The following is a 144,179-nucleotide window of genomic DNA, read 5'->3' as shown; positions in this document are numbered from 1 at the left end:
TGATCTACTGAGCTGCTGGTAATGTGCTGAATCACTTGCTAATGTAGATGAGTATGACCCAACCAAAACAATAGAGATGGGATCAAAGCACATTAATACTTTTCATGTAGATCTAAAGGTGGACCTTAGCAGATACAACGACTGAGCTCAGGAATGATAATTTAATTATACAGCTGTGCAGATGTGCTAGCATGCATAAGTATTCACAGCTTGGTCAACTGACCTACTGGAGCTGCATGTGTTGGAACAGAGTTTACCCACACTACAATAAAACTTAGCATAGATCTGGCTTCTGGAACCATAAAACAGCTATGTGTGGTTCAGTTCTACAGTTAAATGGTAGGACTATGAGGATAATTACCAATTTCCTAGCCCAAATGTTCCTCTTAATTACAAACTGGCTGTGTCCTGAGGGATGCTGTTCTCTACCTTGCCTATTAAACAGCACTTGAGTGGGGCTTCATTGCCACAGTGTGAATAAGGAATAGTAAATCACATAAAACTTGTACATAAAAAATACTTGTGGATTGAAAAGGGCATCTGTAGATAAATGAGGATGAAACGAAGAGTAGCTCTAGAAAATCTTATACTTCCTGAGGACGCTTCCCTTCATGAATTAAACATTACTATACTATATTTCTTACAGAGAAGGGCAAGAGTTATGCATGGTGTTATGCATTTGAGACAAAATTGCACACAAAAATTCAGTAGCCAGGACTGAAAATACAAAAATCTACTTCTTTCTTCTATTTCACATCTATTTCAACTGTGTGTATTTATCTGTGTGTTATTTAGTGGCCAGAGTTTTAAACATATTTCAAGCTAGGGTGGACACAAAGCAGGGAAAATTCCAGCCCCAGAAATGGCAGTCTGACAAATACCCTGAAAAGGGTTATATTACCAGGAAAGCCAAACTTAACAATAGGTTGCTATGTGCTACCTCCATATTAAGTGTATATGTCTCAAATGCCATTCCTTAAATTAAATAATAATTTCCTACTAGTGACTATTGAAATGTGAAAGACTACAGGCCTAATCCTTACCTGGTACTCAGTGCTAGTTTTGAGGCTCTGTGGGTCTACTCACAATGGTGTGACTTCAGAGGTTCAAAATCAGGGTCACTATTTTTTCCACAGCAAACAGCAGCAGCATCAGGGAGAGTTATAATTTCAAACAACTGCAGTAATAAAATAATCATCTGAAAAAAATCAAAGGGGGAAAAAAGATGCAGTAGCAAATCTGAAATATAATATTTAGTTTAGCTATTTCGGCCAATTCTTTAAAGAATAGCCCCTTTGTGTTTGGTTTCCACTATGATTGTACTGCATATCCAACCTGAACATTGGTGCCATTAAGAACTGTAACTTCATAATATATTTTGACTGTTCAGTCAAAGGGAACAGTTTAAAAAATGGACGTAACAGTGAGAAACATGTGTTTCTCAAGTAACAAAGTTCTTGATTCCATTAGATTTAGTATCTAACAGAGGAATCGTATCTACAAAATACTGATACAAAAAGCTCAGTCTGTACTGTCTATTTGCAAATAAGCAGCAGAAAATTATGTTTTCAAAGAGATTTTGCTATAGTTAGTTATTTTTCTCCCTCTAATGTGCTATTCTAGTTAACAATTGCATCACTATTGTTACAGTTTGAGATTGCAGTGTAGACTATGAGTGTAATTAGGCAAGGAAAACACAACATTACTGGAGTGGCCAACAGTGTTATTTCAGACAAACCTTTCGAAAAAGTACCTGTGTTTGCCCTGATATCTTAATTCTAGTTTTTTCAGGGTGATGTTGATTCCACTGCAGCTTCTCTTACAGAAATTTATTCTGTAAGATTTCTATCAGTGTTTTTATATGTATTCTAATAAGTGAACAAACCCACACAATTGTTAATTTTTACACATAAAAAGTTCCAAATAACAATGCTGTCTCATTAATTACTGGATATTTTTGCAGGAGAGTTCTTGTTAGAGCTTAGTTAATGATAAAGTGCTAACTAATTAATTGATACGTTGCAGCTTTTGGACAGTACACGAGTTTACTGATTTTGTTGATACTGCCTCAATCATTAAATATGTATTTATAATAACAAGACTAACAATCACTGAAAATAAGCCCTACAAGCAGTAAGGGCAGTCTAATCTAAAATATCAGAAACAGCAGTTATTATCCACCATCTCAAATGAACACTTAATAACCTGGAACTAAATCCCTTCAGGCTCCATTTATGGTATGTACACTCTTCTGCTGCAGTGATGACAAATACTCCATTTTCACAGAACTAATGACCCCTCTATAATATGTACTAGGGGGCTGACAATTGTGTGGAATGAGTCTGTCAACAAACTAACAGAGTGCAGCCATGTTTGAAAAGTTTTATGCCTAAACCACAGGCAAATTTCAGTACTTCCAACCCATAATAAGCCCCTCTGGAGCCATATCGAAATTCTGTAGCATGTGTTTGGTCAGCAGAGTTTCTGCATATGCTTTGTTTATTTTCGGTTTGGTTACCTTTGGCCATTACACATAATTAGGAGCAATACATGAAAGTAATTAATATGTAACACTTCACTGTGTTCTGACAAAATACTAATGTCTCATGGGATGTTTTATTGCTTTAATTGGTGGATGCACTAAAGGATATCCTCTTTATCTCAAAACCAAAACAGGTTTTTTTATTCCAAGGCACCTCTGAAGAAGATCTTAAAGTAGGTACAGGTGTATCTTACAGCTTTACTGCAGGCATTTTGACAGCTCTCAGTTAATATATCACTATGAAGATTAAGGATGCAGAAAATAAGTATACCTTCAACTACATTAGCTGTTATATTCATGGTTTAACTTGGACACTGCCATTACATACTCTGGAATCACCAGGGAAAACAGCCAGCCCCAATGACAAGGCTAGCATCTCTCCCAGCAAACTACTTTTGAAATGTGTAATACTGACTAGGCCAAATACTGCTAGATTTGAGCCATTGTTTTCAACAAAAGCCAGCAAATTGGAGCAGGTACACTGCCTAGTTCCACCAGTGCCATCTTCTCTTTCAGGTACCTTCTTACACAGAATCTCTGGCACTCAGTTGTAAAGTTGTAAAGGCTCCCATCCAAGTGCAAATTCTCCTGGCTGCTAGTCCTCAATGCACCTTAAGAAAGTCTGGTATTTCTGTTGGCAAGTAGGCAACAAGAATTCACAGCTAGGCTGCAGGATTTTTGAACAGAGAAGCTTTACTTATGTTGTCAAAAGACAAGAGCAAAATTTGAATTGGGAAAAATACAGCCTTCTAGCATGAATTCTAGTCAATGTGACAGGCTTCTTGAGTTTTGCTCTGATCTGGCATGTAATTACTATGTATCCCTGATCTGCAAGCTGTATCTCCTAAGCTGCAGAGCAATTGCTGACTCACACACACGTATTTTCTAACAAGAAGATAGTACTTGAAAGACTTGTCTCAGAAAATTAATTTTTAATCATTGAAAACAAATAGAAGTAAAAGCAGTCAATTATGCCTTCAGATGCTTCAAATTACTCCAGATTAATATGTCAATTAAAAAATAAAGCAAGCTAAACACATGTATGTGAATTTTACCTGCGAGAAACATAGTTTTTCTAGCAGCATCATTTAATCAGTTATAACTGAAAAAATGAAAGCCGTCCACATGGAGGACTGGAATTACTGTTAAAAATAAGTTTTTCTCTTCCAAAGAAAAGTACATGCAGACTCACTATCCTGAATGCTTCGGCAATTCCAGTCTCAAGCTTAGGAAAATGTCAGTTTGTAATGCTCCATCTCCAATCTGGATGCAACACAGACACAGTGCTCTGACTCCTGGTTTCTTAATATTTGGTGTTCTGCACAATTTCACCTGGCTGCTGGCCAGCCATAGGAGGAGTACATCAGAGAGGAAAACCATGCTAGGGAATGTAAAACACTGATCCAGCACATCCCCACAGCAGCCTCAGGCACACAGGTTCTAGGAAACTCTAAACACAAAATAAAGCTGCTTCCAGGGCAAAATATTTTTGTTCTCTTGTTTTGGTTTTCTGTTGTTTTGGCGGGTTTTTTTGGGGGAGCGGGGAAGAGTGCCAGAGGAGCAAGGTCAAAGAAGGTACATTCAAGTCCCCGTGGTAGTATTGGCAAGCTGATCTGCTCCCTCAGTCTGGAACCAAGCTTTGCCTTTTCCTGCAGGACATTTTTTACACCTCTGTATCTGTGTCATTGAGGGAGGGCTCCACCATCTTCTCCAAGTCCCGGACAGACACACAGATCTGTGCAAGAAGGCCATGCGAGAGGGATGGCCACCCCGGGCAGCTGCCTCCACAACTGCCGTCCTGCTAGCAGGGCTAAGAGCCAAAGCTACCACCCAATCTTCTTTCACCCCACTTTTCACAGCCTCCCTCAGCTACTTAAAGCTGCATCTCAGTAGGAGCAACAGCGCGCTGGGTCTATGAGTAGCAATGTGAGAAGGGGCCCTGAGGACAGGAATCTAGATACACCCAGACTTTCTCTTCCCTGTCACCCTGAAATTGTGTGTGACAGATGCTGCTTGAGAACTGCTGGCTGCTCTCATGTCAGTCCCAAATGCAACCAGCTGCAGCAGTGGGGCATTCTCCGGACAAGCCCCAGTCAATGCATGCGAGGCAGTTTCTCTTTGGTGTTCCCATGCAGCTCTAGGACAAGGGGAGAAATGTATAAGTAAAAGAGAAATGGAAGATAGAAATTAAAGTTAAGGCAACAATGCCAGGGCACAGTACTAAGCAGATTAACAGGTCCTCTGGAGCCAAACAGAAGATCCAGAAAAGAAAGCTTTTAAACTGGTTTTGTATATTTCTCTAGGCAAATAAAAGACTGTTTAAATGAAAATTTTGAATGCGTTCTTTGAAGCGTGCTTTCTCAGGTGCCCTTTTTCCCTTTGTTAACATTTCTCAGAATTTATGGTAGATTCTCATCGAAGTCATGCTAATTTTTAACCCAAACAGCACAGAAAAACAGTTGCCAGCCCCTGGCATTCAAACTTCATGGACTATTCTTCCCGAAATTCATAATACTTTTTTAAAAAATCAAGAGATCAGTCACTAAAAATGCTGAGTTCTTAATTGTTCTAGAGTTTCAAGCTTTTGGGCCTTTTCCTACAACTTGGCAGACTTCAAGCATCTTTTGCATCTTAAGTCGCCAATCAGCCTTACAACATGACTGTCAGTCTGTCTTCAGTCTTTCAAGCTCTAGAGGCTTTTACTAAAAGAGCCTGAAACATCCTGATATCTGAGATAATCTTAAGAGCTGTCAGTGCTGATTATAAGTTAAAATAGTCAAATTATTACGTTGCAAACAAACGATGATGAAAGACTATTCCTTAAGGGTCTTTTCCAACCTAAATGATTCGATGATTCTACCCTGCCCCAGAAGCAAATTGCTCTATAGGACTACTTTTATCAAAGAGAGGCTTGCGCCAGTTTCACCCTCTTGAGCTCGCAAAGTCACACAAAACGGTAGAGCCACTGTAACAATTCACTGCTACCAGAAAGGCCATGTACCCCTCTGCCCTGCCCGTGCATCTGCTCTGCTTCTTCCACTCTGTGGCTGCAGGGCTCCACACGTCGTTAATTCAATCCTCTGCTGTTGCAGAAACCTAGCCAGAGTTTTCCTGGGTGAGGCTTTGCCGGGTTAGGGAGACCTGGCTCACCCAGCGGAGGTCTGACAAGGCACAACAAAATGCCACATAGGTGAAACTGGGAGTGGAGCTGCAGTGGGGAAGAGGTATGCAGCATATCTTCACATTCAGGTTGCCTAATGCCACACCTCACTGGGCACATTAAATACGCTGCAGCCACACCAAGCAGTTTTATGGCACAAGTAATAAATTCATGCACAAAAAATTGTTTGGATTCAATGGTCTTCAATATCTAGGGCTACATCCAGAAGGTTCACCTATCTCTTTGCTGCCTTTAGCCTTGGGAATTGTGCAGGGTGTTTCCAGACACCCTGGAAGCTCCCCTGGGAGATCGAATCAATGCAGAATATAGCTTCCTGCTCCCAGCTTTATGGTGGTAAATGTGAACATACAGCCATGGTATGTTGGCCGCCTGCTTTTTTCGTTCAATGATTTGTGTGTCCTGAGGATGAGCAGTCATCTTTTGGCTAACCTTTTCTGGCTGTAGTCCTGCCAAGGCTTTGAGGGTTGACTGGGAAACCCTTGCTTTCAGGGGATCCAAAACTCCAAGACTAGTTCTGACTACTTCTAACAGCAGAGGAAATCCAGCAAATTAATAATGAATCTCAATCGATTAAGTGTGCCTCCTTCATCAAATTAGCAGGACTGGTGAGGAGTCCTGACTTTTAAAAATTTTCTCTTCATTGGGTTTCTTAGAGTCCAGCATTAATGACCTCCAAGTCACACTACAAGACATAACTGTCTTAGTCAGCTAGCAGAGCAAAGGTGCCACAGAAATGAGTAAAATAATAATTCACTGTCTATGGAGTTACTGAGAGTGCATGAAGAGAGAGACAAGGAGGAACAGTCATTCTCAGTAGCTTTATGTTTCCTCTAGATAAAATTCAAAAGATAGTTTGAGATCCAATTTACAAGGAATTGAGATTTTAATAAAATTTGCATCAAGGGAATAAGTAAAAGCAGAAAATTATTCAGACAGATCTAAAAGAAAGTGGGAAGGAGGGTACTGACAACATTTAACATTTCTTTGTCTCCAAAGAGAGGAAGCATCATTAAAAGGTGCAGCTCAGCAATTCTCACAGGGGAAAAGAGTTTAACACAATATAGTTCGGTTCCCAAAACTCCCAAAACAAAAAAGGGGCCTTTTGCCTTGTTAGATAGGGATAGGCTAATAAGCTTAGGTAACCGAATTCATGCTTTAATTAGCATCTTTCCCCAGCTGCCAGGTAATATGCCAACATTATTTTACCTACTCCCTGAAGAAAGGTTTTGTTATACCATAATACAGAACTCCAAGAGCATACACAGTAGTGCTTTTTGAGGAAGTCTTAAAAAGATCTGAAAATTTCATGTCAAGGTCTATTTGTGAGAACTGCGTATTTTAAAAAATCTGTCAAAAAAACCCAACCCTTCTTTCTATAGCACAGACATTCGTATAGCTTGGATCTTCAATGCAACCAAATGCAAGATATGCTTCTGTTAAAAATTAGCTTTGTGTAGGCATAGGCTGTCATAAAAAACATAAACACATTTGAACAAAGTAAAATGCTGAGCAATAATTAACAGAAATATTATTTGTATATTCAATATATTAAACACAATGTACAAAATATCAATATTAAATACAGCATATGCATATGTAAAAATATTTCAGCAATTATGCATATAGATTTTCCCCACTTATGATTTCACAGATTTATTCATAGCCAAGCTAAAAGCTAAATTTAAATGTTTTTTGATGAGTTCAAGGCAAAAGGAGAGAGAAAAGAAGAGTCAGAATTCCTGGATAGATCTGATAAATTTTTTTAAGAAATGAAAACTAAATGGCAAATTCATTTTTTCTTCTCTCCTGAACAGCTGCTGCTCTGTGGCTTGAAAACTGATCTATTGGTGCAACATAAGGCAGAAGTTCCAATTTTTGGTGTTTTCTAGGGCTCCCACAGAGGTGTTTTGGCAGATTTTTTACTGCAGCACCTAATTGTTGGTCCCAGTTTTCTGTCTCCCAGGTTCCCAGACTCCCAGCCCATCTAAGCATACAGGTACAATTTGGTGAACTACCTTAAGCCCAGAGTGAAGGTTTTGCACTGAAACACAAGTCCTTGACCTGGGACAACTGAAGTACAGACGCAACTTCCATTCCATCATCCTAGCTAGGAAATGCAGTAACCTGCAGCTGGTAAGGAGATATGGGCAGGTGGGAGTGGTAACATCCAAAACTCCTGCAGCTAAATCCACCATAGCTGATCTGTTGGGAGTCCTAAACCCCCAGCTGAAGCTGTCACAGAGAGCCAGCTTATGTGAACCATTTTGGTCAGCCCTGAGGAAAAGTCAGGGTTAGTCTACACAGCCCAATCAACCACTTTTCAAATTTATTAAAACAAGTACATTATCAAAGGAGCCAAATCTTAGCCCTTGTAGGACGGCAAGAAGGATGAACAAATGAGGCAAAGGAGGAGCTAAAATGTTGAACCCTTCACCAGAAAGGCACAACTAGAAATTCACTCCTCTGCCTGACAAGTATAATCACATTGCTTTGATATCTGAAACCAGACAATGAGCAAGAATGTAACATGATAAATAGCTGGGCTTTTCAAACCTTCATGAGGCTGAGAGATGCTTATTTGTACATGGAAGTTATCTGCTTTATACTGCCTTTTAACATGCTTGTTTTCTCTCCAGATGAATCAAGGACAAGTAAACTGGAACAGAGGGAAGAGTGCCACAGCTTTTGAAATCCAATCTCTCTTACCTTATACTGCTAATTTGGGGATGGAGGAAATTATGTGGTTCAATTTACAATTAGGATTCCTCCATAATGATGCCTTTCCTCCATAGCTCTCACATAGGACACAAACCTTTTCCAGAAACCTAAAAATAAAGTATATTGCACAGTCCAGCTGTAGTGTTGTTTAACTTGGTGTGACAGATTGATCAACACAAATATAGACAACACAAAATGACAGTGAGGTGCTCTGACCAAACATGATTTGAAGGGCATGGCAAAGGAGCAATCTGAGCAGCTGTCAAAAGGGTAGACTTTCTACAATGCAGTTAATGTTCCAAAAAGTTCCCTATTATGTGCTTATAAACAGCTCTTCACAATCAGGCAATGCATGTTTATGTATTGTTTTTGCGTATTGATGCTCACTCATCCCATCAAAATTAAAAATAATACATTTAATATAGGATAAAGCTCTCTGAGTTCCAAGTAAACCTGCAGTGAAGGCAAATCCACATCCTTTACTGCAAAAATGAAACTAAGTCTAAACAATGCCAAAATTTCTTCATTAATATTACCTCTGGTTTTGGCTTGCCAGATTTCAGCAAGTTTAGTTAAAAAACACTTTTACACTTCAGGAATTTTGGCTGCCACCTCCATTAATCATGCCAAACTATCCCCTAGGAAATGGAACTAGCAGTTTGTTAATACACTATGTTAACTCAGCAACATACTTTACCTTCAAATTTGCTTCTTCTGGGGAGAGGGAAGGATGAACTGTTATCCAGAATGACAGGCTGAATGTCTAAAATAGCACCCATAAACTAAGAAATCACCAAGGCATTATTTTTCGCTTTGCCAAAGTTTCACTGTGCAAGATTGACTATTCTGAATAAAACTAAAGATCCATGGGAAACACATATAATACCAGCAGCATAACAAGGTCTCAGTCATAACACTGCTGCTTGGCAGATCAAGCTCTTCTGGAATGAGATGCCCCAGTCTTTTGAATTGTATGTCCTTCCTCAGCTTGGCACACAGAGCAACCGCACTGAGTCACCAAACTTGCTTCATCTAAAGTGAAGCACATGCACTTTTTTTTTTTTCTAAACTAGATTTAGAGAGCATTCAGAACAAGTCATGGTTTTTCCCATAGCTTTGCTATTGTCCATAGCACAGGTGATGGCTATAGATGGATGGAAGATAAGTGCCACAAGGTAAAATCTCAGCTCTTTCAACTTAATGGAGCTGTGCCGTCACATTCAGCGTTGCCAGGATTTCATCCCAGCTTCATTCAGCAGCCAAAAAATGGCAGGGAGTTGGAGTCAGCCCAGCTTTAGGAGTAAGCACATCGATCTACTCAGAATGTTTTACCATTATTGTGAATTTAAGTAAATCCAGCCTCATAGTTCCTTCTTGTGTTCTCCTGTAATCTGGTCTCTCTTTCAACTCTGTCCTTTCCCTTTTTCTCTCACTGGCAGCAGCTCTACTGAGGGCCAGAAGAATCTCTCCTTTGTTGGAGCAAAGACCAAAACACCCCAGAGAGGAGAGCTGCCTCCACTCCCGCCACTCCAGACTTCCTGGGCAAGGACTGTAGTAACCTTGGGAGATGACTGGAGAATGCTATATCTAATTACCATAGCGCATTTCACAACATTTTATAAACCAACAATTCCACAAATTTCTTTCTCCTCCTCCCCTGTAATTTCCCCAGTTTACAGCCTTGAACATAAAATTCATAAACACATAAGATTTTGGTGTGATGACTAAAATAAATGAATTACAAATCAATTTTTCATTATTTCCACAGACTCTTCTGCTTTTGCAAGAGTTCAGACTCAAAGAGCATAACATTTACAGAAATTGTTGGAGTGCCACCTATTGGAAATAGAGGTACAAATGAAAAAGACCTTGGTTAACCTGCATAAAATAATCATTTATTACCCAAGTGTTGGTTTAACTATATCAAGTTAAAAGGCTTTAAAATGCATACACTTCATGTTCTGTTCATAATTATGTTAAAATTTAGATCAGCATGTAACTTAAAAAAAAAATGAGCCTCTCTAAGGGCTAAAACACTGGAAAATGGTAAAGATTTACAGCCCTGGAGTATAAAATAGCAAAAATCAGAGCAAAGCCACCAGAATAACCACCTGCTTAAAACCTGAGTCACATTACCAAGCTCTACATCCACTGTTGGTGTAAATTTTACATCAGATCTTGGTTTGCATTCTGCAGAGACATATGTAATCTTTAGGCTCACACAGTTTAGCTGTGTTTTAGACTCTGAATGTAAATTACTAATTTTCCCTATGGAAAGCAGTGACACTGGGATAAAACAGCCTTGTCCTCCCGTGGAAAACTTACAAATCAGTCTTGGGACAGTACAACCAGTTTTAATGAAATGATCTTCAGCTGCCATTTCTGCTCAGAAGATACTCAGGAAATGCCACAAGTGACTTCTCTCCTTTTCTGTCTCCCATGAACAGATAAATTTATGGGTTTTTCCTCACTCCCTCCCCAGCTATACCTTCAGGCCTTCTAGCCTCTATTAAGTGAAAGTGTGCTGACTTACACTTAAAATTGAACGAGACTGCAAAAATTTTAAGCAACTAAAAAATCTGACCCAGTTTTGAACCTTGAACTTGATCCTTGAGCTGTCTGCCCTCTCTCCTTCCTTACTGCCCAGCAAGCAGGAGGTTGGGAGTGCCACTGCCTGAAGAGCATCACTACTTAAATCCTTACACGTCTGCTTCATCTCCTCTTCTTTACTATTGCAGCTTCCTCCTTTGTGGCTTTACGAACTCTCACACTAAAAGAAACAACTGTGTTGCCTAGCTCTTTTCTGTCCAAACATCCCAAGCTTGATCTCAGAATCAGACTATTCCTCTTCTGAGTCCTTCTTTTAATTAGCACTGACCCCTGCCCAGCTCATGACAGCTTTTTTGACAGCTCTTTTCATGGCTGTGCTTAAGAGAGCTACACAAACACACGGAGTGGGAGCTTTTGTAGATAGCTCTAGGAAAAAAACCCAACCAAACTGCAGTTAATTATACCTGATAGCATACAGTAGAAAAAGAAACAGAAGACTGACATGGCACAGAAACAAAGTGAAGCAAAATATACTGAGTGTTGGATAATACACAGACTGTATTTCATATATTCAGTTCTCAGAATTATTCCAGCAGCCAGCCATTCCAATCCACTCATCCTTGGTGGTCTTCCTTGGTGGTCTAAACTTCCCAACTCTAATTCTTTGGCTAAGTAGTGTTTTATAATATGTTTACAAAACTGACACATGGAATTGAATTACTAAAATACATGCTATTTTCTCTTATTTGCGATAAAGACTAAAAAAACCTTTTCCATTAGTGTTCCTTATGAACTGGTTTAGACAGTTAGTGACAGGATCCCCTTCTAAATCAGTTCCTAGTCTGTCACACCTTTATTTCCAGTAGGTGTCTGATATATATTTTCATTCTTCATAACCACTTTTTCTTTCTCCTGGTAGCTTACATCATTCTATCACTGCATACTTTTTTATTCCTTGGTTTTATCTCTTCCTCCAGATCCCACAGAGTATGCTCCAGGCTTCTCTGTGGTTTATAAAAGATCTTTTCTCCTATGGCTTTCTCCTGAAACTTCAATCATTCTCTCCCTCCTCTTGAGGCATGCTCTCACATATAATTTGCCTCCCTTAACAAGCATATTTTCTTCTGGGGACACATATACAACAAAAGGTCAGGGGAATCAGAAGTAACATTTCTTTGGTGCAACAGTTGTAGACCCATGTCTGAGAATAATTACGTGTCTCCTATGCCCACTGTAGTATCTGCACTTATATTGCATACTAAGAAGGAGGAAATGTGAGGAGAATAAAAACACTTACAACAAAATTCTCAGTGAAATCAACAGGTCTGCTTCAGGTTTCGTGGCAAATTTTCAACTTAAAATTACTATGCCATAAGCATTTTAGGTGAGAGCTAGTAGGGGTAAGCACAGCAGTAATTCTCTGGTGTTGACAAAAGTCTTGGAAGACATATTTGTGAACAGATTTTTGTAAGTCCAGATCCTGGGCTCCTCCTAGCCTACTTTTTGCTTCCAAGTAAAACTTCTGGGCAACCCTAGTAGTAGCGGAAAATTAACCTGGGCCCGTTCCCCACTCAGTGTCTTTCAGACTGGCAGTCAAGTGTCTTTCAGACTGGCAGAAAAGAGCTAGCTATGAAGTCACCTTGCTGTTATAAATATTCATGTATTTAAAGCTCAATTTTAGTAGATTTCTTAAATATTTGGTGGGGAAAGGAAATGTAGTCTGCTGATTCTTCTTCTGCTGGACTGCACGATATGTAAATTAGGTCAAGGTAATCTCTGTGTTGTTGTTTAGATACCAGGACTCACTCAAACGGGAAAAGAAAATTGAATATTTTAAATTTTATCCACAGCCTGGAAGAAATTACAATTTCAACATGATCTTCAATTGTAGATAGCTTATTCCAATCACCTCCTAAAATTTTCTCAAAAGCTTTTCTGAATATATTTTGGAGTAGTACAGAAATAGGAGTTCAGCTGTGCCTATCAGCTAAAAGCAGCAAAGGCAGATTTAGGAGTCCTGTTGGCCAGGCTATACAAGAACTCTGGACAGGTTACATGGCAACTGTGGATGGAAATTAAATTCATAGGCATATTTTTCGTAAACAGTTAACATAGCTGGATGAAAACAGAACAAATAAGTATGCAACCATCTTTACTCTCACTCTCCACAAAAAAAACCCACCAAACCAAAAACCCCCACAAAACAAACAAAAAAACCCAACTGTAAGGCCTGAAGGCTTCTTCAGTCATTTTAGGATACCAATGATCATTCAGTTTAACATGAATAGGCATACTAAATGAATGAGGGGATTTATAATTTCCACACTATGGATTTCTCCCCTGTGATATAAGTATCTGTAAAAAGCTCCCACGAGGTACGGCAAAAGACGCCTTTAACCTTTGCATACATAATTTCAGATCAGCTTAACATCATTTTTCTCAGAATGAAACCATATGTCACCTAATGGCTCAGGGGACATACTGGCATATGGAGCCTTTCATGCTTTAACTGCCAGTTTGAATCCAGCCCAGGTCAGTAATAACCAACACTGCTATATCCGAAGGCTGTCGGGCAATCTATGTGAAATGAGTCTGCCATCTCAGCCCAGATCCTACAGCAAAGTTGTCCACCAGAATGCGACCACTGCAGATGGCTCAAACTCACCCTTCTGCCAGCAGTATCAGCAAGTCAGCCAAAGATTAAATGACTGTTGTACATACATGAGCTTTCACGTTCTAGAAGTCACTCTCCCAAGCCAGGGATAAGAGACGTTGACATGCAGGGCAATCATCGTGAGACACTACCCTGGGAGGAGGACTTGCGGCACTCCTCAGCCAGTCACCCCTAGCTATTTTGCATTAGTATCACAACACCTCCTCCCAGCTCTTCCTTCATACAGACTTAACCCATTAGACAGATCAACGTTTAATGCCTGCATTAATGCTCCACCCAGGATAGTTTTTTGAGTAATGACAACCCTGTTGTCTAAAGTGAAGATTACAACCTGGGACAAATCTTTTTAAAAAGAAGGAGAATGCAGAATTAAACAGTGTCGTGATGAGGGAAGCTTAAAACATGCAATCATTTTATGAAAGTTGAAGAAAATACTATATGATAACAGTTAACATTCTTTGAAACGGTATCCAAGAGTAGAAAAGAATTAAATAATAATATTAATACATGCATTGCAGTAGAGAACACTGAAGGCTTGAGAAAAAGACATTTTAAAGCCTCTTAGGAAAAAATTACCGGGGACCCTGTTCCTAATTTTCAACAGGAGGGATTTTTATCAGTATGAAATGCAAGTTCTCTCTTTGCAGTGGTGAAAACATTATATGGCTATATTATCGGTTCTCAGTTAGGCTTCAAAAAGTACCGTTCTGTTTTTATTTCCTACTGGAAAATTTATGAAGACAGCTATTTCAATGCATAGCGTGACACTGATGTACAGCTGGGAAATGAAGCCAGGCAAATTAATTGATAATGCAGTTCTTTATGTACTCTGTAGGAGCTGTGTCACAAAGGAGGCTAACAGCAGGTGTTTACAAATAAAACAGAAACTGGGAGGTGATTTTAAAAACAGGACTATTCTAACTAATCAGATTCTATTCCACATATTGCCAGGTAACCAAAGAGCTTACATGAAAGCATTAGTGTTAGTGAGTCATTAGTTCATTGATGGAACACCTCATGTATACCTATTTATGCAGGTTTTTTGTGTTACCAGGCTTGATATTTTGCAGTTTTTTCCCATTGTAGCTTTGTGAAATAAATATATATATACCAGAAAGCAGCATACACAGTTTACACATTTGTCTATTTTTTTTTTTGGCTATTCTAAATTATATTGTTATTTTTGAAAGGGTACATATTACGTCAAGTGCTGAAAAGGACACTGTCAGATTCAATATATACTCCGCTTCGTCACTATAGTAACTAGACTGTTATCTATATGTTAGCTCTTCCTCTTGTGTCAGTCTTACTCATTTCACCTATAAGGCTCCACACTCCCAGCCTCCCGGAGTATCTTTCTGCACCTATCCTATGTTGCTAAGCCTCATAAGCAGAGCTGTAGCAAAGATGCCAACAGGGGGTACCACCCCTGGCGTAACTGTGTGTGAAAAGATTTCAAATGAGGGTATATACGTCCCTGTAATCCACTGACTGCTGCAACCCAAGTGATGAGCTGAGCAAGCAGTACTTCAGAAGATGAAGAAATGACTGGTGAGAGCCGTGTGCTGTGCAGGGGGCTTGCATACAAAATTCCATGGCTGCAAGAAGTGGGGAAGTGAAATGCTGTGGAGGGATGATATCCTAAAGCCACAATACATTGCCCTCTCTGAAAAACATTTGGCTGAATCACACCACTTATTTCTTGAGGTGCCCAATGACACATCACTGGAAGTTATCTTGACTTCTCTCTTAAACACTACCCAACTATTTATCTCAGCATCTATACCCAACTACAGATCAGAGGCTGATCTGATAAACCTCAGCCTTTGTTATAAACTCAAGCCGTGTCTTCTAAAGCATTTGTTTTCAGATAATTTATATAACTCTAATATGTTCACGCAATATGTATTACATTTACTTTTCCCTTTTCAATTGTTAACTTTTGCTTTGTATTTCTATTAAGCACAGAGTTCAGATTTGCAAAGGTTTTTGCAAATGGAGTACAGACTATTGTTTCTTCCACTTCTATTTTCTTTATCCTGATAACAAGGTGTTCTCCTCTGGGTTGCAGAAAGTGTAGAGGGCAGTTTATAAAGTGTATGTGTATGGATTAATCTGAGATTTACTAAAAGAAGGTTAATAACAATCTGAGATTTACTAAAAGAAGGTTAATAACAATATGTCCATGACTGATTTAGGGAATTTAAAAAATAGTACTTTTTAACCCCAAGTTGGGTTCGGCACAAAAAGAATACATGTTTTTCCATAGGTACAGTAATGGTGATAAATCATGAAAAACAGACATTTCTCTCAGTAGGCGAGATAGTCTACATGAACATTAGAAACAGTGCCCAGTCAAAAACACAGTATGTATAATATCCTTAATGCAGTTAAACTGTTGACAGTTTCAAAACATTAGAGAAAAAACACTGTTCTGAGATAATGGTTTAGTACTATTCTGTTCAGAAGTACTATTGGTCTGGCTGAGGAAGAGTTACGATGTAATTGATTTTGGCATGAACGACTGGGATATTTCAGCCAGATAAGGTAAAATGAAATCAATGCAGAGGCTGACACTTGGATTGGAGAGCTGGTTGCACCTCTTTTGTACCCTCCGTTGTACGTCTTTTGTATTTGACTCCCTTCTTCTATAGTTAAAAATCTAAAAAAAAAAAATTCACACCAGTTAGGTAAATGGTAGATAAAATGCACATATCCATCATTAATTAAATAATTCACTGAACAGAAAAAGAACAGCCTGTCATCCCTTCCTCAGAGGTGGGATGGTTAAATATTCAGGCTGACTCCTCATTAATGGCCAGGCTCAAGTACAATTTGGGCTTGGGGTATCTTTTCTCTGACAGGAAGCTTACTACATCATGACATGACATGCCTATCCCTTTTTCTAAACCTTTAGCAGGAGCACTATATTGGACTAGAAAAATTCCTTCCCTTGGACTAGAAAAATTTAACGTTTTAACTCACATTTTAGATTTTTCTCACATGAGATCCACACACAGGCAGTAAAGAGTGGAGGAGGGGAGCCTAGGAAGATATCTGGAGTAAGAAGAATCATCAGATCAGACAGAAGGATAAGCCTGGTGAAAGACCTAACTGCCTGGCTGGGGACACCTAACTGTCTTGCTAGGAAGGTCCCCATGGGACAGCAAGCTCAGCCGGAGCGAGCAGTGTGCCCTGGCAACAAGGAGGCCAACAGAGTCCTGGGCTGTGTCAGCCAGAGGTAACCCAACAGCTTGAGGGCTGTGATTATTCTTCTTGGTGCTTCTCAGGCCACACTTGGAATAATTCATCCTGTTTTGCAGCTCAGGAAGGACACTGAAGAACTGGAGAGGGTCCAACAAAGAGCCACCAAGTTGATTAGAGGATTGACAAATCTGGTATACAAAGAAACATTGAAGAATTGGGGTTTGTTCAGCCTAGAGAAGGGAGGGCTCAGGGGAGACCTCATGACAGTCTTCCAATAGCTAAAGGGCCGATGCAGAGGAAGTGAAGGATGCATGGTGACAGAAGACGCAACAGACACAAGTTGCATCAGGGGAAATTCCATCTGGATATAGGAAAAAAATACTTCACTGTGAGGACACAGTCCTGGGCATCCTCTATGAGCAGGGAGGTTGGACCAGATGACCTCCAGAGGTCCCTTCCCACCTTAACCGTTCTATGATTCTCTGACAACTAAACGCTGAAGGGGTGGAATCTCCTTTGCTGGAGATACTGAAGACTCAGCTTGACAGGGTCCTGGATAACCTAATCCAGGGCCCTGTTTTCAACAGAAAGTTGGATGAGGTGATCTCCAGTGTCCCTTTCAATGTAGACTTTTCTATAATTTCTATCCTACTGGAAATCAATGTTTTTTTAATTTGCTTGCAACCAGATTGGACCAAAAGACAAATTATTATCAAGAATAATTATTACTTTGAAGCAGAAATTTCAGGAAAAAAGGCACAATAAAGCAACTGTTTTGGAGCTGTTCAAATGTATTATTATACCTGCTCAGTTCAGCACAGACCTGTGTCCACCCAGCCACTACCCTGCCTCACTATCGTCCAGAGGCCTCATTGTCTCCTTTTCCTGCTACGGTCAGACACCAAACCAGATAGCAGACTGCTGCCATCACAGAAACTGTGGCCAAACTCTGTTCAGAAGATAAATCAGAATATCAGTTATGTTCAAACTATACCTTTGCACTGAAAAACTTAGTGATATCAGTACATCTCAAAACCATTTTTAAGTGCCATCAAAAGTGCAAAAAATAGTGTCTACCTATTCATACTTTCAGAGCTGCAAAGACTACTTCTTTTTCCAAAAAGGCATACATTTCTTTTGTGAAAAATTCTGTTTATACTGATTGCCTCAGAGGGCAATAGCTATTCTGGGAGTGCTGCTGAGTAAAGAGTGAGCGTACTCATTGTTTTCTGGGAGTTTTAAAAGGATGATGCTAGGATAGGACTACATGCCTATTGCTTTGTTTAGAATGCAATATAATTACCTTTGGGCAAAAAGAATCACGAACAGAATTGGCTAAATTTAAAAAATCATTACAGACTCTACCTTTTTAAAAAGGTTTTATCAGTGCATAACATTTTTTTCCTTCACCTCAAGGCTTTTTACACTTGGAAACACCCTTGTCTGGTACAAAGTTACCCGATTTCCAGTACTTCCATTACCTCAGCTATTAATGAGGTACTTGCTTCTCCTCTTTGACTGACTCTGAACTCAGTGTTGCACCCTTTCCCACATAGTTACATAGTCTGACTAGTACCATGCATGCTATTTCTCTTAGATCGCCAAATTCCAGTCTGCAGAATACTCATAACAAATCACAGTTCTGACACAATTCAGCATAAGGAGCTCAAAAAAAGTTACGGTGCAGCCCAACCAGCTTATTTTCTCTGTCCCCTCTGCTATTACATCCAGATATCCACCCTCATTTGTTGCTTCCATAATTTTGCTATTCATCACACTTCCTGGTAAGTTTCCAGACTAAAAATAAACCCATATTAAACATTATTTGCTAAGAATACTAACAGCTTGAAATATGCCACTGATGTACACAGCTTGTTCCATCATTCTAAGTATGCCATAGATCAAGCTATCTACCTGCGATGGTGAGCATATTAAATCACTTGAAGTTCCATTTGCATGATCATCTTTCCAAACATCTTGTTATGTTGCTGACTCAAGCACTTTGAAAGACTCACTCAAAATTACTGTTTAAAAAAAAAATGCGAACATTGTCTCACTGAGTATGCAGGAAATGAAATGTGTTAGCACTTATCCATTTCAAATTAGATTCAGCACATAACTGCCTAACGTGAGTGCACCTAGCTATAGTTTACATTTGTCTCTCCAGTAAGCTTTTTAATCAAAAGTAATTTAGTGTTAAGCATATTGAAAAGCCTTTCATTAGCCATCGGTGGGACTTGATTTATTCATATGCTGTGTGACATATGCTGCTGATGCTGTCAGCTAATACATCCCCAATTTTAAATAGGTGTTTCAGTTTTGGGTTGATATTTTTTCAAAGAGCTCATCTGCAGTTTTACATTGTGCAAGGCAGGAACGTTCAGTGTGCTCAAGGTGTCTGGTTTGCACTGGTGACTGAATTGCAGAATTAGTTATAGGACATCAGGTGGCAGATTGGAGGGGATTTTTCTGTTTTCTTGGGTCATGATGGGTTTTGTTTTTCCCAAAGTAGTTTCAGGGCATGATTTTCATTTGCATACTGTTTTTGTAGCAGTTGCAGTTACCTCCCTGCAGGACTGAGATATAGTTCAGAACTTTTCAAGTACACAACAACCAAGGTCACAAGGCCTTATTTTGAATGAGGCATCTATCCTGAATAAGAAATTTCATTCCACAATCCCACTGCATGGGAAAGCAAATGGTGGTCGTGTCAAGACATGTCTGTAGAAAGCGGTTCAATGCCTGCATCCACCAAGGTGTCATCAAGCAATTCACACAGGACTAGAGTTATTAGAGGTGTATAGGAAGTACAGGAGGACTGCCGAGAATCCTTTTTACTTTGGCATTATACACAGGCATTTCTGATAGCTCCCAGGTAGCTCTCCATATCAGCTATGTGCTTTTCAAAAAGTTACACCTAGCTTCCTTGTATCTCAGTTACCCACCTCCAGACTGGGGGGGGAGGAAGCTTACAACAACAACGTTGTGCAAATACTTTCTTACCTTATTAAATTAACCAAAACAAACTCAACAACATGCCTGAATTAAATCTTTAAAGATGCATGCTTACAGCTCACAGATTTAGTTACACAGAAGCAAGTCTTTTGAGTTCCCTCAGTAATGTGCACTTCTACAGAGCTGCCTTTATTATGGGAAAGTTGGTGACCGTGTCTCATAAGAACTGTTCAGGTGCTCTAGTGGTGAAAACTAGCAGGCTTTTGTCAATTCAGGAGGCTAGAAGGAGGGTAAAAGGAGAGACAAACAGCCCAGCAGCATATAAAATACATTTCCATTCACCCTGAGGAATCCAATTCAGATGAATATCCATCACCTAAAATATTTACATCTTTGTTATAATACATGTCATCTCATGTGTGGCAGGAGATACAGTTCAGCCTCATTTTCTCAGTACTAACCTTGTGTCTCCTCAAAAGTTTAAGGCGAGGAACAGAAACTGAATTTTTTTACTCTGTTCTTCCCACCACCACCATGAGGGATGAAAACTTACTTTTACATACTCTTGCTATGTGCCCGTACCTCAGTCTGTTTCTGCCAGTCTCTTTCCCTTTGACAATATTTGAACCTTATGTTCCATTTCAGCCAAATAATACAAAGGGGTCTCAAAGGAAGTTGCTTGGAAATAGGCAGGCAACGAAAAGAGAGAGACCGCATTAGTGCCCCAAAGATGGAGAGGCTAAAGTATGCATTCTGACATTATTAGTCACCTGAGATACCCCTTGAAAGAGAAACTTGGTGTTTCTCAGCAGTCTCCGAATATTCCAATTGCCAGCAAAGGTTAGATTGGAGCTCATACCTATTAGACCCCATAAGGCACAGACATCCACTGGGAACCAGGTCTTAATAGCACTGTATTTCCTGGAGGAACTGTTTTTCTCTCTCTCCCACAGCCCTGCTTCCTCTTCCTTCATTGTCTCACAAATGAGCTTCATTTTTTGTGTGTGTGTGATGAACTGTTAAAAATCTGCTAAAACAGTCTCCCTCAGTATCACCCTGATACCACTTTGCTTCTGTGGTGAAATGCAGCTTCTTGTGCACCGAGTCCTTCTGCTCCCCATGCATTACTGCACCAAGCCCCTGGGACCAACTGCCTCTAGTTATCCAATACTTCATGTAAAGAAGGAAGGCACCAGAGCCCAACAGTAATAAAGGAGTGAGGAATATCTTCTATGCAGGAATATCTTCTATGCAGGTTGAAAAGGGAGTTATTCCTGCCTTTCATTGCTGGGAAAGTATTTTCTGCCTATCTCTTTCCACAAGAGAAACACACACACACACACGCACTCATCCCTCTGACCCACAAAGACCTCCCTAATCTGTAGGGGACTGACTGGTGGTTTACAATTTCTGTGTATGAGTCAGGATGCTCTCAAACGCAACCTTCAACTAAGCTAGAGCCAAGCAGAGAAAGCGATACAAAGACAGGCACAATTAACTTGCAATGCTTCCTTCACTAAAAAAGGGTATTATCTGAATTATGAATGGACATAATTACTTGTATTTGCTATACAGAGTCATCTGTCTCAATAAAATAATACTGTGTGAACAAAGATATATTTTACGATACGGAATGGGGCAGGGAAAGAAAACATACATTTTACAAAACAATCCTTTTTTTGCACATTAATCTGGCAATATTAAAACAATGCACGATGTTTTTAATTTAAACAAAATAATCAAGATTATTTAATTAAATCAGGTTTTTGTCATATGGAAGTTTTTAATGTTTTATTCCACCAGCAAAATCTGCTGATGCGCTTGGAAGATCTCCCACTAAAGCAGATGGAAACAATCTGGATACACATTGCCATCTAGTGGAGCCCTCCCCGACAGAGCACGCTCCAGGGACCTCAAGGCTTGCTTTGCTCGGGAGCAGCTCCGTTGGGAGCTGGTATTGATATTTAACAAAAAAAAAAAATTCTAAGATACATAAGTGTCGTGGTTTAACTCCAGACAGCAACTAAGCCCCACACAGCCCCTCGCTCACTCCCCTTCAGTGGGATGGGGGAGAGAATCAGAAGGGTAAAAGTGAGAAAACTCGTGGGTTGAGATAAAGACAGTTTAATAGGGAAAGCAAAAGCCGTGCACACAAGCAAAACAAAACAAGGAATTCATTCACTCCTTCCCATGGGCAGGCAGGAGTTCAGCCATCTCCAGGAAAGCAGGGCTCCATCACACATAACAGTTACTTGGAAAGACAAACACCATCACTCAAACGTCCCCCCCTTCCTTCTTCTTCCCCAGCTTTATATGCTGAGCATGACATCATATGGTATGGAATATCCCTTTGGTCACTTGGGGTCAGCTGTCCCGGCTGTGTCCCCTCCCAGCTTCTTGTGCACCCCCAGCCCACTCGCTGGTGGGGTGGGGTGAGGAGCAGAAGAGGCCTTGACTCTGTGTGAGCACTGCTCAGCAGTAACGAAAACATCTCTGTGTTATCAACACTGTTTTCAGCACAAATCCAAAACATAGCCTCACACTAGCTTCTGTGAAGAAAATTAACTCTGTCCCAGCCAAAACCAGCACAATAAGCAGCAGAGAGTCTTAAACGCAGGTTGCACAGCCAGAAATAATGTTACAGTTTAGGTCAGCTGAATCTGTGTTGGGATATCTTAGTTGGGAAGACAAACAACCTTTCATCCTTGAAGCACTGCTTCAAATCGGAAGCAAAACGAAAAAATACACTTGTCTCTTCCATTTTATGAGAAGTACATGACTGCTAAAGTGCTCTATTTCACATTTAAGACCACAGTCAACAAGCAAGGCAACTGAATATTTATTGTGCTCAGAGAGGTGTATCCTCTAGGGCAGGTTTGAAGAAGAATGGTGGGCCAAGGGGGGAAAACCTGAAGCTCTCCTACTTGACACCTAGCAATTCGTAGACACAGACGTACAATTTTGTCAGCTTGGCGACTTTCCCAAGCATAAAACTTCTTTCAAAAATTGAGATGTTTAGCTCCAAGCTTAGATGAGTCAGGGATTTATTTGTGGAGTGATTAATGAATACCAAATAAAGCAAGCCACAGAGGGATGAGTCATATCACCATAACACCAAAGAAATAAAAGATATAGCCCTTCTGGTTCTTACTCCTTTTGTGGCTTTTTGTTTGCTTGGTCTCTGTTTATTATCATCATTCAGAGTAATTTACAGCTATTGCACTTCAATTTTAGTTTCTTTAATTATTTTTTTTCTACAGAGCTGACTCACAGATGAAGGAAGTATTTGTCCTCCTGATACGGTATTAAACAACCTCCAAACTGCAGTCTCCCGATCTTTTTTCTCCTGAGTCAACTAGTATTAGTCCTAAAGCCTTTTCACTATGAAGTAACAACATCCAGTCCCCTTTCCAGCATTATCACTCCTTAAATTTATCAATTGGGACAGCTGGTAAGCTACAGCCGTGCCAAAGACAGCAACAGTGCAAGAGATTGCACCTTCTTCTGCACTTTTTTTGACAAAGAAAAGGCTACCCTCACACAGCTGTCATAATACTTCACCTAAATCAACACTTTGGTGAAGAGCTGGTGAAAGCTGAACCCCAACAAGAATGAAGTTGATGGGCAGTCACTGTGAGGTCAAGATGTCTAATGTGAGAGGGAGGATGAAAATCATCACCACATGGAAATGAGGCAAATGGGTTTCTAGGCAGATAGCATGGTCATCTGGCTGAGCAAGTAAATGCATCTGCAGTGTGAAAAGAAAGGAGCAAAGATAAAATTACAACACTAAAGATGGCTTCAAGGTCACTCAGTGACACTTTCAAGGTTAGGTAAAGATGAAGACACCCACTTCTAATCGGTGCAACACAGACTGTATGCACTGTGTAGGCACTGCTCAGCCAGATTAACTGGTGGTTGTGGTCTTTTGTGTAGACTACCACCAGTGAAAAGGATAAAAGCAGTCATTCTTTGCTGCAAGGTGATGTCATCAGAGGTGTCAGGAAGGGATGTCACAGGTGTGTACAGCAGTATGCTGGTAAAAACGACAACAGAACCATGACTGTTCAGTAAGCAGAAGCAGGACCACAGATTTGGGCTGACATGAAGTTGTACTTGAGCAATGGCTGTGAAGAAGAGTTTGCAGGTCACATTTAGTACCACAGACAGTCAATAAGTGCTTACTGAGAGTGCTTACTTTCCTATAAGTAAGAAGAATCAGAACCACAAACGGAAATGCCAGTAAAAGATCACAATGAAAATATTTTACGTTTTGATGTTTTGAACAGCCGAACCTGGTGCCTGCTGGATGGCAGCGTGTGGTCCTTCGGTTCAAATGTCTACCCTAACCCTGATAAAATTTGGGAGGCCACAGCATGTGTACTCCGCACAGCCACCACACTCCCTGATTTGAAAGTTACTAACGTACAGCAATACCCGATTTCTGCTGCAGCATGAAACGGAATTTCTGAAGTAATAACAGATCTATAAAAATGGCACATTATTTCCAGAAGCCACTCCCCATACAATTCACCAGTCTGGCCAGTCCGAAAGCCAAATGCGAGGTGGCGTCTGACAATTGATTATCAGTGCCTAAATGTCAACACAGCTCCACTAATGGCTGCAGTACCTAGTATTGCAACTTTAACAGCCATGCTACAAGCAGCTGCATACCTGTGGATGGCAGTGCTAGATGTGAAAGATGTGTTCTTTATGGTCCCCTTGCAGGAGGACCATAAAGAGAAATTTGATTTTACTTGGGAAGGCATACAATACACTTTTAACAGACTCCCACAGGGATATAAACATTCACCCACGATTGCTCATGCTGCGCTTGCTGGACTCTTACAAACAGTTTCACTCCCTGAAGATGTGAAACTATACCAATATATAGATGATATCCCAATTGGAGGGACCTCCTCTGAAACAGTGGGGGAAGTGGCAGAAGCAGTGTGGCAAACACTACATAAAGCAGAAGTTGAAATCCCACCAGAAAAACGTCAGGGACTGAGTAGAGGAGTAACATTTTTAGGTACTTGGTGGATTGCAGGTAGTGCAGCAATCCCACTGGACACCCTAAGTAAAATAGAACAGTTACAGATGCCCCAGTCTAGGAAAGAATTACAACAACTTATGAGTACTTTAGATACCGGAGGAAACATGTACCTGGATTTTCTATGAATGCTCACCCACTATACTCACTTTTATGAAAGGGAAAACTGTGGAAATGGAACCCAGAACATGAAGAGGCAGTCAAAACCCTAAAACGGGAATTAAAGACATATCAGTCACTAGGGCCAGTACACCCCTGTGATCCTATTATAGCAGAATGGGATTTTGCAGAACATGGTACTTATTGCAATCTATTCCAAACCGGGCAAGTGGACCAAAAAGACCTTTAATGTTTAGCTTGACTGCATTTAAAGAGACAGAACAGAGATATTCCGAATGGGAAAAGGAACTTTTGTCTTTAGTCCGAGCAGTTAAACAAGTTGAGAAAATACACCAGGGGCAACCCGTTCAGACCAGAGGGCCATTTAGTTTGCTAGAAACAGTCCTAAAAGGAACTGCTTCCCCAGAAGGAATTGCACAGAAACCCACCACCAGAAAATGGTGGGAGTAGCAGATGAAATGCAATTGACTGAAAGACATGCAAAAATTTCCAAACTACAAATGCCTATGAACACCAACCCACTAGCACTAAAACAGCATTGAAACCTTCACCGCTTCTAAATGCACCTCCTCTCACTGAGAAAATACCGACCAAAGGCATTTGGTTTACCGATGCCTCAGCAAAGAGGGTAAACGGCACATGGTGGTATAAAGCCGCCACATTAGAAATTATCACTGGCAAACAAGTAATAGAAGAAGGTGAAGGTAGTACACAAGTAGGAGAATTAAGGGCAGTTGTTTTAGCAGCACAAAAGGGAGCAAAAGTTATCTATGTTGATTCCTATGCTGTGTGGGCAGGTGCCACACAATGGCTTTGTCAATGGGAAACCCTAAATTGGGAAGTATAGATCCCCAGTTTTGAGAACTGAATTACTATTAGATATAGCTAGACAAGCACCATTTAAACTAGGATGGGTAAAAGCCCATGTAAACAATGACCGACCAGCCACAAAATGGAACCATCAAGTAGATGAATTAGCCAGAATTAGGGGAATAAAACCAGGAGATACGCCAGATCCGAATGGTATCAACTGGGGGAATGGTTACGTCAAAAATTAGGCCACACAGGCCTAGAAGCACTTTGTTTTGCAGCCCAAAGCTGAGGTTGACCTCTAAACAGGAAAACATGTGAAATCGTCCTTACAGAACGCCCCCAATGAAAATTGAAATCGCAAAGAGATCACCCTGCTAAAACACCACCCCTATACATTAATGAGGGAAAAACCCTATGGTCAACATGGCAAAGTGATTACATTGGACCCTTTAAACCCTCCTCGGGATACTGGTACATCCTCACAGAAACAGAGGTCACCTCAGGCCTAATTATGTCAACTAAATGTCGAAAGGCTAATGGTCAGAGCACCATTAGAGGATTATCCTCTTGGTTTTCAGGCCTACCAACCCCTGATGTCATCCAAAGTGGCAATGGCTCACATTTTTCCAATGTGCAAGAATGGGCAAAACAGGAAGAAATTCAGTGGGTATTCCACACCCCCTGCTATGCTCAATCAAATGGGATGGTAGAAAGAGCTAAGAGCTTATTGAAAAGGAGCCTTAAGCCACACGAGGCCCAGTGGGATACTCGACTTTTCAAAGTAGTTCATCAACTAAATAATCAGTATGGGCCCTCTGGGAGCCCTGTGGAGCTGAGCATTCTTTACAAAACTGGACCTGATGCTCCACCTCCTGATGAAAGAAAATATCTGATAGCATTACAGCCAGCATAATCTGTCATGGTAAATTTACCACAAATTGGAACTGTAGCCATGACTTTAACTAAACCTCGTGGCCCACTTGCCTGGGAAGCTACCGACAGCAGTGGTGCAAAACATAGAATTCGTGCATGATGGATTTTTCCTTGTTTCTAATGGGGTAACCTGTCCAGAAAACCCCACCGAGACCAGTTTGTTTTACCCTTTTATCTTGCAGCTTCCTCCAAGATGAAAATAAGATACATTATCCTACTGCTGTTAAAGCTTTCAATAATACTTGGTTCCCCATAAACGCCCACCTATCTTAACTTAATTGTCGATGAGGAAATCAGCTGCAATTGTGTCAATACAGATAAGCCAATTGTCTTGTTACTAACAGACAGCAATATAAACATGACTTGCAAAACACAACCACCTGTTAATGAGGCATATATATATATATGTTATGATTATTCACAATAACTCTTACACACCATATAGAAAACGCTGTAACATAACTCATTGCTCAATACATGACATAGTGGAGGAACATTATGACATTATAATATCATGCAGAGGGAACGCTCTGAAGGGACGCAACGTAATACTAGGAACAATATCTCTCAGAATCACTAAACCATTATTCAGATGTCAGTGCCTACTCTGAATACTCCCCAAGTTTTACTAAGGAGTCTTACTGAGAAAACCCTAGAGTGGCCACGGTCTCAAGCTCATGTTAAGTATACTGGGACTATGGGAACACTCCCTAGTAAGGGAGATTTAAATCTTTCCACTGTGGCCATACACGGAACTGAAGTATACTTAGAAAATGAATGGAGCTGGGATATGAAACTGATGTTAATAGAAGTCCCCGACTTTGGGGAATGGCAGGGACAGAGATTAAAATAAGATGCCGGATGATCAATGGGTCTACCCATGAGAAGGCAACTGAGATTTCTGTGTACAGCATTACATCAAACCTAATAACAAAAGATACAAAATTTTGCATCTCTGAAAGATTGGACTGTTGGTACAATTTTACCTTAGTACAACCTGTTTTCATAATCTGCATCTGGGCCCGCAGGGACATGGGACTATCATTTAAATTCAAAATAGACATTACTGAGTCTAGCACAACAACATCCACCACTCCTCACTTAACATCCACCCCAATTGTAAAGGATGAGAAAACTCTCTCCCCACAAATTTCTAAAATTGGACCTTATGCCATCAAATATACAGGCCAGCCACAAGCGCTATTTAATCCATCATGATCCCTCAAATGAGTAGAATTATCAATGCAGGTTAATATCTCTGCAATTAAACCTACCTGTTCACCATTCCTAAGTGCGACCTACGCAGGATGGTTAGCATGGCTGCACGGACGAACCCTCACCTCTCCAAAATGATCAAGAAGACATGTGACTGGTATTTTAGGAACAGGAGTAGGAGTATTAAACAGCATGGGCACTGAAGTTTTATCAAACAAAGTAAGCCCAACAACAAGTAATTTACACAAATTAGAACGTCCATTGCAATCTTCTCTATCAACATTGGGAATTAACCAACGGCTCTTGTCTGATATATTGTCTCAATGGGAAAGAATTAATGAAAAGGGCCACCAACTAATTGTGAACACACTAGGTGCAATGCAAATTAATGTCTCTCTCGCTCTTAGTTGTATTCAAGCTCAATTATGGGTACAATCTACTGTGGCAGTGATTGTAAGAGAAGGTGAAGAGGGCACCTTACCCACTGAAATTCAAAAAGTAATCTGGGATAATGCAACTGAATTTGAAAGGGAATTCCACTCCTGGTGGCATCTAGTTAATTTTACCTATGACCCTACTGACAGTAAAGCCACAGCTTTTAACAATATGCAATGCTTCAGTATACACCTTATACCCTGTCATTGCACTGGGATTAAATCACAATGCAACCATCCTCTATCCATTACAACATAGAGTATGGGCCCAACAAAAAGGGAACAAATGGCAAACTGTTGATGTTGATGCATGTGTTGTATGGGAAAAACAGGGATTTATTCGTGAAAATAACACCATTAAGGACCAAGACATTTGTCTTGACACAGAACAACATGTTTGTCATTTTGAAATACGTCCTGATGAAACCCCTGAAACTGTACTTATATATGTTGAAAATTGATGTGTTTGTATGAGAACATTTTGTGATTCTATATTTATAGACAACACCACTGTAGAGACATATAATCACTCAAACATCTGTACTTGTAATTTACCAAAACTATGGGATGCGACTTTAACTATTCCACTCCTGTCACAACCCAGCAATTGCTGCAATCTAACCATACATTGTATCAATATTGCTTACACCTATTGGAATGAATCTCACATTGGTGCAAAAACTGTTGCGACATAATGACCTGAGTCAATTGCTAAAATGAATTCAAAATGACGGACAAAGAACCCTGATTACCATCTATCGTGATGCAGAGGCGGTACACTGTGCCTAGAAAAAGTGAAGAAAGATGGAGAACACCACTGGTGGGAAACTCTTTTTGGATGGTCCACAACAGCAACTGGAATTTTGAATTTGATGCTGCATCCAATTGTAGTTTTGTTAGTTTTAATCTCATTACGTTTCTTGCTTATAATCATTCTGTATATCAAAGTTTGGCAAAAAAATGAAACAAATTACATCAATCCAGCATGTAAAATGCATACATCAGCTGGTTCTGTATGTAAAATCGTATATAACTAATATTAATTACAACACTTAAACTAAACAGCTTACCAAATAATTGGACTCTTACTACTGATCTGCAATACACCACATACTTATGACACAGAGGCAAGAGGTAACCGTACTACCACTCTATGAACTGATAAAGTGGATTGACTGTAGTCACGGGGTGGAGCGTGATGGATGCACTTGCCGTCTGAACCAGACTAGCAGTAGTTTGGTACAGGGTCCAAAGGAGATAAAGGCCTGAGCCATGGCCAGGCCAAGAACCCGTCTGGTTCCAGTCTGTTGTTCTCTGAGAACCCACAAAGAGGCCGAGTGGCACGGAGAGCATCGATGCATGAGCTTGGAACACCCATCATGTGATCAACACATGAATCGCGGGTAGCTTTTCCAAGACTCATTTATCATGGAACAAAGAAAATTGTGGGTACAAGGAGCCTCATGCGTACCTTTCCTATCACCTGTAATTTGGCTACAAGCCAACAACTTTATCTTATAAATATGGCAGCCTAAGGGAGCCTTCTTTGAGCTCTCCCTGCTAGGCAGCGTGGCTGCACGGCGGTGATCTCCCCTAGAGCTGGGACACCTCTCAAGGTTGCTGCTTGAGGCAGAGAGACCTTTTACCAACGGCAGATCTTTGGTAAGCGACCGATATCGTGCATAACCTTGTAGTATGGTAACTTTGATTTTGTCTTGGTAACGTTAATTGCATGCTGAATTGATACATTTTGTATGTATAATCCCTTAGACATAAACTGTTGTCCAAACCTGAGACTAAGATTGGACCTAGCCGCACCTAAGTTCCGTCAGGAGTTTAGCAAGCAAGGGGGTCTACTCTGAACTTCGTGACTCAACAGGAGGGTCCTCCATACACTTTTGTATCCCCGGTCTCTCTGTGAATCATTCTAACATGAGTGTAACCCACTTTTCCTTTGTATGTTTCTTCCATGCAGTAATTAACAGAGTGAACTTTGCCATTGAACGTTGTTAAGTTGCACCTTTACAACACCATATTAAAACCAATTTTGCTAATACCTTTAATAGTGATTTTTTAAGCTATCTAAATCACATGTTCACGACAAATTGGCATAGTCGGCAGGATCCTAAATCAGGGTTTGCGACACTTTTTCCCCAAGGAAGAAGTCCTATAAACCTTTTTCCTCGTATACCTTCATTAAGATTATCATTGCTACCAAGCAGGATGGGGCCAATGAAGTTAGGAAAAAATGCTCAGAATTCAGATCCCAGGTTGGATTGGCAGCTAGGAAAAAAACCCTATATTATGAACTGAGGAAATTTGTTATCAGCATTATTGAAAGAATAAATATACTGTCACATAATGTCAGTGATTCAGAATGAAGTGTTATAAATGCCAATTCTTATGAACTGTGGTGGCAGAGGTTACAAAAATAGATTATTTTTCCAGGCACTGTATAAAGGTGATTCAATATATTCCCCTAACTCCAAAAGCTGTGTCTAAAAATAATACATCTTTGCCATATTCACAAAGCACCTCTTATAACCATCATACTTTATACTTATACAGTGAACTAGTTATCGATGATAGCTGGCATAAAAGTTTTCTCCATATCTACAGTCAGTTCAGAAATGTTCTGTTTCTAAATACCAAGGACCATGAAGTGAAGAATCTTAGCTCATACATGTTTTATTAGCTTCATTTATACTGACAACAGACATACGGAAACAAACAAAAATCACTTATCTCAATAACATTCTTGTGCATCTGTTTCCTTCGAATACAGCTCAATGTAAAGTTAACCCTGAAACTTCTGTAGCTACAGGAAGAATCCTATCAATGCTGTGTAACATAAACTAAGAAAATTAGAAAAGAGCAACCAGAACCACATAACTCAGGATAAATAAAAAACAAAATCAATTTATCAGACTACCTGACATACATCTCCTCTGTAGGTAGTGGTGTGTTCTGCCACGTGAGAACCAGGCTTGGTTCTAGCACTCAGCAAGGAAGCACAGCAGAATATACTCAGCAAGAGATGCTGTTGCAGTTTCTAAGATTAAGTACTTTAAGTACACTGATACACTACCAAGCAAAACTTTTACCTAGAAACCCAGCATTACAAGCCAAGAAAATCCAAGAGGATCCTGGGGACAAGAGAAGCTCTTGGGGCAGTAGGTGCACATAAAAGAACACGGAAGATTAGGGACCAGGAGGCTCTACCAAAAGATCCTTTTTGAAATCAGAGGAGGCTGGCATTCATTCCTTTTTCTTTTTTATTTCTTCCTAGGAAGAGTCTCAGTGCAGTGTGTTTATTTAAAATCAGCAAATTGAATTGAGACTGTTGTATAGATACCCCTATAGGCCTGTAATATCATTAAGCACAGACCATCAGCCGATCACAGCAGACGGAAACAAACTGTGGGCCTGATCTGCCTTCTGCTACAGTGGTGTAAACAGGGTATCTCTGTTTTTAAAAGAATGGAATTTATCCAGATTTTTAACAGTGCAACTGAGGGCAGATTTGGCCCAGCTTGTTCAGTGGCCACCAGGGCCCACAATACACATGCAATGATGTACAGATGTGCAGTGAAGTTTGAAAAACATGTTCTGTCTTTTTTCAAAGTGTGTACAATGAATATTAAACAACCCCCTGAAGTTCACGTTGCCACTCGCCTAGAATCAGCACTGCAATCCCTATTATACGCTGCACTATGTGGAATGCTAATGACTATTTAAACTAATTCAAGCGGATGTGTAAAGAGTCAGGGCAGTGACAGGGATATGGCATATAATAAGTGCAAGATTATTCTGTAGCTTTACATATTCCTTTTCTTTCTTCTTTATTTCAAGGAGACCAGACATTTTTTCTAAATTGGACTATTTTTGATAGCCTTGGAGGACAGAAAATGAGATTTCTACATCCAAATGGTTAAGATACCCGCAGGCCAATTTTGATTTAGGAAAAAGGAAAAGCTGCCAAGTACCAGAATACCATGTCAAAGACTGGGGTAATCAATTGAATCGTAAAGGAAATGGATAGGAAGCTTCATTAAAAGTGTGGTATATGGAAATACCCTGTAAGCCACTATGCTTTGTAACCTCATATTTGCGTTCTAAATATATTTGCATTGGATTTCAAGGAATTACAGCACTAAAGTATCAGAAAGCTTAAACGCATATGTTTAGCTAGGAGACAGCAAGCAGGTGATGTGACAGCCAATTATTTACATAAGTAGAAAGACTATATACACAAAAACATACAATCCTCATTAGCATACCTCACGTTTTCCTTCCATTTTCTGAAAAATACCACAGCTAATGCATCAGTCAGCAGTAGAGTCAGAGGACTTCACTTCCTGGAGTTCCCTACAGCTTCCACTTATTAACTCAAAAGTGGGTTAATGTCTTTCTAAATTGTTTTTCTGACAGGGTTGCTTGTGGCTTGAGAGAACCAGCATTCAGATAGCATTCATCTTAGGCTATGGTAAATTATAACTAATAGGATATACTCTGTTCTGGTTTTGTGCTTCTGTGCTCTCAGAGGGTGTCTTCCCCAAATCATCACTTCAGTGAATCCCAATCTAAATTAAACTCATTATTAGACGAATATATCTTCTGAGGAATTCTTCCTTGAAGAGGCAGTCAGAACCTAAATTTCATTTTTGTTGCAGGGGGAACTTGCACAAAACTAAAGTGAACTGTGGATTCTCTGACAAATATACTGGCACAAAAGCATGAGCACCTGAACTACAATTAACTAAGCAAGTAGGCAACAACTGAGTATCCAGATGAACCTACTTGGTTTCAGACTAAGTTCTGCTCTGTCTGAAGGAGAAGCCAGGATCTCTAAGAAGCTGTAATACTTTCAAAGATGAACTCAAGTTGTTAGACTCGGGGACAGACATAGATTTTAGATACCCTAAAATACCTTGACACCATGGTATTTGATATGACTCTGTGTTTTAATTTGAGATACATGAAATATAACACACTATATTTCTCCAGAGGAAGTTCTTGGCTAGAAACTTGTATACTAGTTCACATTTCAGTATTATGTTCTCCACTTGGTTGATCAGGCCTGTTCCTTATTTTCTTCTTCACCCTTCCAGGCTCAAAGCACCACAGTGGCAGGGAAACTGGCTGCAACATGAACTGTGCTTTTCCCAGGACAGAGGTAGCAAAACTGTTGCTGCTATGGCTTTGCAAAATGTTCATAAGGTGGGAAGGATGGAGACAGACTGTTTGGTATCTTGCTGGATGCTTGCACAAAGGTTAGAAACCATGTAATACAGAAGGAAAAAAAAAAAAAAGGCAAGATAATTTAAATCCTTAAAAGGAACATTAGATTGTTCTCTAGCTGTCCTTGATGTTCTCCACTCAGTTTACAGCATCCTTTTCCCTAATTAGAACAGTGGGGAGTTTTGTTAATTTCTGAGTAGATGCATAACCTACTTCCTTACTCCCCTGTATATATCATTTTAAGGTCAGAGAGCTTCTTTTAAAGATTCATTCTTTCAAGCTGCAATTCTGGGGGCAAATTCTGAGCACAGAAAATATGCCAGGAAAGGCTTGTGTTTCTTGCTCACAACTCCTGCCAAACACATTCTAGCAGGATTTGGTCTTACCAGCATTTTAGCAAACCAAAATATGCAGCTAAAGAGCAAGGTAAAGATGAGGGGGAAAAAAAGAAAATTAATCATGAAAACCTTAAGATTGGAAAAGAGAAAAGAAAATTAAGAATAAAGAAACAGAAGAGCTAGCCTTTTGCTGAAGCCACATCTTAAAAACAAGCATACACAATGTTAGCCACAGTCAGCCTGACTGACATCACAACATCTGAGCAATGCTGGGCTGTGCTTTCGTGACACCAAGTGGTTAATCTGTAAAGGTGCATTCTGCTGATCTCTTGAACATGCTCCTCTGCATTGAAAAAGCTGTTAAAAGGAAGTTGTACTCAAAGGTGCTTATACAGACAATCCTCCTCAGCCCACCCTTGGTTGGGTTACAGGTCCTAAGATGGTCTTTCGTAAGAATGCCACATAATGTCAGCTAAACTTTTTTTTTTTCACTCCAGCCCCTTTATCTTTCAAATAAATTTTCCTTTATTCATATTCAAAATAGTGTTCAATTCAGAAGTCAGGTTAAGTATTTTAAAAGATCCCATCTAAGAGAAACCATACCCCCATTCTGTGAAGACTACTACACACCTACACAATATATTTTAAAAGGAACTCACAAACCATAAAAGAGCCCCAACAGGAGTTAAAACTAAGCCTGACAAGGAACAGACTTGACCCCCTCCCCTATTGCTATTACAGAAGCACATCAGAAAATAAAACGTACCAGCCAAGAAGAATAGAAAAACAAATGCACCAGCATGATTGTCATTTTGTTGAGACCAATTGTTTCTCAAAGTTAACGATTATTGGGACCCAGATGTCTTCAGACTCTCTCAACAGTAAAAAATCTGCTCCTATTGACTAACTGTGATCAACATGCAGGAAAAAAAAATCCCATTTTCCTTTTAAATTTCTATGCCTAGTTAACAATTAAAATGAGTACAATTATGTTTATTTCTGCTTCCTGTAAGGCAGTCATCACCACCATTCCTACACGTTTTCAAGTCTCTAGGACATTCAACAAATGCTTCACAGTGGACCTTGCTCTCTGTGTGTCCTGTGGACATTTAAGCCAAGTATGTCCAAATTCTCATTTGCTTGCTGATTTCTTTCATTCCTGACTTTTCCATTAATATAATTCTGTCTGCAGTAACACAGACAAGATTTTCCTAGTAGGTAAGCATTGCAAATTGCAGTTTAAATTAATTTTTATTTCATCCATTAGCTCCCTCCGCAGTCAGGTGACCTCCTCCAAGAACCTTCCTCGTCTGTCCAGAGCTTTCTAACTACGTGGCTCCTGAGAGCATAGCTTTTGCATCAAGCTGCAAATGAAGAAAAATAGATTAAGGGCTCTTGAATGGATACTAGAAGTCAAATAAGAGACTGTGGAGGATCCTGGGAACTATAGCAACCTGCTGGTAGTGTATTTTTTATACAAAGAAAATTAACTGCAGCATTTACATCAGGTAAAGCTGGTGCCTAGCACAAGCTTCAGATATAAATCATCACAGCAGTCTTTGCTGAGGTGATGATCACAGGGATGGATCGTTGTCAGTAGTTTCTTGTGATAAAGAACAACAATTTTTGCCTAGCAAGCTAGACATGAAAGAAAGCATCTCCTCCGTCTTCATACTAACTCAGAGCTTTGCAAGACTCATCTTTGGTAATTGAAGGCAGATACCTTCAAAGAAAGTCAGTGCTGTGACAAATCTTTAACACATTTAGTTTCTGAATAGCCTCACTTTCAATTCCATTTGCTTTAATTTTTGCTCCTCTGTTTTCAACTGTTATGTCCAGTGGACACTGACATCCTTGAGGAGGAGCCATTTTCAAAGCAGACTTTGCTACTAATAAACAAGAAGTGCAATTGATTTCTATTTCACTTTTAAGTATTTCATAGATATCAAGTAACAACACACAACCACAGGATAAACAAACCAAAAGGCAGCAAAACAGAGTTTGCTATCTAGGTAGACCCTGAACTACCTTGGGACATTTTGGGAGCCCACTCAGTAAGAGTTTGTCTTGCAGGGGCACAGCATGCTATGCCAAGAGACTGCACCCAGCTGTTAATGGGCACAAACGTCAGGTTTTCTGTAGCCAGGGCCTGCAAGGGTGCCCTGCAGGCAGGAATCCATTAGTTGCCCTGTGCAGTCACAGCTGCTTCCAGCTGGCTCTGAAACCAGGGTGCACCCCATATCACACACCACAGCTTCAACCAACCACGTGGTGCTTCTCTTCACATGTGTTTAAGAAAGAGTGGCAGCTGCTGGGAGAGGAGAAACAGAGGAGACACATGGACGGGGACATCGCTGAGGGCACAGATGGAGATGTGCTCTTCAGAGATGCTCCATGCCAGAGAAGGTGCACCTCTGAAGGGACTGCAGCCCATGGAGGAACCTGTGCCACAATGGGGATGCCCTGAAGGGACTGTGGCCCACGGGTGACACGCACTAGGGCAGGGACAGCCCTGAGGGGCTACAGCTCATGGATGACCACCACCAGCATAGGGACAGTCCCAAAGGGACTGTGGCTCATGGAGAGTATATGCCATGGCAGGAACTCCCTCAAAGGGACTGTGACCCATACATAAACCACACTGGAGCAGAGGAAAAGAAGTAAGAAGAAAAGATTGGCAGAAAGAAAACGTTATGAGTACAACCCTACCCCCAGTTCCCCAAGTATCACAGAATCACAGAATCACAGAATCGTATAGGTTGGAAAAGACCTTTAAGATCATCGAGTCCAACCGTAAACCTAACACTACCAAGTCCACCACTACACCATGTCCATAAGCACCTCATCCAAACATCTTTTAAATACCTCCAGGGATGGTGACTCAACCAGTTCCCTGGGAAGCCTGTTCCAATGCTTGACAACCCTTTCAGTCAAGTAAAATTTCCTAATATCCAGTCTAAACCTCCCCTGGTACAACTTGAGGCCATTTCCTCTTGTCTTATCACTTGTTACCTGGGAGAAGAGACTGACCCCCACCTCTCTACAACCTCCTTTCAGGTAGTTGTAGAGAGTGATAAGGTCTCCCCTGAGCCTCCTTTTCTCCAGGCTAAACAACCCCAGCTCCCTCAGCCGCTCCTCATCAGACTTGTGCTCCAGACCCTTCACCAGCTTCGTTGCCCTTCTCTGGACACGCTCCAGCACCTCAATGTCTCTCTTGTAGTGGGGGGCCCAAAACTGAACACAGTATTCAAGGTGCGGCCTCACCAGTGCCGAGTACAGGGCACGATCACTTCCCTAGTCCTGCTGGCCACGCTATTTTTGATACGAGCCAGGATGCCATTGGCTTTCTTGGCCACCTGGGCACACTGCTGGCTCATATTCAGGCGGCTGTCAACCAACACCCCCAGGTCCTTCTCTGCCAGGCAGCTTTCCAGCCACTCTTCCCCAAGCCTGTAGCGTTGCACGGGGTTGCTGTGGCCCAAGTGCAGGACCTTGCACTTGGCCTTGTTGAACCTCATACAATTGACCTCAGCCCATGGATCCAGCCTGTCCAGGTCCCTCTGCAGAGCCTTCCTACCCTCAAGCAGATCAACACTCCCGCACAACTTGATGTCATCTGCAAACTTACTGAGGGTGCACTCGATCCCTTCCTCCAGATCATTGATAAAGATATTAAACAGGACTGGCCCCAACACAGAGCCCTGGGGGATGCCACTTGTGACCGGCCGCCAACTGGAGTAAACTCCATTCACCACCACTCTTTGGGCCCGGCCAACCAGCCAGTTCTTTACCCAGCAAAGAGTACACCCGTCCAAGCCATGAGCAGCCAGTTTCTCCAGAAGAATGCTGTGGGAAACCGTGTCAAAGGCTTTACTGAAGTCTAGATAGACAACATCCGCAGCCTTCCCCTCATCCACTAGGTGGGTCACCTTGTTGTAGAAGGAGATCAGGTTGGTCAAGCAGGACCTGCCTTTCCTGAACCCATGCTGGCTGGGCTTGATCCCTTGGTTATCCTCTACATGCCGTGTGATAGCACTCAGGATGATCTGCTCCATCAGCTTCCAAGGTCAGGCTGACAGGCCTGTAGTTCCCCGGGTCCTCCTCTGGCCCTTCTTGAAGATGGGCGTCACATTTGCTAATCTCCAGTCAGCAGGGACCTTCCCAGTTAGCCAGGACTGCTGGTAAATGATGGAAAGGGGCTTGGTGAGCACATCTGCCAGTTCCTTCAGTATTCTCGGGTGGATCTCATCAGGCCCCATAGACTTGTGAGTGTCTAAGTGGTGCAGCAGGTCACTAACCATTTCCCCCTGGATTATGGGGGCTCCATTCTGGTCCCCGTCCCTATCTTCCGACTCAGGGGCTGGGTACCCAGAGAACAATTGGCCCTGCTATTAAAGACTGAGGCAAAGAAGGCATTAAGTACCTCAGCCTTTTCCTCATCCTTGGTCACTGTGTTCCCTCCCCCGTCTACTAGGGGCTGGAGATAGTAGTGGCTGTTTTGCTTGTGAGACCACCTCAGCTGGTCCCCAGTGGAATCCCACTGGCTCAGGATGCTCTTACAAGGTTCAGTGAAGGAAGAGATGCATGGAGCCTGCAGCTGAGACATATTCATGTGAGGGGTACATGAGAGGTGGATCTCCCACTGGCTCTTCCTGCACACCCAGAGATAATGGATTTGTCTCATTCCTGTCATTAGGGTTTCACAAATTCTTGTTTCCTCGAAGTGCTGCTGTATATGCTAATCCTCTGAAAGACTATTAAATCTGAAAGACTGTTAAGTGTAAGTTATATAAAATGTATGCTGTATGGTTTCTTCTTTTTAAGGTAACAAATAACTGCCAAATAGCACCTATTTCTGGGTAGATAGCAAGCATTAACACTAGTGACTCCATAGGTAGTATCCTTACCCCTGAGGTGGTATTAAATAATATGCCAGCACGGTGTCAGGCTGAATTGTTGGAAGCACCATCTTTAAGATGCAGTACTAAACCTATATCTGAAGTATTCAGAGTCCTCAGAGATCTCCACTACACTGTGAACAAGGTTACCCTGTCGTTCTGACTTAACCACGTTTTCGCAACTGCGTTCTGTCAACATAAAATTCCACTGTATTTTTGTTTCGATACTGTACACTCCTTTGCCTCTTGTCTTAGACTGCTGAGCAGTATTTGTGCATACTTTTAGAAGCCCACATGTTGATAAGTGCTTGGAGAGGAAAACACAAGGTCATGCCGCAGCTTCAGTGGGAGAAGTGCTTTATTTCACTCAGACTTGAGAAGAGTGGTACAATCACATTCCCCCCTTCAAGTACAGGTCATGTGCTGTTAATTTGAAGGGGGACAGGCTAAACTTTGCAGTATTTACAGGAGGCATTAGAAAGAGGTGGCCAGTGGTAACTTCAATATTGCCAGCTTCAAATAATGGTAGCTCTTGACCCAGAATCCCTTCAAAGGTAGCACCTTTGGGGACCTTTTTAAGCTGAATTTGAATTTTTAGGTACATAAATACTATTTTCAAGCTTCTGTTTGTTACAGAAGCAGAACTAGTAACTTTTAGTGGAAGCTTGTGATTTCAGGTTGACACTTGTCATTCAAATGGTCAGGAGAACTAATAACAGAAACTTCTGCATTCATGGCATACTACTTTCCTACTCCCTCCATCTTCTACAAGCCTTTCAGTGCAAGTTCTAGTATATTCTTGCAAAAATGTAGGACCACATTTTGTGGCACACTACACTTAGAAGCAAACCACTGTCTAGATCCCATGAATGCCTCAATGCGCAGGAGATGGTGCACCCAGGAAAATGGAATTTTTACACCCACAACAGACAGCTTTTCCCCTTTATGTGGGAAAACTCTTTCTAGGACTCTAACTCTTTAGAGCTATGACCTCTTTTTTTTTTTATTATAATACTTCAATTTGTGTGGGAAACCGCAGAAAGACAGTATCGCCCTCTTTGTGCAAAGGCTTTTCTATCCATCATTCGGCACAGCAAGCCAGCTGTTGACTCCCTGTTCTTCATGCTATTTTTCTGGAACTGGAATCCAGTAAATAACTTACTCTAGAAGATTACCGTCAACTTTCTTCAAAGGAAGCAGTCCTCTTAGTTCAATTTCAAATGAAATAAAAGCTCTCTTATCTAAGTGACATCAGAGATAACAACAACGAGACTTCAGAAATGTTTATCACCTGAAATTCACATAGAAAGCTAAAATAATACCACACTAAAAGACTTCTCACAGCTTGTCCACAATGCGAGGTATAGATATTACAAACAACTTTATGTTTTTACGTGCCTTTCCTGCAGAATTATCCCTTATTCCGATTACGTCTCATTATTAGAAAGTTATTTCAGATAAGCAGAGTTCAAATAAGCACATCCACAAGTGGAGTTACTCAGCAATAGCTACAGAAATTAAATTTACATCTACTTTAATCAGAATTAACTTTCAAGTGTGAACAAGCTCCTTATTACGTTGTTGGAAACAGAGGCTGAATTATAATGATCTAGTTAGAATGTAGCTGTGTAGATATACAAGGAAAAATAATTAGAAGTACGATTTTAAAAAATATCTTATTAAAGCTTTTATTCAAAAGTCACTGCCATAAGGACATGGAAGCACAGGCCACAGAAGAAGCATTCCAAAGTAGCTACACACACACCCCACCCATGTGAAAAATGGATTACGGAGAAAAAGAATAATTCCACATGCATCTCCCAAGTGGACCATACTTCCTGAAGAAGACATTTTTAGAGTAAAATAAATATGCCCACAGACTAAGCCGATCAAAAGCCATTTTATAGATTTGTTTAAATAAATGAATACATATATACATACATAATCCCTGCTTAGACTCATCTGCCTTAGCTGTTAGCAGCCTCCTAAGCAGCAGGAGGGAAGACGGACAGGACCCACAAAGATCACCCAAACAATTCTGATTCATTTTTTTCTGTCTTATGGTCTTTCCATTTAAGAGGAGCAACAGTGGCTATAACCACTCAGAAAGGGAGACACAAATAGATTAGCAAGAAGTGATTCCCGCTGGCATGGTGATTCCAGATGCTGCGCTGATCCCACTTGGACTGTCAGCCAGATGTCTTCACTCATCTGATATTTTCAAGCAACAACTATTGCTTCTTTAAAGAATTTTGCTTTGTAGAATTAATGGTAGCAGCAGCATAGAAACAAATACGTTTTATAGATTGACTGTTATGATACCTAGCTAATTTATTTGTATGATCAAACCTATATTGAAGTCACTAGACTTCTATGTCAGGACCTCAGAAACCATAGCAGGGCCACAGCTTGAATGTTAAAGTGCCTAATGAGAATTTTCAAACAGTGGCTGTTGATCGCTCTTTTTGGAGAGAGCATGAGAGCAAGTCAATTCAGCCTGAAAAAATAATCACTCATATACTATGCAGAAATGGCAGAAGCTGCTTTTAGCAAATTGTTGATGCATGGAAATCAGCATCAAAGAAACTAAGTTAAAATTGTTGTAAACATTTTATAGAGGAACAATGAGGAAAATGCAAAAATAAAAAAATTAAAGAGTTTTGAGGAGAATGTAATCAGCCATTTTTCATTCCTTTACATTCTTTCCTTTTTGTTTTTTTTTTTTTTTGTGTGTGTGTGTACGTTATTCTTCAGCTCTTATGTACAAAATCTTTGGTTGCAGACAGAAGGATGTTGTGCATGCTAACTTATAAGATGAAAGACAATGGTGTAATGGAACAATAGTACATAAATTGGAACTAATTTAAATGACCTTTCACCAATCTGCAAAGAAAGATAACACTTTTTTTACATTTACAGATGTTTCAGTTAGAGAAGTGTTTTAGCTGATATGTTAATAAATTTTTATTTATGGTTGCCTGTAACTAAAGTATATTTAATGTATTTGTATTCCCCCCTTTTATTCTGTTCTTCACTTTTACTGCTAGCTTTGTGCATAAACAAATGACTGCATTAGAAACGTATGTATAAAGAGAATTGAAAATAGCAATTGAAAAATAAGGAAAGAATAAATAGCTTTATTAAGAAGTAAAAATCTTCTGAAGCAGATTGACATCTTTGTTGAAGCAAATAACATAATTATGATGCAAACAGCAGGAAGAAAAACAGCTTTCTTGTTTAAACACTGGAAGATATAGCAGGGGCCAGATTCTTGAGCCTTAAGCCAAGGATCAGCTCTCAAAGGACCAAGGGCAGGATTCACGCCGACATCCACACAAACTCCAGACGCAAAAGGCTTTCAGGGCGGGGTCCTCCGCCTCAGCTCTGGCATGAATTTTACTGGCTGTGGTGGAAGTTTTCATCGTTAACAAACCAAACACATTATTTCCACGGGCGAGGATTTTAAAGGCCCTCTTAGGAGAGCCAGCTGGAAAAGTTCTAAAGTTCCTGACAGAGGATTCACATGATGGCCATTAGACACTTTAGCTTTGGACTCCTTTTTCTTATTTAAATAATTTCTGCAGAAAGGCATTACTAAATGAAACCTGTGGCTTACTTCGGCAACACATTAGGCAACACATTCTAGCTGTTTTGAAAAGGAGGAGGGTGGACACGGGCCACGGATTTGTAGTACTCAGGATATGAGCAGTCAGTCAAGCTTAAGTGCTTGCAAAAAAAATCAAATCTACCTCTATATGGGAATTGGCCTGCATTCCTAATTGATCCTTCTAGCAAAGAGGCACAAGAGATATGTCTGATGTTAAAGTGATGCTACTCTTAATTATATACCAGGAAATAAATGAGATCTGTTTCAAGTGTGTGCTAAAATTAGCTCACAAGTTATTAGCCTCCAGCAAATATAGTATACCATCCACTGGCCTCAAGAAGGGAATTCCTGACTGTAGCTAAATGTCAATGTTGCCATATGTAAAAGAGCAATTTGAACTGAATCCACTGCTAAGTACACACCCAGCTCTCTATGAACACAGAAAACAGAAATAGCAGCTGGGAACTACAACCTTCCTACAGTATGCTTTTCCTTCACAGGCAAAAAACAGTAGAATACTGGGGGGGGGAAGTTTTAGATTGTTCTGCAGGAAGTAGAAAAAAGAACAGTATCTAAAGCTTTCAAGAAAGTTTTTTTTACCTTGCAAGACACCAGTGCAAGAGTCTTAAATAACAAGATTTAATTTGGCATGAGCAGTCCATGAGACCACCTCCACTTTTCTTCACATTCTTCATCTCTTAATCCTCTGATCTAGTTTACACTATAATTTAAACACTAAGGATAATAAGCTTACTTTCTAAGAGCCTTATTGTTAACAAGATATAAGACAAGTCTGTTTGGCCAGTTTGGATTGCAGCATATCTTTTCTTTGCTTTTTGACCATGTCTCATCTATTTAAGTAGAGATTTCTTCAGGTGAGAGACTTACTTCCTCTTAGTTCTTTAAAGAAAGATTCAAACCAGTGGCATTCAGAGCAACTAAACAGCGTCTTCTGAAATATAATTTATTATTCTTGACATACAGATGGTCATCTCTGTTTTTCATTTGCAGCACACAGAGTAAGTAGCTGCAAAACAGAAACAGATCAAATACAGAGAGCTCTTACTAAATGCATTAAAGGCTTTCTTTATGCCTTGAGGCTATATTAACCAAAGTGTGGGCATTTCACTTAATATTGCTAACATTTTCTTGTGTAGTAAAGTTTGTAGTTACTGTACTTTAGTAGTTACTGTTTGTAGTTACTGTACTGTACTCTGTAGGGTTTGTATTACAAAACTAAATATGCCCAACATAACAGGAGAAAAATTTTCTCTCCATATGTCAGTATGATCACTAAATTATTAGAGTAGATTTTTAATTACGTTTACATTATTTGTGTTGTGAAACAACAGTTAATCAGTATGCAACACATACTGACACTACAACCAGACTTACAAAGTCCTTAGTCTTGTAAATAATCTTGAATAATTTTTAAAAGGAGTGAAAAAGCAAAGTGCAAAACTTAGGCAAGTTTTGAAAGTGTAATATCTCCTCCCTCAGCAAAAAAAATAGAAAGTAAAACTAAAGAGAAGCCACATCAGGAGACAGAGAGCACACACCAGGTGGAAAAAAAAGAGATGAAGCCGGCATTTACAACCTGACTTTCAAGGCTGCAAATGATTCTCCTTGCTGATCAGAAGAATCAGTCCCATGACCCTATGCCAAGAAGTCAAGAAGTCTAGTGTACCACTGGTATACCATGACACTAAGGAAACAATGAAAGGCAGCCATAAAGGAATTGTGTACTGTCCTGTTTTATCAGGATAGTACACAGTTTACTGCTTTTTAACTACAACAACAGTATAAAAACAACTCATTTTTAGCTAGCACTTAGCATGACGTTTTCACTCTGTAACTGTAAACACTAATTTGTTTTTAGCTGATAAGTAATAACCATGTTATCTCTAGCTAAATAATAGTTGGATAAGCAAGAACCACAAATACACTTGTGCTAAATAAACAGTACATCTTGCAGTAAATTGATAATAACATGTTGCTTTGCAAATACACGCCACATACTCCAGACAGTGTTTATGCTACTGATATAGGCCACACCTCTCTTGTCAGATATTTTGTTCAGCTGTTGTAAATAAAGGAAATCAGGTTGCATAATTACAACTGGTATTTTTTTTCACTAGTCAATACAGAACAAATAAATTATTACACATCTGTGTGTAATTATTTTTCTTCCTCTTGAAATGGTAGGAATCTGAATTTCCTATCCACGGCACAAAGTAACCCAACCCTTGGTTAATTAAGTATTAGCTAGGTTTCTCTTTACAACTGTAAACTCCACTGCAGTGAAGAAAGTGACTTGCATCTTGAATGTTACATTGTGCTTAACAATGACAATGTACTAATTTATTCTCCTTAAGACACTGAAAAAGACATCACTGACAACTATGTTTCTTAAATTATCAACATCTTTATATTTAAGAGCTATAAAGATGGGAAGGGAAAGAAGGGGAGGTTTCCCTAATCACAGCTCATACTGAAAAATTTTATGGTTTTAGTAGACTGCATTCTTAGACAGTCAGTACTGTCCAGAATATCAGCAGATACAGAGTCTTTCTTTCTAAGTTAGTGGAACTTATGCCTTTATTCTTGTTAAGCATACATAAATGAAAGGCTTTAAGCTTCATCTTTCAAAAGTGACTGCTTAGTTTGAGTGATTGCTCGTTCAGAGGACATGTCAGTGTTCAACAGCCTTCGCCTCTGTTCTTTCTCCATAAAACTGGGGCTGACAGCAATTTATATTTGTATTCTAGCAACACTTAAGAATATCCATCAAAAATTAGCACCACGCTGTTTGAGGGGCTTTAGAGAATGCTTTGGAGAATATCCTCGGAAGAAAGTCGCTATTCCTCAATTGTATACTGCTGAAACCAGGTGTTAAGGATATGTTTCTTCAGCTAGTTTGAGGAGGCCAAATAGCACAAACGAGTGAGGTCTGCAGGCGGTCTTGATCGGCTTAGTAGGAATGTTTACCAGCTCTGCTAGACAGGCTGGGCTCCTCAGAGATTTAATTCCAAATGAAGTGAGAACGAGCTCTCTGGACTCTAGGCACAAGGTCAGCTATGCACAGACAGCCAGGACAGTGTCCTTTGAGTTTGTGACACCACCCTGCCCAACTCTTTTCATCAGTGGGCTCATCCCCACCTGTACTCACGCTCAGAGGCTGTGGCAGCAGATCCCCTGTAGTGGTACGACTGGCTCTTCTGCAGGCTCTAATTTCCAGCTGCAATGGCAAGGGCCCTGGTCCAAGCTGTACTGACAATCAAGTGCTGAGCTGTGCCCCTGAGCCCTGCCCAACGCTACCCTGCGGTTTTACTGCAGCCGTAACACAGCAAGCTTCTGGGGCGAGCCTGCCCACTTCAGCCTCAAGACGAAGAGCAAAGCATGTGAAAAGTGGTCAGCTCTCCCTGCTTTGCTATGTCCTGCGGTAGTCAAGGTAGGCAGGCCATTCCCATCGATACTGCTGTGGGGCCGCAGAGCAGTGCTGCACAGCCCACATTTGGATCATGGGCTGCTAGTTGAAGAAATCCGCCTGACAGCATAATATATAGGTAGCTGTTAAGTGAACGAAGAAGCCTGATGACAACAACAATAGGGAATTAATATTGACCGAATTCTTATCTAGCAGAATGTAAGTTTCACAATTTTCAGAAATTCTTTACCGATCTGAGCTCATTGCCTTTTAAATCGAAGTCATTGTGAGGGCATACTGGACTGTACAATTAGTCTTCGAAGTACACAGCCATAGGCAAATACACAAGAAGTGCTTTGCTAACATTCAAACACTGATTTTCTAGCTCAGCAAAGTACTACTATTATGCTCACAGTTACCCTGGCATAGCCACAAGCTCGATCCATATCATGAAATAAACTTTCATTACTGAAACAGGACTATACTAGTGGCTGGATAGTTTCACCTGTGTGTATGTGCTGGAAATTTGTAAAGAGCTATCAGCCAAGGATGACTTTCCCTCATGCAGTTATTTATAAGGCAGAGCTGACTTTTCTTTGCTGTTGACATGGCACAAAGCACCTCACGTACACTGAAGGTCTTTTTGGCAAGAGTTTTTAAAACAGAGCTGGGAGCTATCCCAATTGGAGGGCCAACTATGTTGTATCATCCTGTGTAAATGTCTTATACAGAGCTAATTTGACTTTTCAGACATTGTGACGTTAGAGTGAATTTCTTTCACCAAGTATTGTAAGAGAAATGGTGATAATGCACTCCCTTCCAGGGAAGGTCTGGAGCCAAGCAGCTGGAGTGATAGTGGCTCTCAGGCTGGATGGGAGTCAATAAAACTGTGCTGTTGCAAAAAGCACAAACACAATATCAGCATGTTTAAGTGGATGTGCAGACCCAAGACGTGAAGAAAATCTAACACTTAGCTAAAATACTGTGTCTAATTTTAGGCACTGAAGTTCAGAAATTACAGAAACCACCTAGAAAGTCCAGAGGAAACTACAAAATCTGTATTCTAGAAATTCTAGAAAACATGACCTATAAGAAGAAAGAACTGTAAAAAAAAGGGGGGATTATTTAGTCTAGGAAGCAGAAGACCGAGGGCAGCACAGCAATAATCTGTGTATAGTTGAAAAATTGATGCAGTAAGGGGATTAACCTGTTCTGCGTGCTCATTCCTGGTAATATAAAAGCAATGGGCTTAACCCAAAGTACAGGGGATATAACTTTGAGTAACACTAACGTTATAGACACTGGAACAGTTTGCCAAGAGAGAGTCTGGAACTAACGTCATCAGAGAGCTTCACAAAGGAGAGTAACTTCTGGAGATCCCCCCCAGTCCTATTCCCTCCAATGCTTCTTTTTCTCTACCCACTAAGAAAAGGAAAGTGCTCTGCTCCTCATAAGCTTTCAGCTAACACAACAATCCAAGAGACTAGGATACTCTTCAACTGCCTAGCGTTTTTCTTCTTTTAAGGAGATCTGTTCTGTTCAATCGTTTCTGTGTGCACTCGATACACTCAGATGAGCATTTGCACTGCTCAGCATCCTCTGCTATTCGCCTGCCAAAGTCCCATGAAGTTCTGCTTTTCCTTCAGTAAGGAAACCGCGTCTGTTTTTTCTGATACGGCAGCTCGACAGTTCCTCGAAAACAGAATTTTCTAGCTCGCTCACGGCCCTCTGAAATGCTGTGGCATCCTGCAAAGCAAACCCTGACCGTGAGACGGTACAATAATGCCACTGCTTCTGTTCGCACGCACTTTCTGGGAGGCTCCGTTTGATTTTGTTACGTTTTCCGGGCACGAATTGCACCCTGGCTGCCACCGGCGATTTTGGCGGCGGATTTCTCTCTCTCTGCGTCCGAAGGCCCCAAACGCACCGGCTCCTCCTTAAGCGGGAGCGCGGAGCGCTGCGCTGCCGCCCCCGGCTCTCCTCCAGGAAGGCGAGCGAGCCCCTGCCCTCCGAGCCGGCCCCGGCCCTTCCTCGCAGCCACGCACCCCCGAGCTCTCCTCTCTCTCCTCTCCTCTCCTCTCCGGCTCCGCCTTTCTCTTCCGCCTCCTTCCCGGCCGGGCAGGCCAGGCAGGGGCGGCGGGGCCGGAGCGGGCCATGGCGGGGCCGCCCCCGCCCGTCACGCAGCAGGTCGGCAGCGCGCCGGGCTGCGGGCAGCGGCCGGAGCCGGGGGAGCTGCGGGAGGCCGCCCGCTGCCCGGTGGTGGACGCGGACGGGAGGAGCATCCCCTTCAAGGCTCTGTACGGGGAGCGAAAGGCGATCGTGGTGTTCGTGCGGGTGAGGAGGGAGCGGTGCCCGGGAGGGCTGGCCCGCCGGCCGGCAGCCCAGAGAGGCTCCTTGCGGGGAGCCCCAGCGTGGCCGTGAAAGGGGCGGGGGAGCGGGGCCGCGGGGTTCACACCGGCTAGGCTGGAGCAGAGAGGAAAGAAAATACGAAGCGGGTGAGTTCTGCTTCTAGGAACCCCCCTTCTGTGGTAAAACGATACGGTATTTACCCGAAAGGAAATAATTCTTCAACCGTGTGTTTAGGGAACAAGTATTGCATTCCCTGATTTCCCAGCTGGCAAGCCAGCTCTCACATTCCTAAAATATCCAGAGATAAAAATATTAGCAAGGCCCCAAGCCCAGCGTCCGCGTCCTTGTTCAGGCTTGGATTAAACCAGGATCCTAATCCAAATTTGGCGACTGCAAAGAACTTTAACCTTCCCTGTTCCCACTTCCTGACCACCTCCAAAACGGTTTGTGCCCGTAGTCAGAATCTGATGCATCACTGCTATGCAATTATGTCTGTTTCTGACACGTCCAACTGGCTATGTTGCAGAATTTTTTATGTTACACCTGTAAGGAGTATGTAGAAGACCTGGCAAAAGTCCCCAAGGCGTTTTTACAAGTAAGTACTCTGCCCTTAATATGTACATGGGGTTGCTGTCGCCATGCAGATTTGTTATGTCCCACTGCAGACTTGTGTGAGGCTTAAACCTTCTGGGAATCAAAAAAAAGGCTCAGAAGAAAGTTAGCGCTTTCACTGTTTGCTACAATAGCTGTAATGTATCTGCCTAGGAGACATTGGAAAGGATTTATTGCACTACATGCTCTGTTGCAGCAGCATTATTTCTCCCTGCCCTATTAGCTTGGTGCTGTTTTTTCTGCTGTGTTCTGAACAGTTAGACAACATCTGACAGGCATTTCTTTTGGTATCAGCAGCGGCCTGGGCACCTGTCTTCTCCTGACCACTAACTAACTACTGCCTTTTCCATTATGCCGGTACAGCTGACTGGTGGTTGTGCATGGAACAAGATCAGAAAATTGATCTGGATTAAAAATAGTCTTTTTTTCTATGGTTATTTGTAAACTGCATCAGTTGTGTGATCTGTTCTCCAGGCAGCTGCACAAACAGGAGTGACATAGTGACAGAAAGGAGAAATGGAGTGGGCAGGGGTTGCTATGGACAGGTATTTGTTGGGTGGTAGGAGATACCAGGAAAGACAATGATCCCCTGCTAAATGTGGAAGGTCAGTCTGTCCCTTCTCGGCTGCTGATTGAAATTCTGTCATATTTTATTCCCAACAGCAGCATAGCCGATGACAGCTCCTTGCTGACAGCAAGCCTTAGATGGACTAGGAATTTGGGGATGAAAAGGGGCAATTTCTTTGCCAGCTCCTGTTCTCAGGACAGATTTTTCTAAACTGCTCAATCAGTGTTACTCAGAATGACATTTTCTTAATTTGACTGCTCAAATATGTGTATACAGAGAATCAAAACCATCCATGCTTTTCTTAGTGTGAGTATTCTGTTTTTAGGAGGGCTTCTTTTCATAACAAGCAAAATGATTCTATATGGGAAAGGCAAGTATTACACCCTAATATTAAAACAACCTTATATTTTATTGACTGTTTTACTGGCATCTAAATGAACTTAAGTTTTGGCCTCTATTTTAGACTCAGGGCTAATGTTGCACCTGCAAAAGACAGCAGTACATGCGGATGCAAGTTATATCTATTAATGAGTGTCCGTATATGTAAATCGCAGACGTACTTGTATGTGCACCAATATTTGCATGCTGCTTTTTTAGATGCAGGTGCAACGAGTGAAAATTTCGAATTTCCAAAATCATAGCGGGTTGCAATCAACTGAAAAGATGACGCAACTAATGCTACAGAAAACTTAAAGTTTACACATCTGTAACTTCAAAGTTATCTTTAAAAATAATTTTTCACTTAATAAATTAATGTAGCTGCTAACTGTGGGTGATAGACAAAGGTGCAGGCTCCAAACATGTAAGTGATGTTAATTTCAAATAACTTTAACTCAGTGCACTGTGATCATTAACTCAGGACACCAGATTCTGCTAATGCTTTGCAGCCACACAGAAACAGCGGAGTTCCTCTTTACAGTTTCAATACCCATGTTCTGTTCTAGGAAGCAAATGTGAGGCTTATAGTTATTGGACAGTCATCTTATCATCACATCAAGGTAAATAAAGTAGTCATTAAATACATTGTATCCTCTATTGTGTCTTAATGGTCTGCATTGAGGGATTTCGCTCTGAGTGAAAAGACGGTCATTTGCAACCACAGAAAAAGAGGATAGTGTTCTTTTTCATGAAGCAATTCTAATAGTAGTACATGAATAAAGCAAATAACTAAAATTTTCAGTTTAAAAACCACTGAGGCTTGCTAAGGAAACATCTTTTCTTGATTTCACTGGAAGCTTTGTTTAGTAAAAGCTTTGGAACGAAAAATTTTTGGCCTTTAATTTAACATGACAAATCCACAGGTTTCCAAATTGGGGGTGGGGCGAGGGGTGGGGTGGCAGGGTGTCAGCATTTTTTCCACTGTCAGTAGATCCTAATTACTGTAACCTTAAAAATATTACTTTTTTTTGTATGCATATATTTTGCAGCCCTTTTGCAGTTTAACTGGGTACACACACGAAATGTACGTAGATCCACAAAGGGAAATTTATAAAACGCTTGGCATGAAAAGAGGTGAAGGTAATAATGTTTCAGGTAAGAATAATTTTCTCGCCTTTTTTGGACTTACGCAGAACAAAACAAGAACGCTCTGATAAAATAGCATGATCACAATGTAAATAGGAAGGGAGTTGCCCACCAGACCATCTCTTCTAGGCTATATTTTGCCAAAACACTGGTGATCAGGAAACTTGAAACTATTCATAGCAGCTGTTCGATTTTGTTGTTCTCCTGATATACTTTCGTATTTGTAGATAACAAGCATTTTGCCATTTTGTTTAGTGCGGAGCCCTCATGTGAAATCAAGCACGCTCCTGGGAAGCATTAGGAGTATGTGGAGAGCAATGACCGGCCCGGCTTTTGATTTTCAAGGAGACCCCGCTCAGCAGGGAGGAGCTTTGATTTTAGGCCCAGGTGAGCTTCTTTGTTTTGTGTAAAAGTTACAGTCTTCTCCTTCAGCTGTTTGCTTTAACGCTACCATGTCGGCTGCTGTCCCTGTGGATCCCAAGGAGACAGTCTTGTGTTGAACTGTGTGATTTTGCCAGCTGAAGGAACCTGTGGAAGTGTCGTTGTGTAGTCCCACCTCCCAGAGAGGTGGCACAAAGCTGATCACAGTCCTGCAGAAATCGATAGGAGTGCTGATGGAACAACTGCCCCAAAGTTTGGAGGGGTTTTTTGACATCGTGGTGTTCACCTACATTCTGCTTTCACATTTGATTCTAGGCATTTAATGCAGTTTTAGTAGAGGAAAAATGCATGAAGGGGGGACTGCAACATGACAAAGTCATCTCATCAAATCATTAGGAAACATCATGCTACAGCAGATTTAATTCAGTTAGATGCCTCAATGTTCCTTGCTTCTATAACTTAATTAAAAAAAAATCTTTGTCATTGTTTAAAATACAGTCTATTGTGCAATCTATAGAGCTAGTACACATTTGTACAAGAACTAGTAGGAAATCAGAATGCTTATTTGATTCACTCATGTCTTTGAATAAATAAATATTTTATTCAACTATTTACATGTTATTCTCATTCCATTGCAGGCAATGAAGTTCATTTTTTGCACCTTGATAAAAACAGGCTGGATCACATTCCCATTAACACAGTTTTGCAGCTGGCAGGAGTTAAAACAGTAAATTTCACAAACAAACCCCAGATTATTGACATATGACACTGAGAGAATATATAAATTTTTTTATTTGTGCTCTACAAGAACAATTCTCCAGCGAATTCCACCAGCGTTGGTACTGTGGTGTCTTTATGGGACATCTGAAATCTTATGTAGAAAATCAGAGCACGAAATAAGCTACCTGGCACTGAAGATGGACACAAAAGTGCTACTTCCATTGCGTATAAGATAACAAAAACTAAAACACAACTGAGGCTTATTGCAAAAAATCTTGTAGCTTATTATTTCCTCATCAAACAATCTTGCTAATATATTTTAAAAATCTTTGTTCAAGATGTGCTAAACTAAAAAATCTGGTTTTGCTCAGGAAGAACTTGGGATTCTTGCCTTCAGCAGATCACACTGGCTTTCAATCCAATACCTCTCGGCGATGTTTTAAAGCTTCCAGCACTGTGTGACAAGCCTGTATTAAAATATACCTTGAAACATCACAGTTTCAAACACTGGAACTTAAGCTTATGCCTACTTTTGCACCTGGCACTGGCAGACATTATGAAATACATTTTATAGTTTTAAATAAATATTTTAAATACATCATCCATTGTCTGCAATTCTTTTGTGTCATACAAAAAGGTGGGTCTGTAAGACCAGGGAGAGGTGCATCTTAAACCTATTTCTGATCAGATTGTCAGTTTTGGAGTAGGCCATAGTCAATTACTTGTTTTCCTATGAAGATCTGCAGCAGAATATTCTCCCTTGTATGTATGTACTTTCTCTCAGAGCAAGAGGTCTCTGAAAAAATGTCCTCAAGTTATTTCTGTCCTAGACAACTGAGCTAAGGACAACAGCATTTTGGTTTGCAGTTCTGTCAGATTTCATGTTACCCATTTTTCTAGAAGTGTTTATGTTCAGAATCTATTGCTTTCATTAAAGTAGATGTGCCCTCTTTCATCCATAAGCCACTTCTTTTTAGCAATTTTAGAATAAGATTGTCCAAGATTTATGGAGGAGCATATCCTCCTCTGCAGTTTCTGATCTTTGGCCTTCACTGTAAAATGCTACTATTCATACATACCTCACCTGCAATTCTCCCCCCTTTTAAGCTTTAACACTAATGCAATTGTAAAACGGTATTCTGTGAAGAGGTTTGTCCCTGCATCCGTTAAGGTCACTGGCAGGCCCAGAGCAAGCTCCAGAGAGCTCTACACCATTAAGAGCATGTGAAATTAAATGCAGCGTTCCTTGACGAAAAATAAAAGGCTTGCTTAAGAAACACAATGATGCCGAGCAGGGTAATTCCATTAAAGGTACTATGCTTTAGCACCTTATTAATTACAGACACATTTTGATACGGTGTGTTTAGAAGAAGGATATTATTAATGTAAAAATACTGTGTTCACTTCCCTGCTTTGACTAAGCAGCACTCGGCACAGGGCTGAAAGTAGTCATGTGCAGACTCAGAACCCTCGTGATTTCAGGGCTGGCCAGAGGCTTCCTCAGAACTTGGCATAACGGACTGGGAACGGCAGCTGAGGCTCACAGGGGAGTAAAGTCCGCTCTTCATGAACCACTGCCCCTACATTCATAAATAAGGAGCTGCCCCTTCCCTCCAGGGCTCCCCCAGCTCACCGATATTTTTGAGTATGTCAGAAACTCTGGAATGCAGCTGCCTCTATGTTACTTGAACCACAGCAGAAAGCAAGCTAGAAAACTGGTCTTATGTTTGTAAAACAAAGACAAGAAACACAGAAAACTTAAATTATTTTCAAAGAGAAAGAATGACAAATATTGTTTATTTGTACTGCTTCCACTCTGCTTCATTCACCTAATCACACTGCCAAGGACACCAACCCTAGTTCCACTTTTGTTTTGCAGTCATTTCACTTTCATGTTCGTGGTGCTTTTGATTTTAAAGGAAGTGTTTGGCTAGCTGTTTTTTGCTTGTTTTGTAGAATTTTCAGTAGAATTAAAATAATATACAATGGGAATAGTTCTATTGCCGCTAATAGATTAAATAAAACTATAGCTAAGAGAACTGGGGACTCTTAAAAGGGATTGGAATGAATTAAGTTGTAGTTTGACAGCTCTGTAGGTTGAAGTCATCCACCCCCACCATTTCAGCACTGACAGGAACCATACCACGGCCTCTGTGTTATCCCAGCAAAATCACTTCTTCAGAAAGATTAGCAAAGCGCAGCCAAACAAAAAGAGGGAAGAAGACAGAGAGGAGGATTCAGTAGAAGAGCTAATCCTAATGAGGGCACCGGCCCTGCATTTTGCATCTGGCCACAGCTTTGCCGAGTCCGCTGGCACCCTGCAAGACAATGCTTCCCATGTGCATAATGAATTGGAACAACGGTGGCCATGTTCATCCTTGAGAGAAACGGTTTTCGGAGGTCAGCAGAAACAGTCAGCAGAATTTTAGGTCTCTGGTGTTATTTAGAAAAAGTATTTTTAAAAAGTTATTGCGGTGCAAAGTGGCAACCAGTGGAGATAAACACTGACCTCAAGCTCAGCAGATGGTAGAATACTTCAGCAAGGGCTTTTGTCACGGCCAATGAGAGAGAGGTGGGGAGGGAGCGTTTTTCAGAAGTTGTTTTAACTACTAGCTTCATTTATTTGAACGCCTACTTGAAATAATGGTGTGTTTTAAAGTATCGCTGTGTCTGAGAAGCAGACCCAAACCCTGCTATTTTAGCTTTCCAGATAAATCCATTTAATGTTCAGGCCAGAAGAAGACTGCGTGTACTGGACCGGTTCCAGCTGGCCTCACACACTGTCACGTCCCCTGGGGCGAGAGGCACCTGGAAGCCTGCGACGCCTCAAGAAACGCAACTGGAAACGCTCCTTTCCGAAGGTGGCGGCTGTCTGCCAGCGCCAGCGTCGCCGGCCCCTCCCTGGCAGCGGACTCGCCCCGCAGCCGGGGCCCCCGCACCCCCAAGAGCTGCGTTTCTGTCACGCTGTCACCACCAACACCCCCCCGGGAGAAGCCCGGCGCTACGCCAGCAGCCCTCGCCGCGGCGGGCGAGGCAGGGGCGAGGTGCCGAGGGCCCCGCCGGCCGCCAGCAGCCCCGAGGCGGCGGGGACGGGCGGGCCGCGCCCAGCCGCGCTCCCCCAGCCCACCTGTTACAGCAGCCACTATGACATCACCGTCCCCACCGCTCCGCACTGGTGACGCCACACCGCGCTGACCCAATCAGAGCGGGCGGAGGGCGGGGGTGCCGGGAGGTGGCCGGGAGCTGCCGCCGGCTCGGGGCGGGGGGGCCGTAGGTGCATGGGGCGGTGGGAGGGGGCGGTGTCCGGGGAGACGCGTCAGCCGCCGCCGCCGTCGTCGTCGTCGTCGCGGGGCCCTCCCCTCCGGCGGCCCGAGCCCCGCGGGGAGCTGCGCGGCGCGGCGGGGATGAGGCGGTCCGCCTCGCACCCACCGTAGCGGCGCGGCCGCCTCCGCCATGAAGCGGAAGAGCTGGGCCGAGGCCCGGCGCCGCGCAGCCCCGGCGCCGCCGGCTCTGAAGAGAACTCGGGGCGCGGCGTCGCGGGCGGCGGGGGGCGAGGCGGAGCGGCGGCAGCCGCCCCCCGCCGGGCCGGAGACCTGCCTGAGGATCGCCGGTGAGGGGGGCGTGCCGGGGGGGCGGGCGCGGCCGGGGTGGCGGCGCGGCGGGAGAGTTGAGGCGCAAGTCGGGGCCGGGCGGCCGGCGGCGGGACGGGGCGGGGGCCGCTGGGGCGTGGGGGGTGTCTCGGCCCGTCCCGTCGTGTCCCGTCCCGTCCCGTCCCCACCCGTCCCGACCCCCCGGCGCTGGGCGCCGCGCCGGCCCCCGGGTGGGAGGCGCGGCCGCGGGGCAGGAAAAGTTCCCCTCAGCGCGGGGTCGGCGCTGTCCCCGCCGGGAGCCCGGGGCGCTGGGGCGGCGGCGGCCGCCTCTGCCCTCTGTGCGATGGGTCAGCTCTTGCGTCTCTCCGGCGTTTCACGCAGCGAAGTATTCTTTAAAAATGCGCCGCTAGACCAACCGTTCTTCCAGAAGAATAAATACCGTGTTTTTTTAATAGCTCTGGCCGCACCGAGCAATCGCCTTGTGCTGTCTTCTGCTCGTAAGAGAGTAAAGGGAAAATACATTTGAACCTGTAAAACGTGTTTCCGTGTGTGTGGGGGGAAGTAAGATTTCTCTCTGTGTTGGGGGTATCGGTCTTCCTCCTCATGTTGTGCTTGCTGGCTGATGGGCAAGCGTCGCACCTCTTCTTGACGCTCGAGTGCCAGCGGCTTCTTGCAGGCACGTTTGCTCGGTGTCCTCCGCCCTTCCCGTGGTCCTGTGATTTGAACCCTGCCTTGTTTTGGCACAGGAACCTGCCTCTGTGGGGAAGCGTATTGAATCACAGCCGAAATAATTCCAGATTTAGGTTTGAGTTCCCCAGCTAAAAGACATGCTTGAGTTTAGTTTGTCTAAAAAAAAAAAATTACTTTTTATGTCCTGTGTCAGAATCTGAGAATGGTAGTATTTACAACTTCTCATAAAAAAACCCCAAGAAATAAACCTCGCTTACCGCTTCTCTGTGAAGGACATGGGAAATTGTCTGTAGACAGAGCAAGCAAAAATACAAAGAGCAAACGTGGACGAAAGGCACCAATCTTACCTGTGCCAAGAAACAGGCTTCCTTAAATTAACTAGTGTGTCTCCTAGATAATACGTTTAGAAAACCATAAGATCTTGGTTTGAAAATTGGGTATAGCAATGTAGGAAGAATGTGAACTCCCAAAGCATACCAGATTCCTCTTTTTAAAAAGCTCTAATGCTGTCAGGGAATAAAATCCTAAATCCTCCAGCCTAAAATACAGCATTTTAGGCCTAATCTACACAGAGAAACATAATGGTGTACTTACATGCAGAACTCTAATGCTACAATAACTCCATATGTGTATTTTTCCTATAACTGCAACCATTTATATAGGAAATGATGATGGTAGAGTTTTAAGGTTAAATGTAGAAACCCCTCATTTAGCACGTGATGACTTTTTGATATCGAAGTAATTTCACTACCTAGGAGACCATGAAGCCCTGTCCAGCTCAGATCTCCAGCAAACAGGTCTGTCTAACCATTCTCACACAGCAGTTGCTTGGATCCGATAATGCACGTCTGGCATCAGCAGGCCCCTTAAATTACTGTATTTTATCCTCCAAAGAAATGTTCACCTGTTTAAATAATACAGTAGAGCACCTAGGCTTTGACTTGTGTTTTTGCAGTGGGATTTCACCATACGCAGCAGTACACAGTATGACAAACTTGATTAAAATGCAGTAGATTATTATATTTAATAATATTTCATTTTGTCTTCATCTTCTTTCCTTACTGTGCACAGTGGCTGCTGTTTACAAGCTTCTAATAATGGAACAATTACAGTCTAATTTTTATTACACTGGTATGTCATACGTATTTTTTAAAAGAGAAACCTTAAAAGAATAAGCCCACAGGCTTTCCTTTTTATTCAGCTGTTTTAAAAGTTATTTCAAGTTTTGAACTGTCAGTTCTGTCTTCTCATAATGCAGTTCTGAGAAATGAATCAATAGTTCTGGACTATCTATCTGTCTGTCTGGAGACAGATTAAAACACAAGGCCTTATTCTTGCAAATGGGCATACTGGTAAATATTTTAGCCTCTGTAAAGGCTGAGAGATCCGCGTTAGCTTATCTGCTTCCAGAAACAGTGCCAAACTCATTAAGAACATTGCAGGCTACCCTCATTTTCATCTTTGCTAAAAGACAGAGGCAGAAAACAAACCCGAATAGCTGTAAAGATTTATGGATCTTTTCTTTCGTGGTGTTACATTCATAAACAGCAAAGTTTGTAATCTATTATTTGCATGGATTTTATACTCAGAATACTTACAGTAATTATTGCATTTCTTTATTTCGTAATGAATTGTATGCATCAGCCATATGTCAGAATAATTTTTAATCAGAATAATCTAAATATTTTTGTTTACTATTAAGACTAGTTCAGGAAAGGTATTCTTGTAAAAAATTGTTTGTTTTGCTTTGTTAAGCTGCATGGTAAGCCTTACCATTTTCTCTTTGTCAACTAATGTGTGAGGCTTGCGGGTATGAATTCAATTTGCTGGAACTGAATGCATTTCTTCTGTTTATTAGAAGCATATTCCCATATCCTTCTCATCTCTGAAAGAAGTAATTTATATGATCTAAAGAAAATGTAACAATTCTGTGTGAGATGCTTGAAAGCTGTTGATTTCCTTTGCTTGGCTGCTTTTCTTTGTCATTGCTCTGATTTTATAAATAACATTTTAAAGAAGATGTAGAATAATGCATAAACCTCAGGCAAAAGGTGTGTGTTTCTCTCTCACCTCTTTTCAGTAGTTAATTCTAAAATGAAGTAACTACAATAACTATACATGGAATTAAATTTTAAGTGGTATAACACCGTGGGGCATTTCTTGACATTTGTTTGTCCTTCTGCTAAATGTATAGCCAGTTTGTTTACAGTGAAGAACTAACATCTTAAAGGATGCTCTGAGCTGTACTGTATGTGCCTTTTTTTTCTTTATTGAGAATCATTTCACTTACTGGAGTAAGTCACTTGGAGTTTTTATGAAATAGCATTCGGTTTAATATGTTCATTGGTCAGTGGGTTGGTTTTTTGGTTTTGTGTTGGTTTTTTTTTCAAACCATTGAGTTGTCTTCTGTTTTTTCCAGTATTGCTGGCTTGTCATTGTAAATTTTGTGTATTATGTAGAGAACTGTTTCTTTGGAATGCTAAGGACACTTCTACTGAGTATCATTAAGCTTTCCAACATTTTGACTATCAACATTTTCAAGTAGTTTTCATTATACAGCTATCTCGGTACAAAAGTTGTATTTACTCTTTTATCAATATGACCTCACTTACTTGTGAATCTTTCTCAAAGTTAAGATTTTAAATATGAAGTTAAGGCTTTTAATATCTAATCCAGCACTGAAAGTGCATGAACATAGGTAAAGTAGTTTTGTGTTGTCAGACAAGAGCAGTAGAGTGCAAGGACTCTATTTGAGGAAAGTAACACAGTGTTGTTGATAAGTCATGACATGGCCCTGAAAATAATTTTTTTAATGGTTTTCTGTTAAATAAAAAGTTCCTTTAGCTTTTTAGTGTGCTTTCATTTTCTTTTTCAGAGGCCAGGCTGTTCTAATTGCCAACTCTATCATCACTTAAATTCGAAATATCATAGTGAGGAGCGAATGAATCTTTTTAAGGATAGGATGACTAAAAAGAAAATCTCATACAATTTTGCTTTTCTTCTTGACATTGCAACAGAATTTGTCTTTTATGTTTTCTCATGTGTCTTCCTGATATTTTGGAGTCTTTTAAATCAAACACAAAAAAATACCATGTACCAACTCTGAATTTAGAAATACACTCCTCTTACAATAGTAAATAACTCTCTGGTTACATTCCTGGTAATTCAAAACAGACTAATGTTGGGTTTTGTTGTACTGTCAGTCTCCTCTGAATTTCTCTTCTAAGGCATCTGTTTAACAATAGAACTGTAGAATTTATCTTTTTATGAAATAATCTTTGCTGATCATATGCAGACTTGTCCTGCAGCAAGTGCGTGTTTGGTATTTAGTTGTCTCTTGAATTACTGAAATTTCTTTCTCCAAGGCCTGTGCAGTAGATCCTGAGAAGCATCAGGCATAATTATTGAGAGTAAAGGGAAGGAGATTATTTTGTTATCTCTATATTCACATTAACATGATTTTGAAGTGGTAGCTTTCAGTTTTCTATACGTCTGTTTCTACAGAACGCTGTAGATCTGAAAAACAAGCAAAATGCTTTTCCTCCTGTATGCACACTGCAATCAGATGCGTGATTATTATAGCTTGTGTAGACACGCTTGTGTTAGCTTTAATCTCACTAGTTCATGTACCAGCAGTAGCAAAGCTGTGGTAACGTAGTCCTCTGTTAGGGGTATGCAGGCTCATTTTGTTGTACATTGGATGCTTACTCAAATTAATTGCCCACAGTGACGTCCGTGTTTCTGTATTTTAACTGTTTTGTTATATGAGGCTAACAAAATTAAGTGTAATTGAGGTATATCTTAACGTACTGCAGTCATATCTCCTAATTGCAGTGCAGATGCAGCCTGTAAGGCAGCAAGCCCTACTCTCTCATTCTTCTGACAGATGATTAGAAAGGTCTGCTCTAGTTTGATAGTTTTAGGATGACCTTCTATCAGAAATTTGCAGGAATCTGGAAGTGCTCAAGCACACTATATGTAAATGAAATACTAAAAAGCTAAAATTAGCAAAGGAAGCATAAAAATAACAAAATGGAAGCCTTGCTCCTGCAGTCCAAACCTTTGTGGAGTCCTAGTGAAATCAATTCATCAGTGCTCTGGTGTATTTTATGTATAAGCCCTCATCCCGCAGTCAGATCCTTAATGAAGGAATTCTCCTGTCTCAGCATTGGTTACTCCTGTTAAAAAATCAACATGCTAATCCTTGGCTAAACAGGACTGGGAGTGTGTTTGCAAAAAAACAGGTAAAAACAGAGATAGTGACTAATACAGCATTTGTCTGATATCGGACTGGTAAGCCAGTAGAAAGGTAAATACACTTATGGGAAAGGACTTCTCTGTGTAGCTCATTTCTAAAATCTCCGTATAGGAAACATGTTAAAAAGATGGAGCCTGCTGTTTACATAATAGCAAGCAATTGTTAGTGGTGCACAGGGATGGACAGCTTGTCAGGATATTGGCATTTGACACACACTGCTCTTATTGTGAGGTAGTTCTGTAAATTCATTAAACTCGAGTTTCTTTCAGTTGTTTTAAGAATAGCAACAATTAACACGATCCAGAGATACCAGTGCAGACTTGAATGCCAACAGCAATTCAAAAGGCCATGTACACACTGTTCACTCGAGATAGGAATTCTTATTTTTGTTGGACGTTTTTGCGAAAGCTGCAGAAGATTTTCGGTAGGAGTGCTGAGGAAGCAAATGATTCTGTGACTCCAAATCCTATTTAGGAGCAAAATGCTAAATTATTTCAGGTCTTTGACCTGTGCAAATGTATTTCTTTTCATTTTGATCCTCCTTTTGTATTTGAGGATTTTGGATTACTCTTTGTGTAGTGCTTTTATATTTTCAAAAGTGATGTAAACTTTATGTGAAGAAGGTGGTGTGCAAGAAGGTAGTGTGCCAGTTTGAGTGCTACAGCCATTCTGCCCAGACTTTGATGCGGATGTTGTTTGTGTACATGGAGAGCTCGGTCTAAGTCAATAATTAGACTGGATCTAAAGGACAGATGCCATCGAGGGAAAAATTCTGGCTGTGTATTCCCACTGTTAACCCCCAGTGGGCTGGTTTGGTGAGCTAACTCAGAAGAAAACTTTTCCTTGTAAGGAACCTGGTAGCAGCTAGCCATTAAATCAGTTTAGAAGTGGTGTGAAATTATAGCTTGGGGCTGTAGTGTGACATGTGTTTAATCTAGCAATGCCAGTTTAAACACAATCCCTAGATATCATATCCTCTCAGTTCTCCTTTCTGCTTCCTCCTTTGCCCTCAGTCCTCCCACACACACACCCCCACGTTAGCTCTCATTCTCAGGGCAGAGGGAAATAACAGCAAAGCAGCTTTTTTTTTTTTTTCCTCTTTTGCTTTTTTTCTTTTTTTTTTTTTAATACTGTGCTAGGATACCTGTTACAGTTTCAGATTCACACAAATCCACCTTGACACAGCACAGGGGGTAACAGTGGTGGGGACAGATGCAGGGGAGTTGTGGGAAGCTGGGGTTCCCTCCATCCCCAAAGTATTGGCCTAAACACTTTCCCAGGACTGCCTTTCTGTGAAGCAGTTTTCTCTGTAGTGTATTTTGCATCCAGTTGGGGTATCGGTGCACTTGGTTCTCCACATCTGTTTCCCTTTGTGGGCCAGTTTAGTCACTTAAAAATGCACAGCATTACTCTACAATTTTATCTTTTGACTTGTTTTGGGGAGATGCTTTGGTAAATGCTGGGAGGTACAGAGTTCCTAAGCAGGTAATGCACTGCGCAGCTAGTACTGGAGCTGCTGTCCCTACAAGATGGGACTATTAGAAATTAAATAAGCAAGTTTGCTGCCTTGCTTCTTATGCTGAGAGAGTAAGGAAGTAGGTGCTTGAGCTCAGGAGTTACTGTACATCCCACTGGTTGCACCTGACCTGTAAATGTTTAAGCCAAACCATTCACATCGGGCTGCTGTTCTACTGAAATGTGCATTTAGCAAATGTACATTTCTTAGTGGTGTTGTCTGCCTCCACCCCCCGAGATATTGCTGTACATAGGTGAGCACTGAGCATGTGAGTGCTGAGATATAGAGGTGGCGACTCCTTTCGTGGCATACTTTACTTTGTATTTTCAAGATACAAGTAACGATTTCTAAATGCTAGTCATGGAGGATTTTGTTTTGAAGCATAAAGTGATTTTTTTTTTTCCTGCTCTCTGGAAAAGGAGATACAGTTTATCAGAAATTATGCTTTGAAATTACATGTTTATATGCAGGTGATCTGTTTTGATATTTAAGTAATATATCTGTTCCAGGCAACTAGTTTGCAAAAAATAAAATCTTTCCTTTTAGGTTTGAATTTTAATCCATGTATTTTGTAACGATATTTTTTCAGCAGGAGGAAGAAAAGTATGGTGTGGTGCTGCAAGGCCTCAATTTTTACTGACCAATTACCGCAAGCACAGCAATTTACAGCAGCACAGTTGGTGTTTAAAGTTCACTGGAGCTACAGCTCCCCTGGCCATAAAAATAATTTATATCTCTGTGAATACCGCTGGTGTTTTTTTCCCCTCAGCTTAACAAAGGGAACCAGGGCAAGCACAAGATGCCTCCTGCCTGCATGCAGGCAGGCTTTGAAGGGGCAGCCGGGGTGGCGATGGGGATGCGGATGGGGATGTCCAGGTGGTGGTTCCGCTGGTGCTCCCACGGGTGGCAGTGGGCTGCCGCCTCCCATCACATCCCTCCCGTGTCTGTCGCCTGTAGGCTTTAATTGCACGCCACTACTGCCAAAATCGTCGTTTTACGGAAAGATGGGAGGTGCCTGTGTTTCGGCGCGAGTGCGCTTTGCTGTTTAGTTTAACGTAGGTGCTATGAGGTGCTGAGGGATTTGTGGCTTAGTTGGGGTGGGGGGGTGTTGGTATTTGGAGTGCAACAGATGGGGTCTGTTGCCAAAAGGGGGTGCGTCTCTGCTGTGTGCGTGGGTGGAAGTCGGTCTCCTGCTGTATTGCAAAGTCGTCAAACAGGTAGCTTTCCTGGAAACACTTTGTTTGGGAAAGAACACTGAAGAGCTGCGGATTACGGGAACACTGCTGAGCAAAATGCCTCAATCTTTGTGTGCCTTGTTGCTTAACACCGGAGAAATAATAATGTCTAGTTCGGTAATACTTAAAAGGAGATTTGGTTCATTTTAAACCATTTAAAGTTGTTCTGTTGACAGGTAATACTTCAGACTTTCAGCAGAAAAGTGTGGTGTTTATAAAAGCTTTAAATTTTCTTGCATTTCAGATCGCCTTTATTTTGCCATTCTCTGCCAAAAACCAAAGAGTGGAGCTGCAAATACTCATTATTTCTGCATAGATGATGAACTTGTATATGAGAAGTAAGTACAGATTTATTTTTTCCTGTTTTTTACAGATCATTGAAATAAATTAGTCAGAACAACAGCAATGAGGAACCAGTCTAATTGACATTCTGTTTTTAAACGTAGCTGAGGGAAACATACATTCCTGTTATAGAACTAATTACACGAGTTTGGTCCTCTCAGACTTATCTGCCATGATGATTTATATGTCTTGGAATGGTTTCTTGGCTTCCCATCAGGATTTCTTAAAAATCTTTTAAAAGCAGAAGCTTTCATTGTACCCATTCTTGTTAGAAGACACAGGAACATGATGCAACTATATATATTCAAAAGTGCACACTGGACTGCCAAGCTGAAGGGGATGTCTTTGGTTGCTCAAGTATTAAGTGGAATGTCTAAACTTCCTAGAATAAGAAAAGAAACTGGCAAAATCAATTCAAGTCTTTATGAGCTGACAATGGATATGTTATTTCCCCTGTAGTGAACAGTGTATGCCTTTGTATGTGATCTGGAATGCTGCTAATTTTTAAAATATTTTTGACCAAGAGTGTGCTTACTGTTTTTGAAAGTACTAATCAATCTTTATTCTCTGTGCTCACTTTTCTCTAGCAATATTAATTGTCTTCTTTTGAAGTAGAACTTTTGGGTTGCTCTTAAAATAGAGGTTCTAAACTGGTGTCACAGAGTGATAACAGTAGTGAGAATTTTTCAAGCCTTGAGTATTCCAGTTTGTTTTCAAGCGGTGGTATGTGGAAAACAAAGAAAAAAGTTTTAGTCCCTGTTTGAAGATGACAAAACTGTTTCCCCCAACAAAACAGTATATATGTAAGAAGGCATTCTTGTTTTTAAAATGAGGCACATATATCACATATATATAATTACTCCTTGCTTTGTGTATCTGATTAAAAGAAAAGGCATTTACAGAGGTCATGTACAATTTTTCCCATTTCTCCTACCAGCTTCTATGCAGACTTTGGACCACTCAATCTGGCAATGGTCTACAGATACTGCTGCAAGTTAAATAAGAAATTAAAGGTAACACTTGGTTTTTTTGTTCACTATTCTTGACTTTTTAAAGAACAAAAACAAATGGGCCAAAAGTTGGTGTTTTTTTGGCGTGCTTTCCTGGGTTCCTAATCCAGCTAAGTTTTGAATATGAACACTACATTTTATTAAGGTGAATTTACAGAGGAGGAGGATCAGGAGGGAAAACCCACTTACTTTTAAGATCCAGAAGATGCACCACTGTGGCAGTAACTAATGTTAAGCTCCTAAAAGATTATCTTCTCTGAGGGGTGCTCAGTAATTTCCAGGATTGGACTCTTGATAGAGCATAGTGTCTTTAAAACAGAGAGTTCCTATGTTAATTAACACGAATGACTTCAAGTTAGTTGACCTCTAACAGATGTTGGAGTATAAAACCTGTTAGGCAGATAAAAAAGCTTATTAGCATTAATGTGAATCACAGTTTGCCTCTTCAAAACTGCTTAGATCTTGAAACTGCCACTGAACTGTGAAAACTGGGAAGTATGCAGAATATTATAGTTTAACAGAGGGTTGGTTTTTTTTATTATTCCTTTATGTCTGTCACTGGTATTAGTTTGCATAATTCAGACTCGTTTTGTCCCTGTAGCACTATGAACAGGTTTGTTGGAGACAGGATTCTCTGATTTTTGTTTACAGGATGCTCTCTGAAGCAACACAAGTCTATATTACAATCCCTTTTAATATCTTGGGTTTGATATTGGAGAGGCGTGTTAGGATTGCTGAGAACATACTACTGCTAGTGATCTGGCGTTTATTTGTCTTGAGTGCGTTGAATAGTACCTGAGCAAGTAACATTGCTATTTAAATAGTGACATTTTATGATAGCTTAGCAGTTGATCAAAGTATACAGTTTCAAGCGCATCACAATTTGTTTTAAGGGCCAGTTAGGGGATAGTTTTTGCTGCCACCACAGACGTAAGTGTCCTTTCTATTGGCGATGCCATTCCACCCCGTTTCTAAGATAATTGGAGAAACTATATGCCAAGCTGAGATGAAATTTTGAAGTTCCTTATGATAAAGTTTAGAAATACTTTTAAAACATTTTTAATCTAAGCATGTATTTTCCAGTGGTTCTGATCCTTAGAAACAACTACTAGTTGATTTATCTAGGGTCAGGTTTTCTTTAAGAACAAAAAAGTCTAAATTATGTTTTAAAAACTATTGTGACTTTAACATGCCTGTGATATTTTTGAGAATACCACTTTGTATTTACTTCTCATAAACACCTATCTGTTACATAGGGCTTGAGGTCAGAAATACTAAATGCATTTAAGGAGAAAAAGAAAGATTACTGTAATTCGTATCAAAAATTATTTAGGCTGGATACTGGGAAAAATACTGGAACAATTAGGTGGGGATGCAACAGAGTCTTTCAAAGCTGTTCAGGGACTAGTCTACGCTATATTTGGTCCTCTGAATACAGGTGGCTGAAAGTAGGTGAACAGACCCTTGCATTCCTCTAGTTTTATAAAAAAAGGCATGAAGAGTCTAAAATGCAAAATCATAATCTTGTTCATTTCTTGATACAGTCATTTTCATTGATAAGGAAGAAAATAATTCATTATACTGGCTTCGATCAGAAAAAACAAGCAAATGCTGCATTCCTCATAGGCTCCTACGCAGTAAGTATTTAAATTTTTACATTACATCAGCTTGCTAAATGTGTTCATTTTTTCATACTCAATTTTTAAAACAGCAAGATAAAACCAATTATTTTCTCTTGAATAATCTTCCTACTAATGTATTTTATAGTAAGGTACCACATACTAAGACAGTTTTTAAAGTCTAGCAGGTATGTGAATGGAGTTGTGTGGTTTTGTTTTTTTTCATCTCTACTGCAATCTGTGCTGCTAAGAAATAAAAGCACCACTGAAAAAAAAACTTTATGAATATTTTCATTTAGAAAAAATGACTGCTTCTTGATGTTTTTCCTTTCCCCCACCTACACACACTTTTTCCTTTTTTAAAATAGAGAAATATTATCTTCCACAAAGTACAGTATATCATTTCCCATTGCATGCACATCTAAATATACCCAGCTGCTTCTTTTCTAATGTAAGGTGATCTCTTCAGTTAACCTAGGAGAAGGAGTGAGATCATGTGGTAGGCTTAGAGCTGATATAAAGCCTGGGAATATACAAGGTGGCTGGAAATGTACTGAGCCAGGCCCCTGACTGCAGAGCGGAAAATGACTGGCTTTACATCACAACTGCATGTGTTTGGTACACAAAAGTGTAGTCAAGCAATAAAATGCTGAATGCTTCAGAATGAAAGATGCAATGTACCATATTCATGTTCTGCTTTGACTTGTAACACACCTTGATTGTAACCATGTCTTTTGTTTACTGATAATAAAATGAAGTGAGAACCTATGCATTTTTTGATGTTGGAGATTTGAGGTGTCAAAGTTCATGTAGCCTTAGGTCATTCCTACTTATTAGCTGCAAGGCTATACAGTACTTGCTGTGATGCTGGCAGTCTCCTTGCTGCCTCTCTGCATTGTGCAGGAGGTCCATTTCCTGCTCCCCAGGGTTTCTTTGTTGTCTTCTACAGTACTTATTACAAATTAAGAACGATTTCAAAATATGTCGCTCTTGGTGTTTGAAACACCGGTGCTTAGGAATGTTGCTGTAGACCTTTGTCTTTTTAAACCACGTGAAAACTCACAACAGGAGTTACTGAACTTGTTTGCAGTTACATTGACAAAACAGCTGCAGCTTTTAGGAAAACTACTTCTTCCTAGTGACTTGATCATAAAGGAGGCCCAGAAAGTGAGAGGGGACTGGCTTCAGCTATCAGCCATTATTTGGAAGGAAGTGAGTTTTGTTTTTCCCTAAACTTTTGTTCTGAATATATGTAGTAGTATTGTGCAGCACAGCAGCTGACATTTTGAGCAGAATCCACAGTACGGAAAATTAACTAATGGCAAAACAATCTAATATGAAAATACTGTGGTTGACTATGTAAAAGGATACAAAAAACCTAACACAAATCTTATTTCTGATCATCCAGTAACCCTGCCATGTTGCAGTAACAACATGGAGTTGAAGGGGAATGCTTGAACAGACTTGAATAAAACTCTAAGATTAATATGTATGGATTATGACAGTCCAAAGCACGGTAATTAAAAATGGAGGCTGTTGGAGAGAGGAGTGGGCAGTTTTTGCTTCCAAGAACTGCAAGTGAAGGAGGTGGGAGCTGCAGAGTACAGAAAGGATGCTAACGCAGATCCAGCTGAAGTATGACACAAGATCATGACTGACTAGCCAATGTGTGCGGGGGGGCTAGTTGCAGACAGCTAGCATATGGCAGAAAGAGGCTGGTCAAAACCACTGGTAATTTTCAGAGTTCAGAGACTTGTGCTTTGGTTATTGCATTGTACAAGCTGAATATTTTGGCGGTTTCCCTTAAACTCCCATGGCAAAGTGAAGCACTATGTGAGTATCGTCCCCTCCTTGAATGGGGGCCTGTCTGTCTTGTGTAATCGCTAGTCCTAGATGGTGAGGTAGCTCTAGCTGGATGCCAATTTTTTTTCCAGTGCAACAGACTTTGGCTTTGATACTGCTTTTTCTCTAAAGTAGGGTACAGTTTCTTCCCAGATTGATGTGGGAGGAATTCCAGTGAAGGAAGATCACAGACGAAAGACTGTGCCCATGAGGCTTACTTTTTTTCCCTGGTGCCCTTTGATGATCTTTCATGAAGAGGCAGGCTTAATTACAGCACTCACTGCTGAAGTGTTTAAATGTACACGTCCCACGTTTCTACTTTCTGCAGGGAGAATTGGATTGTTCTCTATGGGGCGAGCAATGGTATAGGATCTGTTCAGAATGCATGATAAATATATGTCTACAAGCATATTTCCTGATTGAAAGGAAATATATTGAGGCCTTCTTTATTTAAAACGTGTAGGCTTAAGCATCCACCTACTTCTTCAACATGCTTTGCTTTTTGATGAAGAAGGATCCATCCAGCTATTGGTCAAAACTTTAAGAAGCTTTTCTGTAGTTTTAGTTAATCAGACCATGTCCTGTTGGTAATGCTCTTCTCTTCTTGAACTGAGTATCATCATTTATTTCTGATCCCTTACAGTGTAAGTGGTAGGTTGCCACTGTATTTTGTTTTCTGTGCATTGAATGTGGTTTCTTGTCTGATTTTGGTTTTTCAGTTTCGTGGTGGGTTCCCATTTCAACAGTTTACCTTAGGTTGAGGAACTGTGTGGCAATGCATCAGGTTGGAGGAGTTCAGGTGGGAAGAGCGAGGAGGTAGAAAGGGAAAGTAGCCTTCGCAGAGTTAGCTGTGAAAATAGTACTTGCCTGCATGTGTTGTAAGGCCTTTGATAATTTAAGCTTAGTTTTGGGTGCAAGGTGCTCCATAGGTGCAGGAGCTTTAAGTTACTTCTTAGGAATAACAGGCTGCCAGGTTTTCAGGAATAGCACAGACACAGTAAGTGTGTGTGCTTTCTGGTTTTGTTCTCTTTTTCTTAAACACAGTCACATTTTAACTATAAAACTATAATGAACTGTATATAACTAGTTCTCCTCTGGAACTTGTATGTCCTCAAAAACATTCAATATTTTTATGCTAGCAACTTCCAAGCCTATCATTTTAAGGGCTTGTTGACCTTAAATTTGTATTCTTAAACCGAATATTATTTAACTTCTGCTTAAAGGAACTGGGATACATTAGCATGGTTTATCATTCAACATCTTTTGTTTAAATATATATGTGTGTGTATATATATGATGTGAGGATATGCTCATTTTGACTACTAAGGCAATTATGAAAGTCTTCATTAACTGTGGTGAAGCGTAAGGGCAGCTGTTAGTGTTCTGGTTTACAAGCAAAGTCTGTTCGCAGTCTTTTCTTCACAGTTGGTGTGTTTTAATGTTTCCCCCCCTCCCCTTCATCTAACTTGTCTTTCTTTCCTCTTCAGTGGAGATAGTTTCTGAACTCTCCAGGCTACACACTTCTTTCTCCCCCCTCCCACATCTGCTGCTTCCTTCCAGGTGTACTTTGATGTGACAGCACAGCGTAACTCAAGCTACAGGGCTCTTCAGTATAACATGGCCTTAAAAGTGAAGAACAAAGTTTTCAAATATATTGTTATATATGTAGTTTTAGAATAAAATATGATTTTTTAGACTAAATCTTAACAATTTAGATCTTAATCGCTTTATTGTTCATCTTCCATCTATTTTAATTCTGTATTCTGTTTCATTTTTACAGATGATATACTGCATAATGGGAATAATATTCTTCTGTGTAGATTAGCATAAATTTGGCACATTCAGCCACACAAAGGGTAGCCAGAATTCGGTGTGTTGGGGTTGAATGTTTACGCTTTATTTGGGTGGAGGGGGTGAGGGGAAAGAAGGGAGGGGGGAAAAAAAACCTTTGTTCTTCACCTTTTAAAGAAAAATTGCTTTTCCTTGGAAGCTATCTGCACTGTTCAGGCCTTACCACTCTACCAAAGCAGCAGTGATCTTCTGAGTTGATCTCTACAGTGGCTTCTCTTGATTTTCGCCAGGACTTGGCTGTGGGTGAGGAAAGTCTGCTTCTTTCATCATTGCTCCTTCTATATTAAGAAAGAAAATGTACCCTCTGTGTTCTGTCCACCCAATTCCCAAGCTCCCCCCTCTCCCTTTGGCTGCATTAACTTAGTAACAGTGTTTTTTTTCTCAGGCCTGGCACTAATAATGTACTTGGAGGGTGACCCTCCGAGGGTACCGCCCCATGAACTGCTGTAATTCAGGTCACCTTCTCCAGGACTCATCTCTGTACTTTGTCTATTTTCTCATCTTCTTTCTTCAGGGTAAGCAGCGTTTCCTTCATCCGTTCTGATCCGTAGTACTGTTTTTTTGCCTTTTCAATTTGTTAGTGTCCTTTCTAGCTGTGGGCCTAATGCTGGGTAGAAGCTGGAGGTTACAGAAGCAATTAGCACCCGTCTGTGTGATGTTGAACTGCTCTGTTCCTACCGTGGCATTTGCAGAATTATCTCTGTCTAAGCTGTGGGAACGCAGGCAAACCTGTTTGAGTAGTAGTCCAGGCTGAGTGGTGGTAAATGGGTAACTACAGCAGCGCTCAAATTACAGGTGGGTAAACCATGTTTACCCTCAGCTGCGTTTTGGTGAGAGGTGCTTGTGCTTGACAAGCAAGTGGCAGAGATGAGATGGGCAAAGTACTGGCCTTTCATTTGAGCAAAAGTTGCCTCGAGTCTTTTTGGCTTTCTGTGTTTGTGTCCTCTAAAAAGCTACCTTCTCTGAACTGTATTTGGGAAATTGTGATTAGTCTTCATGATGGCAGATTTTCCTGCTGTTTGTACTAGGTTCTTCCTCACAATGTTCTTACCAGACTGCTTGTCTCCATAGGAGAAGAAGGGTTGCTCTTTGGGGTCCCTCACTATAGTACTAGCTTGCTTTCTTAGCTGTCATGAAGTGCTGTCACTGATGTGCCCAGCCCGGTCAGTTCCCAGGGGGGTTTTCTATACCTCCCCTCCACTGTTTAAAAGGTAATTGGAGGTTTTTTGCTTTTGTTTATGATGAACAAAGAGAGTTGCCAGAGACAGGCAGTTATTCCCTCTGTGCCACTTTTATCCACTTAATGACTGTTTCTGCTAATGAAGGGACTGTTGGCCATGTGTGCATTTCTTCGGTACACCACAAGTCCATACAGGAAGCTTTTTATTCTAATATATTTCTGTTTTAATTTTGCTATATTTAACCTTTTCTTCTAAGGAATATTGCTAGAAAATTTAACATATTAACTGACTAGTATATCCAATGGAGGTTCTAATGAAATAAAATAATATTTAATACTTTTAAGTTATAGTAACATGACGCATGTGTGTGAGCTTGTGTTTGAGTCTGGTCACACACAGTAGTTATTTGTATTAATTCAGAATGGGCGGGCTGTGATTATTTGCAGTTTACAGCAGTTCAGGCTATTTTGGGTGAGTGACATTTTTGGAACATAGTTGTATCACACGAAATTTGCTTGTAAGCAGTTTAAAATGAATCATCTCATTATTTTCTTGCTTTTAAGTCAGTGTGGTTGGTAAAATGTGTGATTTAGGTAGCAACCTTAAGTAGATTTCGCAGTTAAGGGTGAGCAGGTGGATAAACTTGATTACACTAAGCACATCATAGACCTGAATTTAAAGTGCTATTTACAGACTTGAGTTGATACAGTTTCTAACAGTACAGCATATTTAAATATCCTATTTAATTTTCCTGAAAAAGCAACAAGTTATGTCATAGACGATTATTATCAAACATGTTTTGTCTTGCATGCAGCATTACTATTTCACTTGGCAATCCCATGTATTGAAGATTAAGATGCATTTTTCAACCACAGCCTCCTTTCCTTTTCTACCAGGAATACTTTTCATCCTATTGTGAATACCATTTTCATGATTGTAACACTAATCAAGGAAACCTTTGTTTAAAAAATAGGGTTGGTTTGAAAACACTAATATGAATCAGACAATAACATGGCTTGCTAAAAGAACTCTCATTCTATGGTGATTTTAAATGCTCATAAATAAAGACTGGGTCGCCGAGTCCTGCAAGCCCTTCTATTTCATTCAGTGAACATTATAGCAGCTGTTTGACTACTCAGCAGTGTTGGCAGGAGCAGTGCTTGAGTGCACCTTTCCCAGTACTCAACGCTTGGATGGTTCTTGACCATTCACAGAGCTGCCTGCAGTCCCTTAATTAGAAACAGATGTCCTAAATGAAAAGGATGATTAGAGCAATGTTAATGGTTCAACTGCTCATCACAAATTTCTGGCTGTATTTTGAAGTTAAGTAGGATTTTTTTTTTTTGTATGCATAAAGAAAGCAAATTTCTAAATTGTTGGTACACAAGTGATTACACAGTGTGATAAAACAGTATGTTATTTTGGCTTGAAAGATGTCAGTTCCTTATTGTAACAATTTCCCTGGAAGGTACTTAAGTAAGAGATTTGTAAAGGATTTTAAGAGTTTTTCCATGGGTATTTTTTTTGTGCGTGTGCGTGTGTGTGTGTGTGTGTGTACGTACGTACGTACGTACGTACACCCATCTGCACTTCCATAGGATTGTAGGAAAATTCTAAAAGTGATGCAACTGTACTTGTGGATGATTTGTTTCAAGTCTGCTGAATTTTCTAAGTTTTTTTAAAAAGCTGGGGTTTTTTTTAATATTTGCCTAACCTGCAGGAAAGGAGTCCCTTGAGAAATCAATGTAAAATTCTAATAGACTTTTCTCCATTTGTATGTACAAGAATGGACAAAAACTATCCCAGAAAATGCATGCTTCTGCTAAATAACAGTTAATATAATTGCTTGAAATTTATTTTAATATTTTTCATCATTTTAATAGTCCTTCTTGTTGGCTACTTTATTGGCATTAACTTAAGAAAACAACTTTGTGAAAGTTTCTGTCATCTTAGAAAGCACGGCAGAAACATGACTTATAATCAACATCTGGACAAACTGGTTTCAGCTGTTGCATATTTTGATTTCTGGAGATTATGTCTTTTCCCATTTCCCCTCCTTCCCCCAGCAAATACCTTATGAATTTAAAAATATATCTTTGTTTTGTTACTCATCAGACCAGCATTTCCATTCTCTTCTTTTCTGAAACTTCAGTTCTGCTTACTGCCTTAAAAAGTCCTTCTCTCTTTCAATACTTATGTCTACTACAGGTCTCTCTGATCACTTTTACTTTCTGTCTCTCATTTACTGACTTTCTTTAGTCCTTTGTTCACCCACATCATTCCAATGAAATTGTTCACCTTCAAGGCTTTAGTGGCCTCCTCCTGGTCAGAAGCAGTATTATATAGTTATATATAACTATATAATATTTATATATAATATAATATAACTATATAACTATACAATATAACTATATAATAGTTATATATAATATAATATAGTTATATATAATAAAATATGTAAAATATATATATAACTATATATATATAACTATATTACGGTTTCAGTTTGTGTCAGGAGTATGTTTTTGAAGTGAATCTTTCCTTAAATCCTGTTCACTGCATTTTGGTTCACTTCACAGAGCAATCTAGGAGCAATCCCAACAGGTCATGGGTTTTAAGTCCACAGGACCAGACTAGCACAAGCTGTTAAGTTTAAAAGCTGCTGGAATTGGATAGTGCAGATGTCAGATCTTCAGTGCTGTCTCTCAGTCTACAGATCCATTTCTGCTGGTGCACACTACTTCCTAATGCAGATTTGGCCTGTGCTGCCTTGACATCTGCTGCTTCCCCAGGCTTTGCTGCTCCTTCCCTAACTTCTTCCGTCTTACCTGTTTCCATATCTGGAATTTGGTTCACCCACAACCTGAACCCAGGCTCACCCGTGTTCAGCCTCCATCCAGACTTGCTTGCATCCAAGATTTCCAGCTGGGTGCTCTCTTATGGTCTTAAGCTGTGGCAGAAACTGATCCTGTTTCCACTTTGACTGTCACAGCTTCTTGTGTTGTGTTACTGCCAGGATACTTTCCTTGTGAAGTAAGTATCTGTTTATGGTCTTTCCCATTCTGTGCAGAGACTGAATGTCATTCTTCCCTCTTGAAGCACTCCACCATTGCACCTGTCCAGATATCCTCATGCTAACCTAATTTTTTTTGTAAGCCACTTTTCACTGAGAATACCATCTGACTATTTCATCAACTGCTGTCTCTGCAACTGTTCACGTCGTATCTTGTGTGTGTAGTAGTGTCACAGCTGAAGTGTAGCAGGATCTCTCCTTGCTTCAGAAAATTCTGAGAAGTCCAACTCGAAGAGCTTCCTTCTTCAGTGAATATACTGTATGTTGCTTCCATTGTACAGGAAGTACTGCCTATTTCTGCTTTGTAGCTTGTCCACATTGAAAAATGCCATCTTCTTGCAGTGTGCTTTTTGTACGTACTAAACGATGGTAGTCATTGGGTTTTTGTGTCAAAATCAGGTTGGCTTTTTTAAGTGTCCTTGTATGTAGCAAGTGTTCATATAACTATGTTAAGGAAAGTCCATACACATGTGCATGTATGTTAAAATGGTGTTTCAGCAACTTCACTGGTGATGTAATTTCAGAAGTTGGATCTGTGCTTAAGAACTAACATGTTTCAGTATACTGTAATGTTATTTAGACTTATTTTAATACAACACTTAACGTTATGGAAAAAACTTGCCTCTTGCCGCTGTTACACTTGCAAACAAATGCTTCTCCATTGAAGCTTGTTTTCTTTAAGAAGCTGGTAAAAGCTCAGCTGAGATACAGGAGAAATCCTTGGTCTTTCTGAGCAACATGTGCTTCCAGGATTAGCTAGTATTAGCTGCATTTCTATTTGCCTGTTGTACAAGTAGTACTCTCTGTATATTAGCCAGCCTTACAGCACTGAATCCCAAGTTTTTTCCAGGTGACTCATGTCTGGCTACAAACTCTGATTCTGCTCTTTAATTACCTTCTGTTTGCTCATGCCATTTCATGTCTCCGGTTTGTAAGTTTTTCTGGAGCAGGCTCTCGATAAGCAAGCAGTGCTAGATTTATATGGTTGCTAGCAATATGTATTCACTGTGCTGCAAGATGCAAAGTATGACTGTATTAAAGCCCACAACTTGAAATTTCTTGGAACATAACCTTTATATCAAATTCAGGCAGTGAATATGTCTGCAGAACAGAAAGTGAACTCTGGCATCTGAGGAGCAGCTATTCAATGATATATTGGGGGCTTTTTAAGTCTCTTTTCTATTCCAGGTGTATGCTTGCAAATACAAATGCAAAAGTCACTTACCCCTCCCCAGTGAAAGCACACACACACACACACACACAAAACATGCAGTTTTCATTACTTAACTAAACTACTTAAACAAGGCAGATTTTTTTTCTTTGGTTTTGCTAATTGCACAGAAAGAACGCTCAGAAAATACTTAACACAGTAATCAAATCAGAGGAAAAATGAAAGGGGTCACCTGTTGCCATGTATGTTTTAGCTGTCTGTTTAGGATATGTTTCAAACTGGGTTTTTTGGGTTTTTTTTAGCAACATCTGTTCCACCTCCCATTCTCACCTCACAAGAATAAGAGAGAGCGTGTGTGTGTGAGAGAGAGAGAGAGAGGATGTTGAAGGTATGTTAAGCCATTTGTTCAAACTGGCTTTGCAGCAGCATCAAAGACATTTGAAAGGCAATGCCAACTTTAAAAAGAAAAAAATGTCAAAAGCAACAGAAAACAAAAATGCCACACTTAGATTTTTGGGGGATGTTTAATTAATACTCATTAGGAGTCTTACTTTCACAAAACCTCTAAGGAAAAAGGTCATTAATATAAGAGATGTACATAATTTTATTGAACATTAATGAAAAAATAACTTTCTGTAGTGTCTTAAAGCTGAGTTAATGCAGTGTTAAAGAGAAAGTATTAACTTGAAATTACTGAATATTGACCTGTTAATGACAGGTTGTTATTAAAAGTTGTTATCTCCTGGCCGTGCTGGGGATGGTGTTTGATGGTATTGGAAGATGTGATTTGCATAAAAGAGGAGTTTTACAATATGCTTTAAGGACACCTTCGGGTTAGAGGCTATCCAAGGGGGATCAGGCATGTCATGGTGGAAGACCATATGGATATTTGTCATGAGTTGGTCCTTTGTGAATTCTTTTCTGAGTGTTTTTGACAGTAGAAAGTTTGATACTTAGTGCTTCAAGTATGTTACTTCATTCTGTTCTTAGGATTTTGCTTCTGAAGCTACAGATTTCTTTTTTTTTTTTTTCCTTTATGGCATCTGGATTTAGTTACTGGATACTGCCTCACCAGTGCAAAGGAGGAAGTACAGGATTTGGAATAACACAAATGTACTGCTGTAGGAAAATCAAAACATACATGAATTACTGTTTTAATCTTGTCTGCTGAGTGTACACACTGTTTTGTAGACCAGATGAGTCATAGCTTTGCTGATATCTCCGTGGGTTTTTGTGTTTTGAGTTACATCTTAAAAGCTTAATTAAAAAAAAAAAAAAATCTACAAATTGGTCCAGCAGAAACATGGAAGAATCCAGATGGACAGAAGCTTTTTCACTGTAGCCTATAGTTGAACAACTCCTGCACAAATCTATAAATTTTGTTTAAAAATATATATTCCTCTAGGTATTATATATTGTTTGTGTTGGTTTTATTGTTCACATTTGCATGCATTTGTTCTTGATGCCACTCTTTCCCAGCACTTCTGAGCTCTGTGATAATTAATTATGCCTTCTGTAGTAAGCAAATAACTTGAAGTTATTAATATCAATCTTAAAATAATATTTTTATTTTATTTTCTGTCTTTTCCACAAAAATAGGTAATATACCTGAGAGAATCCCCAGAAGACGTGTACAGGCTTATATTGGCTGGAAACATTTCATATCTTCCTTTCAGGTAAATAACAAGTTGTTGGAACTTTCTGTACCTTGATATTTTGAAGAAGAATATGGCATTTATCAGTACTGATTTGGGGGGGGGGGTTTGCTGAAGTTTTAACACGTGACACATTCACTGCCTGAGCTTTAAGTGCAGACTGCTGAACAGGGGTTTTAGCAGCTGATACTGAAGCGTACTGACAGAAGGTGAAGGAGCCACGCTGCTTTGTATGCACTCTTGTTGAGCTTTTTGATCTACGTTCCTTTGCACTTGGCAGTCTGGTTTTGCACCAGTAGTTGACAGTTAAACGTATCAAAATATCTGTCATTCATCACAAATGGCTTGTAATACTTTTAGCACTCCATTTTTCCCACTTGTCGAATGTATGCAGCAACCCACAAATACTGTTTTGTGCATAAAGAATGCTAGCTAACCTCATATGATTTAGTGTAACTTTAAAGTATTTATTTTTACCAATGAGGAAATGTGTAAAACCATTGGTTCATGGTTGCTTGACCCTGAGGAAATGTAATCCTAGCTGTTTCAGACCACAGAGTTCTCTTTGTAGTATATGCTGTGCTGCTTAATGTAGCAAATAAAGTCGATACATCATGCAGAGGAACAACTTCTTAATTTCTTCCAAACAAGAGTTTCTAAAACTTGAACTAAACTCACGTTCCATTGGCTGCCAGAATATGCAGAAAAGAATGTCCAAAAAACTTTTTAGGAGGCAAGTTTACTGTGCAAATATATTGTTATGGGTGATTAATTCAGTCCTTGCTTGTTTGTGTTTTCTAGCTCTCTTGCCAAGAGGTGGGCTTTTGATGATTTGAATTTCTATTACTTCCCCCCTGCCACCACCACAGTATAATGGTGTAGTAGCACCTCTCTTTATTTGCATATTTCCATCATCCCATTTCTCACTTTGAAATTCCATATTTATATTCCCAGAAGAACAAAAGTCATCCTTGGGAAGACTGTAAGGTTTGTTTCTAAATATAAAGGTGTATGTGGGTGATGGAGGTAGTGGCTTTTCACTCAGGTCATATACCCTGCCCCAATTCCCAGACCATCACTTCAACAGCACTACTGAAAGAAATGCAAAGATGTGTTATATAATTAGACTTACTGAGAGCTGACTTCTGAAGACATGTCCAGCCTCTGGGATAAAGAATACAGTCTACTGAAGCATCTGCAAACTTTACGATTTTCTTGAGTTTACTAGTGCAACTAAACCTGGTGCAAATAGAGGAATTCAAATTACGTTAATGATCAACTGAGATGTTGGTCTGGGCTTGGTTCATTTAAGATCTTCATCTCTGCAAAAAGCAGTACTTTCCCATAGAATAATAAAAAGTCAGTCAGGTAGTTGCTACTTAGGGTCATTATCAACACAAAACCTTTTGTTAGTAGGATGCAAAGAGTTTCTTTTTTCACTTATAGAATCACAGAATCACAGTGATGTTGGAAGGGACCTCTGCAGGTCATCTGGTCCAACATCCGTGCTCAAGCAGGACCACCTAGAGCCGGTTGCCCAGGACCACGTCCAGATGACTTTTGAATGTCTCCAAGGATGGAGACTCCACAGCATCTCAGGGCAACCTGTTCCAGTGCTCGGTCGCACTCAGAGTGAAAAAATGGTTCCTGATGTTCAGAGGGAACCTCCTGTGTTTCAGTTTGTGCCCATTGTCTCTGGTCCTGTCACTGAGCACCACTGAAAAGAGCCTGGCTCTGTCTTCTTTGCACTCTGCCTTCACGTTTTTATATACATTGATAAGGCTCCTCAGGGCTCCCCCCTGAGCCTTCTCTTCTCCAGGCTGAACAGTCCCAGCTCTCTCAGCCTTTCCTTCTATATGAGACGCTGCAGTCCCTTAATCATCTTTGTGGCCCTTTGCTGGACTCTCTCCAGTATGTCCATACCTCTCTTGCACTGAGGAGCCCAGAACTGGGCACAGTACTCCAGGTGTGGCCTCACCAGTGCTGAGGAGACAGGAAGGATCACTGCCCTCGACCTGCTGGCAATACTTTGTCTAATGTGGTCCAGGATACCATTAGCCTTCTTTGTCACAGGGCACATAGCTGACTTGTGTTCAACTTGGTGTCCACCAGGAGCCCCAGGTCCTGTTCTGCAAAGCTGTTATCCAGCTGGGCAGCCCTCGGGCTGTACTGGTGCCTGGGGTCGTCCTCCCCAGGTGCAGGACTTTACACTTCTCCTTGTTGAACTTCATGAGGCTTCTGTCAGCCCATTTCTCCAGCCTGTCAAGGTTCTTCTGGATGGCAGCAAAACTCTCTGGCGTATCAGCCACTCCTCCCAGTTCTGTGTCATCAGCAAACTTGCTGAGGGAACTCTCTGCCCCTTCATCCATATCATTAATGAAGATGTTGAACAGGATCAAATGCAGTATTGACCCCTAGAGTACACTGCTAGTTCCTAGCCTCCAACTAGACTTTGTGCTACTGACCACCGCCCTTTGGGCTAGGCCATTCAGCCAGTTTTCAGTCCACCTGTCTGCTCGACCAGCCTACACATCACTAGCTTGTCTATGAAGATCTTATGGAGACAATGTCAAAGGCCTTACTGAAGTTCAGGTAGACAATATCCCCTACTTTCCCCGCATCTACCAGGCCAGTCATTTCATTGTAGAGGTTTATCAAATTGGTCAAGCATGATGTTGCCTTGGTGAATCCATGCGGACTACTCCTTATGATTTTCTTGTCCTTAATATGCCTGGAAATGGTTTCCAGGATTAGCTGCTCCATCACGTCTCTGGGGATTGAGGTGATGCTGACTGACCTGTAGTTCCCTGGGGATTCTTTCTTGCCCTTCTTGAAGTTGAGGATGACATGTGCTTTCCTCCAGTCTTCAGGCATTTCTCCCAGTTGCCATGATTGATCAGAGATTGTTGAGAGTGGCCTTACAATGACATCAACCAACTCCCTCAGCACTCATGGGTGCCTCCCATCAGGGCCCATGGACCTAGGTATGTCCCATTTGCAGAAGTATTTCCTGACCTGATCCTCTTCCACCAACAGTAAATCTTCTTTACACCAGCCTTTCCCCCTGGTTTCTAGGACCTGGGATTCCTGAAGGCTGGTCTTGCTAGTAAAGACTGAGGCAAAGAAGATAGTCAGTACCTCAGCCTTTTCCATGTCCTGTGTAACCAGGTCCCCTTGTCTCACTGAGCAATGGGCCCACATCTTCCCTAGTCCTCCTTTTGTCACCTATGTACTTATAGAAGCCCTTCATGTTTTCTTTGACATCCCTGGCCAGAGTCAATTCCATTTGGGCTTTAACTTTCCTAACTTCATCCCTGGATGCTTGGACAGTGTCTCTATATTCCTCCCAGGTTACCTGTCCTTGCTTCCACCCTCTGTATGCTTCCTTTTTGTGTTTGAGTTTCGCCAGGAGTTCCTTGTTCATCCACGCAGGCCTCCTGGCATTTTTGCCTGCTTCATATTCATTGGGATGGACTGCTCTTAAGCTTGAAGGGGGTGATCCCTGAACATTAACCAGCTTTCTTGGGCCCCTCTTCCTTCCAGGGCCTTATCCCATCAGTCTCTTCCAAGCAGATCTTTGAAGAGGCCAAAGTCTGCTCTCCTGAAGTCCAGGGTTGTCAGCTTGCTTTTCACCCTCCTCCCTGCCCTCAGGATCTTGAACTCCACCATCTCATAGTCACTGCAACCAAGGCTGCCTTTGACTTTCACATTCCCAATGAACACCTCCTTGTTGGCGAGTATGATGTCCAGCAGAGGACTGTTCCTCGTTGGCTGCTGTATCACTTGGAGGAGGAAGTTGCCACCAGTTATTGCAGGAACTTCCTGGATTGCTTATGTCCTGCTGTGTTGTCCCTCCAACAGGTATCACAGTGGTTGAAGTTCCCATGAGGACGAGGGTCTGCAAATGTGAGGCTGCTCCTATGTGTCTGTAGAGAGCCTGATCCACTTGTTCTTCCTGGTCAGGTGGCCTAACAAACTCCCACTACAATGTCACCATTACCTGTCCTCTCTTTTACCTGAATGGGGCTCTGTTATTTCTTTCTCCTGCTGTTTTTTTTCCCCACCTTTCACACTGATTCATTAGGGAGGAAAAGGATACAAACAAATTGCAGAGGCAGTCATCCAGGTTCTTCAGAAGTTCTTCCTCCTCTCAGTTGAATTTGAACATGATATATTTTTATTTTTTTGAAACATTAATGATTCTCTGCTGATGAGTGCTACATGGTCTCAAAAGAAGGTGTTCTGACAAGACATAATATTCTTTGATGTCAGTTCAGTTTAAATTTATTTTTTGACTTGGACTATAGTATTCCTGTAGAATGCTTACTCTACAGTGCTTATGGAATCTAATAATGGCCACATACTAAGAAGATGCCATTCTTGGATCAACAGAATTTTAAAAACTGTAGTTGAAAGAAGGGGTTTTAGTGAAAACCAGTTTCTCCTCATGTTTAAGTATAAACTATTTTATGCATCTTAAGGAAAGTCTTTTAATATATCTACACAAATGTGGGTCGACGGTTTTACTAAGAAGATGCTGTTCACGCATACGTAGAATGCATGTGTGCAGCATCTTTTTTCTTTTAAATTGAGTTTGAAGAAAATATTTGCAATGTATTAAAATTTGACTTTTTTGAAAGTGTACTTCAGAAGAAAATGTTCTAAAAGTGTATGTTAGAATATGGTACTAATTTAGGCATTAGCTTTTGCCACAAGGAGTTTGTCTTGTCTGTTCTTTGTTGACATAAACACTGAAACATGCCAGTTTCAATGTTCACGTCAGAAATTGAACATGTCAGCTTTACCAAAACTATAACTGGAGTAATCTTACTCTTGGATCATCTGTTAACGTAACTTATTTTATGTTTTGTTATTATTGTAAGATGCAAGGTGGGGGAAATGAAGTAATAATTTAACATAATTATTTCACTATAATAGTAATTATCTTAAAGCAATTTCTTAAAGGTGTTTTAGAGAAATTCTTCAATTGTTTTCACTTGGATTAAAAAGAGATAATTTTACCATTTGGGTCATCATATTTTACAGGGATGCTTCCTTTGGTACTTGCAGTTTTCATCTGACATTGCTGGACTGTTTTCATGCAATAAACAAGGTGAGTAAAACAATATTTTACGTATTGCAAAAAGTCAGCTAAATATCACCCAGCAGAAAAAGGCAGCTTAGGAATCTAGGATACAATTAGAGCTTTGCAGTAGCAGATTTTCTGATTGTTGCCTAGTTTATTATGTATTATTCATTGTAGCAAAACTTCTAGATACAGCATCCATAGACATCAACCAATACCTTATATAATCAACTAGTGAAGATTTTAAAGAGGGAGTTTTGAGTTTTATTCATGTAATTTTTCAGGACAGTCATTCACACCTCTAATCCCTAAGAGTTCTGTGATAGGTTTATTATATGCCCCCCTGGTGTTACATTTTAGGCTGAATATAGCCTTTGAAAGTGGTTTTGAGTTGGTTAGTGATACTTTTTAGGCATTTGCAGCATGTGCTAATGACTTCAAGTTTTGCTTTAGTAATGCAAATAGAACAAATATTAGGAGGCAGGTGCTTTTTTTTTTTAACTACAAATTATCATAATGTGGTGTTTTATAGCGATACAGTGGTGAAGTAATGTGGCATTGAAGGACAGGGGAATTTACATGCATTCTTTTTAGTCTGTATGAGTAGTGAAATGGGGAATTCCGCAGCTCTCCACGCTACTACTGTCTTTTGTATTATGGGTGTCTCTGCCAAATACTGGTGTTTTTACTGATTAAGCCAGCTTCTCACAGATTTGTGATTTTCAGCTTTTTTGGATGTTTTGGCATTGGCTGCTTGTATGCCAAGAGTGGTGAATTGCTATTCTTAGTACTGGTGAGCAGCAAGGAAAACTACAGAAGATTATGCAGTGAAAGAGGAGATTAGAATGTAGTATTTTAAATATCTGGAGATACGGGGTTATCTGTGTTTGTGCTTCCTGATTTAACAAGTGTGTAAACTGCCAGTTACCCAAGTGATTACATTTTTTATACAGTATTAAATATAATGGTTGTGGATAATTATGGGATGTCGGGGACCACACTAGTGTCTGCTTAGGACTGCGTGTCTGCAAACAATTTTAAACCAATGAAGATATTAGCATCATAATGAGAGCGAATAGCATTCGTGCACAAAAATACTTGCAATCCTTGAATGCAGACTTTAGAATGTACTCATAATTTCAATAGATAATTTTTGCTAGTTATTTTTCTCTTTTTTATTTTGTACTACTAGTAGTAATAAAAAGACTGAATGCTTCTGTAGTCTGGAATTTTGTAGTGATTCGATGAAAACAGAAAAGAGTGTATTTGTTTGTCTAACTTCACTTATATTAAAATTTACAAATCGGTTTTGAACCAAGACTGAGTTGATCTGCATTTTTTCAAATATATGAAGAAATCTCTCTGAAACAGTAGAACAGGTGTTAAGGGGTTTTCAGTAACCTAAGAGAGTGATAAACTGTCCTCATCGAAAAGATGTTCTCATTGTTAAAAACTGTATTCTGAATTTTAGGCTTTGCACTATGGTTTCCTGGATTTCGATACATTTGATGTAAACGAATATGAGCATTATGAAGTAAGTGTTCAGTATCAATCTTCTGATTTGTTTGCTGTTACTAATGTTAAGAGGATTATTTATAATATGTGCTATTTTTTTGGTAGTATTAGGTTCCATTTCTGTTTTGTCTCTTTAAACTTTGATTGTTAAATAAAGGTGTGTGGTCAGAGAGAGAATATTAAAATTCAGATTTAAGCATAGTCAGCCTCAAACATGGGGGGGGAAGCAGAAACCAAAATGGAAATAAATACTTCTTTCCATTATTACTAAAGCCCTGGAAGATGATAGGGGAGTGGGAATTTGGCCACCTTTTAGAGATCATGCATATTCTTGAGCAGTCTTGATGAGAAACTCGAGGGCATACGAGTCCAAGTCTAAGTGAATTCTGGAGAGCAATTAAAGTATGTGTCTGTGAACACATGGCAAAGGTATAACACTCTTTGAGGTAAAGAAGGAAAACAGGGCTGGGGAACTCCAAGCCTATAAAATTCACTTTGGGGCGTGGGAAATGGTTGTGACAGTGAAGGACTGCAACGCTTGACTATATGCAGTCTCAGAAGTGCAAAGCTTCCAGTTATCTGTAAAGAGAAAATTAAGTGTTCTTAGAATCTAAAAAATCATTATTTAAATTATGAACAGAGATAAGGCCAAGGTCATAATTTAGAAACCTATAAAAAAATAAAAATTGGAAGTTTCCCTTCATCTGAAGGGCATCAGTTGTGTTGTTCTAAAACTGTAATTTAGAAAGAGGAGAACACAGGCAAGAAAAGTGAGGTTGAGAGCATCTGGCATCCTCCCGATGGAACAGAAAGCAGGCAACTAACATAACTTCCGTTGGCAAAAATTGTACATCACTGTCTAGCATGTATTTTGAAACAATAAGGAAAAGCCTGAAAATACAGGGATAATGATAAACCAAGCATTTTCTCTTGACAGAGAGCAGAAAATGGAGATTTTAACTGGATAATACCAAACAAATTCATTGCCTTCAGTGGACCTCATTCAAGAAGTAAAATTGAAAATGGTATGCTTAAAAAAGGAGGTGGGGGACACAAGCCCACTGCTTTCTTAATTGATTGTTATCAGTAAGAACGAGCTTTAAAAATTGTTCCTCAAACAGTGTGTTTTTTCCTTGGCTCTTTTTCTTTTATAAGAACCCTGGCAGTAAAATTTTAATGCTTGGTTTAATTGTATCTGACCTAGGTGATTATGTTAAAATTCCATTTTCAGTTAGTCTATTTCTTTGTTGAACATGAGTTCTATTTTGAAAGTGTTTTCATCTCTTGTTTTTGAGTCTGTGTTTATTTCTGCAGTTTGAGCCTTACTATTCTTTTTTTTCCCCCCTTCTTGTGTCAAATAGGCTATCCCCACCATGCTCCAGAGGCTTATTTCCCATACTTCAGGAAACATAAGGTCACCACTATAATACGCCTCAACAAAAAACTGTATGATGCCAAACGATTTACAGATGCTGGATTTGAGCATTTCGACCTCTTCTTTGCTGATGGAAGCACACCTAGTGATACTATAGTTAAAACATTTCTAAATATTTGTGAAAATGCTGAAGGTGTTATAGCCGTTCATTGCAAAGGTATAGTGTAAAAAAAATTTATATTACAAGTGATGCTTATAGTTACAGTTCCTGAGGTATTTTGCACTATAGTTCCATTATATCTAGTTATTAACATCTCTGCCAAACTGCAACTTTTCCATACAAATTCTTTCTGTGCTTCTGTTCTGCACTTCATCTTCTAATTTTTTTAAGTTCCAGAAAAATCTTCCCAGCTGTTTCCAAGAATGAGACTGGGGAAAGTGAGCTTGCCAATATTAACAGCCCTTTCTTCTAGAAAGTGTTAGCACTTTCAAAGGGTGCTTTTGAGCAGGAATTTGAAGTCCTGGCAAGGTTTGTAGGTCTTTCTGAAAATGCACGGTTAAATATACCAAGTCATAAACTTTTGAAAATATCAATGCAGCTTTTTGAGGAGATTCCTCATAAAGTATGAGCGTTCTTCCAGAACCACAGAAATCCCTCAGAAACCCTTTATACTAGCTACATTGGGCATGCTCTGAATATCAGTTCCTCCAGAGTTAGACTGCCGAGGAAAAGATCTTCAGAGCATGCCCGATGCAGCTACTATAAAGATACAGTTTTCTGTGGTTCTAGAGTGACTATGTTTCCCTTCCCACACCATATTTAATAGTCTATCAGGCATTTGTTCTCCACAAACTTTGCCTCACTAGCGTACCTGATAATGCTGTGATTGAAGGAGAAAGGCCTTTTCTTAACCCGTTTGCCTGGGACCTGCAAAGACTGCATTTTTATTCCTGCACCTGTGATCCGTTTGCTGCATGTTTAACAGGATTATACTTTGAAGTGGAAGAATTGATAAAAACTTCATCTTGACTGTTGGGAAGCAAGTACATACTCTTATTCTCCACTGAGGTGGTAAATTCGGGCATATCACTTAATTGATTATGCCTGAATATTGAGTATCAGTGGTACAAATGCTTTGTTTTCATTCAGATTAAGATGTTCTTTGGTATTTATCACACTAATGGTGTCTAGACTACCTTAAGTTCCTCAACCTGCTCTTACTCTTGAGAAAGAGTAGAATGCTGTAGCCTGTTCTTAAAGCTGGGCAAGGCATGGAAAGTGCTGTGTGGTTGTCTTGGCTGTTGGGCTTTACTGAAGATTTTACACTGGTGTTGATCAGTTGCTTGTTAAATGAGAGAAGGTGATGTGTGGTCTGACATACACAGCAAGTGATCAAGGAGAGGAGCCACTTAGCTGGGGCTGTCCTCCTTTCCTTCTCATGTTTCCCAAAGTAAATAGAACTGTTTTGAGGGCCATTGCAAAGAAGGTTCCTCATTCTGGAGTACTTTTTGCCTGTGTCAGCTAGTACCCAGACTTGCTTATTGCAAAATTTGTCTTTTCCTTGGGAACTAAAGTAAGTGATTAGTTAGAGGAGGGATTGGAAGAGCAACTGGTTTCAGTGCAATGTGTGATCAATTTGCAAGAAGGTGCTTTGAGAATTTTGGAAAAAAGCCAGCTGTTTTATCCCATGTATAAAAACATTCTTACACCTATGTACTTATTCATAGATAGATAAGTAAATAAAGATAGATAGTCTTACAGATCTTTGTAAAGTCACTGGCTTTGGAAGGTTACCTCACTCAAAAGACACGTGAACAATATGTTAGTAATCTTGTATATGGAAAAAAATTTTCAAAAGGTGAGTTGCACTTACCAAGTTTGATCAGTAACAGGTTTGTTTAATAGACTAGGCAAGTAACTATTTGTCCAACTAGCAACGTCTATAGCTACAGCGGATTCCAGATGAAGATGGGTATATAAAAGAAGCCATTCTTTTATCTTACACAGCTGGTCTTGGACGAACTGGCACACTTATTGCCTGTTATATTATGAAGCATTATCGGATGACAGCTGCTGAAACTATTGCCTGGATTAGAATAAATAGACCTGGTTCAGTGATTGGACCACAACAACACTTCCTGATGGAGTAAGTAGATTGACTAGAAATTATTTTAAAAATAGATCTAGATGTCTCTTTCTTCTTCGTTTATTGTACACTTAATAATCTGTGGTGTTAATTTGTTGTGTTTTGGGCTTTTTTTTTTCATGTTATGATAGCAAACAGGCAGAACTTTGGACAGAAGGAGATATTTTCCATGCAAAGTTGAAAGGAAAACCTAAAATTGCTGTAACAAGAATTCTGTCAGGAGTAGATGATATTTCAATTAATGACACAAGAATCAGGAGAACCATCCGAAAGGACATTGAATTGGTAACCATCCGAATATTGTGATCTTGTAAAAGTTGTAACTGCTGTTGAGAATCCCTCAGGTTCTGAACAAACCTGTGGGTACAGTAAAACTATGTTAATCAGATTCTTTTTCTGTTGGCCCTTTTTGTATCACGGGATATGGTGGGGGAAAAGTTAAGGACAGCAAGTATGAAAAATGAAGTGCAGTACACAGGTGAAGTAGGAGCATCCTTATCATACTTTAGTAATTAGGTAAATATTAGAACAAAAAAGTACTCACAATTTGCAATCAAAAACACTGATTTTGTTTTGGATTGTCTATTACTTCATTGTATGTGTTTAAAGGGAAGGGATGAAAGGGTTTTTGCTCTTCTTAGTTTCTAAGTAATTGCAACTTCTATAATACCTTTTGATACTGCCTTTTAAAAAAATGGTACTGCTGTTTTAAAAAGGCAAGTGAAGGAGGGAAATGCTGTACTTAAGTGAAGATTGTACTGTACCAAAGCAAAGATTTGATAATATGTTTACACTGTTTTAAAGGTAGACAACATTCTGGTGCATGTAATTCATGACACAACTTAAGGGTTTACAGGTTTAAAAGCAGCAAAGAGGAAACTGGAAAGAACAGATTTTTATTTATGCACGTGAATTTCCTTTGATTTTATGCTGGCAAACTTCCCTGTTGGGATAATTCTAACTTTAAGATTTAAAATAAGGTTGGTTCTTAAATGTCTAAGTGTCTATATTTTAATCTTGGTTTATCCCTTCCCCGCCTCCACTTATCCAGTACAGTGATGAAGATGAAACAAACTGTGTAACACAAGGTGATAAGCTTCGTGCTCTGAAAAGTCGAAGGCAGGCAAAAGCTCCAACTGCATCTCCGCTAACGTAAGTCAGTTTCCGAATGTATAAATGCCAGAAATACTTTTATCATCTTCTGTATGCATACTTCCCTTTGTCCCCAAGTTTGTTACCAAGGCTGCTTTTACTCATTTAAAACAAGCATGAGATTACTGTTTCTCTGAAGGCTTGGTGAGCACTAAGGAGGCAGGAGAACTTGGCTAAAGAACTGCATTACTCAATTTCTAGTTTTCTGCGTTGTTTGTGATTCCAGTAGTCTGCGCTTTACAAGCTCCCATAGTATTTCTGAGTGCTTTACTTTTCGTTTAATCACAAAATTCCCTTGTCTTTCCTGTGGTAGTATAAAAACGGAAGACTATGGCTCCGTGTGGTGGTGTTTGATTGGCTGAAATAAGGTACGCGCTGTTTTTTGAAGTAAAGTCAGCTACCTAGGAAGAGTTGAAAGAAGAATTTTTAGCTTCCTTTCATTTCCTCTTCCTTGGAGAGGAACTTTCCCTAAATCTTGTGGGCTTTGGGATAATGGCTGGTAGATCTGGAAGGCAGGGAGTAGCACTATTTCAGTAAATAAATTCAAAAGGAGTGCATTTCTGTCAGGGAACTTGGTATGTTAGTCTCTTTATTTTAGACAAGTATTGGAACACCACCTGTAAAAGAAAGGTCTTCGTCATCTTTGCATCTGTTGTAGCATGTAGCAACTGTAGGTAGAAGAACTTTCTGTCTGCCCTTAAATAAACTACAAGCAAATGCAAGACTTGCAAGACATATCTGGATCTCATTTGATTGCTAGGAAAGGAATGGTGACCACTGGCTGTCAGATTTTTGCAAATAACACAGCACCAGAGTCACAGGCAACTTGGCTTTTGTTGTGCTGTCTTTCCGTAGGTGACGATGCTGCTAGCTGCTGGCCTTTTTTTCTTTTTCTTTTAATTTTTTTTTTAAGACCAAACAGTGTCATCAGACTTCTAGAAAAAGTGAGAGGTATGTAGTAAGAATGTGCTGAAGGTAAAGGAATATGTCTTTGGAAACCCTCACACATTGCTATGTATTAATTTTGCTTTTATTTTAAATGATTCTCTTTTGTTCATGGTCATCATTTACACAGGCAATCATATAAGAAACAACAGATTCAGAACAAAGCCTGTACCCAACTGAGATTAAAAAAAACCCCAATACATTACCTCAGTTACCTGAAATACCACAGTACAAAACAGCTACCTTGCACGTTAGTTTCTAAGGCACATAGTGCCTTAGTTTCCACTTCGTAATATTTTTTCATAAAAGGTACTTTTAAGTCATGTAATAAAGGTTGTGAAAGAGCTCATTTATTGTACGTTCCATAGAATGAATGTAAACTGTATGATAATCTATTCGGAGCCTATCAACTATAAAAAGCCTATCAACTATTAAAATATTATTCCATTCATGAAGCATTCTGCAACATGACTGCTCTAATTAAAACTAGTTAGCTTGTATTTCTGTAGAATTAAAATAATTGATCTAGGGCTTATAGGTTTTTTTTATAGTGTGATTGTGGCACACGGAGTTGCAATTTCCCTCCTCCTGTTCCCCCGAGTTACTTGTATGGTTTGCAGCTTGTACTGAAATAATTTGGTGAAAAATGAATGTATAACTTCTTACATTCTTTGTGTTACTATTATTAAACCAAAATATCACTAGGAATATTTAGCTGCCCTGCCTGAGTCAGAAGTCTTCCCTACTAGAAGACGTGTCAGTCTTTTTCCCTTTTAGTTCAGACTGGTAAAAATAATTAATCTTGCAGTGAAGTTAATTTTATCTAAGCAAACAAAAAGAAGCTTCTAAATCCTCTATGTAGTTTTATTTCACAGAAAAGAAAAAAACCGGCAAAATAAGAGCACCAGAAGCTGGGACAATTACAGTCTTTGAGAGCTAGAAGCATTGCTTACATTTAAGTCGCAAGGGATTTGTGTATAATGTTTGTTAATGTTTATTGAAGTTGGTTGTATAAACTCTATATGCTTTGATGAGTGGATACTTTGTGTATGTTCTAATTAGCAATATTCTGCACCTTTGGCAAAGGATTATGAATTAGCTTTTGCTACTTTTCACACAGGAAGGTAATATACCCCACTGTCTGGGTGTTTACATAAATTGTTTGTTCCTACAAACTGATCGGGCTCTGATCTAATGTTTTAGTATTAAAACACACAATTGTGAAGTAGGATGTATGAATACAGGCTGATCAAACTGTGTTAAGAGATGGCAGCAAGTGCTCAGAGGTGTACTGCTCCAGCATGTACTTTTCAAAAGAGTGATACAGACTTTCTTTGGAATAGGTGACTTTAGTGAGGATTTCAGAAAATTTGCTTTGATTCCAGCAACACGTGGATACTACATTTGGCAATTTATGGTTGCATGGATTGTTACAGTCATAGAAAGTAAGAAAATGCTTGGCAAAGGTTATAGAGCAATGTGCTTTTGAAGAACTTGAAACAAGCTGAAATGCACCAATAGCTTTTGCTTTTGAATTTTTGTTCATCTTTTCCTCCCCCTCCAACCCCTTTTTTAGATGGCTCCTAGCTATGCTGGTGTCTACACTGTGTAGCATTGTGATCTGGTGGATTGTATGTGGCTCCCTTCTGCCCAGCCTGCTATTCTGTCTAGATGGTTTAAGAACATAGTAACCATCAGGACCCCCTGAGAGAGAGCCACTGTGTAAGTGTCCCATTCCATTTCTCTACAATAGCTCACACTTTCTGTCTAGTATGTCTCATAAATGCATGTTTTCATATCATGTTTCTTACTGGCTTTGTTGCAAGAGTAAATTTCACTGCTCTGGCTTTGTTGTATTTTTGTATATATTATTTGGAATAACTGAGTGATTTTTATGGCTGGCTTGCAATACAAAAAGGTGCAGAGCTTTTATAATTAGGATAATTTATAATTTTAAAGCCTTTCTTCTCTGCATGCTCCTGCAAATATGCGAAACTATATAAGCAAAACTATATTTATAAAAAGGAAAAAGTACTGCTTTAAAATATGATCCTATCCTTTGCATATTGCAAATGAAGACATTAGCTCCAGTTTTACTTTGAAATTCATGAACTTGCAAAGGAGCTTAGTTTCCCAAAGGATGGTTTTACTCACGTGAAATGCCAGGAATTAGAATTTGTTAGAAATGCCGGCAGGTCTTTGTTTTTACTGAGAGATTATAATATTATATGCCGTAAGAGGCAGTAAAATGGGACTTCTTTTTTCCTTTTTAACATAACAGAAGATGAGGCAGGTTGCAGTATTAGGTCAAGGCTCACTTGTTTACCCAGCCAACCTGGTTTCATCTTCTTTCGTTCTCAATTATTTTTTATAGAGCTTTATGATACTAGTTGAATCCCTTCTTTCTGTCACTTGGATTCAGGAGCTGAGTAAAGCATGAAAAACATACTAGTTCCTTGAGTACAGTTTTCACTCTTTCTCTACTGTGCTTTTGTCAGAGTGGCTGCCGTGATTGCTGTGCCTCGCTTCCACTTAAAAGGTGCAATGTTTTCATCAAACAACAACTTCCATCTTTTGGCCAAACAAAACTTCAGCAGCACACAGAACTGCCAGGAAACCCAAACAGGAACTTTTGCTTGCTATCGTGTCTCCCTGAAGCTGTTCCTCCACAACCACCCCCAAAGCAAAATGGTTACTTTGGGTGAATGCTTGAAACTTTGGTGCTCTCAGAGAAAAAATAGGTCAGAAAAAGTGTTTTACACCAGAGTACTGAGAAAGAAAAGGCATCCTCTCCTGGCAGAACATTGAGGTTAGGAGTTTCTATCCTTCTACGTTTGGCCTTGCTTAAAAAGCATGGGATTCTTTTTGCTAAAGTAAATGACCTAATAATTAAAGAATGAGAACTGGGAGACTTGTGGACAACTTAGTTATCCTAGTAGCTTTAGCTGAGGTCATCTTAATCTATTCTTTTGGAGAAAAAAAAAAAACCCTAAAGATCACTTTAGCTGTGGGGTTTTCTTTCATTGGTACCTAACTTTGTCAAAGAAAATTAGAGGCTTGTTTCCAAAGTTTTACACTGAAAGTAGCAGTATTTCTTGTCTCAGTGTTTTCCAGAAGTCAGACCTCAGATTTCCAAACACAGACTAAAAAGCTAAACTTAAAACACTTGTTAAAAAAATGAAACAATCATCTGTCCTTTGTTTTCCTGTACTATAAGATCAGTTTCACTCAACTATCATCCTTTCTTTCTCTTACGGTTTCTGTGTTCCGTTTAAAAACTCCCTTGCTAGAGGAAAAGAGAAAAGACTGTTTGATGTTGGTAAACGTGTCACAATGCAAGCAATTGGGTTACTGGTGCTGCTGCCTCATATCCAGGATTGACAATCGTACAATGTTGGTCTATGTCAGGGAAGAGAAAATGCTTAAGCTTTTCTTAAAAGCTAGACTAACGTTCTCTCTATTATGTAGCTAGTGTCCCTTGTGTTTTAAGAGGTCAAATTATCAATCAGGATCATGAATCTCTCTGGGCTAGCCTGGCAGTCCTGTTGGCTGGAGCCCTGTAGACTGACGAGTATCAGTCACTTGTTGTGTATCAATGACTTGGAACAGTGGTAGAGGTGTCAGGCCTATTTTCCTAAAAATCATGAGGTGATGAAGGAGAAAGCAATATTGCATTTGACAGACCTCATAAAACAGGTAGCCTTGGCAAGTATAAAAAGCCCATCGCAGGTCAGAGAAGACATGCTCCTCTGTAACCTCTCTTCCCCCTCATCCCTCTCTAGGATACTGTAATCATTTTTATTTTAAAAAAGCTTGTTGCGTGGATTGATTTCTCTCCAAGATCTATTACCTTGCTGGCATTTCAAGTTTTGTGGATTTTGTCTTGGCTTGTGAGGTTTGGGCTTTTGTGTCCTGGTGGTGTACCTGTCCCCACCACCCTGCTCTGAGTTCAATGGTGAAAAAAAGTTGTGAACTATTTAAAAGATGGTGCTACTGACCCAAACACTGTTCCATTTAAGCAGGTTTTGATTTGTTTAAAGGCCAATATATTAGCTTGAATAAGAAAGTAGCGTATAAACTAGTGTGGTGTTCGAGAGTATATTAGGTTCAGAACTACCAAGTAATGCTTGCATTACAGATTAACTAGACATGAAAAATCCTTATCATATATGGATTACCTATTTTAGTAGTGTGGCTATTACAGCATCCTGTAGCCTGTGTTCAGGAAATGTTCTGCTTTTTCTTTTTTTTTCAATAATATTTCATTGAGTTAGAAAACCTTTGTGTACATCAGATGCGCTTTCTGCTGGTGTTTCTGGAAGCTGGTTGTTGACATACTATGACATACTATATGTTGACATACTATTTCACATGTTTAGTTACAAAGCAGTAAGGTAGGTGTCCTGAGGTTCTTACCCTTCTCTAATATAGTTTGGGATTTTTTTTGGTGCTGAGATTTTGGGAGGATTTCCTCTCCTGTGGCATCATCTTATGTCCATTATAAAACCTATGTGTCGAACCTGCTATCAAGTGAGGCTGCTAGTCTAATTGTGTTACATCAAAATTCCATACATTAAAGATAGTTTCTTCTCTTACCTTAAACATGTATGCAGTAGCATTCTAATAAAATTCTGATAGCACTGTTACTTCTCCTAAGCTGACAGTTGTTGGGCCCGAAGGCAACTCTGGGTGTTTAGTTGTTAACACCATGTCAGACGATGGTGTAAATGAGACCTCGTCTCTTTTCCTTGAGGTGCTATCAACCTTGGAAGTCTAGAATTTTAGTCTGATTTAAACATGTCTGTTTGATCATTCAGCAAATGTTTTGTTCACAGGGATTTCAATTAATCTTTACTCTTGGGTAGCCGTGTGAAGTTTTGTATATCGCTGAGATGTAAAAATTACGTATCTACTGAAGAGCAGATGATGTTAAAGGTTCTACCATGCTAACAGCTGACTCTGAGCTGATCCCATAAGCCAGCTCCTTCTCTCCCTCCCCTTTGGTAGATACAGCAATCTTCAGAGGATCATGTGGTTGGTTTGGTTTTAAGGTGCAATTGCATATGGTGACCAGTTTTATGAGCCACGTTCCCATTTAGAACCTCTTTTCTTTTCTTTCTTTGTTTTGAACAGATAAAATGAAATTCTGTGGGAAGTAAGGACTTACCTATGATATGTTGAAAAGATTAATATTGAAGTGTTTGTGCAAGATGATAACTTAACACTTCATAGTGTTTCAGTTCACATGAGATAAGTATGTGGGTTTAAGCCATGTATACTGACTTCCATGTATACTGTTTTCTCAACTCCTGGTGTCTGGAAAGAACGGACACCTATAAGAGAAAGATTATAACCTTAGATCACATTCCAATAATTTTTGCTTTCTTTTTTATGTACATTACATGCATTTTATACAGAGAGACACTGTATGTATATATTTAAGGAGAAAACATGATTTTTCCATATTTCTGTCCACATGAGCACTAATAAACCAGCACGTGCCATGATTTGGTCATGCTTATATTTCAGTGACTAAGTGTTACGGGGTTAAGCCAGCTTTCTGCCTTTCTGTTCAGTCCTGGAAGTTGCTAGTGGCATGGATAAAAGGTACAATGCAAATCTTTTTCACCACTGGTGTCATTTTTAAAGCTTAGTTGAAAGTGCAGTAGCCCAGTTTTGTTCATGTTGTATGACAACTGTGGCATTGAAAGGAGAATTTTAAGTTTTAATATTAGAATTTATTAGAACTGGATTACAAGCACAAGAGAAATAAATTGAACTTCCAGGTTTTGAACCTTTTCACCTTGGGCACGCCAGGAAGACAGATTTTCGTTAGAAGAATTTGTGTTGTCTACAGAAGCATGATATGATGGTGAAGGTATCTGGTTTTTGTTTTCAGCCTCAAATAACCAATTCCTCTGACTTTGAAAGTGTTGTGTTTACAGTAGAATTTGGTTTGCATTTTGATAGTACTCACCATTACAATGTTGTATCTTATCTCGGAGGAAGAGAAGACTGTTTGGTTTGGACTTTTGCAAATCAAGAGACAAGATTTTGCAAGTCTGAAATATTACAGAGATTTGTTCAAGTAGAAATTTAAAGTACTTGAACTTTGTGGTTCTGTAGTCATCTGTTTGGTAAACAATCTAGAAGTATGTGGTAAATAAGGTTGCTGATCAGTTTTACTGCTGTAAAGAATTTATTTTAGATGAAATTGTGTTACCTCTGATGCATATTCTAATTCTGGTATCAAACAAACCCATATAAAATAGTGAAAGCATAGGGGTTTTTTTCCATTTCTGTTTTTGGTGAATATGTTAAGTGAGTATGAAAATACTCATATTTTCTCCCATGTATGTCTGTCCACTTCTGCTCCCAAAGTTATGTTTTATGTTCATATCTAGGATTCCTTGAAAACAGTTTCTTCAGAGTATTAATCAACCAGACTGCAGTTTACACAACTTAATGAAGGTTTTGATTTCCAATCTAATATAATCTGCTGACACAGATGGACTCAGTGAAGCCACTGAAAATTAGTCCAATAACAGCAGGGGAAAAAAACCAGTAATAGCTAAGTTACTTTTAGCTCTGAATCTCTAAAATGATGCATAGTTTTATAGTTGGAAACTTGCACAGATGGAATGACTGGGGAATAGACATATAAAATGAGGCACTAAATAGATACCGGTGGACTCCATTGACCAGTTGTCACTTTTTGTCTCCGTAGTATCATAATTTCACTACAAGTATTTAGGAATACAGAAGATGTGATCTCCCTACAAACCAGTTGGCTGGTGGCTAAAAATAGTTGTTTGCATTTCACAATCTGGAGTTCTTTTGTTACTGATGTAAGCAACACTAGGATTTATCTACCTGTTCAGGAAATAGTCAATATATTGCTCTGGAGTCTTCCAGAGAAGCGGTTGAGTACAACCAGCATGTAAAGCTGAGTTTTGAGTATGGCGTAGTAATTCCCCGTAAGCACAAAATGCCAGCATATGCAATGATTTTCCTAGCCTACTGTATTTGAAGGGAGTATCTCATAGTTAATTGCAGGAGATGTAGACTTTGATCTTCACAAATTGAATTACTTGGGGTTTTTTCTGAATTTCTTTCTGTGTCAATCTGGCAAATAATGTATGTTTTTGTTGCATGGTTAAGATTTTATCTTTTTTTTGTTTTGTTGCAGTAATTTAAAATACAATTTCTTAGCTTTTTGTCTTCCAAAAACCTAACAGGAAATTAAAAACCATTAATTTAATCCAGTCTTTGAAAGCAAAAAAAAACCAAACCTGACAACAAAACAAACTGCTATGCTCCTAATAAAACAACTTGCCTTACCATAGTTATAACAAGGATGTTATAAAGAGAAGGATGTTTTTCAGGCAGAACAATTTGCTTTTCAGAATGATTTGTGAAAAGCCAGCTGATACTTGTTAGCTCTGCTGCAACTGTAATATCCTCTTTTCAGTGTTTTCCTGGAAACTTTCAGGTTATATAATCTTTCTTTTTTCCTACTCTTTTCAGAGTAATTCTGCAGTCCAGTGTTCAGAAAAATAAAACCTCTGAACCTAGCATTTCTGAGAGTACAGACATTACTAAAAGAACTACCAGGTCTGCTGCAAGAAAAAACAGTTTAAAAAGGTGAGAGGTACCCTCTTTACAGATACAGTAACTGTTCTCTAGGCAAATACTTTGAGCTGGCATATCCATTGCTGACAGGATTTTTTGCCACAGTTCAACTCCTCCTCGTAGCAATGGGAAATGAGAAACAATTTTATGGTTTATGTCATGTACTGAGAATATCTGGAATCTTAAACCTTATGTAATTTGTTTATGTTGCTCAGTCTTTCAACTTTCAGAATTTTATATTGTAATTCCCAATGTGAGTCAGAATTACTGAAGGTGAGGGATTTTGGTAACAAAAAAAAGCCTTCCTTTACCGAACCTCTGCCTGGAGTAAGAGGTGGAAAAGTTGTTCGTGGTATTAAGTCAATTATTAGTCAGTACCTGAAGTCAAAACTAAGAGGAATTTGATGGACAACTGAAATGCAGTACTAGTGGAAAGGTGAAATGTATAAAATGCATGTGTATACTGGTATGAGATTTTGTACTGAGACTATGACTGATAATCTGAACTGAACCTGTTAGGCAAAGCTTAATGAAATTTTAAATTCGGATGGATTTATGCAAGACTGAAAGTGCCTTTTGGCCCGGAAACTTATGGCCACACTACTACATTTCTTTGTGTGTGCGTGTGTTCATGCCCCTCTGTGGCAGCTCTCCAGGTCATTATCAAAGATGAGCCTGAGAGTGTAGCTTAAAACAATTTCCAAGTAATTTCCAGTGGCTACAGTTGACCAGAATTTGTCTTGTGCTTATAGTGGAAAACTTTTGAATGTGTCTGTCAGGTGCTGAAGACACTTACTTTTGTTGAGAAGAGTAAAAGGTGGCAAATAACATAAGTAGTTATGTAGCTTGATTTTTAAATATTGCTGAAAATTCCAGGTTCTTGTGCAGCTTTTTCCCCACAGAGCTTTTCTTTCCCCTTCTTGGTCCTGTTACCTTGAAGGTAATAGAAGTTATGAAGAATTCACTCTATCAGGCAATGGAAATAGTCATTAATGGTAGGCTGCAGTAAATTCTAGTCACAGAATTTTTAACAGTGGCTATATGAATTACGTTTTGATTTGTATAACAGCATGTTAAAAAATAATCTCTTTTTCCTGAAATGCATATTTTAATAAAAATCTGAAGTATTTCTCAGGGTTTTTGTGTTTGGTTGGTTGTTTTTTTCCTCCATTTTGCATCATTTTCACCATGTCAGTTTTGGTCCCAACAGATTGATGGGATTCTGCCTGCTCTTTTTATTCTTCATGCTTCTCCCAGTTTTAAGCTCCTTGCAACTCTTGTTAGCTGTATACATGCACATGTGTAATTGAACAGAGATTTTCAGTTCCTGGAAAACACACCTCCAAGTTGACCTTTGTGTTGTGTGAGATGAGAATACCTATCCTTAGGAGGAAACAACAACCCTAAAATAGAGTTCATAGAAGATTTCAGTTATTTTGAAAGAAATCCTTTAGGTGTATCGCCAGATTTATGACTCTGAGGACCAAGGATCAGGTTGATCTCAAACTTCATGAACTACTTCATATTTTAATGGATTTTCTAAAACTTCTAGCCCAAATATTTCATTCCATATACTGTTTCTTTTCTTCTAATTTTTGAGGTCAAGGAATTTCAGTCACTGTATGCTTCGATCCAATAATTGAATTTGTCCTAACTAGTTATGTCACAGTTCTGGAGTTCTTAATTATCTTGTCATCTGAGAGGGCTAATTGGGTGCTGGTCCCTCTGAAGGATATTTTGATATGACTGTACAATTTCATGGACTTAGAATGCAGTACTTTGTTGTTAATCTTGCAGGTGTCCTTTTATTTTTTCTGTAGCATTTGGCAAAACCTCACTCCTTTTTTTTTAAGCATCCCTTTGTTTTTTGATCTCTTTTGTTTTAATTTCTTGAAGTCTGTGCAGTTTACATTACCTCATAGTGCTCAAATTGATAGACCTATTCCAGATCAAGTGGATTGCAGGGTAGACGAGAATAATTATTATTACAAAATTGAGATCATGCCCTAACCAACATCTGTCTTTGTCAAGACCTTGTTGCCTTCTCTGAACTTCCGACATTACTGTGTACCCTTATTCTTTAATTTTCTTGTCTGATATGTTCAAGTGGAAACATCTTGCATTATTTTTACATTAATCTCATCTGTTGATGCTTTAGGTCATTTTAGTCAATTGTTACTGTAGATGAATCACATTGTGACCCATCCTAATGCAGTATAATCCGCAGAGCTGGGTAATTCATTTGCCATTTCATCCTTCAGACTGTTGGAGACACTATTATAGAATGCCCCCAGAATGACTTTTCAGCCAAAACAGGCATTTACATCTGAAACACTGTATTCTGGCTTTGCAAAGAGAATTTAGGGAATTTCAATCCTATTCATAACGTTCACTGCATTTCCTTTGCAGAACATCTCTAATGTCAGCTGCCATCTACGAAAGACCAGTACTGGTGGACATAACACATTATATCTTGTGACTGAAATAACACTATTGTTGAACTGCAAGAAATCGCATTACTAGAGCATTATCCACAGTCTTTTTCTGTGGAAGCCCTTGTTTCTCCAGTTAAGACGTCTTCCTTGTAAATTTGCTAGTTACTGAGAAGTTTGTGTTCTTATTTTAACAAGATGCATACATCAGATCCAAACCAACTGAATCATAGTAAGACACAAATGAAACAGTCTTTTCTGTGTTACCACACATACCAGAATTAGAACTATGTATATAGTAAGTAGTTGATTAGAAATGAAATCTTGAGTGGTGAAGGAATTTTGGTAGGTAGAGGTGCTTAAAGGAATGCAGGTCAAGTTATTACCAAAAAAAAATTGGAAATATGGGGGGAAATGTATGAAAACTGTATTATATAGATTCCTTTACTTCTTTTAACCAGAGAGGTATATCACAAAAACTAACAAAGAGGAATAAGCTTTAACAATCTGATATGCTTTTGCTTTGCTGGGAATTGTAAAGAAACCCTCTGCACCCTTGTTCAAATACTGAAAACTACCTGCAGCATTTCAGAGCTTGTCTATATGTAATCTAAATCTAGCTTTAAAAAAATTAATGTTTCTTTACTATTCTTTCTACTTTTCCTACAGTCTGATACCTCAGAGGGAGAGAAAGAAAAGGAATGCTTTACAGCAAATACGCTTAATGAAATTATGGTACTTTGAATCCTCTGTTGCTTTTCTGTATGGAGCGGAACCTTTCTTCATGTTGTCTGTGATCAGACCAGTCCGTGCTTTCTTTACAACCAATATTGCTGTGTTCTTAAATGCAGTGACTTTTATCTTCTGTTTCTTTCTTTGAAGTATCATTTGCTCATTTTACCTTGCCAGAAATGTTTGCTGGAAATACATATTGAGTACATATTTAACTTTTTTCCTCGAATATGTTTTATTTCAGCAGCCAATCCGTCCCAAGGACTAGAACAGTATTGCGTTAAATTTCAAATAAGCAACAAGTGTTGAAGAGGATATTCAGGAATGAAGGGGATGTGACTAGAGGGGACTTGATGCAATTCAAGGAAGATTACTTTGGCTCCATTTTTCAGCAAAAGTGAAACAGAAGAATCTCTTCCATACTTGTAGAATAAAATGAACTGTCAACATGCTTGGTAGAGACTTTCCTAATGTGCTAACACTTCCTCAAACAAAACCAACAAAATCTGTGTACATTTAGACTCAGGTGTAAATACTTAAGCTCTCTATTATAAAGAGGGCTTGCTAGTATGTATGATGCATGTGTATAAATTGTGATGGCAATCACTTAGCTGCTGACCACCAGAAATGAAAAGATGGTGGGAGCTTTTAAATATATAAATCTGTGTTGTCCATTCAGACTGGGCTCAAGTCTCCACTTGAGACTGAAAATCAACCACAAAAGCTTTTTTCTTACAGTATTGGTACTCTCCTGTGTTAACTGGCTATTCTTTCTTATTTTGTATGAAGTTTTTTATGAAGCCGCAGTATTGAGTACACAAAGTAACTATTGTCCACCAAAGTGCTTTATTTTCAAAGGTTGTGTGGTTTGTTTATTTTGAAAAAACTAACTATAAGCAATTAACTTGTTTTTAATAGTAATAGTTGTTCACAACCAATGGCTCTTTTACCTAGTTGTAATTGCTTTAAATCTGGTATGATTTTAAGGGGGAGGAAAAACAGCTTACCATTTAAAGCAGTGCTGTCAGATTGAAATGTCATTACTGTTTCTTTTCCTATCTTCAAGTCTTTTAGGTGAAACTTCAGATTTCCATATCTAAAAGGTAAGAATGTTTCCTGGGTTTTAGTGGTACACTTCATAACATGCGGATGTCACCGTTTTTTAGCTTTGAGACACTTAATGAGTGCAGCACACAAAAAAGGGAAAATAAGCTTGCTGTACAACTGAGATCGGTAGTGGAACTCAGGGGCAGGTATAGTTTTTAACATCTAATTAACACTTTAAAAACTACAGCTTACCTCTGTTAAAAAGCAGTGTAATTTTTAGAGGAATCTGTCTGAGACTGAAATTGTCATCCACTACAAGACTGTCTTCAAACACTGGGAGCATTTTTTCCCTACCACTTCTCACATTACAAAATCTCAAAGCTGGATTTGCAGTGACGTACCCTTGTCTGCCAACTGAAGTTTATAGCTGCGTATCCCTCAGATGAGGACTGTTACCTTATAGCCTTAAGTATGATACAGTTATCTGTTGATTTAGTGACTCTTACAGTAGAAAGCAGAAGAAATGGAGAGATCTGAAATTTTAGCAATCGACTAACTGAAGTTTTTAAAGATAGAAGGGGGAGAATTGTCTTTTTATGAATATAAATGGACAGGTTCAGTGACTGGTTTCAATCTACATATTTTTAAATTAAAATTATGCTTTCGGTTAGGCTGGTGATTCTTGAATGCCAACATGAATAACCACACATTGGCTTGAAAACATTTTGTGGCAAGAGCATCGTTAGTTGGAGGGGAAGCAGCATGTGAAGTGTAAGTAAGCTTACAGGTAGTATCTCTGAGTTTGGATAGTCAAAATTTGCAAATATGAATACAAAGAAAACAGAAGAGGCTTGTATGGTGCAAAATAAAGGACCATTGAGGTTCAGACCCCAAATATTTTTTGTTTTCCTCTCAATCTTCCCCTTCACAACCATTTTCTTCTAGGTGAAAAGCACCTAAAAGAGAGGGACAGAATTCACCCTGATACAGTGATTAAAATTTCTTGTCTTTTTTTTGGTTTTTTTTTTTCTTTAAGCAAGCCATTTGTCCAAAAGCTGAAGTACATGTAACCACAATAGTAGGTATATTATGCAAATATTAATCTGTGTTTATTTTTGAAGAAAATTCTTATCTTGGAAGGCAGAAGGGATGAAACTAGTTAGGTGAGAGGTGAGAGTCAAAACAAGAAAGTTTTAGTAATATTTATTGTGTTTGGATTTGCCCTTCTCTCAGCTGAGCTTCCTCTTTTAGCACCTTTGTTTGTAACCTAAAAATAATCACTCTATTTCACACCCCTTCCAAATTCCAAATTGGAACTTGCCTTTTTTCAAGTAACCAGCAGAGCCATTAGCACTTTTAGGTTCATCAGAAGTAAATTTGCATAAAACAAGTGCACAAACACACACAATAGGAACTCTAGCTAAACCAAAACTGCATGTTTGGCATGAATGTGTTTCAGAATACCCCTTCCACCACCTAGTATCTTAGTGAGAAACACATAAATGTGAAAGGGATTTTACATTTTAACTCTCCAAACAGCCTTATATGGAAAATTAACTCATTACCTCATTGTGTCCCATCTAATTGTATTGCTTAGTTTGTTCTTCTGAATTTTTAGTACTTTGTCTAGCATTTTTATTATACCATACCAAAGCTGTCTTAAGTACAAGAATAAAGAGTGGGCATGGGTGAGGGAGTCCTTCGTTTCTCAGTCTGTTTTGAATTGTGCAGTATTATGTGCCAAAATGGAATGTGTGGCGGCAGCTGCATCACCATTGTACCACAGAGCAGCTGAAGTAAGTTATTTCTGCTGTCGTCAATTAGGAGTTTTTCTGTAGAAGTTCTTTCCCCTCTTTCAAATACATGACAGATGGAATCTCCCTTGATCTCTTATTCAAAAGTATGCAACATACTCACAAGTTGTAGTATATTGAGTCAAATTGCTAGCTTCCATTCCAGCATCAATAACTTAACCTAGATGTTAACCCAGACCTTGTCTTTTTGCCCCAGTATGACAACAGAGGAAGTGCTGCTGATTTAAAACAAAAAAATAAGAGTTGTAGAGACTCATGCATTAAAATGGAAAAAAGAAAAATGTGATGTTCACCAGTTTGTTGCACTGCAGTTTTTATATTAATGGTTTGCAGACTGTTTGTCTTGCATAAACTCATGTACAGACTATCAAGATCTAAAATTTCGTGACTAATCAGTACTGTTCATCCTGATTATTTTTAAATTGTATATTTCTAATCATATTTTTTTAACTTGGATTGACAGAATGGGAGTTTATTTTGCTGAAGGTATTTTTAAGATAAAGCTTCATATTATCTTGTAATATTAAGTAGTTCAATATGCATTTGTGTCTCCTTTGAAAATACTGCATATTGTATTTGATTTTATACAAAATATTGAATAGTGAGAATTGTAAACATGAATTGTGTAAAAATAAAAATAATCAGAAGTTTATTTTTCTTTTATTTCCAGCATTCTAAAACAATTCACCACAAAACCATCATATCTGTACCACACTGACTCATGTGCTCTGAAACATCACACACAGAATCGTATAAGTTGGAAAAGACCTTTAAGATCATCGAGTCCAACTGTAAACCTAACACTACCAACACCACCGCCACACCATGACCATAAGCACCTCATCCAAACATCTTTTAAATACCTCCAGGGATGGCAACTCAACCACTTCCCTGGGCAGCCTGTTCTAGTGCTTGACAACCCTTTCAGTCAAGTAAAATTTCCTAATATCCAGTCTAAACCTCCCCTGGCGCAACTTGAGGCCAAATAATGCAAAAATCTCAGCTGCCCGAAAACATTTAATTAAAGCACAAATCCTTAAAACATATACTTTTCTAATTTCAAAAATAGTGAACTCCTGGCTCTATGTTTCAGGGGACTCATTTTGGAAAACAATAGTAATTGTATTCCCCCAGGCAGCCCCCAGGGAGTGTGGCGAACAGGGAGTGACGCGGCAGTTCACACAGGCAGGGCCTGCAGGGAAGGCGAAGGCACCCTGCCAGCTCAAGAGGTGAGTTCATTCAGTAGTCCCCATCCTTTCAGAAGAAACTCAGCTATGGTCTTCACTCATCAGAAAGCGATGCCCTCTGTGCTCGCCAGAGTGGATGTGGCTACCCAGACGGAGCTCCCACAAAAACATGCGGCCACCCAGGTCTCAGGCTGCAGAGAGTGCCTGGGCCTCTCACTGTTCATGCATGGCAGCCGTGTGGACAGCTGTGTGAGGTGCGACCAGGTGGATGATTTGCTCTGCATGGTGGCAGAGCTACAGGAGGAGGTAGAAAGTTAAGGAGCATCAGGGAGGCTGAAAAAGAGCATGGTGGTACCATGCTCTGCCCCCCCTGAGACAGGAACAGGAGCAGCAGCAGCCACCAGTAAGAACCCACAATCAAGGGGATCCTCTATTCTCCCCACACGGGGCTGAAGGCAGCAGCTCAAAGGAGGAGAGTGAATGGAGGCAAGTCCATGCTCGTAGCAGCAGGCGAAGGCCCTCCCTGCCCACCTCGCCTCCCCAGGTGCCTCTGTACAACAGGTATGAGGCCCTGGAGGTGGAAGGCCAGTCAATGGAGGAGGATGGGGATGACAGTCTGTCTACACCAGAGGTGTCACCTAGGCCAGAAAAGTGTACCTCTCGTATCAACACCACCTCCACGAGGAAGAGAAGACGGGTTATAGTTGTGGGTGACTCCCTTCTGAGGGGAACCGAGGGTCCCGTATGCCGGACGGATCCTCCTCTTAGGGAAGTCTGCTGCCTCCCTGGGGTCCGGGTGAAGGATGTCACGAGGATACTCCCTAGCCTGGTACGGCCCTCGGACTATTACCCCCTACTGCTCTTCCATGTGGGGGGCGATGAAGCTGCAACACAAAGTCCTAGGGCAATCAAAAGAGACTTCAGGGCCTTGGGATGGCTAGTAAGGGACTCTGGAGCACAGGTTATTTTCTCCTCTCTCCTTCCAGTTGTGGGCAGCGACACTAGAAGGAACAGAAACACCCAATCTATCAACTCATGGCTCCGTGGCTGGTGTCATCACCACGGATTTGGTTTTTTTGACAACGGGATGGCCTACACAGCACCAGGTTTGCTGGCATCTGATGGGATTAATCTTTCTCAAAGGGGAAAGAGAATCTTTGCTCAGGAGCTTGCGGGGCTCATCGACAGAGTTTTAAACTAGACTCGAAGGGGGAGGGGGATAATACCAGGCTTGCCCGAGGGAAGCTGAGGGACGACGTGCCACGGTTAGAGGGAGCGGGTGCCAGCGAGGGCACTCAGCCTGTGTCTCTGAGATGTGCGGGGTATGCTGGGGCACAGCCGAAGTCGAACAGAGTTGAGCTAGGGGATACTGAGGCAATAGGAGCCAAGAGGGAAACAGCAGTGAAACACCTCAAAGCACGTAAGGAGTGTTCCTCTATGAAGGAGACACAGACGACAGCCCAGCTGAAGTGCCTCTACACCAATGCACACAGCATGGGCAACAAGCAGGAGTAGTTGGAAGCCACTGTACATCAGGAAAACTATGATATGGTTGCCATCATGGAAACATGGTGGGATGACTCGCACAACTGGAGTGCGGCAGTGGATGGCTATAAACTCTTCAGGAGGGACAGGCGAGGCAGGAGAGGTGGTGGGGTAGCCCTATATGTCAGGGAGTGTCTGGATAGTTTAGAGCTTAATGATGGTGACAATAGGGTGGAGTGTCTATGGGTTAGAATCAGGGGGAAGGCCAACAAGGCAGATATTGTGGTGGGAGTCTGTCGCAGACCACCCAACCAGGATGAAGAGGCAAACAAACTATTCTATAAGCAGCTGGGAGAAGCCTCACAATCGCTAGCCCTTGTTCTTGTGGGGGACTTCAACCTGCCAGATGTCTGCTGGAAATACAATACAGCAGAGAGGAAACAGTCTAGGAGGTTCCTAGAGCGTGCGGCAGATGATAACTTCCTGACACAGCTGGTGAGTGAGCCAACTAGGGAAGGTGCCCCGCTGGACCTCTTGTTCACGAACAGAGAAGGACTTGTGAGCCATGTGATGGTTGGAGGCGGTCTTGGGCAGAGTGATCACGAAATGATAGAGTTTTTGATTCTTGGAGAAGTGAGGAGGGGAGTCAGCAGAACTGGCACCTTAGACTTCTGGAGGGCAGACTTCAGCCTGTTTAGGAGACTGGTCGACAGAGTCCCCTGGGAGGCAGCCCTAAAGGGCAAAGGAGTCCAGGAAGGCTGGACATTCTTTAAGGAGGAAGTCCTAAAGGCACAAAAGCAGGCTGTCCCCAGGTGCCGAAAGACGAGCTCGGGGGAAGAAGACCAGCCTGGCTGAACAGAGAGCTCTGGCTAGAACTCAGGAAAAAGAGGAGAGTCTACAACCTCTGGAAGAAAGGGCAGGCAACTCAGGAGGACTACAAAGGTGTAGCAAGGTTGTACAGGGAGAAAATTAGAAGGGCCAAAGCTGAGCTAGAGATCAATCTGGTTGCTGCTGTAAAAGACAACAAAAAAAACTTCTTCAAATACATTAGCAGCAAAAGGAGAGCTAGGGAGAATCTCCAGCCCCTAGTAGACAGGGGAGGGAACATAGTGACAAAGGATGAGGAAAAGGCTGAGGTATTTAATGCCTTCTTTGCCTCAGTCTTTAATAGTAGGGCCAATTGTTCTCTGGGTACCCAGCCCCCTGAGTCGGAAGACAGGGACAGGGACCAGAATGGAGCCCCCATAATCCAGGGGGAAATGGTTAGTGACCTGCTGCACCACTTAGACACTCACAAGCCTATGGGGCCTGATGAGATCCACCCGAGAGTACTGAAGGAACTGGCAGATGTGCTCACCAAGGCCCTTTCCATCATTTACCAGCAGTCCTGGCTAACTGGGGAGGTCCCTGCTGACTGGAGATTAGCAAATGTGACACCCATCTACAAAAAGGGCCAGAAGGAGGATCTGGGGAACTACAGGCCTGTCAGCCTGACCTTGGTACTGGGAAAGCTGGTGGAACAGATCAACCTGAGTGCCATCACACGGCATGGAGAGGATAACCAAGGGATCAAGCCCAGCCAGCATGGGTTCAGGAAAGGCAGGTCCTGCTTAACCCACCTGATCTCCTTCTATGACAAGGTGACCCGCCTAGTGGATGAGGGGAAGGCTGTGGATGTTGTCTATGTAGACTTCAGTAAAGCCTTTGACACTGTTTCCCACAGCATTCTCCTGGAGAAACTGGCTGCTCATGGCTTGGACGGGTGTACTCTTCACTGGGTAAAGAACTGGCTGGATGGACGGGCCCAAAGAGTGGTGGTGAATGGAGTTTACTCCAGTTGGCGGCCGGTCACAAGTGGCATCCCCCAGGGCTCTGTGTTGGGGCCAGTCCTGTTTAATATCTTTATCAATGATCTGGATGAAGGGATCAAGTGCACCCTCCCTCAGTTTGCAGATGACACCAAGCTGCACGGGAGTGTTGATGTGCTTGAGGGGAGGAAGGCTCTACAGAAGGACCTGGACAAGCTGGATCGATGGGCTGGGGCCAATTGTACAAGGTTCAACAAGGCTAACTGCAAGGCCCTGTACTTGGGCCACAGCAACCCCATGCAATGCTACAGGCTTGGGGAAGAGTGGCTGGAAAGCTGCCTGGCAGAGAAGGACCTGGGGGTGTTGGTTGACAGCCGCCTGAATATGAGCCAGCAGTGTGCCCAGGTGGCCAAGAAAGGCAATGACATCCTGGCTTGTATCGGCAAGTGTGGCCAGCAGGAGTAGGGGAGTGATCGTGCCCCTGTACTCGGCACTGGTGAGGCCGCACCTCGAATACTGTGTTCAGTTTTGGGCCCCCCACTACAAGAGAGACATAGACGTGCTGGAGCGTGTCCAGAGAAGGGCAACAAAGCTGGTGAAGGGTCTACAAGCACAAGTCTGATGAGGAGCGGCTGAGGGAACTGGGGTTGTTTAGCCTGGAGAAAAGGAGGCTCAGGGGAGACCTTATCGCTCTCTACAACTGCCTGAAAGGAGGTTGTAGTGAGGTGGGGGTTGGTCTCTTCTCCCAGGTAACAAGTGATAGGATGAGAGGAAATAGCCTCAAGTTGCACCAGGGGAGGTTTAGACTGGGTATTAGGAAATTTTACTTGACTGAAAGGGTTGTCCAGCATTGGAACAGGCTGCCCAGGGAAGTGGTTGAGTCACCATCCCTGGAAGTATTTAAAAGACGTTTGGATGAGGTGCTTAGGGACATGGTGTAGTGGTGGACTTGGTTTACGGTTGGACTTGATGATCTTAAAGGTCTTTTCCAACCTAAACGATTCTGTGATACTGTATTTGAATTGTTGGGATGCTACTACCCAGTAAAAAACACAGATGGGGTTCTAGTTAATTTGTTTCCTTCCTCTATGATCATACAGTACTCATTTCTGGAAACAGGCATCATATTAAATACTATATACTTTGATACTTACCAGGACAGAGATTACCCTTGGCAGCAGCTATTATTAATGCAAGAAAATCCAAAGTGATTGCTGCCGACAGCAGGAAGATAGACATTATGCAAATGCTGAAGCAGACCAATTCTCACCATTGTGAGCTGCTTTTACCTCCATCAGTGCTTTGATGCCATTCTTTTAAGAGCGATCAGCCTTCTCATTACCCCTCCTTCAAACAGTTTCTCTCTAGACCCACTTGTCTTTCTTCCCAAGTTTGAGTTCTGCCATTACCAGATTAATCTTTCACTGTTCTTCCCACAATGTCATGGTCCTAGTACTCTACTCAACACTCACAACAGGTTACATTTGTCCTGGTGTCATGCTTCTAGGTGCTTTTTGTCAGTCTCTTCCACACCTACATCATCTCTATTTAAGTGAACTATTATGCAATGTTGGTTTGTTGGGTTTTCTTCCCCCTTATTTGAAGGGTTCCTTCCCTTCCTCCCACCAATCAGACCTTTTCCAGCCTATGGTCTTCTTCCACTTCAGTGGAACCTTCACTGAAAAGGTTACTAGGTTTTACATTTCCCACAATAGCTTCCAAGGTCCAGAGCCTTTGGTAGAGTGAGGAAAACCTCTGAAAACAGCATTCAATCCATAAGCAACAGAAAAATAGCCAAACCACTCACAAGCACAGAATTCCTAGATTATAGCATGTCAACTTATTTTTTCTCTTGTCGGAAGAGAATAAATCTGTACCTCGCTGCTGCTATGTTTACCTTTTCTCAAAGCTATCCTGCTAGTTCAATTACATTATGCAAAACGCAGTATCTTTCATTTGAATAGTAACTACTGTGCAAATCTAGACAGAGAAACTACCACTGCTAAAAGCAGACAGCAGCTTATTGAGTCCTCCTAAGTAGCTGTAAAATACTGTAGACACAAAATACAGATATTCACACTGGCTACCCAAATAGGGACAGCAAAAACTGTATTCAATTCATTAAGTGCTAGTTTGTCTCAAACATAACACTGCCATTAAATGTGATGCAGTATCTAAAGCTGCTCTGAAGACGCAGCTATCTGCAACATTTGCTGCATCACATCTTTAAAAAGGTATTTGTTTGCAGGCAAATAAAACCTAGCTGAAGATTTAATGTATTTCACATTAAATTCTAAGTAATACAGCCAAAGTGTAACAGTTGTTACTTCTTGCAAAAACCGAAGGTTTTCCCCTTCCAAGCAAACTGTTCAGTACTTGCCCAGCATATGTTACTGAAAGAGAAAAGCTCTAATTCCATGCCTGTTATTGACTGAAATGTACTTTTTCTGCAAAGATAACCATGTTTCACATTCAATTGTTGATCCAGTGACAAGTCAGTGTTACACTACTTTCAACACTGCATATATATGTGTGTGTATATATATATATTTATGTGGATGTGTGTGTATATGCACACGTGCCTGTGACAGCTCTGAAGGGAAAAAAAAGGGCTTGAACATTATGTAAGAATAATCTTAATGACATAGGTGTACTAGGGCTACAGATTTTGGTTGGGGCCCAAAGGCTGCACATACCCCCAGCCCTGTTTTCACATGAAAAAGTGTAACCAGAGCTGAAAGCTTGTCTCCCATGGGCTCAATTGCCTAATAGTCCTATTTAGCAATTAAAGTTTTTTACCAGGGCTTTTTACTTTTGAGTCTTTTTAGCTATTCTTTAGTCTTGTTAAGCACAGATGTTCCTCTCCTCTTTCCTTTAAAGGCACTTTCATAGTAATATACTCTTGCCAATCCTATACCACGGTACTATTAACACTATCATATATAAATAACAGTTGTGGAGAGAGGTGAATTCCTTTCTTTGCAAACTTACTGTGATTTACATTAATCTAAAAACTCAAAGCTGAAATGCAGTAGCTTTTTCCTATGCCACTCCCTACAGTAATCCTAACAGCAGAGTACCTGGTAGCAGTGCATTAAAGAGTAACATGACTAAGATCTGCAACACAATTTAATCTCTTCCCGAGATGCATGCCATGTTTTACTAGTGTTTGTGTATATATTTACACCTGCTACCATTTGCTTTACATGAAGGAGTAAAGCTAAACCAGGAGTGACTGTTAGCAGCAGACATGTGCTTAACAGATACAGCTATTTTGGTACCTTAAATATGACAGATGACTGAGATTTAGTAAGTTCTCTTTTCTCAGCTAGACAAAAGAATCTGATCACTCCCACCACTTAAAATTAGTAATTTCTTCTCTATACTTAGATACTATCAACTAGAGAAACTCTTAAGCCATATGCAAGTCCGACAGACTGAAAAAGAAAATTGTCACACCTAGATGCTCCAAGACACTTCTGGCTTAACGAGCAGTAACCAAGTACACTAAACCTCATTCTCACCAAGTGTTGGATAAGATGGGTTGGGGGGTTTTGTTTGTTTGTTTTGAGGTTGTGGGTTTTTTTTTTTTACTAAACAGTCTTAAAACCAGCCCATCTTTTTTTTTTTTAAGCCAGGGGTTGTTAAACAATCTGCTGACCAAATGCTGATTATACAGATACTCTTTGACAAGTCCTTTAAAGCATTCCCCAAAGAACTTATCTGTCATTCTCTTCTGAAAAACAGAAGAAAGTTAGAGGAGTAAACAGTAACTTTGCAGCAGCAGGAACCACACCGAAAAATAAAACAATCCTTTCAGCCTTCCCAGAGAACAGTCGGAACTGAATCAACTGCATTACACCAGATTCAGCCCAGTAGCATAACAAGGTTTCAAATTTTTAATAGAAAAAGGAAGGGTCGCTTTCCTTAGGAAAAATATGTGTTAGTAAAAGGAGAGGCTTCACCTTCAAAACACGATGGAAAATAGAGGTGAGCCTTGCAAAGAAGCTCTCCACACCTATACATACACTCATCCCTGCAAGCAAAAATGTAAATAAAATTTTAGACACATTCTTCCTTGTCTGACAGGATAAGGAAGGGAAGAACAAGCAAAAAAAATTCCAAGAACCCCATACACAAAATCACTTCTGTTCCACAATCATGAAATTGCCATTTTTGGCAGAAACACCCATGTACCTATTAAAAGAGCAGCAGCAGTGATTTCAAGTAGTAGCTTGCTCCTACAAGGTGAAAGAGTCATTTACGTTCTTTCACCCAGTTCAGTTACTCAAAAAGCAGCAGCATGGGTTTCTCTAACACCAGCACTTCATTTGCTTTTGCACATTCTTTCTACTACAAGTTGTCAGAGTATCTCTATGCCACTAAAATGAGCTCCTTGTGGAATCCAAAATCTCATGTTATAGCAAATCATCATACAGTAATTTAACAATGTACGAAAAGTCCTTTGGGCAGCACTACTTTGCAGACCATCTGTTTGGAGCATATAGAAAACAGTCAGTAGTCTTTCTAGGATGATTATATCCTACTTGTGTAAAGCCTTACACTGAGATAACAGTTATTTAAGCTTCTGAATACTCTTAGAGCTTACTCCAAAGCAAAACAGTTTTTTTCTTCAAGTCTCATCTACTATTTGCTCTCAAAGGAGACTGCTTAGAAGTGATAAAAACAAAGTGAGGCAGAGAACAGGAAAAAAAGAAAGGTTTATATTCATCTGCTTTCTCAGTAAATTGAAAGAATGAGTTCAAGTTGAGCAGGCATTTGAAGACTCCTTTGAGACTGACAACTACTTCCAAAATGTCCAGTGTGGTTGTCCTCTCAGTTCTTTCCCTCATCACTTCTGGCACCATTTCCTTGTTTCTCTCAGATCCCCAAGAATGGGTCTGAGTGTCCCCTGTGACAGGAAACAAGTTAGGGTATCTGTCTCAAGTGAGGAAGTATGTTAAAACTGCAAGGAAAGGACATCCCACCTCATCCCCAGTGTCACACAAACTTCTTGGTAAGACATTTTAGTTTGTAGTCACTCTTGCTAAAAACATTAACTTCCTTAACAGTTTAGTTCTGTCTTTAGGTCAAAATTCTTACTTTACTTCACCTCCAGCATTTTCAAAGTAGTTGCAGATTATATCTTGTTACTGAAGCAAGACTTATGGTTAGCTATCAATTAAAAGCATCTGTACTGCTGCCTTAATTTTAAAGATCACTTCTGTTTAGAGAGATGTTCACTGTTTTGGGTGAGTAAGGTCTGCTATTTAGGTTTCGGCTTTTTCAGACTACATCCAAATAGCAAAAGCTTCAATCTGCTACTCTGACTTGTGAAAATAATACCTCAAACCCAAACCAATGAGCGCTTTCCTTTATTTGCCAAACTCTGAAGAACTGCAACTTCTGACTGTCTGAAATGTACACTTCATTCAAAGAAACAGGGAAAGCAGCTTTCAAATGAACAGTGAAATAGAGTGCCAACTGCAGACCATGTTGTACAGTTTACATTTCACCATGGTATCATGGAGAACTTGATATAATCTCTATATACACATTTTTAAACACTGTACTCTTGAACTTCATTTGAAGCCTTGTAGTGAAGTACGGTAAGTCTTCACACAGTTTTCACAAATGGAGGCAGACACTGGAACCTGTGACAGGATCCCAGTCCACCAGTATCTCCAGAACCCAACTCCATTAGCAGAGGTCTGCAATCATTCCACACCAAACACCCAAACAGCTTTTCCAGGAGAAACAGACTTTCTTTATCCACACCAGCATAAAACTGGCCTCTTCACAGCTACATGAAAGCTACTTTGAGATACCACCATTCATGATGGTTCTTCAAGCTAAAGCTGGAAAATCCTCAGGATCATCAGGATTTGGAGCAACAAGCTGCACCTATAAAGTAAGAAAGGAAGCTTTATAAAAAATGAACGCATTTCAAAAGCATCTGACAGCTAGGTACCTGTATTTTACCCTGAAAAGTGTTCATTCTTCTATTAAAGTTAAATGCTTTGTATCCATCGCTATCACAGAAATGCTAAGCATTTATCTCAGAAGTTATGACTACTATAATTTCTTCAGTGTGAACGTATTTATAATGTTTATCTACTGCCTGGGGAGAACCAGAAGATCATAAGTTCTGTGCACTGAAATGAAGAAAAACAAAGTAAAGCAGTCTCACCCAAAATACTATCTGTTTTTAAAAGCAGCATTATCTTTTTACATTCTAAGGCCATTGCACGTATTAGATTGTAGTTTTAAACTCTATGCTGTTATTATAAAGAGCCTTTTTCATTCAGATGAAACAAATGCATCAAGTCACTTCTACATCATTCTGTAAGTTCCCAACCTTAAAGTATTTTGTCATACTAGACAGAAGTGAACTAAGACCTTCAATTAGTATGAAGAATAAAGATGTCATTTTTCAGTGCGCAAATGCTTTTTTTTTTTTTTAAGATAAAAAGGTCAGTGGAAGTTTTTTTAATGGTTATATTGAACACTTGTATCATTCTGTAGGATGCTGTAGGGTTCTGTCTTCATCTGTAGGATCCTAGATTTACTGATCTCATTCTCAGTAATCAAAGCACTATTACTGTACTATACTGAAATTTTCCGTAAGGGATACAAGCCTTTAGTCATTTTAATTACTTCTCAATTTATATCAAACTGCAGAAACAAGTCTTCATTGCATCCTTTCCTCTAGTTACCATTACAGCAACTAGTAATTAGACCTTTTGAAATTTATCTGTTAAGAGTTGTGAGCCTGAACTGGTATTTAATTTTAAGTAACAAAATATGGGTCAGGAACTCAAAATAACCAGGCCAAAATACTATGAGGCAGGAATTAGAAACAAGTCTGTCACTACAGAAAGCAACAATTCCACCCAAAAGGGGGCAGGACACACACACCCCCCCACACCAACAACCAAAAAAAAATCTCCAAGCGAACAACAACAAAAGCCATAAAAACCATTACTACTACTTCTGGTCGAGGTCCTGTCTCCCCAGCTCGTCTGCCACGACCACGACCACCTCGTGCTCCTCTTGATCCACGGCCAGGGCGAGGAAGACTCCCAAAATTAATATCCAGCTGAGATGTTATGTCATTCGCTGGTCTTCGAAAGACATGAGAATCATCTTCAAAGTCTTCTTTTTGCAACTAAAAAGAAGATCTGGTTAAAGCCTATAGCTTCCATGTACAAACCTTCTCCCCTCCCTGCTACACGCACACTTGTATTACAGACTAAGCAGCAGATAAATCAAGATGACATCCAGAATAGAAGACAGGCCTTAACTTGTGCAGGGTTTTAACAGAGGCAAGGCAACTGTAGCTTCCCAGATGCCTGGGATAGTTCTTTGTTGGCTCAGAGAGTCCTGGCAACAAAATCTTCTGTACCAGCTCCGTGACACTGACGAGGTTTTTCAGAAATACCATCTACGAGGTTTTTTAAGGGACTAGAGAATCAGGCTTAAGCTACTTACTCCTACAGTTATCCTCAAGTAATGGTTAAAAGGCCATAGTAAAACACAGCATTTGGCTACTCACCGATCTATTAGTCTATTTGTCTGCAGCTATGAGATTACTGTTGTTTCAACTCTGTGTATTCCTAGTAGCTAGTGGATGTAAGACTATTTCCCATCATAATTTCAATGTGCACTGTAGTAATGATAACATATGTGTAAACTCATCCCATACAGTGATGAATCACTTATTTTATTCAATGTCTAATACAGCGATTTGACTTGTCGATGTTATGCAGTTCCTGTACCTCCTATTGCACATTCATTTTGACAGGGTCCCTTGATACTGCCAGCCAAGAAACTTTATGGGCAAAATGAACAGAAACTTGCATGCACTCTTCACACACTTGCATACTCTCTTCAGAGCTTGTGAAAGGTATTCTCCCCACCCCTACCACCATCTCCCTCAGAGAAGGAAGAGGGGATAATGGCAATTGTTACCACCAAAAGCCATGCTAAAAAGGACGCAGGCCACTTCAGTATTAATGTCTGTCCCTAGAAGCACTCAATGACCTAAAGTGATTAAGGCTTAAAACACTGCAAGTTTTGATGTTAATAACTAGACAATGGATAATACGTGTATTGACACATGCATGCAGACCTTAAAGATCAAAATTCCATCATGCTAGACTACAAGTATATGCACATACTTCTGTGATCCCCAAAATGTGAAATCTAAGTAAGAAAGAATCTGTAAAAGAAGGCTCCCCTCTCTCCCCAATTATATCAATAAACTAGAAGTTCTCCCTGAAATGTCGATCCCAGTAACATGGTGGAATAAAAGTTAGGGGAAGGGGGGCAGGGGGAAAGCACATGACTATAGAACAAGCTCTCCAGAGTTACTTCTAAGAAGCAGGTCCCTAAAACTGAAAAAAAACAACAACAAAAAAATCATATATTCCAAGTGCACAATGAAAGCTGGGATCCAGCACAGATGAGAAATAGGACATTTAGTGTCCAGACTAATAGGTGCCAAAACCCCAGTTTAATATATATGCAAGCATATACTGGCAAGTAAGCTAAACAGGATGCAAAGTTAGGATAAGAAGTGCTTAGTAAACCACTGTTCTCTAGCAGCATTACCAGAGATCTACATAGGTGGCAGCAGCAAGGACACAGGTTTTACATTGTTAAGACTGAGCCATAAAGTAGAACAACTTGATATATTATGTATTTGCATACAAAATAGGGGTGATGATCTGAGAGAAGAAAATGAACAGACGGTAAGTTTAAAGCAAGTTTCGGGGCCATATGTGATTACAGTAACAAAGCTTAGATACTGATTTCTAGTCTGTTCAGATTATACTAAAACTAGTAGAAAAAGAATAGAGACAGTTTCCTAACCCTGGGCATAACGCAGAGTTTACAGAATTCCTGAGGCAATGCTTACATCATCGCTATATTTTGACTTGTGAATCACCACTGCTTTGGAAGGAACAGTGGATTCTGGCTTCCGGATGTTGAATTCAGGCTTTGGTCGATTCTGTTGCTGAAGATTTTTCCACTCATCTAACGTCATTTCTTGAACTACTTCTTCCATTGGCTCTCCTTCAGCAACTCTAAAGGTTTACAGTTGTAAAGTAAAAACCATTAGCTTGCAACACGCCAGGATGAACAAGAACACTAATCTCTAAAGAAAGGATACTAAACAAAACATTTGGAATGTTTCTCAGCAAATTACTATCCTCAATTTCCCTTACTCCCCACAGTAACTTGATGAGCAGGTTTTACATTAATGTAAGTTGGAAAATATACCTATGGCCTGTTTGAAATCAGCCGTATGAACAGATGCCGTCTCCAGCCTCCTGTAGTTAAGGTCTGGTATTTATCATCTCATTGTAAGCTCAAGCACTTCAGATTCTAGACAAAACCAGTCTGTCTTTTGATCTGGCATATTCTCAACCCTACTGTTTAATAGTGAATCTACTGCTACCAAATATAGCCAGAGTTTAAAAAGCATACTGAGCAGTTTTAAAACACCCCAATTGCATGGTTTTATTGACTTGTACTGCAGGATGACAGTATGAGATGAATTCATGTTTCAGTGCAGCTTTCAGTCAAAAAGACACGATCACGCCATGGGATCTTCTAGGTAATTATTAACATTTCCTTTGTTAATTTTGTAAGATGCTTCTTTGATTTCTTTGGCAGATGTAGTAGCACACAAGGAGACAGTATTTATCACCTGGCAAAACCAGATTAATTGTAGTCCAGTTTTAATTTGTCACAAAGTCCAATAATGATATGTTCAAGGAAAACATAGAGTACATTGGAGTCTGCCTTGCATATTTTTGAACTGTAAAGACAGAATTCCAAGGCTTTAGCTCTATATTCGTAAGACAAGATACATAAGACAAAACTAAAGATTCTTCTCCACTCATCACTGCTTGACTACCCTTCTGCCACTTTTCTGATGCTGACCAAGACTGACTTGCCCAGGACCAGCAGCTATTAGAGTACACTACAGGTGTACCTTTTAATGATATTTGCAGAAAGCTGTTCCCTACTAAACAGCACATGCTGGGAGAACAACTCGCTTCACCACCATTATTGTTTGCTGCAGAAATAAGTAAAATACCATAAATTACAGGAAAACCTGCACTGATTACTCCCAGACACTTGAGAAACCATTTCTCTCTTCTCCCACACAAAACTGTTACACATTGCAATAGCAGTCGAAGTTGGCTAAGTATTTCCCTAACACTGATATTTTCCAGAAAAGCCTTTCATTAGGTCCTTTCTGGTGGGAGAACTATGGATTTATTTTTCCTCACTCAATCCCAGTTCCAAGTCTTTTTCTACCAAATGCTGATGATTTTTCCAATGTAAATATACAATTCATTAGATGCAAGTTGGAAATTTATCATGGAAAGATGCAGAGTCAAATGACAGTCAGTGAACTGTGCATTTTGGTTTTGAAGTTGTACAAGCACCCCATCAGAACACACACATTTGTTAATTTGTTAATTTAGAACTCGCCTATATGCGAACAGGCCTGCTCCCTCTTCCGACTTGATCTTGCAGGAACCATTCTACTTCTTGCCAGTCAAAATTATACATTTTCCTGAAGCACCCAGCATATGACAGGTAGAAGCAGAACTGAACAGTAAGCCAGCCCTTAATTTTGGTGCTAGGGTGAACACAGCTTTAAACGCACTTTGCAGGAAAATGTAAATAAAATATGCAAGTCCTGTACTATATGCCTACCCTCTGACACGCCTTCATGCCCTGTTATCTTGAAAATTCCAGCTATATCAACCAGCAGATAAAGGTTAAAAGACTGGTAAGCAGTTTGTAGTTCCATACTGATTAAGAAGATCTGAAACTATATTAGAAGGACTGTTAAGAAAAAAATTAACCAGTTTACTGAGTTAAATAAAAAGGATAATGGTGAAAGATGCAGCTACTTCTGGAAAAACACCAACAGATACTGTTCCATGTGTAAGAGCATTAAGAAGCAATTGTACCCCAAACATTTCAATTTGTTGTCCTCAAGAGTAAGAAGTCAGGTAATTTTTGATCAATTATCTGAAGCTTCGGTTTTGGGAATAGATGTTGGAAAAACAAGACTAGTTGCAAGCACCCAGAGGAAGGAAAAAAAAAAAGATAAAGTAAACTAATAAAAAGGTGCTCTATTAAGTTGGTTTAATTTCTTCCTAAGCCACTACCTCAGGACAGAAGCAGTAAATTGTGTATCTTAACTTTAGGAAGTCTTTTGTCCTCCTCTCCCATTAAGTTTTCAGTACGTTAGGGAGACACTGCTTCAGTCCTTGTCAAGAGCTGTAGAAAGATACAGAACCGGTTGCAACAAGTACTTGAGAAGTAGCTATCAATCTTTCAATTTGCAAAAGAGAAACAAGCATTGGAGTGGAGCTTTAAGGCCAGCTCTGTACAGTTATCCACAGTGTAATACCTAATACATTTACTGCATTTTTTATGGCACAAAGCTTGCAAAAGAAAAGGGCAATAGCACAAGTATTCAACACTACTGAAGGACTGAGAGTGGTATGAGATGCTCAAGAGACCGAGTAAGTCATTTGAAAACAACCAACACCACAAAGTCCCAGGGACAAGCAGAAATAAGTACTCTCAGGCAAAAGTATCAGCCGCCCAAAACCAGAAAGAACCACTAGCAAGGCAGAAGCTCTGAAGGAGGGACCCCAACCCCCCAAACCGTGCAAGAGTATTGCAGGTAACCCAGTCAAGTTGAACTTTAAATCAACAGCATTTGTCCCTTCTGCAACAGTGTACTATTATAAGGAAACACATCAACAGTTTTGTTTGGAACAGACGTCACTGCTGGTAGGGTGGAATAAGGTCTCAACTGAGTAATGTCTTCTATGTGGGAACAGGTAGAAAGTCTAGAATAGAACTGCAAGACAGATACAAGGTCTAAAATATGCGAACTACTTGGGAAGCCTTTAAAGAGATGCTGAGGAGGAAACATAGATAATGCTAAAAAACAAAGAAAATTTTGCATATCCATGATGTTAAGGCAAGACACTCAGGAGAAAGAAAAAAAAAAACCAAACCACAACACAGTAGTTTCTGTGTTCAAAGTATTGGAAAGACCATCAATGGACATCGAAATCTGTATTAGTAGAGGACATTAAAATCAACCACAGGTATGGCTGGTCATGCCTTGAGTCAGCAAGTCTCCTTTCAGACCTAAATTTCTATAATCATAAGACAACATGAGGACATTTCACTACACAGCAACTTGACCTCTCAAAAACACAATCACAGGTATTGCTTTGAAAAGTACACATCTATCAAAAACAACCGCTTGCCTATTCTAAAGGTAATACTGGTGGATTTACACTGCAAATGTTTGTTTTTTCAACTGCAAAGTATAGTTTGATTTTTACTCCAAAGGATGGTTTCAACTGCTAAGATTATTAGCAGTACAAACTTGTTTTAGGATGCTGAGACTCCCAAGGGGAAACACGTCCCATTAGTGAGGCACAGCAACAGGAACCTGCATATCACATTTTGGACAGAGACTTGATTGCAGCAGGTTATTTTGGGCACCAAGCCTGCATGGAAGTGCACTCTGTGCATTACTTTCTACCTTCTAACCTCACGCATTTTTAGCAACTGCTTGGTGTGCATTTTCATTAATCAAGTTAATAAGCTCCTTGGCACACCAACAATCATGCTTACAAAATATGGCCAGACACCTGAGCGTGGCCTCTGGACGTGAACAAACTGAATTCACAATGCAAGTACATACCAAAACACCAAATGGGAGCCATCAGTAATGGTTCCTACTGCTTCAGTGTTTTCAATAGATGGCCATAACCCTCTGGCTATGCCTTGTTTACTGTGCGTACCTTTCTTGCAGCAACTGCTCTACATGAACACATTAACATGCAGAAGAAATGCAAATGGAAAATGGCATTAAGCTCAGTTGTTTGGCTGCTTATTTTCATATCATTAAAAATAATGATAGTGGGTCTTTTTCAGATCAGTTTCTGTATTATTCAGCTGCACAAAGCAAATTTTTATTCAGCTTTTATGAAGAAATCAATGACATTAATCTTTCCTATTAAACATCATTTACATGATTTACCATTACTATTTACATTACCACCAGTTACAGCAAAATTCAAAGTTAAACAAGGTAAGACCAAGTGACAACTGTACAAGTTAACTATAGAAGAAAAACACTGAACCAAATACTTATGAAGATCTGGCCTGGTCTATGGATAGCTTTATGTCACTACTAAAAACAAAGAAAAAAACCACAACAAAAAAACACACACACCCCCAAACAAGAGAGGTAAATAGCTTAGCAAACTTGAAGACAAATTTTGAAAGCTTCCTATTAAATGACCAGAAGAATACATAGCTCCACCAAAAAGGAAGTCCTAGGCGAAGAAATGGAAGAAACCCTCACAGAATAAATACTAACGCTGCAAATACCTTTGGCAGGAATTGATTAGACTATATGTCATACTGGATAAAAAGAAAAATCTATTCATTTGACTTACCAGTCAACACAAGTGTGTTACATTGTTCAGACTGTGAAGACAAGTTCAATAGAAAGCAGCTGTGAGGAAAGCTTATACTGCTGCACTACTTACATATTTTATACTTATCACTTGCAGAAAAAACCCCACTACCATTAGCATGCAGTTTGGGAGGCTATAAACAGAGATAAATATTGTTGATACACTCAAGGAAATTTGAAGATAGGGAAAGAAATAAGTTGATTTATATTATAGAAGTATTAGAGAAACTCTTGTCCTGCAATACATTACAAATGGAAGCTCAAGAACAGCAATGTGGACACAGTCCTGAAGGCAAGACCCCATAAGTTACAGAAGCCCATAGAAGTCTTTCCGGAGTTGCATTGAAATTAGCCAGTACCACACCAGAAGACTATACATTATCTCCACACAGACAGATTATTCACAATTTCCAGGAATACTTTTTTTTTTTTTCTTTTAAACAGAAACAGTTACAACCGGAAAGAGGATGAGAGAAGAAACAAACCCAAGTTTTCCATCTCTTCCTCAATACAAGCACACAACTGCAATAAAGCAGTAGAAAATAAATTGATTCCTTAGAGTCACTGCATTTAAAAGTCAAAATGAGAATAAGCCTAGCAGTAGCTTAAGCAAACACACACCCCTACACCCTCAATATTGAGGCTGTAGCAAAAGCAGAAGGTAGCCTAGCTAGAATCTTTTGCTTGTGTATGTTACCTGCCAGAAGACAGCAACTCTGGAAAGCAGGGGCAACCTAAGCATACAAGACCTTAAAATACATCCTGAAGCCTGAAAACCATACCCCACCAGCTTTTGCTTTTAAATATTAAAGGAACAATAAAAATAATTCCACTTTCACTATTCACACAATGTCTCCTCTTCTATTTTAAAATACATAGAGCTACCAAGCTGACACTACCTCCACAGGTAAGTGCAATGAGGTCTATGTAATTCATATTTTGTATACAGATTTGTGAGTCTTCGGGACAATATTTAGTGCACTGAAAAGAGTACACAATGCAGAATTTTGTACTTGTAGCTTACTTGCATTTTTGAATCTTACAGATTTTAGTGGACTACTCTTAAACGAAGCTTTTTATAAAAACATGAAGAGGAGTAAAATCTCCAGAAAGGCTCACAGTCTGACTGAATACCTAGTGATATCTGAGAAAGGGAAAACAATTAAACACAAGTGGCAGATTCTGTCAGATGCCTTTGCCACTACATATACTTCTCATGCCTTATGCTCTACAAGGAACTGATGTCAAGACACATCTACAAAGAGCCTGAATTGGAGTAGAAACAAATACAAGTCTGAAACAAGTAAAGGTACCCATAGTTGACGAAAAAAGCTGAATAACCGTTCTCATATTTAGTTAATACAGTGCTTTTTTGACAGTTTATCTACACTACCCATCTGATTTAAGTTAGTCTAGAAACAGTTTTCTGGAAATCCCATCATAGTCATTCAATTTCAGAGACAATTTCCCCACGTATACACACTTCCAGCTATATATTAAAAGCTAGTTTAAAATTAAAAGAATCAAAGCTATATCAACTCAACTTCTTACAGGGTTATACAACCTGAACATATAAAACAGGTTTTGTAGTCTAGTCAGCTTTATAATTAAGAAATGAACCAAGGCCACTAATAACTGGATCTGCATCATTAGGTAGAAAAGGCTTCACAGCAAGATAATTTCTCTTCATAGCAGAGGAGAAGGCTGACTTATTGCACTGACCCTCTTTCACTCATTAGAAGATATTCACCATATGCTATTTGATTATTCTTTAAAGCCTCTTACTTGGACAAGATTGGCCAGTTACTTTTTCGTAAACCAGTGTTTATTTGCTGTGAAGTAAATTCTCACCCGACACTGATAAGAATGAAAGCCAGAAGACAAGAGATTTCTCTCTCAATTTCCCTACTTCTAAGGCTCACTGCAAGCCCATGTCCAGCAAGTGTTTCAAGTTCTACAGAGGCCCTTCATGAACAGATGACAACTGCATGGTATTAGTGATTGATGAATACTGACTTAGAGAATTCTATCTTAGTGTATTTTAATCATGTTTGTACGATTGCATAGGCACCTTGAATACCTTTTTTCTCATAGAGAACTCCAAAAAGCAGTAGTTTTTACAAATTAGCCAAGTTAAAATGGTAACAGGCAATATGTAGCTCCTCCTTAAATTATCACCAAATCTTAGGAATGTAAGCATCACTGGGCAATTAAGTGCAATCTGCAGCTGTATAAACGAAGCTTTAGTCAGAATTAGGGATGCATTTTCTTGACTCACAAATATAGACAAAGCTTTTCTATTTTTAAATATGTGCAGTAGCAAAACTTCACAGTTCACATTTCAAGTGTGCCTCCCAATACAAGTATATCAGTAACAGTCAATTGTTTTCTTTGCATTTAGAAAGAAAATATTTTAGTCAGACTATACTTGTTCAGAGGCTCTCCTTCAGATGCCCCTGGCTGCTCAGCTGTTTCTGCAGTCTCTTCCATAGGTGCAGTCCGTTCCATCCCACCAAAACTGTAAACAAAAAAAAACCAAAACCACAAAGTCTTCATGGGTCACATTGGGAAAAAACCTTGCAGATCAATACATCACTTTTTTCCAGAATTCCTTGGAAGGGGAAAAAACAGAGAGGAAAAACTCTAGGACCATAGGCAGAAAGTAGATCTACTAAGGGACTAGGTTGAGCGACTATCAAAATGAGAAGTATCAGGAAGATCCAACTTTTAATCAAAAACAGTGAAAAGCATGCATGAAGACAAAATAATTCAATAATGAATACAAATACCAGTACTTGATTATAGCATATTACTGACGTTTGGGTTTGCCTTTTTGTTTCTTTTCAACTATTAAAATGGTAAAATGCATATTCTAAGTTCATATTTTCTGTGACACTGACATTCGTTCACTGTCAAATGAGAGCAGTAGCATACTTACTTTCATTCCACTGGTACGCATACATATTTAAAATTAACACCTTCTAGCTTCAATGCTAGACCACAATTAAGGCACAGACATGCTTTTAGAGTTGTTTAGACAACTCCAATTTAATGTCACTTTGACCACATGCACCACACCACAAGAAAGCATTGATATCTCATGTTTATATCATAAGTTCTGATGCTACTGAACTAAAAAAAACTTAACTAGGGAGAAGAATTATAAGGGATCTTAAATTTCTTGTACTTTATGAAATTCACACAACCTTCCCTGACATCCTACAGAACCTATTTTTGTGCTATCAGCTCAGAACTATGTTAACTAGCTCATACTTTGTTTTGAAAAGCCAGAGTACCGTACCTAACCAATCTTTTACTTTTAGTATGAAATATTACAGAAGAGATAGAAGTTAGTACAACCTTTCAGAAGAACTTGGAATATCAAGTCCCAAAATTATTACCCATCAATTTTTCAACCTTTCAGCGAGATTGCCTGAACCCACAATCCAAGTTTTAAAAATAAAATTTCATTTTTAAAACAATTTTGTGAATGAATGTGTACGTGGCCAAAGCTGTTTGCTGTAAGTTCAATGTGCTGCCTTTTCTCTGTCCTTTATCAGCCTTCAATTAAAGACTTCTAGATGTAAATGAGAATAAAAGCTACTGGAAAGAGTAGCATATTCCTAGGTGCACAGAATGGACAAAAGCTGACATTTCCAGTGAGCATTTTGCAAATCTGAATGGAACCCAGTACGAGAAATACAGAATTAAATTGAAAATTCCCTTTTTTTTCCTAACTGACCATAAATAAGCCATCACATTCTGTTACTGATCCTCCTGTGCACTTTAAAATGTACTTCAGTGGTAGAGTCAGCTAAATATTACCTCCAGAACCACACCGAATTGTATCACAGCTTTGCAATTTAGAAATGATACATAAAACCTGAGAAAGAGAGACTGGACTTTAAGCCCACTAACAGAATTTCAATCTTTTAATCAGCATTTTGTAGCAATGCCATGAAATACCAGAGTCTCACTTACTTGACTATTGACAAAAGCCATAACTTACTTCAGTTAAAAGACAACTTGGTCCCAGTCAAAAGATTTTGGCAGTCTTAATTGAAGAAACATCACCATGTCTTTGCTACAATTTAATCTCACCAACATGAAAGAGATGAGTTCAGAAAACTGTAAAACTACATTCACCACAACAATTAATACAAAGCAAGGCTTATAAAGCTCAAAATGGACATGAAACTGATGAACAGAAAATTATGATCTAAGGTGGGCCATGGAAAATGATGATCTATGGTGGGCACAAGTACATGTTGTACCTTGTATCATCTTTAACTGTTCCCCAGTTACAAGCTCCACCTCCACCTTTTTTGTCATCTGCTTTCATTCCTCTGGAGAGAGAAACAGGGTTCTGTGAGTTTAAGAGGTTTTCTTTATTAGGACCTCAAACTAAAACCAGTATTGACTTTGTGCCAGCCAACTTGGATGTCAAAGAAGGGAACAGAATACTTAAGAGACACTACTGCAGTGCTGACTATTGTTTACTTGTACACCAAGAAAGAAGCTGCACACAGAACACTTACATTTTACCATTCCCACTTTGTCTTTCAAATTCCTGTCTTCCTCTTTGGTCAAAGCCATCGAAACTTCTGTTTATTCCACCACCTCTTCCTCTACCTCGCATTCCACCTCTTCCTCCGCCACGACCTCTTATTGGTCTTTCACAGTCTAATCTTTCAATTGGTCTAAAAAGAAGATTTCTAGTCAGATTTTTGTTCCTACAGAACAGTTAACAAGGAGAAAAAAAATTTGTATGGTTGTATTTGTGCAGCTGTGAGAGACATCAGTATATGAGAGCTACTGTACAATTGTTAGAATGCATCTTTACACAGCGCACAGTACAGTTGTATTAGTTTTGTCATTAAAAATTGACATAAACTGAACTCTGGGAATTACTACAGATAATGGGAATAGAAAGTTCAGCTGTTTATTGATGACACTGAAAATATTAGAGAAGTTAAATAAAACACTATAAAACTGTCAAATCTTCAGCAACTTTATCAGGCAATAGCTCCACTGTCTAAACCCAGATTTATATGCAACTGTTAAAAGTCTCAGGGAACTTGTTAAATACCAATTATTGTTATGTAAAGTAAGAACAGCCACACTCTCAAGCATTAAAGGTTTAGGTGGAATTTTCTAGTACTTATAAAGAAAGCAAATCGATATGCATTCACTGCCCAAGCAGTAAACAGTATGACAAAGGTTTATTTTCAGTTTGAACAGTAAAATTCATTCAACTTGGAACGTGCACGACACATTCTGCAAAGTTTAGTATGCGAGCTCAGAAATGAACGTATATGTTGCAGACTAGCAGTTACATTTTCAGATCTTTACACTTTTCAGTTGCCTTATATTTCCAACATTTAACAAAACTGCTCCAAATCAATCTGTGAGAAAGCTTAAATTACAACTCTGACGGGGAGGAACTAGGTCATCTTGCAGCAAATCTACCCACTAATAATACAACCATGCCTTCAAGTCACGTCTGGCTACTGGATCTGTTTCAAGAAGGTGAAGTCTTTCCCTTCCCAAACCTGTGCAGATCCTCCAGGAGGCACTTCACTTCTCCGTCTATGATACATACCTTTCCAGTGCAAATTTCACTTGTCTTTCTGTTTCACAGGAATGGTATTGCCTGAAAGACGGTCTCCATTCAGTTTTGTCTTGTTTCAGCTCTGCTCCTCTGTTATTGAATCCATGCTGTTCTCCCCGCTTAGGTGCTCGCTTCTGGCCTACACACACAGAGAGAGATTACTAACAGTTTAATAATAACTGAATTTTAGTTACCAAACTACTAACTGAAATGAGCTGATTACACCTTACAATCTTCTGCTTTACCCTCTCCAATCCTAAATCCACCAAAATATTAAAAGCACTTACAATTAATGTTGCCAGACGCTGTTTGAGAGACATGTACTTACTTTCCCTTCTGTATTGATGAACCTGCCTCAGGCAAAAACACTACAGGTGTTGACACAGCTCAGACATTTCCAGAAAAGACAGGCTAAAGAAAAATATAATTTTGCTCACATTAAGTCACAGAAATGGAGAACAAAACCTGTTTCTCTCACGTTCTCTCAAAGATCTTGCCAGTGTACTACAGGACAAGGCAGAGAAGCTTCAACGGAAGACATGAACTGCAAGATGGCTGCAGGAGCAATGAAGGTAGGGGAAAATGAAGGACAGCTGGAGACAGGCTTTAGCTGTTGATCATGAGACAACACACCTCCTGCCAGATGAGCTGAATTCAGAAGTCTGAGCCGGCACCTCCTACTTTAAGCTCATAGCTATGGCATCCAATGACCAGAAGAGGGTCACCTCCTTCTGTGACCATTCTATGGAGGAGAGGACCATTTGCCAACCCTACAAGTCACTGAGTTTAAGTAGCAGGAACCCAAGCAGAAAGTACGAAGGCTCCAACACCACTAATTGATTCTAGAATGTCAACATATTCCAAGATAAAATGTATTTAAGCTTTTTGGGGTTTTGTTCGGCCATTGTTGGCGTTAAGGAGGAGCAGGTTGGACAGGGGGAATGCAGAGAAACAGTGTATTATAAGAGAGAATAAATTGAGCTTATCCACTCAACCCATATACATCTAGCAGAAGATTAAAGTTCATTATGTGGTTCCTTCCCCATTTTCCCAAATTCTGTGCTCTATTTAGGACAAAGTTCTCCAGAAGCAAGCAAGCCCCTATACTTACAACTATTGGCTGAAAAAGGTGTTGGTTTAAGTCAATCAAGCAAAGAACTACAGAAACACTGCTCTCAGACCAATGAAACTGAGCTATTATTTCCACAAGAAGCACCTGTGCAATGCTGAGCAAGTTACTGAACTCAGGGTAGTGGACAAGTGACAGTCCCAGCTATTGTGCCTCTGTCGCTAGCACATAAAGAGAGAAAAGCCCATTCTATGTCACAATATTAAGATACAAATTAATTCATAGCCCCACAGAAATGCCTGTATAAGAAAATCTCTGATCAAAGCTTAGGTGGCAAGCATGAAGTCTGTAACATCACCTTTAAAAAGAAAACTTCAAAGAACTATCCACTTGGTGAATAAGGTGGAAGACTGGTAAATAAAGCTTTTTGTTATGCAGCAAGGACAGTCGTATCTGTACACAGAAGACAGTTTTATTTGTGCTGCAGAAGCAACCCTAGCTTTGGTTTTCTTTAAACTACAAACCACTTGACATAATACATTCCAGTAATTCTCTCTTCTCAAGATCTGGAGTTGCTCGATGCTTAGAACAGCAAGCATATTTGCGTCCCCAAAATTACGATGTAATTTCTGGATAAAGGACAACTTTTGAAATCAGTTTCTGAGTAAGCTTTTCAAACCAGGATGCTTTAATAAAAAGCAAAATTATAGAGAATACAGACTTGTACATTCTGTTGGGAAACATCTGCTCTATGCACATCTCAACTACACCACCAACTACAGAAGTGTTAATTCCAAATTGGAATCTTGCTGTGGAAAAAGTGACTACTCATTTCTGATCTCATTTTTACTTATTTTGTTTGGATCTGAATGCACAACTGCAGTACAAGAGTGCATTTTTGTTTATTTTTGAGCCTCTCACTGGCTATCAGAAACATCAGTTATTCTAAACGGAATAACTTGGCAAGAATGCAGCAGAGACCACCTTCCCTATGTACTTAGTATTAACCTCCATTTCACCTTCAGATTCAAAGAGCTCTTTAGAACTAGTAAAGTAACGCCAAAAAAATGAAGATGCAAAAGTCATTTTAAAAAGACAGTCTCTGGTTTTGTTACCCAGTACCACTTAAAAGTACTTCAAAATAAGCCTTCTTGCCAGATATGCCAGTGTATTACATGTCACTAGCACTGACCGTGCTAGACAAAGCAGTCAGCTCTACTCTGATTTCAGTGAAAGGCTATTTCACTTTGCTTCTAACAGGTGGTTATGATTACTGCAGATGGATTTTAAATACCAGAAAGATTATTTGTGGCACTTATTACCTGTATAAAAACATTTTAACCGGTTTGACAGACATGCAGAAGTGGATTAAAATGGTATGCAGCCGTTTTACTACACCACTCCAATAAGCCGAGTCACCCGCAGGGCAGAAGCTTGTGACCTGCTTGTAAATTAGTTCAAACACCAGCACAACTTTCAGCTCTGCATGTAAGAACAAACTAAACTGGAGCTTGGCTGCAGTGATAGCATAAACTATCCAATTTTAATCCTCTGCCATATGTCTGTCCCGGTGTAAACTCATTTTTATTTAAGGAGCTGAAAGGCCACTTACCCTTTGGGAAAAAAAAACCAAAAAAACCCAAAACCCAAAACATGAGCAATCTTGTGTAGTGCTGCCATAATAGTTTTCACTTAAAAAGAACTGGGCTATGCTTTAAATGCTTATTAACTACTTCCCCAAGTACATCCCAATTTTGACTGCTTGTTTGCATATATAGACTGGTATAGAGGTTTTTCTTCAAAACCACAAAAAAAAGCTCTGGAGTTTTGTTCATCATCTATTTGAGGTCTTATGAACATCATGCTGAAAAATGAAGACACCTCTTTCCCAGTTATAAGTTTAGCCTCTCTTTAAGGTGGTTTTCGTGTGTCTTACAGTTACATCTGTAATCTGTATTCAGCTGAAGACATTGCCCACCATTCCCCACCTCACCACGCACCATGGCTTCCCCAGGAGGTTACTGCAGCAGCCCAGTCTGTCGGCTGAGTTGCCTGTCACTTTACTTTCTAAACTGAGGAATCAGAAAAGAAATCTGATGCTTAAACTGTTTGACCAGACTCAGCTTTTTTTTTTTCCCCAGAAGAAGCAGCTGAGCTATTATTAGAGAAAGACATCTGTAAATACTAAAATTAACAGGTACTAGAAGTAGACATTGCTAAAGAAAAAAGCCCAGTTTTACAAGCCATTGTTAAAACTCTAAATCATCCAGAGCTAACATACTTAAGTGGTTTTCACTTTCCCCACAGTAGTACTTTACTATCAGTATTAGTTTTGTTTATACTGCAGCATTTAGATAGCAAGACTTTCTAGAAAAGTGTTTTTAATAAGCATGTAACAACTCGAAACTGGGAAAGCAGAAATTATATTTTTAAGACCTGTATTGCCTGGTTTCCCAGACACTGGATATCTATGTATTAAGAGATGGATTTAAAACAACGTAGCAAAATCTAGCTGCCTTCGCAGTGTTGTTGTCTCTCAGCAAGTTTCTCTATCCATATCATCTGTCCTCAAACAAGTGGGACTTTTGCCTGGGAAGAGACAGTTTTCAAGGTTTTCTGGGCTCTTCACTGGCCCTCACTGAGACAGTGTGCTCTCATCTTTCTTTTAATTTTTAGTTTTAAGGGAAAAAAGGTTTTTTGTGTAGCAAACCTTGGCTTTAGACAAACACCACAAGGAGCCCAAGCTTGCAACTGCTATCAGTGAGTACAAGCTAGAGCAGAAATCTTGCTCTGTTTCCCCCATTCCCTTATGTAAGGAGCACAGCAGGCAACAGTGGCAGCTGGCATGCAATTCACGGGCTGAGGGAGGTTACTGCTGCAGAGAGCACCAAAACCTTGTATTCGGACCTAAAATCCAGCTGACAATGCTGGATCATAGTGTTTTATGAATTTTCACAAGCCTGAGACCAACTCATCCCACCAAAATAGGTGACACTCAAACCCAGTGAGACGATTCCATCGATACTCCATTCCCACAAATGCAGCCTAGGACGAAGTGCCAAACAAAGAGTTATTTCTATTTTGCCCAAGTAGCACACACAGGAGCAGAGCAAAGGCAAACTGAGTGTAGTTTTGATTCAGTTAGGATGAACATTAGAGCAACCATAGTAGCCAGATGAAAGACTTGTGTACCTTACAGCATGTATTTGAAGAAAGAAAAAAAGCAACAACAAAATACTTTCCACCTGGCAACCCACCCTTAGAGGTTTTCTGAATCAAAGACTATAAGCATTGATTTATGGAGGACAGATCCACAGATGGGCTGCCACATCTTTATGCAGACTGCTGTCTGAATAGATACATGCTTTGATATATCAACATCACCCTAGAGCAAGAAGTGCCACAGGGCAATTATAGTCTCTGCAGAAAAAGCATTCTTTCTCCTTATTTCACAAAATCTGTCTGAAATTATTTCCGTAAAATAAGCAACAATAAATATTCTTTGCCTTCTCCAAGCCTCACCTGCAGTTCTGTATACACTCCTTTTGTATCCTGAGACACCTCCTCTCAAAACAAAAAACTTTAATTTAAATTTCTCCCAATACATAAATCATGCTGTAAGTTTCAACATGCATGTCACTCTAGTGTGCTTTTTCTAGTTTTAACATCTTTGAGGTGACCAAAAGAGCAGACACACTTCCAAGACGCGGGAAGGTGAGATTCCTTCAAAGGCCTAACAATTCCTTTTCTATTTTCCTTGCTGCTGCTTCCTCAGTAATTCCCAACGCTGCTTCTCTCCTAGATGGCAACTGGAAATAGACCTGCTGTTCTACTCTTTAACAGTCCCAATCACTCCAAGCTCTCTTGCCTAAACTACAACAGTTTGAATTAGAAAAATCTTTCACATTGCAGTATAGCTTGCAACGCTGCCCCCCCACCTCAATACATGTTCTCCCATACATGTTACTTTACACTTACTGATAGTGAATTTCCTCTGACATTTTATAGCTCATTTACAGGATGTAATTTGTGTCACTGCCCTGCAACTCTTCTTCTGCCCTTGTACAAGCAAACTTCAGCTATTTATCCCTCTCACAGCTGTTTCAGCACAGACTTCCCACCCACCTACATACACACAAAATAAAAAATTTAAACTGTGCTTACAATTTTTCATTTCAGACAAGTTTCAACTGCCCTGTAGATGTTAAAACAAAGCTAACAGCAGCACAATCACTGGTCCTAAATTCAAATCTCTCTTTCCACTTATTCCAAGAGACCCTTCTTTCCTCTCCTTTCAGCTTAACAGCTCATTTTTAAATGAAAGAGTCTGAGCCTCAGGAAACAATTTAATGGGCTTTCAAAAGAGATTAATTAAGTACAAAAACCAAACAGGAATACTGCTCCGGTTGGTCTGGGATGAGGGCAAGTGGAGAAATGATGCTATAATTCAAGGATCTTCTGTCATTAAATTATGGCTGCATGCAAAGACACTACTTCATTACCATCTCAGTAACACAGTAATACCTACACATGGACAAGTGACCTTCCTTTACAATAAACCTGCATAACTGGAAATAGTAAAAGACAGAACTTATTTTGCTATATTTCAGAGTGTAGCAGATTTAAGACCGCACAAACAATCTTACTTCCTCCCCTTTGCATGTGTGCATCCATGTGATTTTAATTCCAAACTTCAAGCAATTAATTTTGTGAGCTAAAGCATGGCTAATTACACAAGTTGCGGAATAATACCACAGTATCCCAAAATACAAAAAAAGGCTTCAGCTATTGCATGCAACACACCAAAGAAAGACACATGGATTTAGACTCTATTCTGTGGTATTTTGTTTTCATATGTGCCAATACTCAATTACAGAATTGCCTACTGCAGCTTGCCTCTGGGCAATCCTTATGACTATGTAGCTGAAAGAATGATAATGGAATAAATTATTTAAAAATAAGAAAATCACGGTTAGTATAAGATAAAATTCCCCAGAAACATTCCATGCCGTATGAACTTAAAACTGTAGTTAAAAACTCAAAACACGTAGTGTTCAGGAGCTACACACGAGTCATCAAATGTACATGAAAGAAGAAAACCTTTTGGAGGTATTAGCAACAAAGGTTTAGAGATTTCAACAGAACAGAGGTTATTACTGCATGATCAACAAATTTAATTTGCCTGGACCAGTAAAGAATGCAAGCTCTGCAACTGGGCCTTTTGAATAAAGAGCTGGCAAATGCAGTTTGGCCCCTGTACTAAGAATGAACTGAGTTAACGTTAAGTGGTGCAATACTAATACCTCCAAACAGCCTTTACCCAAATCCTCAGCATACAGTCTAAAAATCACAAAACAACACAGTCAGTAAAAGAGAAAAAATACATCATTAAGGTCAAAAGTGTAGGTGTTGGTAGGTTATGAAATAGGAGTCCATTTTCTCCTTAAAGAAAGATTAAAAAATACTCTCCTTACAGTTGTGTCAATTCATAACAAATAGTTTGGATTCTAAAGGTCAAAGCACTGGATTATCTAGCAAAGTCTTCTTAGGAGGTTTGTTTCAAATTGAAAATATCTCCAGAAATTAAGTAAAAACTTCTCTGGAAAAGGCAGTGAAGAACTAAGTAAAAAAATGTCAACTTACAGAACTTTGTGAGTACACCTTCCACTCTAACATCAAAACGTAACACCAAAAGAAGTCTCTCAGACTACTGTAAATCTTTTTATATATTGCAAGATGGAAGACTAGGCTGGCTTCAAGTCTTTCTAAAGCTAAAAACTATTTTGTTCAGATTTAATATGCTCAATAAATAATACAATAATAAAAAAAAATTGTGAAACTTTTAACAACACTTTTTGTAACCCAAACAAGAAAAGCACCCCAGTAATTAGATAAAACAGTCCAGTGGCGGTCCAAAGGAGGACCATGAAGATGACCAAAGGGCTGGAGAGCCTGCCCTATGAGGAAAGACTGAAGGAGTTAGGTCTGTTCTCCCTGGAGAAGACTTAGGGGGGACCACATCACAGTGTTCCAGTACCTGAAGGGCAGCTACAAAGAGGGTGGAGGCTCTCTTCACAAGGAAACACATGGAGAAGACAAGGGGCAACAGGAACAAGATGCACCGAAGAGGCTGCATCTCGGTATCAGAAACAAATTGATAACATTCACTGGAACAACCTCCCCAGGGATGTGGTGGAGTCCCCCTCACTGGAGGTTTTCAAGATGCGATTGGACAGGGTGCTAGATGATGTCTTCTAGGCTGCCTTTCCCAGGAAAGGTTGGACCAGACAATCCTTCGAGGTCCCTTCCAACCTGGGCTGTTCTGTGGTGATTCTATCAACACTAGTACAACACAGACTGAGTTTTGTCGTTGCAACCATAATACCAGAATCTGATTCAGCTGTTCAGATGGGTCTAGATGCTTCTTTACGGTGTTTAATTCCTAATCAGTGAAATGAAATTAGAGGGAATTATGCCCGAAACTGGGGGTGGCAGGATCACTAAGAAAGACTGGAAACAAACCCTTTTTTTCTTTAAATACAAGTTTAGTCATTAGTTTCACAATTTAGTAATTTTAATCAATATTATTTATTTCTCCAAACAGAGGTGCACCCTTCTAGCAATGCATCCATCATTAAAAGCTTTATGCCAAATTGAGCTGGTACGAGGACCTTCCTGAGTGGTTACTTATTCTCAACTGTTAAGCTGATAGTCCCCTCAACCTTTTACTGTATCCAGAAGTTTCCTGGTTGAATTCTGTATAACAAATCAACTTTTATGGCCCAAATAAAAACACGTCCCTCCTCATCAAAAAAACCCTAGATTTTTCCCTCAACCCACCACTTGCTTTATATTTGTCAGCTACACCATCTCTCTATTTGTCCTAAGTCAGAGGGTGAGCTCTGTCCTCCAGAGCAGGCTTGCTAAGACAGCACATCCAAAGGAGGAACACACAGACAGGACCAAGTCTCAACTTGCTGCCCTGGTTTGGTATCCTGAGCACTATACATTTACAGTCCTTACTTTACAAGCCCAAGACATAAACATACAGTGCACACAAAATCCAGGATAGCCACTTTCTTTAAAGAAGAAAGTGTGGCATTTTTCAGAGCAAATAACTCTTCTTAAGACAGATGTTAATTCACTCTCACAAAAGCTACTATAAGCCAGCGGTCTTTTCTGCATTTTAAATTAGCACGAAGTTAAAACAAGGTGCACATGCCTGATGTCTCTATATGAGAAACTGGGTTTCTTAATACCAAGGTAGCAGAAAATAGTCAAAGACACTCCACAGGGTCACTGTGTATTACCACAGAATTACACTCAGAACCTGTATGCTTAAGATACCTATAGACAAGGAGGAGGTAAAGGATGCTCTTCACATACTTCCATGCTCCTGGTAGGTTACTGATAGCCACCAGTTCTTGTTCAAGAACTTTTTCATCAGAACTTGAGACTCTGCTGTTCACTGAACAGGCTCCTTTGCCTTCTGTTGATAATCACAGCAAAGTATCATTTAAATAAAATAAGCCTGTTACTAGTGTGAGTATTGGTCTCACGGGCAGAGAACTCTGACAAAGTCACATAACAACCGCAGAGGAATCTCAAAAGACGAGTTTCATACAACCGTCCAAAGGGACAGTGACAACTTGTTAAGATCATCTTCTACACAAATGAGGTGCATATTTGGCATTGAAAGATTCTCTGCTCCACAAGGCCAAATAATCGCTGTTGGAGCAGTGTAAGACTGTAAGTCTAAGCAATTGGTAGCACTGGCAACAACTTGATGGATCAATAACCCCAATTCAAAGGCCACACCTCTTTCTAGGGCATGAAAACACACACTTCAGTTACTGTGAATTTAACAGGAGCTTTTACTACAGGAAGAAATTAATATCTTAAGAATAGTTAATGTGTTAAGCTTCTTTGCCCGCTGCAGGAGAATGGGAATTTACAACTCAAGAGGGTAAAACCAGAGTCTTCTGTGCAGAGATTCTCAATATTTGGAAACCATCAGCCAGCTCTCAGATACTTTAGATACTGAATTCAGCAACCTGAAGATCAATACCGGGTAAGTAATAACAATCACACTCACAAAAACGCCTCCAAATGCAAGGAGCCATAGCCCATCAAAGCCTTCAGCTGCAAAGAGGACTGTGCCAGACATTCTGATATAAAAGCCAACTGGCTGCCTATTCCCCCAAGCAACATTTAGCATCAAAACTTAGCAGCTGACAAACAACCCAGATCAATCTTGAACACTGTGCTAGAGAGTTCACCTGGGAAAGAAGTTTTTCTTTAAAGGTTTGGGCATCAACGCAAGCTTCAGGCAAACTAAGCACAGATCTCCGGACATGTTATAACCCTGAAGAAGTCGAAGTACCAGAAAACTCACAGGTACCAAGAAAGCAAGCCTGGAAGCATCAAACACAGAAGGAAAGCGGCCAGGGTGACAAGCGATGAAATGCATCAACAGGGACGCTCAAGCAGCATTAAAACTACAGATGCTGCAGTGGAAGAGTTAATGCTCTTCCATGTGCCTCTTAGGACTATTTCCGAAGTTTTCTTTTACACGTCCAAAGGCCCTTTCCCCTTCTGAAGACTCCCGCGCAGGCTGGGAGAGCTCCGCAAGACCGGGTGGGGAGCGTGCCCAAGCACGGCCACTCGGAGTAACGCTCCGGCTGTCACTTGTTTCTCCACGGGGACCTTCAGGTACGCATTCACAACGACAAAAATACAACCAACTGGTTTCCTCAGCCCTGCTTTGACCCTGCTACCGACAAGCGGCTGCCCGCCACACCACGGCTGCCAAGAGGCAGGGCGAGCGCCGAGCCAGCGGCGACCCACGCCGCGCTGCAGGGCCCGGGCTGCCCGCACCGGCACCACCCGCCGGGACCTCGCTCCTCAGGAAGACCGGCGGCCGGGCCGCTCGCCCCGCCGGCCCGCCCGCCCCGAGCCGCCCCCGGCGCCCGCCGAGGCGCCGCCGCCCCCCGCCTCGCCCCGCTGCGGAGGCGCCGCCGCCGTACCGGGCTGCGGCGGCCACCCGGGCGCGGGGGGACTGCCGGGCTGCTTGCGGTCCCTCTGGGACTCCCTCTTGCCGCCGCCCGCCCTGCCGCCGGGACCAGCTCTCCTGGCGGCCGCCGCCGCCGCCTCGTCGCGCTTCTTGCGCTGCTGCCGGCGGCGCTCGGCCTCGCGAAGGATGTCGAAGGGGTCCGACTCGTCGTCCAGGAGCTGGTAGAAGCGGTTGGCGATAGCGCAGCCGAAGCCCTCCTGCATGACGGCAGCCACCGGGCTGCCCACCGTCCCCTTCATCATCGCCGCGGACGGTTCCCTCCTCCCCGCTCCCGGCGCTGCGGCGGCGGCGGCCCCCGGGGCTGCCGCTGCGCAGGGCCGAGCGAGCGCGCACGGCGCGAGACAGCGTCAGGAGAGCGGGCGCCGCGCCGGCTCCGGCCCCGGCTCCGCGCTACCCACACCGCCGCACCGTTGCCGTTGCCGTTGCCGTTGCCATTGCCGTTGCCGTTGCCCCGCCCTTCGCCGAGCCGCGGCAGCCAATCACGCTTGGGAGCTCCGAGCAGCCCCCGCAGCCGCCACCTATCGACGCCGCAGGGCCCACCCACCGCGAACCCGCGAGACCAATGCTAAATAACAGCAAGAGCGAGCAACCAATCCCGGCCTTAGGCTCCGCCCCGCCCCTGGCGTGCGGCTACGGCCAATTAGCGTGCAGCGGCAGCACGGTCAATAATGGAGCAGTGACCCGTGCGGTGTGCGGCGGGGGCGCTCGGGTCATTAATTATTCATGAGGTATGCATTATTCAACAGCCGCTCCCGCCCGCTCGGGGCTACGGCCGGGCTACGGATACCGGCACTGCGCTCGCCCATCAGGTCTCTGGACGCAGGACGGGAGGAGGCTGGCAAACGTCCTGTCTATCCCTACGCGTGTCTGGGGAGACTGTGTAGTTAGCAGTTTGTAATCTGATGTCATAACTGGGTCATCACGGGTTTTGTGATATAATCCACGTCCACTAATGGAGTGACTTTAATGGGAGATGGAGCACACTGGACTGGGAGCTCCAAGGGCAACTCCACCTGAGGTGGCCAGCACACCTGCATAAGCTAGCCCGGTTTACCCACAAAGCTTCTGAACTGCCCCTTCCTGCTTACAACTGCGGTGGCGGTCCTTACATCGGCCGACCTCCGCGAGCTCGTGCGGTAACACTTCCAGCAGCTTACAAATGCAGCACTGCGGTGAGACGTACGGGTTTCACAGTTTAACCTGGAGAGCTGCTCCGTTCAGCAAAACCAGGGAATGGAGCTCCCCGGCTGTCGCTAGGCCTCCGTGATGGGAGACTGTACGTGCAGGCACCCCTGTGGCTGCAGGAGCCATGCCGGTCACAGCCAGCGATGCCTGGAGCGGGCGGCAAGTCCTTTTACTATCTCTGAGGTTTATAAATACGACCAACAGTGCAAACAATCCTGGAGACTCCACAGGGCTCGTTCACGGGGGAAAGGCAACTGTGCAGACAAAACATCCCTGCCCCCTCTATGAGCTAGCCCCAAACACATGCCGTAAAAACCTCAGTCCTTGAGACACTATTGCCCAAAGAACGCGTCGTGATTTCTGTGATGAGGCTACGTTTTCATCCGGACTGTTCGTGGGAAACTAACACTTCCTCCGTTATGATAACTTCACTGTACATCCCACCTTGCTTTGAAATTAATCTTATCCTTAGTACAGGACCCCGAAACTTAATCAGACTCCCTGCTGTGCTTCAAAAGGCGGGATTAGAGACAGCGCTGGCAGCATAACAACCACCTGCTCCCTCCATCTCGGAGTGCAGATAGGTCTGGGCACACCATCGCAAAACCAAATACGCTGCATCCTTGACACGCTACTCCGAGCCCTGACAAAATCACTGCATCTCCCCTAGCTTTCACATAGACCCACTTATGCAAGGCATGCTTGCTACAGAATAAAACTAATTTCATTAGACTGTGCCCTTTCTAGCTTCATCCTCATTCAAAACATCACAAACAGTTTTGCATCAGTGGAAATAATGACAGCAACTAAGTTAGGGCTATTATCTGCTCACAAACGGCTTTACAAAATCCTGGTAGTCAAGTCGGATCTCTTCGGCTCTGACATGCTTCAAACTGAAGCAGGAAATTCTAACTCAACAAAGAGACTATATTATCATTATTTCTGCAGTTCTTAAATTGTAAAAAATAGCTAGCCATAATTAACAACAAAACTAAATTTTCTGGATATTTCCATGAGTATGATACAGTAATAAAATACTGTACAAGAAATGTTTACCTAGATCAACCGTGCTTGCCTCTGAATAGTTGTTTTATTTTGTAGAAAGATGAAACTGCAGGTATTTTCAGTGAAAACAAGGAATTGGAAAGCTACTTTGTCCTGTTCTAGTCTGGAGAAACACATTAACATCACCACATTACTGCAAAACATCAGCAAAAAAACCACTAAATCTTTTGCAGGCCTTTGTGGAGCCTTTTGGTATCAATCACAGCATCCACACTAGATTTCCCCAACAAACACTGCATCCAGAAAGCTTTTTAGAAATTTTTGAAACATTATTTTTATTTAAAACATTCTACAAGCTTGAATCAAAGCCTTCCGAAGTTATGCTGTATATGAAAGAGAGCAGACAAAAGGGTGTCATTATTGACTGTAGAGACAACACACTTGCAGCTTTAATAGGCATTTTGAAAGTCATAGTATCTTAGGAAAGGGACAAATATGAGGAATTCACAAATATTTCAGCAGTAAGATTAGAGATTTGGTGTGTTGTGGAATCTATCTTTGTTTTCACAAAGTTTAAAAAAAACCTGTAACTTCTCAGAGACTACACAATGATAGCCAAAACCAGAACGAGTTGTAAATATATCTTGTCCTTGTCTGAATAATTATTTTTTCTAAAATGAATGTAAACCTTTACAAAACATTCTTAAGTTTTCTGATGTTCTATCAACCAAAGCAAAAGTTCTGTAATATAGATTTCAAACCCCAAACTGATCGAAAGTAATTAAAAGTAATCTTAAAAAAAGTAAATACTTTATTTAAAATACTTTTAAAATACTTAATAAAAAGTAATCTGTAATCTTTTCATTTGCAGCTTTTCACTATGTGCAATGAGCATGTGATTGTCAAGTTACATACTTACACAAACAACAAGAGATGGACAAAGAAAAACTGAATTTTACAGTTGACACAAAACCAAACGTTCTGCCTGGATTTTTACACTAAGTAACAGTGAAGGATTCAGTATGATTACATATTTGCACGCAAAGCCTGAATCTCACATTTGCAGTGCTGAGCACGGGTGCCTAACCTTTCTGACACCAGATTACTCATCTTATTTCAGTCAAGATGTGGGCTGCCTGCCAAAGCTGCTCCTCCATCCAGGTTCTCTCCGCAAGTGGATTCTTCACATGCACAGAACAGCAGCCCTACACCAGATTCCCAAGCAGGTACTGATATGGAATATGGCACCTTTACCAAAAGACCCCTTGCTTCATTTTTTTTTAAAGGGCAAAGGTGCCCAATTACAGGAGACAGAGAATTGCGAATGGAGGCTGATGTTCCTCTGACCTTTACAGCTAAGCATTTAATCACCAGCAAGGGGCATCCTGTCCTTGACCTTTCCTACAGCCACTCTCATCCCCGGGCATGAATCTTATTCTCTAGCGCCTAAATCTCCCCTGCCTGGAGTAGAAACATCCCGCACCCACCGCAGGGCTCAAGGTCCCATTCCAGGGCAGGGCACCCGAACAGGTACAGAGGGTAATGCTGCGTCACTTAGTGGATCTAGCCATCACGTACATTTTCCAGCAATGTCATTCTACAGAACCCAATTGACTACAGGAAGTTTTAACCTGAGCAGTGAAGAGCTACATCACCAAAGATGGACCTGCTTACGGTAACTACTGTTCTTCCATCACCTTCACAGGAAGAGATGGGAATTTATCTTTGTTATGGGCATGCTTACCTCATGCCGTTTCCTTCCCTCTGGAACATTGAGTAGCTGGCCTCAAGTGAGCTATTAACACAAGCAATTTTATTGTCTTGACATACTGATTTGATATAAAGCAAAACTTGGAAAATGTAACAATAAACACTTAGATAAAAGATATTATGACTATTGCTAAGTTATATAAATCCCTATCACAACATACAATAAAGTTACTTGCAGCGTGGTTAAGTATTAGCTATTATCTACCTAAAAGCCATCACTGTCTCAAAGTTTTCTGGTTTGAACTTTGGAATATCACTAGAAATGGTTGAAGCATGCTTCAGAGAGACAAAGTAGCCTCTTTCCTCTTAATTTATCATGTATTTGTGTTCCGTTTCAGTTTGAGAAACATAGCATTTACCCACCTCAGCGAGCTAGTTGTTCTACTTTTTATTTCTGAAAGAGTTTATTACCCTCAAACTCCTGAATCTTGAGTCTAACTAGCCAGATAGAACACAGGTACTTTTTCCTTGTTTTCTGTTGAATTCCTGCTTCCTATCCTTTCACTGTTTCTGTATTATGTTGTGTGTAATCAAAGGTATGCTTTGTTGTAATCATAAGCTGGATTTGATCTCATTGTAGGTTGTATAGTGTTTCATTACCTTGGTCCTTTACCTCTCAGAGAGAACTTTTTCTTGTTTCTACACTAACGCTAAAATATTACAGCTTTTATACGTTAAGCTAGTAGCAGAGCATCAAAATAATATCAAGAGCAAACATTTAATATTGTTAAGATATTATAGCTCAGATGATTACATTAGAACTGTTTTTACATAATGTTACATGGACTATTAGTTTAATACGTATTGACTGTATGTACTGAAAAGCATTGTGTTTTAAGCCCTTTAGGCCACGCGCATTCTGTGTGCGTGTTTCCTCTTCCAGTAGCAGGATCTGGACAGAGAGGTCACGTCTCTTTTTGGTCATTGTTATTACTACATGAAACACTATTGTTCAGAGCAATTAAAAGCATCAGAAGTGGCATCAGCTCACCTCTTCTTTCTCTTGTGCTGCCTCCATTAATAAAGATCTATTATTTGGCATTAGGGGAATTTACAAGAACCATGTAAAGAAGTTAATGTGCTGCCAGGCCCTTAAATGTAATTACAAAACTTAATGTGTACAGTGAGGTGGCATAGGATAAGTATAGAGATATTCAGTTACTTGCAATGCATTGCACCATTCACAATATCTACAATTTTATGTACGAAATCATAACATGAATTCCATCGGTCACTGGAGTTCCTCAGCAGCTGCATGTACTACTTGAAGCATCAGTTGTGTAGTTTTGGAAAGTTATGAAGGCTATTCACAGTTTGGTTTGGGGATGCAAATATTTTAACACGAGTCACTTTTTTCCCCAATAGATTTTAACATTTCTTTCTGTGTTACCATTCCTCTACAACATTGTTCTCTTACTGGAACTTTCTCCCACGGTTATTTTTAGGGCTGAAGCTTTATAAGTGGGTCAGATCTAAGCACGTGGAAACCTGTTTGCTCATTTTGGAAACAAAAGTTACAGGCTGTAGTGTTTTCTTTCTGGCCTGGTAAGCACGTCCTGACCTGGCACAGTAGTGGTAGGACTTTGGCACATAACACCGAGTTTGAGAAGCTGGGGTATCATTGCTATGAACAAGAATTTACCTAAGCAAAAATTAGGGGTTTTTTAGTTAGTTTAAAAGGATAGTTGTGACAAACTGAACTGTAATTCATCATGAAAGGGCTGCCTATCCCTGGATGGATACTTCATCCTGCAGTCCAGTATGACAAGTGTCTCTGTTGGAAGAACCAGTAGGAGTTTCCCATTATCCAGAGGGGGGTTAGTTAGTAGTCATACACTGCAAATTTGCTCTCCCCTACACTTTCCTGTTTCTCCCAGCAGTGATGGTCGCTAACTTTCTTACAAGGCAGCAGACTACAGCATATAAACTGCAGTGAACAAAGCAGAACAGGGAAAAAAACCTTCATTGTTTTACAGCTTCATGTCTTCTCTGTGCTCGATACTTGTCTCAACATTCGGCTATTAATGTAAGAAATGTGAATTATTAATTTTGCAACCTATAACTAGTCGGTACAACCCACCGTGATGGTAAGACAGCGAGGCAAAAGTAGCATGTTAATGTAATGCTACTAGTTAGCTTCAGCATAAAAGGCTTGCACCAGCTGCCAAGAAATGTGCTCCTGCTTTAGAACAGTGAGATCTACTTCTTAAAAACTGCAGAAAACCAGCATAAAATAAATGAAGTACTGCTGTATCCAAGACAGCTAAAGCCTTTTTAGTTTCAACTAAGCAGATTTCCAAAGGATTCAGTAAATGAGGCACAGCGGCTACCTGCAGATTTATATCCTGTTCTTGTTTTTATTAGCTAAAGCCAATTAGCTTATGCCACCATATCTCCAAATCATTCCTCCCTGCCACCAAATCTTTCACAGATCAGCCAGATACCTCTTACTCGCATAGATGAGTTAAAACTGATGCAAATTTCATGTGGCCGTGGGAGCCTTGCGCACAAGCAGACCTGCAGCCTCCCTGCGTGGAGCAGTTTGTGCTAACAGGCTGCAGAACGAGCCTGGGTCTCAGTTTCAAAGGATGTAGGCTGGAAATCTAGGTTTTAAGATACCATTTTAGTAATCGCAGTATAAATTCCTGAAGAGCTCTATTAGAGTGGGAGAAAAAAAACAAAATAAAACCGCCCCTCAAACAGTAACATACTAAAATTAGTAACCTGCACAAACTTTTAATACCACGTGCCTGAAAAACCTCCTAAAATCCGCGGCGCGGCCCGTGGGAACCGGTAAGGCGGCTGCGGGCCGGGGCAGCCCCCTCAGCCATTTGGCACGTCTCCTTCCCGCTTCTTACACTTCTGGGATCGGTGCTTGTTGCTCTGCGGGGACAGGCCGGGCTGCCGGCGGCTACCCTCTGCGGGGGCGCACGGCCCCGGCCCCGCGCCGCTCACCACCGCGGGGGCCGCTGCTGGAAAGGGTGTCTCTCCCGGCGGCCCCGCCAGCGCCCCGCAACCGCCGTAACGGCCGCGCCGCCGCCTCCACAGCGCCCTCCCGCCCTGCGAGCGCCGCCCTGACGGCGGCGGCACCTCACGGGGGAACCCTCCCTGCCGCGGGCGCGTTCCCAGCTCTGCCCGTGGCTGGGGGAAGGGGAAGGGCTTCCCCCCCTACCGCAGGAAAGCGAAAGCGCAGCCGCCGGCCCGCCGGCCCCCCGGCCCCGCCGCAGAGGGCGGCCCACCGCCGTGGCGGGCAGCGCTGCCGCACGAGGCGGCCCCTTTAAACCGCGTCCATGACGCGCCGCCTCGCGAGCCGGGCGCGCCAAGGCCCCTGCGCTGCCGCGGCGATTGGCCCAGGCGGCCCGACCGCAGTTACCGCGCGCCAAGCCTGCCCGGGCAAGCCAGCCCCGCCTCCCCCCCGCCGCGGCGGGCCAATCAGCGTCTCCTCCGAGGCTGGGAGCCGCGGCGGGGCGGGG

General features: G+C 40.5%; 3 protein-coding genes and 1 pseudogene across 14 annotated transcripts; 3 read left to right on the top strand and 1 right to left on the bottom strand.

The window, feature by feature from the left end:
* Nucleotides 1–27,607: 27,607 nt before the first annotated feature.
* On the top strand, nt 27,608–29,432 carry LOC140651462 (uncharacterized; annotated as a pseudogene).
* An 18,426-nt stretch (nt 29,433–47,858) lies between these two features.
* Nucleotides 47,859–52,640, top strand: PRXL2C (peroxiredoxin like 2C). Its single transcript, XM_072860403.1, has 6 exons — nt 47,859–48,240; nt 48,782–48,850; nt 50,380–50,433; nt 50,863–50,968; nt 51,215–51,346; nt 51,979–52,640. Exons 1-6 carry the CDS (start codon nt 48,061–48,063, stop codon nt 52,104–52,106), a joined length of 669 nt encoding a protein of 222 aa, XP_072716504.1. The 5' UTR covers nt 47,859–48,060; the 3' UTR covers nt 52,107–52,640.
* Nucleotides 52,641–55,372: 2,732 nt separating this feature from the next.
* On the top strand, nt 55,373–103,571 carry CDC14B (cell division cycle 14B). Of its 7 annotated transcripts, XM_072859807.1 has the most exons (15): nt 55,373–55,670; nt 63,594–63,687; nt 64,629–64,704; nt 66,246–66,338; nt 77,038–77,114; nt 82,140–82,206; nt 83,651–83,713; nt 84,632–84,719; nt 85,056–85,286; nt 87,078–87,216; nt 87,348–87,501; nt 88,268–88,368; nt 96,841–96,957; nt 100,047–100,112; nt 100,354–103,571. In XM_072859807.1, the coding sequence occupies exons 1-15, from the start codon at nt 55,514–55,516 to the stop codon at nt 100,391–100,393; spliced, it is 1,563 nt and encodes a 520-aa protein (XP_072715908.1). In that variant the 5' UTR covers nt 55,373–55,513; the 3' UTR covers nt 100,394–103,571. The 7 variants fall into 7 exon arrangements, with proteins under 7 accessions (XP_072715908.1, XP_072715910.1, XP_072715909.1 ...); XM_072859809.1 differs by lacking the exon at nt 100,047–100,112 and having other exon boundaries at nt 100,357–103,571; XM_072859808.1 differs by lacking the exon at nt 100,047–100,112.
* Nucleotides 103,572–112,067: 8,496 nt separating this feature from the next.
* On the bottom strand, nt 112,068–137,191 carry HABP4 (hyaluronan binding protein 4). Of its 6 annotated transcripts, none has more exons than XM_072859815.1 (8): nt 136,700–137,191; nt 126,596–126,743; nt 125,532–125,693; nt 123,422–123,511; nt 116,371–116,539; nt 114,430–114,618; nt 113,279–113,354; nt 112,070–112,362 (listed from the first exon to the last, which is right to left on the bottom strand). In XM_072859815.1, the coding sequence occupies exons 1-7, from the start codon at nt 136,986–136,988 to the stop codon at nt 113,298–113,300; spliced, it is 1,104 nt and encodes a 367-aa protein (XP_072715916.1). In that variant the 5' UTR covers nt 136,989–137,191; the 3' UTR covers nt 112,070–112,362; nt 113,279–113,297. The 6 variants fall into 6 exon arrangements, with proteins under 6 accessions (XP_072715915.1, XP_072715917.1, XP_072715918.1 ...); XM_072859818.1 differs by having other exon boundaries at nt 114,439–114,618; XM_072859814.1 differs by having other exon boundaries at nt 112,068–113,354.
* Nucleotides 137,192–144,179: the final 6,988 nt, after the last annotated feature.

The sequence above is a fragment of the Ciconia boyciana genome, chromosome 4 (assembly GCF_034638445.1).
Source record: "Ciconia boyciana chromosome 4, ASM3463844v1, whole genome shotgun sequence".
Classification (NCBI taxonomy): Eukaryota; Metazoa; Chordata; class Aves; order Ciconiiformes; family Ciconiidae; genus Ciconia; species Ciconia boyciana.
Note: the sequence above shows the minus strand (reverse complement) of the source record. Positions and strands in the feature narration are given on the sequence as shown.

Excerpts from the sequence above, each read along its gene's own strand:
- PRXL2C (XM_072860403.1), top strand. The coding sequence starts at position 48,061 with ATGGCGGGGCCGCCCCCGCCCGTCACGCAGCAGGTCGGCAGCGCGCCG. Across the intron at positions 50,434-50,862 it reads CATCTTATCATCACATCAAG|CCCTTTTGCAGTTTAACTGG; the intron begins GTAAATAAAGTA and ends TATATTTTGCAG. Across the intron at positions 50,969-51,214 it reads TGAAGGTAATAATGTTTCAG|TGCGGAGCCCTCATGTGAAA; the intron begins GTAAGAATAATT and ends CATTTTGTTTAG.
- CDC14B (XM_072859807.1), top strand. The coding sequence starts at position 55,514 with ATGAAGCGGAAGAGCTGGGCCGAGGCCCGGCGCCGCGCAGCCCCGGCG. Across the intron at positions 82,207-83,650 it reads GTTTTCATGCAATAAACAAG|GCTTTGCACTATGGTTTCCT; the intron begins GTGAGTAAAACA and ends TCTGAATTTTAG. Across the intron at positions 87,502-88,267 it reads TCCGAAAGGACATTGAATTG|TACAGTGATGAAGATGAAAC; the intron begins GTAACCATCCGA and ends CCACTTATCCAG.
- HABP4 (XM_072859814.1), bottom strand. The coding sequence starts at position 136,988 with ATGATGAAGGGGACGGTGGGCAGCCCGGTGGCTGCCGTCATGCAGGAG. Across the intron at positions 114,619-116,370 it reads AGTCAAAATATAGCGATGAT|TTGCAAAAAGAAGACTTTGA; the intron begins GTAAGCATTGCC and ends TCTTCTTTTTAG. Across the intron at positions 113,355-114,429 it reads GACCAGAAGTAGTAGTAATG|GTGCAGCTTGTTGCTCCAAA; the intron begins GTTTTTATGGCT and ends CTTACTTTATAG.